Here is a 115,098-nt window from a genome sequence, read left to right as displayed (position 1 = left end):
ACCATCACTACATCATCACTACAGAATCACTACACCATCACTATATCATCACTACACCATCACTATATCATCACTACACCATCACTATATCATCACTACACCATCACTATATCATCACTACACCATCACTCTGTCATCACTATAACATCACTACAGCATCACTACACCATCACTATATCATCACTACACATCACTATATCATCACTATAACATCACTACACCATCACTATAACATCACTACATCATCACTACATCATCACTATATCATCACTACACCATCACTACACCATCACTGCATCATCACTACACCATCACTACATCATCACTATAGCATCACCACATTATCACTACACCATCACTACATCATCACTACAGCATCACTACACCATCCCTATATCATCACTACACCATCACTATATCATCGCTACACCATCACTATATCATCACTACATCATCACTATATCATCACTACACCATCACTACATCATCATTACACCATCACCACAGCATCACTACAGCATCACTACACCATCACTACATCATCACTACAGCATCACTACACCATCCCTATATCATCACTACACCATCACTATATCATCGCTACACCATCACTATATCATCACTACACCATCACTACATCATCACTATATCATCACTACACCATCACTACATCATCATTACACCATCACCACAGCATCACTACATCATCACTACACCATCACTACATCATCATTACACCATCACCACAGCATCACTACATCATCACTACACCATCACTACATCATCACTACACCATCACTACATCATCACTACAGCATCACTACACCATCACTACAGCATCACCACTGCATCACTACAGCATCACTATATCAACACTACAGCATCACCACACCATCACTACAGAATCACTACACCATCACTATATCATCACTACAGCATCACTATATCATCACTACACCATCACTACAGCATCACTACACCATCACTATATCATCACTACAGCATCACTATATCATCACTACAGCATCACTACATCATCACTACAGCATGACTATATCATCACTACACCATCACTATATCATCACTATATCATCACTATAACATCACTATATCATCACTACACCATCACTACAGCATGACTATCATCACTACACCATCACTATATCATCACTATAACATCACTATATCGTTGCTACACCATCACTACACCATCACTACAGCATCACTACATCATCACTACACCATCACTTTATTATCATTACACCATCACTATATCATTCTACAGCACCACTATATCATCACTACACCATCACTCTGTCATCACTATAACATCACTACAGCATCACTACACATCACTATATCATCACTATAACACCACTATAACATCACTACACCATCACTACACCATCACTGCATCATCACTACACCATCACTATATCATCGCTACACCATCACTATATCATCACTACACCATCACTACATTATCACTATATCATCACTACACCATCACTACATCATCATTACAGCATCACTATATCATCACTACAGCATCACCACAGCATCACTACATCATCACTATAGCATCACTACACCATCACTACAGCATCACCACATTATCACTACACCATCACTACATCATCACTACAGCATCACTACACCATCCCTATATCATCACTACACCATCACTATATCATCGCTACACCATCACTATATCATCACTACACCATCACTACATCATCACTATATCATCACTACACCATCACTACATCATCATTACACCATCACCACAGCATCACTATATCATCACTACAGCATCACCACAGCATCACTACACCATCACTATATCATCACCACATTATCACTACACCATCACTACATCATCTCTACACCATCCCCATATCATCACTACACCATCACTATATCATCGCTACACCATCACTATATCATCACTACACCATCACTACATCATCACTATATCATCACTACACCATCACTACATCATCATTACACCATCACCACAGCATCACTACATCATCACTACAGCATCACTACACCATCACTATATCATCACTACAGCATCACCACAGCATCACTACACCATCACTATATCATCACCACATCATCACTACACCATCACTACATCATCACTATAGCATCACTACACCATCACTACAGCATCACCACATTATCACTACACCATCACTACAGCATCCCCATATCATCACTACACCATCACTATATCATCACTACACCATCACTATATCATCACTACACCATCACTACACCATCACTATATCATCACTACACCATCACTATATCATTACTACATTACTTATTTGGCTTCATACTGTCCGCTGCAAACATTTTCAGACACAGCAGACACCGGTCTGTCCTCGTGTCCCACCGGAGTCACGGTGAAGCCAAGTGCTAAATACGCTTCATCAAACGTTCTCGTCTTATTTTTCCGGTGACTTTACCTCCGTCTATATCCGCCTTTCTTTTCATCCCTGTTAAAATGTTTTCCACAGTGTCTCTTTAGCAAAAGTGTTTCTTGTTCACTGCCCTGTGTCACGATCTGTTCGCTCTCTCCTGCTCTTTGCTGTGCGCCCGCTGCGTACGCGCTGCGTACAGTACTACAGTGTCATACGCGGAGTCATACAGCCCCACTATTTGAGAACCACTGCTCTAAAGGAGCACCCAGCCACCCTGCGGAGGAAACTCATTTCGGCATTTTTTATCCACAACCTTTCTTTCGGTCAACAAGACCCCAAGATATTTGAACTCCTCCACTTGAGGAGGCTCTCTCCACCCACATGCACAGAGCAAGCCATCTTTTTCCAGTCGAGAACCATGGCCTCAGGTTTGGAGGAGCTGATTCTCATCCCAGCTGCTTCACATTCGGCTGCAAACTGCCCCAGTGCCTGCTGCAGGTCCTGGCTCAATGAAGAGATGAGATCCTGTGGTTCCCGAACTGACCCACCTCCAGCCCCTAAACCAGAACCCCTCCAGCCCTTGGTTGCACCCAGAAATTCGGTGACAGAGGGCAGCCTTGGCGGAGTCCAACATGCACCGGGAACAGGTCTGACTTACTATTGACAATGCAAATACAGCTCCTGCTCTAGTCATACAGCCCTTAGCAAATGGCCCGGACCCAATTCTGCTGGAGCACTCCCCAAAGGACACGATGAAGGACACGGGTGAATGCCTTCTCCAGATCCACAAAGCACATGTGGACTGGTTGGGCAAACTCCCATGAACACTCAAGAAAGCGATGGAGAGTATAGAGCTGGTCCAGTGCTCTGTGACCAGGACAAAAACTGCACTGCTCCTCCTGGATCCGAGGTTCGGTCAGTCGGATTCTCCTCTCCAGTACTCTAGAATACACCTTATCGGGAAGGCAGAGGAGTGTGATTCCTCTGTAACACTTTCCAGTCCCCCTTCTCAAACATAGGGGCCACCACCCCAGTGTGCGATCCAGTGGTACTGTCCCTGACCGCCACACGATGTTGCAGAGACGTATCAGCCAAGAAAGCCCCACAACATCCAGAGACTTAAGGTAGCTGGGATAGATCTCGTCCACCCCGGGAGCTTTGCTAACAAGGAGCTTGCCAACCACCTCAGTGACTTCAGCCAGGGTGATGGACGAGTCCACCTCAGGGTCCCCAGTCTCTGCTTGACAGTGGGATTGAGGAGACCCTCAAATGTATTCCTTCCACCATCCAACAACATTCCTAGTTGAGGTCGGCAGCTCTCCGCCCACACTGTAAACAGTATTTGTGAAGCACTGCTTCCCCCTCGGTGTCGGACAGTTTGCCAGAACCTCTTTGAGGCCGTCCAATAGTCCTTCTCCATAGCCTCCCTGAACTCTTCCCAGCCCCGAGTTATTGCCTCTGCAACCACACAAGCTGCAGCACGCTTGGCCTTCCATTACTTGTCAGCTGTCTCAGGAGTCTCACAAGCCCACAAGACTCGACAGGACTCTTTCTTCAGCCTGACGGCATTACTTCTGGTGTTCAGAGTTATAGTCAAAATGTTTTGTTATTTTATGTTTTTCTTTTCTTTTTTCTTTCTTCTTCTCTTTCTGGGGTTCAGGGAATGATGGTAATACTGGTAAAGGCCAACATGTATCTACTGATTACAAGAATAATTTCTGTTCTTAAATGAATATAAACATATGGGTTTGATAGACATAAACTGTAGTAGAGAGTATGAAAAATTTGAACAGCACTGCTCTGGTACTTTAGGGAACATAAACTGTGAATATTATAACCCAGAAGATTTAATAAATGTTAAGAGTGACTTTACCTTCTCAGTGATGCATCTAAACATCAGAAGTATCAAAAAGCATCGCAACGACCTGGTCTCACTACTTGCCACTATAGGCCATGATTTTGACATAATAGGCTATAGTGATACTTGGATAAATGAACATACATATCTCAACTATTTTAATCTGGATGGATATTCATTATATTACAAAAATAGAATTGGTAAAATTGGAGGAGGGGTATGTCTTTATATAAGCTCACAATTTTCAGTAAAAGAACAAACAGATATTGAATTGATGACTGTTATTCTGATTCATTATTTGTAGAATTAAAAAACAAAAATGCAAAAACTATTATCATAGGTGTGATATATATCGGCCACCTGAGTCAGATTGCAGTACATTTAGAGACCAGTTTGAGAATGTTTTACTTCACATAAACCAAATTAATACAAACTGTCTTATCATGGGAAACTTTAACATGGACATATCTAAAGAAGATAATATTGGAACAGACTTTCTCAATACCCTTTTCGCCTCATCATTTTCTCCAACTATCAGTAAACATACTCAAGTTACAGAGAGAAGTAAGTCAACTTTGGACAACATAATAACTAAAATACAAGATAAGAAATGTAAATCAGGGGTTGTATACTTAGATATCACAGATTATTACGCCATTATAGGCAAGGCAAGTTTATTTGTATAGCACAATTCGTACACAAGGTAATTCAAAGTGCTTTACAGAATAAGAAAGACATTAAAATCACACAAATCAAAACATAAATAATCACAAATAATCATCATAAAATTAACATTAAAAGAGAATATATACAATTATACATTATATGAAATTGAATAACAAAATACCTGACCTATGCCCAAAGAGAAAAGTGAAGGTTTTAAACAACAAAATCCTTGCAAACCTGATTTTACATCTTTAAACTAAAAGGTGCGACTCAGTATTTAACACCTCAGACCCCAACTGTACATATAATTCATTAATTTCTGAAATAACAGATTCTATTGCTAAAACTATTCCTGAAAAGAAATTAAACAGCATGGTACACATGGATAACAAAAGGACTTCTATAGAGTCTATAAAAAAGAAAATGAAATTATATAAGCAGAAGCAGAAAAGCAGAAAAATCCTAACACCCGAAACAAATCATTATATACAAAATACAAAAATAAATTGACAAAAAAAAAAAAAAAATAAGAACAAGGAAACAAATGTATTATACTGTCAAATTGAATAATGCTCTTGGGGATCAAAAGAAATCATGGAAGGTGTGTCCCTGACACTGTGGTGCAGAATTAACTAAACGAAAATACTAACTTATCTAATGTCTTTAATAATTACGTTGCCTCTGTTGGTAAACAACTTTCTAAAAAAATATATGTCCACTAGGGGGTGCCAACTATAAGCACTAACTCCAGGACTACTATTCACCTCACTTTTTCTCAGTAGAGTGGACTAAAGTAGAAGTGATCAACATCATAGACAAGCTCAAATCTTCGGTGCTAATAACATCTGTAGCACAATCATCAAAGCCATAGTAAATTAAATTGCTTACACTATCAACCTCTCATTAGCACAAGGCATTGTGCCTAAATGAACCAAGATGGCAAAAATAATATCCATATACAAGTCTGGGAATAAAAATTGCACCCAAAATTACAGACCTATATTGATCCTGCCAACTCTCTCTAAAGTATTAGAATGAGTAGTATACACCAGTCTTGTAGAATATTTGGATAAGTATAACATATTAGTACTCTCAGAATATGACTCTAGGAAAAACAGCACCAAGTGTATGGCCATTTTAGATCTTGGCGAGAAAATTAACAATGCTTTTGAAAATGGAAAGTATGGTTTTGGGGTGTTTTAGATTTTTCAAAGGCATTTGATACAATGGATCAATTGAAAATCTATGTTTTGGAATGGCCATCACAAAGCCCTGATCTCAGGCCTATTGAAAATGTATGGGCAGACCTGAAATAGCGTGAGCGAGGTGGCCCACAAACTATTAAGTTTGTGGAAGAGCATCCAAAACATTTAACACAAGCCACACAGTCTAAAGGCAAGGGTACCAAATATTAATGAAATGTAAGTAAACTTCTGACTTTGAAGAAAGTTATGAAACATTGTCTAAAAAAAAAAAATCCTTCTCTCATTATTCTGGCATTTAGCATATCTGGCATTTTTGTTAACTCTAATTGACCTAAAACAGGAAAAGTTTTGTCTGATTTCATGTCAGACAGTGATGAAGAAAACACATTCTGGTTTCAACTGTCGATATATATATATATTTTTCTTCTTCATCACCACAAAGGGACTGCGGAGAAATATTAATGCTATTGTTGCATATAATTATAATAATAATAATATACTTATAGGCAAAGTGATATTCAAAAAATATCTCAACTCAAGAAAGACACCCCTGACACGTGTGACGGCTGCAGGTGAAGGACAAGACGTGTATATATTTTATTTATTTATTTATTATTTGTTTGTTTTTCATTAATGTTTTTATTCAATTTTTAGGAAACTCATCAACAAAGTTCTGGGGCATTATTCTCTGAACTGGAGCAAAAACGACACAAAACTCAGGTAACGTAGTTCCCAAATGAACCCAACATGTGCCCAAAAACCTCAAGATGTTGCTTACATGACCTCACTTTTTAAATGAATGTAGGGGTTTAGGTTGTGACCATTCAGATCAGAGCGAGGCATTTTAGGATTTCAGTATAGAACCTGGCAACCCAAATGAGACTCAGGTGAGGCTCATTCTGCTTTCTGACTGGATAAACATCTTCAGAACCAAAACATCAAAAATGTACTCTGATTTCATGTCAGACAGTGAGAAAAGCACATGTGTCTTTATATATATAGTATATCAACTCCATTTCACTTTCTGTGTAAAAACTGTGTCTCCTCTCTCTGTAACTGCTGCTGTCAGACTCGTCATTTTGGTCTTAAAATGTTTGTATTAACCCGCTCTACATGATCCTGGGGTTTTTATTTCACTATTGTATAAATGAAGATATGAACAAAACAGGCGCCTTCTTTCCCCGATGTTGCTCCGCTAACACTGGCAACAGGTTTTATTGACAGCGTTGCTAAGTGCCCGCTCCCTGCTAAATAAATTGGCAGCAGCGGGAAGAGGAGTTGCATTCAACAGCCTCGCTCTGGATTGGCTCTTTGGTTGCTATGATGCTCACTGTGGCATTTCTTGGCTCCAAATTGGCCGCTATAACTGCTGGCCTCGATGAGCTTCATTTGACGGGAGCTGAATACTGTGGGTGACGTCACACTCATTTCTTTATACAGTCTGAGGTGTGCATGTAACTGTAGTCAGTCAGGTGCAGATCTTAAGCAGAGAGACAAAGTGGTTTACAAGGGAAGTAAAAGAAGATAATTGTGTGAAGAAAGAGACTCCCTTTTGAACAGAAATAGACAGAGGTTTAATTTACAGCTGTTTACAGAAGCATTCTCAACCCCTGGAACAAAGATACAGTAAACCTATCAAATGCTAATCACTTAACTTTGCTGAAGGTGAGACATTAGAGGCATAATGACCCATAATGATGTTAATCTTAAACGAGGGCAGGACAGTTTCATTCTAAAACTCCCCCCTTGAGTGCAAAAACAGTTCAGATGTGTCCGGATGACCACAGCTGAAACCTTTTCTTCAGTGAATCATGCCTGGACGAATGCGGGATTACATTCTTAATAAAGGCGAGGCAAGGCAAGTTTATTTGTATATGACAATTCGTACACAAGGTAATTCAAAGTGCTTTAAAGAATAACGAAGACATGTGTTCATTATGAAATAAGTCTTTGTTCATCCTTTATTCAGGGTAATTAAGTTACATCAAAATTGTAACTTTAACTGTAATGATGATTTGTTTGTGTTTAGGTGTAATCTCCCTCTTCTGGACAAAGGCTTTTGGAAACATGTCGGCAGAAAGACCAACATCATGACCACAAACCCCAGCATTATTACTACAAAGTGAGTTTCAACCATAGAGTGTATATATACACTGCCTGGCCAAAAACAAAGTTGTCACCTGGATTTAACTGAGTAAATAGGTACGAGCCTCCTGCAGTTGGTCTAGGTTCAGCAACAGTCTGTGCTCAAAGAATGAGGTCAGCTGACACCTGAATATACTGAATGACCAGGTTATTCCATCAATGGATTTTTTCTTCCCTGATGGCACGGGCATGTTCCAAGATGACAATGCCAGAATTCATTGAGCTCAAATTGTGACAGAGTGGTTCAGGAGCATGTTACATCATTTTCACACATAGATTGTCCACCACAGAGTCCAGACCTTAACCCCATTGAGAATCTTTGGGATGTTCTGGAGAAGGCTTTGTGCAGCGTCAGACTCGGCCATCATCAATGCAACATCTGGGTGAAAAATTAATGCAACACTGGATGGGAATAAATTTTGTAACATTGCAGAAGCGAAATTGAAACAATGCCACAGCAAATGTGTGCTGTAATCAAGGCTAAAGGTGGTCCAACAAAATATTAGAGTGTGTGACCTGTTTTTTTTGATGGTGACTTTTTTTTGGCTAGGCAGTGTAAATGAACATAGCTAATCTGTTAGCAACGTTCCAAGCAGGAAGTGATCATTGGCGCACTTCCGGCTCGATCGACTCTGGCTCCAATTCACTTTCTGTGTAAAAAACTGTGTCCCCTCTCTCTGTAACTGCTGCTGTCAGACTCGTCATTTTGGTCTTAAATGTTCGTATTAACCCACTCTACATGATCCTGGGGTTTTTATTTCACTATTGCATACGTGATTCAAGATATGAACATTAATAAGAGACTAATCAGGTGCCTTCTTTCCCCGTGGTCGCTCCTGCTAGCATTAGCAACAGGTTTGATTGACAGTGTCAGGTAAGCAGAAGGGGTGTTACCTTCAACAGCCTCGCTCCGGACTGGCTCTTTGGTTGCTATGATACTTGCAGACAGAGTTCCAACCATGGAACTCTGCCTCAGATTTGCCCCTATAACTGCTAGTTTCGATGAGCTTCATTTGACTGGAGCCACACACCCTGAGGTCTAAACATGGTTGCCCATTGAAGTCAATGGGCCATGCTCCATGGTGCATGTCGTGTTTAGCGGCTTGGTACATCCAACCCTGCCCTGCCCATGCGCAGCTGAGCTACCCCCCGTGCGACTTGGAGCAACAAGAGCGATCGGACAGTTGTAGGAATACTTTGAGGATCTTTACTATTCCCTCTCCTTCGCGGAACGGCCACGAAGGAGACAAAAGAATAATAAAGAAATTACAAAATATAAATTACTGTATTTTCCGGACTATAAGTCACACTTTTTTCATAGATGGCTGGGGGTGCAACTTACACTCAGATGTGACTTATATGTGAAATGATTAAAATTTATAATTTCACATCTTCATTATTGTCACACTGACAACACAGGTCTGAGTTACTGCCAGCTATGTGAACACAGCTCCTGCTCTGGTCATACAGGCATTGGACAGCCCTTAGCAAAGGGCCCTGGACCCCATACTCCCGGAGCCCCCCCCAAAGGACACCACGAGGGACATGGCTGAAAGCCTTCTCCTGATCCAAAAAGCACATGTGGACTGACTAGGCAAACCTGGATGAAAACAGCACTGCTTTTCCTGGATCCGAGGTTTGACTATCGATAGGATTCTCCTCTCCAGAGAGACCTTAGAGACCTTACTGGGAAGGCTAAAGAGTGCGATTCTCCTGTAATTGGAACACACTCTCCAGTCCCCCTTCTTATACAGAGGGACCACCATCCCGGTCTGCCCGTCCTGAAGAACTGTCCCCGACCCCGGCGTAATGTTGCAGAGACGTATCAGCCAAGACAACCCCACAACATCCAGAGACTTAAGGTACTTGAGACGGATCTCATCCACCCCTGGAGCCTTGCCACCGAGGACCTTTCCAACCACCTCAGTGACTTCAGCCAGGGTGATGGACGAGTCCACCCATGGGTCCCCAGTCTCTGCTTCCCCATGACAGTGGAATTGAGGAGATCCTCAAAGTATTCCTACCACTGTCCGACAACATCCCCATTCGAGGTCAACGGCTCTCCGCCTGCACTATAAACAGTGTTGGAGGAGCACTGCTTCCCCCTTCTGAGGTGTCGGACTGTTTGCCAGAATCTCTTTGAGACCAACAGATAGTCCTCCTCCATGGCCTCTCCAAACTCCTCCCAACCCTGAGTTTTAGCCTCGGTGACCACGTGAGCCGAGGCACGGTTGACTCGACGGTACTCGTTAGCTGCCTCAGTAGTGCCACAACCCAACTAGGCTCGATAGAACTCATTCTTCAGCCTGACGGCATCCCTTACTTCCGGTGTCCACCACCAGGTTCGGGAGTTGCCGTTGCGACAAGCGCTGCAGACCTTACGGCCACAGCTACGAGCAGCCTATTCAGTATCCATGTCCATAGCCCCCCCCCCCCAGGATCTGGGAGAAGCTCTCTCAGAGGTATGAGTTGAAAACCCACCTGACACAGGGCTCTGCCAGATGTTCTCAACAGACCCTCACAGTACGCTTGGGCCTGCCAGGTCTGTCCAGCTTCATTCTCCACCAGCAGAGTTGAATCCGAGTCAGAGTCAATTGATAGCTCTGTCCCTTTCTTCACCCGAGTGTCTAAGACACGCGGTGGAGGTCAGATGACATGACAACAGTTGATCCTAGTGCCATGTGCACTGCTGGACACTCGTATGCTTGCATATGGTGTTCGTTGACTAGAAGTCCAACAACAGAACACCACTTGGGTTCAGATCAGGGAGGCCATTCTTCCCGATCACCCTCTCACTATCACTGTCATGGCCCACGTGGGCATTGAAGTCCCCCAGTAGAACAAAGGAGTCCCCAGTGGGTGCACTGTCTAGTACCCCTCCAATCGACTCCAAGAAGGCCGGGTAATCTGCATTCCATGTCCCCACAGCCAAGCTCCATGTCTGGAGATCCAGTCGTCAAGGCCCCTGCCTTTGACTGCCCCCAGATCTCTTCGCACCAGCCTCTCACAGATTCTTCCACAGGTGGTGGGTCCTCGAGAGGATGGCCCCACATCGCTACCAGGCGCTCGCTGTTGATCACCCACCCCTAGCCTGGCACCGTTCTGGTGTTAAACTCGTCATAAGGGGCTTCTGGACCGCTATTATTCTGACCCATCCCCCAGGACCTGTTTGCCATAGGTGACCCTACCAGGGGCATGAAGCCCCTGACAACATAGTTCCCAGCATCATTCGGGTGCTCAAACCCCACCATGTTAATGTGGTGATTCAAGGAGGGGTTTACCTTTTCTATCAAAACATATTTGCATATATGGGCAACATGTGAAGGGGGTGGGTATAAAATGTATGTATCTTGAATGGGCCAAACTGACTGAAATAATGGGGATTGTGCAATGAATGGAATGTGCAGTGAGTGGACTGTGCAATTAAGGGAACTGTCCAATGAGTGGAATGTACAGTTATGGGAAATGAGCAATGAGTGTCGTGTGCATTTTTTATTTTTGCCCTTTGGGACCCCAGCCCTTGGAACAATGGTTATAATCTGGTGTGTTTACGTTCATGTTGTATCATGTCTCTAACATGCATTGTCCCGATCAAATAAATAAATAAATTTAAAATTAATTATGTGGCATTAGCCAAATCCGATGGGATTAATCCAATTTCTTTGTTGTCGTAGTCCTACAGTTTACTCACATGACATTTTGCAGTTTGCTCATCATTTTGGATCTAGAAATCTCATCATAATCAGATTTTGCGCTCACACTTGTCCAATCCAACCGTGTCCAGCCCCTTATGCCCTAAAGCAAGTTACATTTGTCCATTGTGAGTGTCTGAGTTTAATTCTGCAGGTGTGTGTGTTCAGTTGTGCAGTTGTGAGTATTAGTCTTCGGTTGTGCAGGTGAATGTGTTTGGTTGTGCAGCTGTAAGTGTGTGTATTTAGTTGTGCAGGTATGAGTGTTTCGTTGTGCAGGTGTGTGTGGTTGGTTGTGCAGGTGTGAGTGTGTGTGTTCGGTTGTGTAGGTGTGAGTGTTTGGTTGTGCAATTGTGTGTGAGTGTTTGACAGTGCAGATGTGTGTCTTCGGTTGTGCAGGTGTGAGTGTTTGATCATGCAGGTGTGTGTTCAGTTGTGCAGGTGTGAGTGTTCGGTTGTGCAGGTACGTGTGTTCGTTTGTGCAGGTACGTGTGTTCGGTTGTGCAGGTGCGTGTGTTTGGTTGTCCATGTGTTTGTGTTCGGTTGTGCAGGTGTGAATGTGACTGCTCATTTGAGCAGGTGTGTGTGTCCGATTGTGCAGGTGCGTGTGTTCAGTTGTGCAGGTGTGAGTGTTTGATTGTGCTGGTGTGTGTGTTTGGTCGGTTGTGCAGATGTGTGAGTGTTGGGTTGTGCATGTGAGAGTGTTCGGTTGCGCAGGTTTGTGTGTTCAGTTCTGCAGGTTTGAGTGTTCGGTTGTGCAGGTGTGAATGTGACTGCTTGTTTGCGCAGGTGTGTGTGTTTGGTTGTGCAGGTGTTTTTGTGTTCGGTTGTGCAGTTGTGTCTGTGATGTTTGGTTATGCAGGTGTGTGTGTTCGGTTGTGCAGGTGTAAGTGTGTGTGTTTGGTTGTGCCGGTGTTTGTCTTCGGTTGTGCAGGTGTGAATGTGACTGCTCGTTTGAGCAGGTGTGTGTGTCCGATTGTGCAGGTGCGTGTGTTCAGTTGTGCAGGTGTGAGTGTTTGGTCGGTTGTGCAGATGAGTGTTCGGTTTTGCAGGTATGTGCATTCGGTTGTGCAGGTGTGTGTGTTTGGTTGAGAACTCTACAATATTCTCAGTTTTGCTGCTCTTACAATCACGAGATTGCCACCACAGTTGCCGTGGCAACAAACTTCAGGAAACCTCTAGTTTCCATTATACTTGATGGCGCAGGTCTTTGCTGTAGCTCTGACCTCCAACTGCACCAGCTGCTTGGTCTAAATGTCACAGTGAAAGAACAGACACATTTCATTTGAGAACATTTATTTACCCAGAGTCCATTTCTCTCCTGTTACATTCAGAGTGGGCGGAGCTAAGACATTAGAGGTATTTCACTTTTTCAAACTAAAATACACTGAAAGGAGGAGTGTATCACAACGTGAGCCGCTGCAAAGTCATTTTGAACGTTGTCCCACTAAATATTAACATTCATAATAATAAATATGATATAAACATTAAGAACTTTGAGTCTTGTACCAGACGGGGCCTTCATTTGTAGACTGGAGTTTGCATGTGTGGGCATGTCCACACCTGATCCGTTTTGGTCAGATTGCAGGTGGACACTGCCTTATACCTCTCTGACCAGGACTGGATGAACACACTCTAAAAGGTTTTGTCCAGATAATAGAATTTTCAACAACTGAGGTGTTACAGTCACTGCTAACGCTAGCTTAGCCTAAACGACTGCAATCCCTTTTTCAAAAGAGGAGATTTAAACAGGTCTATTGTTTTCAGTCAGCTGATGCACCTTGGACCCGGAAGTGACATCACACCTAACAGCCTTATAAGGGGGACAGGGTTGTCTTAGAGATGATCCAAACATTGAACAATAACAAGCATAATGGTTGCTATGTGGCATTTTATCACCCAAACAATAAAGCCAAAGAAGGCTGCAGGCCGGACAGAAGGAGCCATGGAGCCAGGAGACATGAGAAAGAACAGCTGAAGGCAAACAATGAAGAAAAGCAAACAAACACAAGTCACCATTGGCAACAGATGGGCACAATATTATAAACAGAGACTTTAACCTGTTTACGGCATATGCTTCAGCGGGATAAGCGACTATGTCAAAATGCTTTTCCTCTGGAGGGCAGGGGGCCCTCCCCCGTTAGAAAGAGGGATGAGCTCAGAGTACAGGGACTCAGCTGGCCTGGGAAGGTCTGAGACAGCCTAAGAGAGCCTGGGAAAGCCTGGGAAAGCCTGGGAAAGCCTGAGAGGGCCCAGGAGAGCCCGGGAGGGCCCGGAAGTGCCCAAGAGAGACTGGAAGGGCCCAGGAGAGCCTGGGAGAGGAAGTGTCGGCATCTGCTTGAACATTAACATAAGAACAGAGGCATGTTTCAGCTCTGAGCTAAAACCTAAAAGGACTGAGATGAGAGGGGTCAGAAAACCAGATCAGAGAGGTCAGAAAATGTTATCAGAGAGGTCAGAAAAACAGATCAGAGAGGTCAGAAAAACAGATCAAAGAGGTCGAAAAAGCAGATCAGTGAGGTCAAGAAAGCAGATCAGAGAGGTTAGAAAACCAGCTTTAATTAAGAGCTGCTCCCTCTCTTGCACCCTTTACAGTCTTTTAAATCTGCTCTTAAGACACATCTATTTGTTTTGGCTTTATTACACCTTTAGCTGTTCATTTGTAGTATTTTGTTATATGATTTTTATATATGTACTGAATGTTTTTTACCATGTGTGTTCTGCCTGTGTGTATGTATTTGAGCAGCTACTGTTCTGTAAATGTGCTGTAGACTCAGGACTATAGCCTCTATACGACCTGGTCAGTTCGGTTGTTGACCTTGTACATTGTTGGGATCCAGTTCAGACCAGTCCAGAGTATTTTCAAAATTATGGAAAACCTTCATTTTTCAAGACTGAAATCATAACTGAGGGGAGTGTGACCAGACCAGAGAGATATTCTGAACGTCATTGTGCATAAACAGTGATGGAAATAACAGAACACATATACTGAGAATACACATTCTGAATACTCATTTTGAATAACTATATTCATGTACAGTTACTCATATGGTAAAGTTGATTTAAAAGTTCTAAGTATTCAGAATACAGCAGTGGTGGAAGAAGTACCCAGTTTTGTTACTTAAGTAAAAGTACAGATACTGGAGCAAAAAATAAATACTCAAATAAAAATATCTACTTAAGTAAAAGTAAGTAAGTACCCATTTAAAATGTACTTAAAGAGTAAAAAGTAAAAGTATTTCTCACAGATTTTGAGTCTTATAAAGCTTCAAATGTGGTGATTTTGATAAAGCTTTGAACTGAATCAATAAGGTTTTTTTTCCTGTTTTTATTTGTATATTTTTGTTTGTTCAAATTTTGAACATGTTAAAATAAACCCTGAGCCTTTTCAGCAGGTCTCACACAATAATAAAAATACTTTTACTTTTCAGGTCAGTTCGAAAATGTAGTGGAGTAGAAAGTACAGATACTGCTCATAAATGTACACAGTGTAAAATGTACTTAAGTAAAGGACAGATACCTAAAACTTATGCTTAACTACAGTACTTTACTACTTTTACTTCGTTAAGTTCCACCACTGGAGTCTCTTCTCTGATTGGACCTGATTGGACCAGTCTTCAATCTCCATCACTGCACGTACAATGATCTCATCTGAGACGCTCTGGTCTTTACAGTTTATATTTAATCTGTAGGTGTTAAAGGGTTAATGGCATTAAAGGGTTTTAATGGTCGTTTTGGAGGCGGGCACTGGCCTAGGTGAAGATGGACCACTCCCTGATTGTGCAGCTTCAGCAGGAGCTCAAACTCGGCCGGCATGGCATGGAACTTCTTCTTCGTTTGTCTGTCGTCGTAGTAGTGATTCATGAGCGGAGCAAGCCCATACGGGTGATTACTAAAGGGCCAAAATCCAAACAGATGCACGTTGTTACAGACTTCCAGCGCTAAGCTAGCCATGATTAGCCCTGTGCTAAGGCGAACCGCTCGGAGGCCCTGCGACCGCCAGAACATCGCCAGTTTTTGGAGGTACTCGGGGTTGAAGAAAATGGGGCGGATGGGGCTCCTGAAATCCTCGATGGAGTAAAAGGCCCGCATAGACAAGGGCGTATTGTGGCCGTAGGAGAAGGCGGGAATCAGCAGCATGGAGTTTCCATAGACATTTAGACTCTCCACAAACGGGCGCCGGCGACCCATTAGTCCCCCATATCTGAAAACAATAACAAATGAGATAGCTTAGCCTCTATAATGAAAAAATAAATAAATTCTGTCACTGGACAACAGATTTAACAGATTTAACTACTACAGATTTAACAGATTTAACTTGAGCTTTTACTCTGGATCAGACCTGAGCGACAGAGGGATTACACAGATATCTAACTCAAAAATGGTTTCAGATGAAAATAAATAAATGCAACTAACAAGGCAACATGTGAAAACAACAAAGTTAATACTTCAGTGTTTACAAAAGGATGTGTTTGTGTCAATGCTAATGCTAATGCTAACTTCTATTACTATATATTTTATTTTTTTATGAATTAATTTAATATTATTTATTTATTATCATGAAAACGTTAAATGTAACACAAAAACAAAATTAATAATCCAAATATTTTTAATTTTTTTAATTTTAATTTTTAATTCATTACAGTCTGTGGCATTATTTAAATATTTATTAGGCTCCAAAATTAGCATTAGCATTAACCCCAACGCACAAAGACCTTTGTAATTTTCATGTTTCAGACACTCATTTGCCCTTTGTTTATTCTCAGAGTTCACACTTCAGTGTGATTGGTTAAATCCACCTGTCACTCAAAACATGATGGAGGCTGACCACAGGAGTGGCAGGCTCGCTTCCATCAGTCTGCCCCAGGGCAGCTGTGGCTCTAAGCAGCCAGCACTGAATGAATAATGCAGTGTAAAGATCAAACATGACATGTCTCACTTTTCCATAAAGATGCTGGGGTTTGCAGTCACGATGTCTGTTCTGTTCCCTACATGTTTCCTGTAGTCGTTTTCTAAAGGAGGGAGGTTACATCTGAAAAATAAAATCACATTTATTATACTTAAATCAGCCCTGTTGAGCGTGTGTCTCTATGGTTCTCATCTCTGACCCCTGTGGATCATTTTGTTATAATTTACATATTTTAAATCACAACATTCATCTACAACCACTTAATAAAAGAAACAAGTCCACTGACTTCTGCATTAGGAGCTGACGTCACCGTAAACATCATGACAACAAAGCGCCGCATGCTGTTTTTTTTTTTTTTTTTGTATTATATTTTTGGGGGTAGGTTGTTGTTTCAGTGGCATAATTTAGTTTCCATATTATTGTTTATATAATTCTGTTATGACACGTCTAAACACGTACGAATCACTCCAAATACAACTCCAGAGAGAGTAAATGGGATGAAAACAACTAGAACATGGGTAAAAGCTCTGAAGAGTCCAGTTTGCAGGACAGGTCTGATGTGTCTCACCTGATCACAAACTGGGCGGAGTCTATGGCCTCCCCACAGCTGCTATTGGCCAGAATCCCTCCATTCCCAACAACAGCACATGTGTCCAGACTTTTATTGGAAAAGGGGTTGCCCTGGAAAGAAGAACAACAAAAGAAGTATTTAAATATCCTGAAGTGTTCTGGAGTGAGGCTGCACGCCGCATAGACGCTACTGTCGCCCATAAGCACAAAAAACAGCCCAAAACCAGAGCAGATGAAGCCCAGCCAAGCCAGTCTCCAAACTGATCCATAACTCACTACTGACACTTTGCAGTAACATCACAGTGGGGGGGCAACCAAGTGTTTGTCTCCTCCAGGTCTTTTTAGTTAGTGGATCTGGGCATGTCCATACATGTTTTAACTGTTATTTGAATGTTTGGATTAGCTTAACCTCCCTGTGACCTCCTCTTTCCAGAGCCATTTTGAAATAATTTTTGCTTCTATAAATTCTTCATAAAGTTTAATTTCTTAAGAGTGATGCGTTGTTGTTTTTTGCAGATCAGAGCGTCTTTGGCTCCTGTCATGAGTCTGTGGTTAAAGTATAGCACGGATTACTTCTGCAAAATGTACAAACTGGAACGAGATGGCGCCGCAAGAGACACGAAACAGGAAGTCAGTGCCCTTTATGACGTTTTTGTTTCGCTGACGGCTCACTTTTAAAGCGCCCATATGACTCTATTCTCTGATCTGTTCTGATGTTGTTTCCTCATCACAAACAGAGCTGCAGTTGTGTTTTGTTTCATTCACACATTTAACCCACAAACCCTGCATATTTAGGCTGAGTTCTTCTTTGAATCTGAAAACACTCCTCCACCTTGTGGTAATACAGGAAGTGCTTCACTGTGTTTTTAAACTCCATACACCTTCACTAGAATCTTTTGGACCATTTCAGCCCTGGAATGGCTGAGCTCTACTGAACTAAAGGTAAAAGGAGCTGTTAACTTGAAAACTATCTATACTTAAACACGGCGCAGACTTGTGATGATGCTGTTTACCTTTTACAACTCATAATATGAGCTTCATCTGAAAAACTCTTTTGGTTTTGCCTCATTTGCCGTATCCTCTGGGAACACTCTCCTTTTCACGTGAACATTCACATACACATTCACATACACATTCACACACACACTGGGGCGAGGGGGGTTAAATGTCTTGCCCAAGGACATTTTATTTTCAAGCGCCTTTCAAAACTCCACAGACACTGAACAGAACAGAAGTTAAAACATATAAACTGGATGAGGTGTGATGGTCATGTGATGGTCAGTTTTAAAACTTCAAAGTGCTCAGGCAAACTTTTCGAGCATTTTATTCATAGAATTAAAGCAGTGCTTCACAATTATTTTCTGTTATACCCCTCCCCCATGAAGAAGAAAAACTTTCGTGCCTTAATTTATTTGGCTTTATGCTGTCCGCTGCCAACATTTTTAGACACAGCAGACACACTGGTCTTTCCTCGTCTCCCACCATAATCACGGTGAAGCCAAGAGCTACATATGCTTCGTCATACTTCCTCGTCTTAGCTTCCGGGTGACTTTTGTTTATCTCATTACCTTCATCTATCTCCACCTTTCTTTTCAGCCCTGTTAAATATTTTTACGTCGTGCCTCTTGAGGGGTTTGTTCACTGCTCTGTGTTCATGATCTGTTCACTATCTCCTGCACTTTACACCATAGAGCTAATACAACCTGCCCACACTCTGACAATGAGAGCGCAACTGCCACCTACTGTAGTGGATGTGCAATTACACTTATTCTAGTAAGGAAAAAGAAAAGCATGTTACCTGGGGTCATGAACCTTGTTAGCCTTGTTAGCTTGATTAGTCTTTTTAGTCTTGTTAGCCTTTTTTGTTTTTAAATGTAGCCTCTCTTTTTACCTGGTTTAACCCTGGATTTTCCTGGTAAATATTTTTCTTTGAAGATTAGTTCTAGACCTAGTTTAATATAGTTTTGCTATAATTTATAATTTCCTGTTCTAGTTTGGATGGGTCCTGAGTGAAGTCCAGTTCTTTACAGCTCTTGTATGACCCAAAACTGACTTTTGTAGCTTTCCATGTCATAATGCTGTCACCTCCTCCAAAACAGACCTGGAGTTATGTTTTGTTTCATTCACACATGTTTGAATAACACTTTATTATTAGTCTGTCTACATCTCCAAAGCTCAAAATGCTCTGTTCCAACTTGTGATGTCATAAAGTGGTAGTTTTCAAGTTAACAGCTCCTTTTACCTTTAGTTCAGTAGAAATGGGCAATTCCAGGACTAAAATGATCCAAATGATTTTATTGAAGGTGTATGGAATTTAAAACACAGTGGAGCACTTCCTGTATTACCACATGATGACATCATAAGGTGGAACAGAGTGTTTTCAGTTTGAAAGAAAAACTCAGCCTAAAATGCAGGGTTTGTGTGTTAAATATGTGTGAATGAAACAAACCACAACTCCAGGTCTGTTTGTGATGAGGAAACAACATTAGAACAGATCAGAGAATAGAGGAATATGGCCCTTTAAGGTAATGTGGGCCCTTTAAATATGATACTTTGAAAACATGTTTGGAACTCTCTGTGGGTGAAGTAGCGTCTGATTGGTCAGGGTGTTCTTGGGGGCTGTTGACGCAGTGTTTGTGATGTTACATATCTCTATCCAAACAAACCATCATGTTTTTGTGGGTCCAGTTCTGAGTAAAAGTGTGATCCTCTCACCGAAAATAAACTGCTTGTGGTTTTGTGTATCAGCCACAGGTGAAAAGAGCAAGAAGCAGCGAGCCTGAGTGTATTGCTGCAATACCAACTACTGCTACTATTACTATTACTACTACTACTACTATTACTACTGTCACTTCTAATACTCCTTTAAACCCCACTTCTACCACTACCACTGCTACTACTACTTCTACAACTACGACTACTACTACTACTGCTGCTACTACTATAGTAATGATAGTACTGAGGTACTAGTACACACCTTTAGGAACGTGTTGAAGAGGTCCTTGTTGATCTGAATACTTTTCTTCTTCTCTCCATCGTAGATAAGTCTGGTTCCCAGTGGAGTGTTGGTCTGTGAGATTATGGCCTTATGAAAACCATCACACCTGGAAGTCAGCTGGGACCTGCGGAACAGCAGCAAAACATCTACTCAAGTATCACTCACTTCAAAATAATATTACTTGAGTATAAGCACAAAGTCCAACAAATTACTGAAGTAAGAGTAAAAACGGATTTGTGAAAAGTACTACTCAAGTAACTTAAAGAGTAATACATACATATATATGTGTTTATACACACACACACCCACACCCCCCCCCACACACACACACACACACACACACACACACACACACATATATATATATATATATATATATATATATATATATATATATATATATATATATATATATATATATATATATATATATATATATATATACATACACACCCCCACACACCCCCACACACACACACATACACATTCATGCAGTTCTTTTAGTTTTGAAGAAGCTGAACTTTGTGCCAGTTTCTGTTTCCATGATGTTCACCATAGTTCACAATATCGAGTTTAAAAAGGTAAAAATATAGATCATGGATTGAAAATAGAGCTAGCCTAGAGTGGAAACCACAGACTGTGTAAAGACATGGACTAAGTGAGTGTGACGTCACCGACAGCGTTCAGCTCCAAATGAAGCTTATCGAGGCTGGAGCAGTTATAGGGGTGAGAGTATCATAGCAACCAAAGAGTCAATCAGGAACGAGGCTGTTGAAGGTAAAGCCCCTTCTCGCCCACACCGCTGGTTCAGCAGGAAGCCAGCGCTTAGCAACGCTGTCAATCAAACCTGTTGCTAACACTAGCAGGAGGGATGTCGAGGAAAGAAGGTGACTGATTTGTCTGTTATTAATGTTCATCTTGACTTACAGACACAATAGTGAAATAAAAACCCCAGGATCATATAGAGCGGGTTAATACGAACATTTAAGACCAAAATGACGAGTCTGACAGCAGCACTTACAGAGAGAGGGGACACAGTTTTTAGTGCGCCCATGATCACTTCCTGTTTGGAATGTGGTGGCTAGCAAGTTAGCTATGTGCATTTGTATAACCAGTTTATGTTGGTAACACAAATATTAAAATAGCAACAGGAACAATGACTGCACTGAGTAAGAGTCAAAAGTAAAAGGTGACAATAAATATTTGATTAGCTATTATTAGACTATAGCTTTCCTAATAAGACTTTTCTCAAATGAGGGCAGTGTTTTGCTCCCGATGAGTCACATAGAAATTCCTTTTGTGTTTTGTTCCTTGGCAAAAAGTCCCACGTTTCCACTTCTGCTTCTGTTCAAAAGAAATGCCTGTAAACAGCACAAGCAAATTTACCTGAATCTGTTGAAGTTGTCGTCTTGTTTTTTCCACGTGGGAGAATAATCTTTCACCACTTTGGCAATAATCTCACTGTGAAAGAAACAAGAATCAGATCAGAGCATTTCAAAATCGACTTAAAGATGGAAGGAACAGACAGAAGAGGAGAAACAGACAGCAGAAGTGGAACAGATGGAAGGAGGCACAGACAGAAGAAGTTCAAATAGATGGAAGAGGAGAAAAAGAAGGAAGAGGAAGAACAGACAGAAGGAGGAACAGACAGAAGGAGGAACAGAAGGAAGGAGGAACAGATGGAAGGTCAGAGAGGAATAACTTTGCAAACAACTGGAAATGAAGTTCAGTTTTGATATGTTGAAGTTTGTTTAAGGTCTCTGTTTGTGGTCAGTGTGAAGCTGAAGTCTGTTTATGATCAGTCTGAAGCCTAAGCCTCTGTTTATGATCTGTCTGAAGCCTAAGCCTCTGTTTATGATCAGTCTGAAGCCTAAGCCTCTGTTTATGATCTGTCTGAAGCCTAAGCCTCTGTTTATGATCAGTCTGAAGCCTAAGCCTCTGTTTATGATCTGTCTGAAGCCTAAGCCTCTGTTTATGATCAGTCTGAAGCCTAAGTCTCTGTTTATGATCAGTCTGAAGCCTAAGTCTCTGTTTATGATCAGTCTGAAGCTGAAGTCTGTTTATGATCAGTCTGAAGCCTAAGCCTCTGTTTATGATCAGTCTGAAGCCTAAGTCTCTGTTTATGATCAGTCTGAAGCCTAAGCCTCTGTTTATGATCAGTCTGAAGCCTAAGCCTCTGTTTATGATCTGTCTGAAGCCTAAGCCTCTGTTTATGATCAGTCTGAAGCCTAAGTCTCTGTTTATGATCAGTCTGAAGCCTAAGTCTCTGTTTATGATCAGTCTGAAGCCTAAGCCTCTGTTTATGATCAGTCTGAAGCCTAAGTCTCTGTTTATGATCAGTCTGAAGCCTAAGCCTCTGTTTATGATCAGTCTGAAGCTGAAGTCTCTGTTTATGATCAGTCTGAAGCTGAAGTCTGTTTATGATCAGTCTGAAGCCTAAGCCTCTGTTTATGATCAGTCTGAAGCCTAAGCCTCTGTTTATGATCAGTCTGAAGCCTAAGTCTCTGTTTATGATCAGTCTGAAGCCTAAGTCTCTGTTTATGATCAGTCTGAAGCTGAAGTCTGTTTATGATCAGTCTGAAGCCTAAGCCTCTGTTTATGATCAGTCTGAAGCCTAAGTCTCTGTTTATGATCAGTCTGAAGCCTAAGCCTCTGTTTATGATCAGTCTGAAGCTGAAGTCTCTGTTTATGATCAGTCTGAAGCTGAAGTCTGTTTATGATCAGTCTGAAGCCTAAGCCTCTGTTTATGATCAGTCTGAAGCCTAAGCCTCTGTTTATGATCAGTCTGAAGCCTAAGTCTCTGTTTATGATCAGTCTGAAGCTGAAGTCTCTGTTTATGATCAGTCTGAAGCTGAAGTCTGTTTATGATCAGTCTGAAGCCTAAGCCTCTGTTTATGATCAGTCTGAAGCCTAAGTCTCTGTTTATGATCAGTCTGAAGCCTAAGCCTCTGTTTATGATCAGTCTGAAGCTGAAGTCTGTTTATGATCAGTCTGAAGCCTAAGCCTCTGTTTATGATCAGTCTGAAGCTGAAGTCTCTGTTTATGCACAGTCTGAAGCTGAAGTACCTGCATCCACCACAGCCGTCAGAGTCCGACACGAGCTGCTTCTGTGAAGACTGGCTCCTCGGCTCAATTTTACTGCAGAGAAAGAAAGAGAAAGAGGAAGAGAAAAAGAGAGAGGGAGGGAGGAAGAAGAAAGAAGGAGAGAGAAAAGGACAGACAAAGAGAGAACGAGAAAGTGGGAGAAAGAGAAAGAGAGGAAGAGAAGGAGAGAAAGAAAGAGGGAGAGAGAGAAAGAAGAAGAGAGAAAAGGAGAGATGGAGAGAGGTCAGATAAAACCACAATGTTCTTACTCTCCCTGGTGCTGGTTCAGGACATGTTCATTGTTACATCTGAGCTGTCGGTAAATATTTTGTGACAGAGCCTCAGACTTGACCTCGGTGTTGATCCAACTACAGCCTCACACACAAACTACAGCCTCACACACAAACTACAGCCTCACACACAACTACAGCCTCACACACAAACTACAGCCTCACACAAACTACAGCCTCACACACAAACTACAGCGTCACACACAAACTACAGCCTCACACACAAACTACAGCCTCACACACAACTATACCCTCACACACAACTATACCCTCACACAAACTACAGCCTCACACACAAACTACAGCCTCACACACAAACTACAGCGTCACACACAAACTACAGCCTCACACACAAACTACAGCCTCACACACAACTACAGCCTCACACACAACTACAGCCTCACACACAAACTACAGCCTCACACACAACTATAGCCTCACACACAACTACAGCCTCACACACAAACTACAGCCTCACACACAACTATACCCTCACACAAACTACAGCCTCACACACAAACTACAGCATCACACACAAACTACAGCGTCACACACAAACTACATCCTCACACACAAACTACAGCCTCACACACAAACTACAGCCTCACACACAAACTACAGCCTCACACACAAACTACAGTGTCACACATAAACTACAGCGTCACACACAAACTACAGTGTCACACACAAACTACAGCCTCACACACAAACTACAGCCTCACACACAAACTACAGTGTCACACACAAACTACAGCCTCACACACAAACTACAGCCTCACACACAACTATAGCCTCACACAAACTACAGCCTCACACACAAACTACAGCGCCACACACAAACTACAGCCTCACACACAAACTATAGCCTCACACACAAACTACAGCGTCACACACAAACTACAGCATCACACACAACTGCAGCGCCACACACAAACTACAGCCTCACACACAAACTACAGCGTCACACACAAACTACAGCGTCACACACAAACTACAGCATCACACACAAACTATAGCCTCACACACAAACTACAGCGTCACACACAAACTACAGCATCACACACAACTGCAGCGCCACACACAAACTACAGCCTCACACACAAACTACAGCGTCACACACAAACTACAGCGTCACACACAAACTACAGCATCACACACAAACTATAGCCTCACACACAAACTACAGCCTCACACACAAACTACAGCGTCACACACAAACTACAGCATCACACACAAACTACAGCATCACACACAAACCACGTGTATAAATCCACATATCTGTAAATGTATAAATCCAGAGATTAGATTCACAGATGAGTAAAACAGTCTGTATTTACACATGTATAAATCCATAGTTGTGCACACTATGGGAAGGGGGGGGGGGGGGGGGTTCGCTCCCTCACAGCACATTTACTCTCAACTAAAATGTTAAAATGGCGACAGCAGAGTGTCCAGAATGAGACTATAATAAAAAATAATTCCATATTATGTTTGATAAATCACTACAGGGCAAAACTACATTTAAACTGGTTTAAAACAGCTACTCAAAAATGTCACCTTAGCTCCTCCCACCCACGCTGTCTGGCTTCGTCCCTGCTCTGAGTCGCCCTCTGCGGTGTACTACTCTCACATTCATTCACTCTGGAGTGTTCTAAAGTAATTTTGAACATTACAGTTTAACACAGAGGTTTGGACTTTGGAGGTGTGCATATGTAACTGACAACTGCTGGTCAGGTCCATGGAATGTTCCACACTAAGACATTAAAATCTCAATAAGAGTGCATCAAGTGTTTTTCCCCATTCACAACACATCAACGTCTCATTGTCTTTATGTCAGATGAAACTATATTTGGGGTCAAAATTTAACATGCTACTTTTTCTTTGCTCTACTGGGACATTTTTGGTAAATTTTTGTCTATATGATCAGATTTAAGCAGTAAAACTTTGAATGAATAACTTCTCAGACTCAAACTAACAGCTAAAGTGTTTCTTTCTGCTGTTTATTTATTGCAGCTCATGATTTGTTATAATATTCTAGGTTTAAAATAGTTTTTGTGGTTTACATCTGCTCTTGGCTTTTTGTATCTTTTCGATATTATCGTTTATCGTCTGTATTTACTTCAGCAAAATATCGAATTTCAGAATGTATTATGACCAGCCTGCTACAGAGGAACTAATGCACTAACATCTCGATGGAGACAAGCAGTTGTGTATGCTCTGCCTGAAAAGTTACACGGTGCAGCTTTAAACTGTTCCATGTGTTTTATTTACGTACATTTGAATCCGTTACCACACAGACACAATTATACTTCCAACAACTAAGCCCAACTACTATTACTACTATTTATGTTTATATAAAGTTGAAAATGACAGGCCTTTGAACGTCTGGAGATGAGATTTACAGACGTGACTTTTGCTCAGTGAACTGAACAACCGAAGACCCAAAGAGCCACGTCTAGACCTTTGCCTCTCACAGATCTGACTTGTAACTTTGTCATGGTGGCGTCACCTGCTTGTCTCCATGGAGACAGATAATTTAATGTCACACTGTGGGACATTCCAAGCTAAAGTGTGTGGGGCAGTTTATACCATTTAATACTATTACAAGACCAGAGCCTTTGTAGAGGTTTGCATTCTCGACAGAGACTGTAAATGTACATAGCTAACCTGCTAGCCATCGCACTCCAAACAGGAAGTGATCATGGGCGCACTTCCGTCTCCATCGACTCTGGCTCCAATTCCCTTTATATTGAAAAACTGTGTCCCCTCTCTCTGTACCTGCTGCTGTCATACTCGTCATTTTGGTTTTAAATGTTCCTATTAACCCGCTCTACATGATCCTGGGGTTTTATTTAGCTATTTTGTCCATGAATCAAGATATGAACATTAATAACAGACAAATCAGGCACCTTCTTTCCCCGAAGTCGCTCCTGCTAGCGTTAGCAACAGGTTTGACTGAGTGCGTTGCTAAGCACCCGCTCCCTGTTAAACCAGCGGTGTGAGTGGCAAGGGGCGTTACCTTCAACAGCCTTGCTTCGCTACTATTATTACTACTTTCAGTAGTAATAATAGTAGTAGTAGTGATATTATTAGAAGGGATACTATAGGTGAAGTTGTACCACAGTAGCAGTACTCATTTAGTAGTAGCTGTAGCTGGAACTATAGGGGGCGTAGTATAAGTATCATCCCTATTAAAAGTGTTGGTGTTGGTAAAACTCATGGGGAGTTATTGGTGGCAGATGTAATTGTAAAATCTGCATTAATAACTGAAGTAGGCGACAGTACTGCCATTAGTAGTAGCAGAAGTAGTATACTGTACAGGGAGTCGAATTAAGCCTCGTTATAGCAGTTGTGTCAGTAATGATACTTTTTTTTTTTTTTCCTTGCGCTCTGGGACAGTTATTCATTTGCTTGTTTTCTGTTGATTCATGTATTTGTTTGTTTCTGTTTCATTGTTGATTTTCTAACTTTCTGTTGGTTAAATCATTTCTCATGTTCAGCCCTAAGAGGCGACTCCTGTTGTGATTTTGGGCTTTACAAAAATGAATTGAACTGAATCAATTGAACTTTGCAGTGACATCACGCTGGGGGTGTACTGCATATACATCTATGGTGGCATGTTTTGCAGTTACCATGCACGATGCACACATTAGCAAACACTGCCAAAAAAGGTTTATTGTCTGAAAACTCAAGGAAAAATCTACACGTGATTTAAAGAGCACATGTTCAGGAGCCTGTGGTCAGTCTGAGCTCATGGTCCTGTTCAGGAGTTTGATTTTACACAAAAAGGTGAGAGTAACAAACTTCAAAAACTGTTGGCTTATACTAATGCAAATGCTAGCTAGCTTGTGACTGTAATGTTATCTGAAAGGGGCTGTACGGTGGATTAAAATGCCAAAATCACAGTTAAAATAAACATTAAAAACTTAAGAACATTTTCTTATTATTTCACCCCATAAAATAATCTAAAAAGACACTTTTATTCTAGTTCTAATCAGGCGACTGCATAACATGATATTTAAACGTGTAAACAGTGTGCCTTTATTTAAATTTCTAGGGTCAGGTCAAGTTGAAATAGAGATGAGTTGTGTGAGATTCAGATCATTGCAAAGGTTTTCTAAGTTTTCGGACTCTTTCTCCAGACAGTTCATATTTATAAGGCCCATTATTAGGACCTCGTAATGTTCCAGTTTTTAAAGCGTCAGATCCGTTAGAGCAGTGGTTCGGTTAGGGGAAGATAAACCCCACTAACAGCCCTTTTCTTATCACGATCATTTACATAACAGACAGAGGCAGATACTCAAAACACGGCTCACAGTCACTGCTCTACAAATGTACAGATAACATATTTATTTTCACCCAAAACACAAAACATCAGGGCCCACACACCTCTACTGCACCTTCAACAGCAGAACAGTGTTAGAAGGCTACAGGTTCTACCATAGCAGCAGTAGTTGTAGTAGTAGTTGTAGTCGTAGTAGTAGAACTTGTGGCTTGTAGTAGTAGATGTCGTATTTTATCAGTAGTTGTAGCTAAGTTGTTGTAGGAGACTAAGAAAAAGTATTGTTAGAAATATTTTGAATACATGTATATTTATTTGTACTGAGAGAGCCCAATGAGAGACCAGATTCTGGTTCATGAGCCCTGTTCAAATACAAAACACTACAAACAAAAACAAACACACCACATACCTGCATTTAAAACATTAAAAACAGGAGCATGTGTGATTATAAATGTTTATCACCAGTTTATTAAAGTCATTAAAATCTTGCTTTAAAAGTATCATCTGCATATAAATGTATGAGGCTTTCTACTAAATTGCAACCAATAGAATGAATAAATATAGTAAAAAGTAACGGGCCCAACATTGAGCCCTGGGGCACTCCTTTATTTAAAGGTCCTGTTGATCATCTTGGACCAATCACATGAAGCATTATCAAATCCAATCTGTTTCTAATGCTTCAAGATGAGTCCATGATCCACTGAAACAAAAGCTTCAGTTAAATCAATTAACAGAGATAAACAATCTAAACAATCATCAAGGGCTGTGAAAATGTCATTTAAACCTTTTGTGTTTGCAGTGACAGGACTCTGCTCTTTTATGAAACACGACTGATAAAATTTAAACTGAAGCACTTATGTAAGTAAACCGTAACTTTTATAAAACCTTTGCAGGACAAGGTCATTTCGATATTGGCTCAGCATTATTTACATTTGTAGCTGTCCTGTCTCTTTTTGAATTGAAAGTCTTGGAGAGGAAGTGACTGTTATCATTATCCAGATCAGAAGCACCATCATTATGATCCATATGCAGAGATAAAACCCCTGGTAAAGCATCACATACTTCCTATTTAGAATTTACAGCAGCTGATTGTATGAATACAAGGTTCATTCATTTGTTTTAACGCAGAATCTAAGCCGGTGGGCCGATGGGCCAGTCACATGCGACTGACCCACATTTATCCAACCGTAAGGAGTCATTCAGTATTAGGAACAGGTTCCAGTGTTAGTCTGATATTGTCACTCAACAGTTTGACGTCACCAACAGCGGCTCCAGTCAAATGAAGCTCATCGAGGCTAGAGCAGTTATAGGGACAATTTGGAGCAGAGTTCCATATTTGGAATTCCGACCACGAGTATCATAGCAACCAAAGAGCCAATCAGGAGCAAAGCTGTTAACGCCCCTTCCTGTCCACACAGACGGTTTAGCACAGAGTGGGCACTTTGCAACACTGTCAATCAAACCTGTTGCTAACGCTAGTAGGAGCGACCTCGGGGAAAGAAGGCGCCTGATTTGTCTGTTATTATTGTTCATATCTTAATTTACAGACACAATAGTGAAATAAAAACCCCAGGATCGATTCAATGATTAGTGATGGGACTTTCGGCTCTTTTATGGGATCCAAATCTTTTGGATGCGTTCATTTCAAAGAGCCATTCAAAAGACCGGCTCTTGCTGTTTATTTATGTGACAAAAGCCAAAGTGAGAACTCATTTTAACTACAAACTAATCCCAGAGCCATGACCGAGGCTCAGATGTGTTTGAAATGGTCCAAACTGAGAGTCAGTGATTTTACACTTTAAAATAATAAGATTCAGTTCTTTTAGATAAGGAAGTAATGGATACAATTAGTAGTAAAACCAACTGCTGTATTAAACACAGTAGTAGTAGTAGTAGTAGCAGTAATACAAGAATTAGTAGTTGAAGTAACAATGGCAGTACAGTGGTCCCTCGCTATAATGCGCTGTTTTGCTAATTTTGTTTTGCATATTTTGAGGAACGAGGATATAATGTATGAAGGTTTGAACTTTGAGAGTGTTTAAACAAGAGAGAAATGTGAGCAAATGTTAATGCCTGTGGGAGAAAAGTGTGTGGTGAGGGGTTTTACAGCTGCAAAACATATAGAATAATTGTAAAAAATAAAGCCAACTACTTCGCAGATTTCACCTATTGCGGGTTATTTTTATAATGTAACCCCTGCGATAAACCAGGGACCACTGTATACAGGAAGTTGAAGTAAGAGTAGTAACAATGGCAGTACTATCATAACACTGGTCAACACTAAATTTATTGTCTAAGGTTTTTTAGCTGATTTAGGATCATTCTGATGTGCTGAATCCAAAAATCACATTGGTTTTGCTCAATCAGGTCAACGTTCTGAACTAAGCTACATATTTGGTTTTGGATAATTTTGATGTATGAGTATTTTCACGTCATATGATGCAAAATTCTGTTATATTTCTCGCTATAAACAAATTCTGAAGATTTTGCATGTGCCAACTTATGACTAATTGTTTTTTTTATATTACAAGTGAATGAAATGGCTTCGACTAGAAGATCTTGCAAAAATAAGCCTGACATATTCTGCTACATCTGCAGTGAATACACCAATGTTCCTAACAGGAATCAAGTCACAAGTTTCATAAAGCGTGCTTACCATGCTTATTTTGGTATTAAACTTGGTGACCAAGATGAAGCTTGGGCACCACACATGGTATGCAAGTCATGCACCGAGTATCTGCGTCAGTGGACTAAAGGCAAGAAGAGTTGTCTGAAGTTTGGAATTCCCATGGTTTGGAGGGAGCCGACATCAATAGCTACTTCTGGGCTATTGATGTGACTGGGATCAACAGAAAGAACCGAAGCCTCAAGTATCCTGACCGTGAATCAGCACGTCGTCCTGTAGCTCACTGTGATGAAATTCCAGGACCTGTCTTTGTAGAAGTTCCTGACATCAGTGACAAAGATTCCTCCAGTGTGGTTTTAATGATGATGCTCCACATCCTTTTTCCCAAAAGGAGCTAAATGTTCAGGTTTCCTGAGAATCTGGGATCACTGAGTGATGAGCAGGTGGAGAGATTCCATCAGGACATAAAAGAGATGGAGACCAGGTATCAGGGACGCTGGGATGCAGTCATGATGGCTGATTACTGTTGGACTCTGAAGAGAGACATCCCTGCTGCTGAGCATTCAAGGGGTTCATAAAAACAGAAGTTCATGTCCTGAATTTTGCACAATGATAATGTAACGTTCCAATTTACATGTACTTACCTTTATCAATTAACATAACGTAACATTTCATTAATACTTTCTGTTAAAAAAATATTTTTTATCTCCTAAAACATTTTTGGATGAGAAATATTAAAGAAAATCAACTGATAATGTCACAAAATTGTAATCAATTTAGTCAGAAGATCGGATTTTTCAAAATCAAATTAGCATAAAAACCTGACCTGACTGAGAAAAAATGATATCATTTTTGGATTCAGCGGTGCTAAATGGTCCTAATTCAGTTGAAAAAACACAGACAACTTTCAAAAATGTTTTTTTTGTAACCCAGTGTAATGGTGGCCTAATAGTAGTAGTGATGGGAGGTATCTGAATACATGTAGGAAGAATGTGTGTTCTGAATACTAGTTTTAGTATTCTTTCATCACTGGTATTAGTAGTATGCAGTATTATTCTGACACAGATCGCAGTTGCAGTATGTAGCAATAGTTGCAGTAGTAGACGTAGTAGTGGTAGTAGTAAACGCAGTATTTACCTGTCGTTGTACGTGTACCAGATGAGCGTTGTGAGCAGGCTCAGGAGGAGGAAGAGCGTCAGTATCAACGAGAACATAGATCTGAGCTGTCCCACCATACCTCCCCTGTGTCCCCCTCCTCACCTCCTCCTCACCCGCTCCTCACCTCCTGTGTACCCCTCCCTCACCCCTCTTTCTCTCTCTCTCCCTCCCTCCCCCCCTCTACCCTGCTAAGCTACTGTCCCGTTAGCTACACCTCCTCTGTCCTCCTCCTCACCCCCTCTGTCCCCCTCCTCACACCTCTGTCCCCCTCCTCACCCCTCTCACTCTCTCTTTCTCCTCCAAGCTACTGCCCCGTTCGCTCCAACACCCCCCCGTTTATGGAAAGTGTTAAAACCCTTTCTCTCCTGCTCCCCCTCTCTCTCTCTTTCCTCTCTCACTTTCACACTCTTTTTCACTCCAGTTTGGGCATGCATACTCTGAGAACTGTCTCCTCGTCTCTACTTCCTGGTTTTTGTCCGAGTTTGAAATATTTTAGTCCAGATTTTGGTGCCAAGTTAAATCCAGAAAAAGTCCATCTTGAAAGCGGCCCGTCCTTGTTAGTTCTATGGGACAAACTGACCATTCGTGCCTCTAACTTGGGCTTATGTGAGACTCTCCACCCACAAAGTTTTTTTGTGAGCTGTGTGTTGACCCCTCCCACGTCACATCCTTCCCCCGCCCCCCCCATAGCCCACTCCTCCCCCTGAGCTCAAAGCAGCAGTAACACGAGCAGCCGGTCCTGAATTAGACTCACTACTGGCTTTGTGATGGGGAAGTGAAAACATGAAAACATAACGGGCTTTTAGTTAGAGTCGCAGTAGTAAAAAGCTAAAGTTACAGTAGCAGTAGTAATTGCAGTAGCGGGGGTAGTAGAAGCAGCAGTTGTAATAGTAATTGCAGTAGTTGTAGTAATTACAGTAGGCGGGGTAGTAGAAGCAGTAGCTGTAGTAATAATTGCAGTAGTTGCAGTAGTAATTGCAGTAGCGGGGGTAGGAGAAGCAGCACTTGTAGTAGTAATTGCAGTAGCGGGGAAAGAAGTAGTAGTTGTAGTAGTAACTGCAGTAGCGGGGATAGGAGAAGCAGCAGTTGTAGTAGTAATTGCAGTAGCGGGGGCAGTAGAAGCAGTAATTGTAGAATTGCAGTAGCTGTAGTAGTAATTGCAGTAGCGGGGACAGTCGATGCAGTAGCTGTAGTAGTAATTGCAGTAGCAGGGGTAGTAGATGCAGTAGTTGTAGTAGTAATTGCAGTAGTTGTATTAGTAAGTTACTCAGAGCTAGGGCATTGCTCTGTTTGTGACTGTGACGTCTCTGTTTAGTCTGAGAACCTCCTCAGTCAGGTGACCTTTAATTTCCCTTCAGACCGTGCCCTGGCTCATGCTGTATATACAGTGTACGGTTATATAAATATAATTTTTTCTTTTATAAAGAAGCATTTTATGGAGCTAAATTATTCCCTGATTGTGAGAAAGATGGATTGTTGTGGGTAGAGTTGTGTTTTAGTTTTTGCTTTTCCTCGAGTGATGCAGAAAAGAGGGAGTCACTGTCTGTGTGAATGGTCATATATGTTAGTGGAGGAAAAGGAGGAGACTGACAGTGGTCCCTGGTTTTATCGCGGGGGTTAGTAGTCACCTTTATTTTTTACAATTATTATATGTGTTTAAAGACTGTAAAACTCCTCACCACACACTTTAGGCAGCAGCTGACGTTCACAGAGCCAACATTACTTATGCTGCACACCTTCACTACTTCAGTAAAGTACTGTACTTAAGTATGAATTTTATGTATCTGTACTTTACTGAAGTGTGGATACAGTGTGTCTTTTTTACTTTTACTTCACTACATTTGAGAGCAGTATCTGTACTTTCTACTTCACATTTTGTAGTGGACTGAAAAGTAAAAGTAACATGCTAATAAAAACAAAAGATCGATTCAATTGTTTCTGTTGAACAAAATGATCAAAATCGCTGCATCTGACGCCTCTTAAAACTCTAAATCTGCACAAAATACTTTCACTCTTTAAGTACATTTTTATGCTTTTGAGTATTATTTATAGTATCTGTATTTTTTAAGTAACACATTTGAGTACTTAATTTAACATTTTCTGAAATGTTAATTAAGTAAGACTCCAACCGAATGCCCGTTTGAAAAATCAAGAGTTATATCCACATTTTGAGAGTAGACAGATAACTCTTTGTAGGGTTAAACTGATTGAGAAAAACAACACACAGGTGTTTTATTCTCACTTAATTTTAACATTTTGATGAGTAACTGCACACTGTAAAGTGTGTATTAATGAGGCACACTGGAAAAAAAATCACATGCAGGAGTTCAATCATGTGAGAGGCACGTTAACCAACTTCTTTATTGTAATGTGCGTTAGCATCTCTCCTTCTTGTAATCTGCGTTAGCGTTAGTGTTTCCACTGTTTGGTTTTCCTTAAGGACTTCACCACCAGATTCTTCTTTTAAAGCTGCTTCTATTAAGTGTTAAAAAGAGAAACATGTTATTTTATTATTCTGTTATTATTTATTATTCTATTCTAAAACAGAACAAAAAACAGAACAAATTAGACTAAATACCACAAATAATTTAACTTGTCTCAGAGGCTGCCTCTGCATCTGTAACATATATGTGTGTGTGTGTGTGTGTGTGTGAAGGGGGGGGGGGGGGGGGGGGGGGCGTGTGTGTGTGTCTGTATCAAACTGGTTCAAACTGGTCTGGTCTCACAGGAATTTGAAGTGACAGGTGCCAAATTAACATTAGGGGAAGTTGAATTACTTCAACTATCTCAATTCTGGCAAATAACCCAAACTCAGACCCCCCTTTAATTTTTAAATAGTTAAAATGACAATTTTTTTTGGTTAAAAAAACCCAACAACAACTCTGAAATATTTTACCTTGAAATTTTAACCCTACAGTTTTTTCATGACTTGCAGTTAGTTTTCCTGTATTTGCTTGAGTTTCTGAGACTGGACGAGGTTAAGAACAGGAAGTATTCTCCCAGTGGGGCTCAGAGCCTGCAGCGGCCCACGGACAGAAACACAAAGAAACCATAGATCAGAACACACTAAAGGTCTACATATGCGCATGGAGGCCCACATGGTGGGCCACACCTTGGGCCACACCTCGGGCCACACCTCGGGCCACACCTCGGCCCGCTGCAGGGTCACTCTGTAATTTGATTGCTCATTGTGGAGTGGCTCTAAACCAAGATAATGATGGCCCGAGTGAAAAGGAGCTGAGTAAGACAAACTGAGCCACATCGACCACAAACAAAAACACTAGAGCCGCCGCTGCAGTTTAAAGAAGAGAACAAAGTGAAAAACTCATTGTGAGATAAAACGAGGAAAACGTTTAAAAAGTAAAAGGACTTAGTATAATCAGCAGGTCCATGCAGCCAGGCCCCTCTGCTCTGTGAGCTGTTTAAAGTGTCGCCTGTGTAAAGCTCACTGTGTAACTTTAGCTTTCTATACTGTCCTTTAGTGCTTTGCCTAAAAATTCCACAGTATAGCATTAAACACATTCACATTTATCTAATTACAAGTGTATTTACTGTAAAACAGCAGTCTGTGTGAGCGGGATCGCCTCTCCACAGATCTGACCTGTAGCTTGGCTTTGTGCTTGTCTCCATTTAAATAGATGAATGTAATGCCATATGTGTGAACATTCTGTACATACAGCAGTATACAGAAAATCATGAAAAAAATCCTTCTCATTATTGTGACATTTAACAAATAGAAATAATTATGTCAATCCTAAACAGGAAAGGTTTAGTCTGATTTCATGTCGGACAGAGAGAAAAAAAAGTGTATGTGTCTTTTTATATCGTGGTTGTAAACTTCTGGTTCCGTACAAGCTGAGCGGAAACACATCCCCCATGAGCTTATACTGCTCCCCACAGACTGACGTGATGTAACACATCTGTAAAATGGCCGACACTTTTAAATGACTGTTCCCAGGAAAAAGAAGAGCCTCATCACAACAAGAAGTCAAATGTTTAACATCTGGAGTCTTATGAAACACTGTTCTGCTTTAGAAACCACACGACTCTGCGCTCGGCTGTGGCACACGTCAGGATTTCAAGATATTTACATTTAGAATCTACTATCAGTCAAATTTCACTAAATAATTCTCATCCTCACCTCCGTGGGGTGATCTCATCCTCTTTTCCACACTCGGGTCCTCTACCGGAGGCCCGGAGCTCAGGTCCTCTACCAGAGGTAGAGCGGCAAGAAGAAAGCCATTGTTGAAAACCATCCATAAGAAGTCTCATTTACACTTCACTAGAATTCATTTGGAGGACACAGCAAACATGTGGCAGAAGGTGCTCTGGTCTGATGAGACCAAAATCGAACTTTTTGGCCTAAAAGCAAAACACTACGTGTGGAGGAAAACTAACACTGCACATCACTCTGAACACACCATCTCTACAGTCAAACACGGTGGTGGCAGCATTATGCTGTGGGGGCCTTTTCTTCAGCTGGAACAGAGAAGCTGGTCAGAGTTGATGGGAAGATGGATGGAGCTAAATACAGGGCAATCTTGGAAGAAAACCTGTTGGAATCTGCAAAAGACTTGAGACTGGGGCAGAGGTTCACCTTCCAGCAGGACAACGATCCTAAACCAAAGCCAAAGCGACAATGGAATGATTTAAAGCAAAACATATTCATGTGTTAGAATGATCCAGTCAAAGTCCAGACCTAAATCCAACTGAGAATCTGTGGCAAGATCTGAAAACTGCAGTTCACAAACAGTCTCCATCAAATCTGACAGAGGTTGAACTGTTTTGCCAGGAAGAATGGGCAAAAATTTCAGTCTGTAGGTGTGCAAAGCTGGTGGAGACATACTCCAAAAGACTTGCAGCTGTAACTGCAGCAAAAGGCGAATCCACAAAGTATTGACTTAGGGGGGCTGAATACTTTTGCACGCTGCACTTTTATTATTATTATTATTATTATTATTATTATTATTATTATTATTATTATTATTATTATTATTATTTTGCTTCAGTCCTGTAGTATTTAAATGTCTCTGTGTGGTTAGTTCTGGTTCTGTTCTGTGGGCCTCAGCCAGGATCAGCTTTTTATTCATATTATTTGAATCATTTGAGCCTTTGTTAAAACCAACTTTGACCTTTGTCCTATCTGTTTGGTCCATTACAGCTTCATCTGACCTATGCCATCATCACAGGGTATAATACTCCCTACAATAGAACGCAGCCTGGTTCTGATATTAACATCTGCTCCCATTCACCAAAAGAACAACATGAATCTGGCCCACAAACATCCCACAGGCACACAGGCCCACAAATGTCCCACAACCCATAGGCCCACAACCCTCTTTTCTCTCTTAAGGCTCTCTCTCTACTCATTCTGGACTCCAGGGTGAATGCAGCTGTTCTTCTTCCTCCTCCTCCTCCTCCTCCTCCTCCTCCTCCCTTTTTCTCTCTTAAGGCTCTCTATCTTCTCGTTCCGGGTTCTAGGGTGAAGCAGCTCTGGAGCAGACACATATTTAATGTCTTCATTCTTGAAATATCCCGATGAAGAATCGCAGTGTCCAGCCTCTGGGCAGGACAAACGCACAAGGAGGACCTCCAATGCATCATGGGATACAGCCCAATGCATCATGGGATACAGCCCAATGCATAATGGGATAAGGCCCAATCATCATGGGATACAGGAATGTGCAGAGGAAATGACTGTGTACTGTACAATATAAATATTATCACGAAATACAAGGCCTCAGTGCAGTAATGCAGGACCTCACAGACCTCAGAGACCTCACAGACCTCGGGACCTCACAGACCTCAGGACCTCACAGACCTCAGGACCTCACAGACCTCACAGACCTCAGGACCTCACAGACCTCAGGACCTCACAGACCTCACAGACCTCAGGACCTCACAGACCTCAGAGACCTCAGGACCTCACAGACCTCAGGACCTCACAGACCTCAGGACCTCACAGACTTCAGGTCAAAGCAGCAGTGTGTTATTATTTACCTCACTACAAGTTCGTGCATGTTTTAGGTTAACTCGTCCACAATCCCGCAATTCCTTCTCCCCCTCCTTTCTCTCCTATGCTCCTCTCTCCTCCTCCTTCTCTCTTCTCCACTCCTCTTTCCCCCTTCTTTCTCTTCTCTGCTCCTCTTCTCTCTCCTCCTCTTCTCCACCCCTCCTCCCTCCTCCTTTCTCTCCTGCGCTCTTCCCTGTCCTCTCTATGTGGTGCTCCTCTCTCTCCTTCTCCTCGGTCTCTCCTCTCCTCCTCTCTCCAGCTCTCTGTGCTCCTCTTGAACACTTTCCCTCCTGACATCTGTAACACAGATTCACTCCCACACTGCAAATCTAAAAACACATCTGTTTAGACGTATTCACTCCATCACACCCCCAGAGCAGAGAGCACTGCCTCTTTAACTGCACTGCCCCTTTAACTGTATTCACTCCATCACATGTCATGTTTTTACTGTATATTTAACTTTGTGTGTGTAGAAAGGCACCTGATAAATAAAATGTTATAAATATAATAGTAATATTTTTTTCCAGACGCTCAAAGTTGCTTTATTTGGTGCGTTCCTCATTCACTCCACTCTGTGGTGGTGAGCTCCTAATGTGGCCATAGCTGCCCTGGGACAGACTGGCATCAATGAGGCAGCAGATCTGTGCCATCAACCCCTTCCACCACCAACACTCACACACACCAAACTCGGATGAGTCAGACTGTTTGGAGCGCTTCACCACAGGTCAGAGCAAGCGGTCACTTATGACCAGGACACTGTGGGAACAGACTAAGTTTAGAATCCTGTGAAACAACGAGAGAAATGCCACAAGTCGACCTCCAGAGACTTGGATGAAAAACAGATTTATGAACCGTTTAATAAACCAGAAAAAACTGATTTATAAACCAGAACAACAGTTTAATAAACCAGAAAAACAAATTTATGAACCAGAAAAACAGTTTAATAAACCAGAAAAACAAATTTATGAACCAGAAAAACAGTTTAATAAACCAGAAAAAACAGATTTATGAATCAGGAACAACAGTTTAATAAACCCCAAAAAAGTTTAATAAACCAGAAAAACAGATTTGAATATATCTGTTTGGAAATGTTACAAAAAAAAATGTATATATGCAAAATCACAGCAGTTGTGACACAGCACCTCGCAGTCATCCCTTTGTCACCTCACTGTCGATGTAACAATGTGTACATCACGCTGTTGTCGTCACGCCGTTGCCTTGCAGTCGCTATGCAGTTGCCAGGCAGTCGCCACAGTCTCACAGCCGTGTCGTGTTACATTTTGCAGCAGCAGTGGACATACAGTTTGGCAATGATCAAACATCTGAGTCACGACTAACTGACAAATTTCACACGTCAATGATTTGTTCATGATCCAAGTCTCAAACCAAACTGGACATGCTTCATGACCTTCTGACATTAGTGCTACTCCCACTGTGTCACCTCCACTTTAACCCCACTGTGTCACCTCCACTTTAACCCCACTGTGTCACCTCCACTTTAACCCCACTGTGTCACCTCCACTTTAACCCCACTGTGTCACCTCCACTTTAACCCCACTGTGTCACCTTCATTTAACCCCACTGTGTCACCTCCACTTTAACCCCACTGTGTCACCTCCACTTTAACCCCACTGTGTCGCCTCCACTTTAATGATTAAAGTGGAGATGACACAGTGGGGTTAAAGTGGAGGGATAAAAGTGGAGGTCACACAGTGGGATTAGAATTTAATCCTGCTGTTTCACCTCCACTTTAACCCCACTGTGAAACCTCCTCTTTAATCCCTCCACTTTAAGCCCACTGTGTCACTTCCACTTTAAACTACAGCTACAACAGCTCCATCTTAAAATCAACACATTTGTTCAAAGTAACGCTGTCAATCAAACTTGTTGCTAACACTTGTCTGTTGTATGTTCATATCTTGATTTACAGACGCAATAGTGAAATAAAAACCCCAGTATCATGTAGAGCGGGTTAATATGAACATTTAAGACCAAAATGACAAGTCTAACAGCAGCAGGATGTTTTTGTTTTTCACTTTTTACACGATGTGGCTTTAGAGGAAATCCTGCCTTTGTGTAAACACAATAAAGACCAGAGATGCAGAGTCTTAAACAAGCTCCATGGGCCGTCTTAATACCATGGGCCGCTTCAAAAATACCATGGGCTGGCTCAAAAATAGCATGGGCTGGCTCAAAAATACCATGTGCCAGCTCAAAAATAGCATGGGCCGGTTCAAAAATACAATCATTCAAAAATACTAGGACAGACATGCTTTGGTCTGTGTGAGTCTCATTTGTTTGTGAATTAAACCAGTTCAAACCTGAGCCCTTTCTACCTCGAGATTTTGAGCCTGATTTAAAGGTTTTAGAGACGCTCTAGCAGAAAAGGGGCTGGCAGGAGCTGACAGAGCCTAACAAGGGGTGACAGGGACTGACAGGGCATCTACATTTTACAAAACAGCTGACTTTTGTGACAATCTTTTGCAGATCATTCACTTTTCCAAACCGTCATCTGTTTAATTTTCAGCTGCAGCTCTGCTTTTCGAGTTTCTGGGAGTCTGTTTTAAGAGGGATATTTTTCGAGGAAAGCCAAACTGACTGACCTGGCTGATATTGAGGAGCAGGAGAATGTGCTTGCCCTCAGCTGCCTTCATCCCGGCCCCAGATTGGAGAAGGGCTGCCCTGGTTTTCTTCTCCAGGCAGCGTTGGAGGTGGTGTTGGACAGAGGGCATAGCCAGTCCTTCTCCTCAAATGAGAAGAGTGGAGGCTGGTAACCTACAGAGACTTGAAAAGGGGATAGGCCAGTAGCAGAACTTACAAAAGAGTTGTGGGAGTATTCAGGATCCACAGGAAGGTCCTCAAGGTAGAGGGATTGGAGGAAACAACACAGTGTAGAGCAGTCTCCAGGTCTTGGTTTGCCCGCTCGGTTTGTCCATTGGTCTGGGGTTAAAAAGGGCTTGGGTGCATCAGTGGGGTAAAAGCCAGAGGTAAGACTTACCTAATAATCACCTAGTAATCTGCCACGGACCTGGGACCTTGAAAGAGACCTAATAAACGAAGAGAGGCATCAGCTTGATAATGCGGGTGATCGAAGATGAGTTTAAACTCCCCAAACCCATCAAAAGTCGTTAGAGAGTTTAGCCTCAGCCCACTGGAGTGCTCTCCCACTCAATAATCCACACATGTACCATATCTTCGCAGCGTCTGATGATGAACAGGCTGAACGTTATTGAAACATAGAGGAACATTGAAAAACATAGCCACGGCAGAGGCTGGGCTGACCTGAGTATGGGTCCAGATCGGTGCCTCTCAATTCCAGAGTGTACGGCGCCGCAGTTGTCCCAGAGATGACGGCAGTGGGCGTGGGAACTGAAGGCAGAAGAGTGAGCAGAGTGGAAACCTGGTTGGAGAGCTGGGTGACTTGCTGCATCAGTGTGTGGTTGCATTTGAGTAGGGTCCAGATCGTCTGTTCGTGTTGCCCAATAATGATTTTATGATGCAAAAACACCCGGTGTAGTGTTTGATCTGGTCCCGAGTCTGATTGGTCTGTCGGCCAGATCGTTATGTCATAACAACTGACAAGGAGAACAAAGATTAAGACTCAGGTGATAATTTTAAACGAAGTTTATTTACAGACAAGGGAATGCAAATGTTAACGGAGCAGACAGCTGAGAGCAGTGTGGTATGCCGTAGTCTTCGAGCTGGTCATGGGTAGTGGGGTCAGGCTAGGAAGTCCATACCAGCTGAGGTGAACTGGATCTGAGGGTGAGATGTTCGTACCGGTCGCGGATGGCTGGGTCGGAGGCGGGGGCGCTGCGTAGTTTCAGAGAGCGGGATCTGAAGAGCAAAAGTAGCCAACTGAGCCAAGCAGAGCAGTACCACAGAGGATACACGGACGATCTGGCGCTGAGTGTCAGGTCCTCGGTCCCTTTGTCCTTCCCAGATGCAGCTTGATTGTGAATGGGTTGCAAGTGTCTATGGGAGGAGCCAGAATCTCCGCCCAGCTCCAGGCTCCAACACAGAAGTGAGGAGGAAAGACAAAACACAGGGCAGACTGGGATCTTGACAACGCCATTGACTTGAATAAGCAGCCGTGTTTAGGACCTGCGGCTCGCACATGTAGAGGTCATTCTACGACTGTTACCAGGCAACCATAATGTAAACAACAACAACCACAATGTAAACAACAACCATTATGTAAACAACAACCATAATGTAAACAACTATAACTATAATGTAAACAACAACAATAATGTAAACAACTGCAACCATAATGTTAACAATAAAAATAATGTAAACAGTAATAATGTAAACAACGGCAACCATAATGTAAACAACAATAATAATGTAAACAACAACCATAATGTAAACAACAACCATAATGTACACAACAACTATAGTGTAAAGAACAGCCATAAAGTAAACAACACCAACAACCATAATGTAAACAACAACCATAATATCAACAATGGCCAGAGATGGTTTAGTTTACATAAGATTCAAGATCAGACTCAGACAAATAAAAAAAATTATTTTCCTAATTTTCCTATTTTTTGAATGATTTTATTTTTAAACATGCCTCAAAGTCAGAGGCAAAATCACATCCTCTTTTTCACATCTTTTATTTGTTTATGAGATGAGTAAGAGACAGACACACCCAAGACTTGAAGACACAGGGGAGAGAGAGAGAGAGAGAGGGAAGAGAGAAAGAGAGAGAGGAAAGAGAGGAAGGGGGAGAGAGAGGGAAGAGAGGAGAGGGAGAGAGGGGGAAGAAAGGAGGTGGAAGAGAGAGATGGAGAAGTGGTGAGAAAGGAGACGAGGAAGGTTGAGATGAGAGAGAGTGTGTGAGAGAGAATCGAGGAGAAGAAAAGAATGGGGAGGGTGAGAGACGAAAGGAGAGAGAAAGAGATGAGAGAGGGTTGGGGAAGCAGAGGAGAGAAAAACAGAAACAAGAAGAGAAGGGGTGAGAGAAACAGAAAGAAAGATAGCATGACAGAAGAGGAAAGAGGTGTAGACGGGGCTGAGGTGTCACTGTACAGACAGACTTCCTCAAGTGACTCAACAAAAACAGGAAGTGCTTCTGCACTTCCCGTTAAAATAAGACAACTGAAGACACCCACATGTGATGACTGCTTCTGTGCTCTTGGACAAGACACTTCCCCCTCCTCTGGTTGAATGAAATTATGCTGCTGGTGGTTGATCAAGCCATAGTAGCAGATTGGCAGCCACACATCATCTGCCCTGGGGCAGATGTGGCTGAAATAAAGAACCAGAAGATGAACTGGATCCAGGAGCAGGAAGAGTCAAAGGAAAAACAGAGAAGTGATACGATTTAAAGTTCCTGTATCACACAAAATATAATCCATGTTCTAACACTCCTCAAAAACAGACCTGGAGTTGTGTTTTGTTTCATTCACACGTTTGAGTAACACTTTATTATTAGTCCGTCTATATTTCCAAAGCTCAAAATGTTCTGTTCCACCTTGTGATGTCATGAAGTGGTAGTTTCCAGGTTAACAGCTCCTTTTACCTTTAGTTCAGTAGAGATCGGCAATTCAAGGACTGAAATTATCCAAATTATTATAGTGAAGGTGTATGGAGTTTAAAAACACAGTGGAGCACTTCCTGTATTACCACATGATGACATCACAAAGTAGAACAGAGTGTTTTCAGTTTGAGAAAAGAACTCAGCCTAAATATGCAGGGTTTGTGTTTTAAATGAAACAAAACACAATTCCATGTCTGTTTGTGATGAGGAAACATTGGAACAGATCAGAGAGTAGAGGAATATGGGCCCTTTAAAGATAGGGGGGGGGGGGGGGGGTCATGTGATCCCTGCATTCCTCTGGTGCTTAGTGCTGGTGCACTGGTCTATTTCTGTCTGTTTTAAATGTTCCTTGCATGTAAAATATAAAATAAAATAAAGAAATACACACAAATCAGGCCATTCATTTTGCGTCAGAGAAACAACAAAGCCAGAGGAGACAAATTCTCACTACTATAAGTACTGTCAAAAGTACTGTGATAAGTACCTTAAAAAGTACATGTAAAAACTGGCCAATCTAGAACTGAAATGGGGGGTAAACATTCATACTTACCCCTGCTCCTGTTTTAATATTTAAATGGACCTGTGCAGGTGTTTTTGTTTGTGTGGTTCACATGTTCACACTCAGTCTGTGGATAGAACTCAGAGCTTGAATAAAAATCAAAGCTTGTACAAATAAAAGTGTGAGATGTGCTCATGTGAGGAATGGAGCCTGAGGCTGATCTTTAAGGCCCGAGTCATAGGTCTTTGTGTCCAAACTTTTATTTTATTTTCGTTCATTCATTTCCCCATGAGCAATCTGATAATTCGTTTTCAGATTGCAAAATGTGATGTCAAACTGTCACATGACCCAAGAGCTCATTGTGTTACAACAACACGCGTATATGCAAAACATCTCGTTTTTATTGTCTCATTAAAATGCACTTTACTGATTAAAGAAAGTTTGTACAAGTTGCAGTGCATTGTGGGCCAAGGATCACATGATCAGAAAACGAGACAAGAGAGCAGGAAAATCAAGAACGAAGCAAAAGAGGGTCTGGAGCAGACTGCGAGAAGGAGTCGGACTCAGGATGAACATGATGACAACAAACAGACAGACAAAGATAAACAGACACTTTCTGCTTTAGACTGAAACAAAAACACCACTACACATTTATATGTGTAAATCTTTTGTAAAGATTCACTTTAACTGCTCCAACTGTGGTTCACCTCTGGGTCAGCTGTGGGTCAAATGAAGCGGGTGAAACTTGGCACGTTCCACTTTGACCTGAGACGTGGACAGAACATAATCTCATCTTCACAATGAACTCAGGACTTCTGTCCTGTAGCGCCTCCTCCTGTCAGCTGTGTGCACTGCTGTTCACTGTATTGGAGCTCAAACGATGGATTCTGGGGGTTTTATGGTGGGGACTTTTTTGCAATGTGGAGAGATTTGTGTTTTAGTATCAGATCTAAGTCTTTTGGCTGTTTTTTGGTTCATTCTGTTTATGTGCTGCAGCTCAGGCCTCTAATGAAACTGTTTAAAAAGGCTTTAGGGGATTATCTTGCTTTATTTTAATCAGAGATAAAGCGGTTTCAATATTATCACAATATTCCTCTAGAACGTTAAATCTTTATTCAAAATGCGTTATTGTGGCAGAATTATGCACAATCACCTGTTAAACTCTTAAAACCATTTAGAAGAAAAAAAATTTAAATTTAGATTTAAATCATGAGAAGTGTTGCAGTCCCACAGCACTTCTAAAGACCAGTGAGGGCTGAAGTGTTGTGACAATTATCACCACTAGGGGTGATGTCTTGGGTTTAGTAAAGGTCCTGTGTCTTCTGTTCATAGTCTGTATAAATGACAGCTTATATGTAAACATTCTATCCAGGCTGTGCTTGTCGTTTATAAAGGTTTATTTAAGGTGTGTTCGATGAGTTTGTAGCAGTTCACATGTTTCATGTGAAAAACTTTCTGAATATTAGTATTGTTTTAGCACAATTTAATTAAGATGGTATTAAATCCATTTGCTTTTGGGGTATTTCTCCACAGAGTGAGGCAGATCAAAAGAAAAACTAAAGATTTCAGAAGTTTACCAGGAAATGAGCCTAAAGAGAAAAATGACAAGCACATGGTGTGTTCTATACACATTTATTGTGGGCAGAGTAATCAGATTACTTCTTAGGCTCCTCCTCCTTGGACAGAGTCTTGATGATCTCCTCCTTTTTGGCCTGCAGACGTTCCTCCCTGCGTTTACGAGCCTCCTTCGTCTTAGTACGGCGAGCTTCAGCCTGATCACTGCAACAAACATTTAAAAACATTATTTTTGGAAATGTGACAATTTGAAGTGCAGGAAAAATAAAGTAAAAACTAATATTAGACAAAGCGACAGTGGCTCAACAGCTCAGGCTGGTGGTTCAAATCAATAGCATGGCGGTTGAAGGTAACACCCCTTCCCGCCCACACCGCTGGTTTAACAGGGAGCGGGTGCTTAGCAACACTGTCAATCAAATCTGCTGCCAACGCTAGCAGGAACGACTTCGGGGAAAGAAGGCACTTGATTTGTTTGTTATTCATGTTCATATCTTGATTTACAGACACAATAGTGAAATAAAAACCCCACGATCATGTAGAGCGGGTTAATACGAACATTTAAGACCAAAATGACGAGTCTAACAGCAGAACGAGGCGGCTAGCAGGTTAGCAATGTCCATTTATATAAACAGTCTATGTGTAAAACTGGATATCCAAGAGTAGATCGTGTTGACCAGTGAGGTTCATCTTTTGATTATTTGAATATTGTTTTTCCAGACACAGGTTTAACTCATGTTTGGACTCATCACTGATCTTGACTCACTGAGGAAGAACTCAGTCCAAACAGTCAGTGTGAAAAACTAAAAACACTCAGTATCAAATATATTGTATTGAGGCAGAAAGTGAAATAAACTTACGCCAGGAGCTTCTTGCGAGCCTTGTCTGCCTTCAGTTTGTGGATGTGTTCCATCAGGATGCGTTTGTTCTTGAACACGTTACCTTTAGCCTTCAGATAGAGGCTGTGGTACCTGAAAAAAACGACACAAAGGGAAATGGGTAAATATCACATGAGCAGCAAAATAAAACGGGTGGATTTAAACCCATCACTGTCACTGGCCAACGGCATCAGAACAGAACAACACTGCATGAATGTGTTTGTTAAATGTGTTTATTAAATGCATTTATTAAATTTTATGGGACGACGTCGACGACAGACTGACACCTGTTTGTTCAACTTTTAATACAAGATCTCATGAATGTACAAGGAGAAACTGAATAGACAGGAGTGAAAGGAGAGAGGGAGGGAGTAGAAGCAAGGGAGTGAGCGGAGGAGAGAGTGGATGAGGAGTATTGGGAGGGGGGAAGCAGAGGAGAAGAACTTTTAATTCAAGATCTCGTCCTTTTTTCCCACCTAAAAACTGAAATGGGACAAAATCTTTTGGTTATTTTGCTTCTCAAAAATCCAATCCATTTGAAGGACATGAAACACTTCAGCCACTACAGAGCTTGTGGAGAAAAACATTTATAATCAACCTGCTCGTGATTTAATGTTTGAAATTGACCATATATGTATGTGTGTGTGTGTGTGTGTAAGATGCTGGCAGGGAACCCCAAGATCAAGGTGGAAAACACCTCCAAAGGTACTGGAGAATGATCGAGCCAAGATCCTGTGGGACTTCCAGATACAAACTGACAGAATGGTGATGGACCAACATGACATTGTGGTGGTGGATAAACAACAGAGCAAAGTCGTTGTGGTGGACATTGCAGTACCAAGTGATGGAAACATCAGGAAAAAGGAACATGCGAAACTAGAGAAATACCAGGGGCTCAAAGAAGAGCTGGAGAAGACCTGGAAGGTGAAGGCATCAGTGGTGCCCGTGGTCATCGGAACACTCGGGGAGTGGCCCCCAAACTGGGGGGAATGGCTACAGCAGATCCCAGGAAAAACATCAGACATCTCAGTCCAGAAAAGTGCAGTACTAGGAACAGCAAAGATACTTTGCAGAATCCTCAAACTCCCAGGCCTCTGGTAGAGGACTCGAGCACAGAAAAAAAAAGGGATAAGACCACCCGCGGAGGGTGAGGAGTAGATTTTATATAAATACATGCGCCTGTCGATCTTGTTGGACTTCCTGTGTGTATGTGTATATATATATATATATAAATAAATAAACGTACATGTGCCTGTCGATCTTCTTGGACTCCCTGTAGCGCCGCAGCAGACGCCGCAGGATCCTCATGCGTCGCATCCACGACAGTTTCTCGGGCATACGGGCGTTGGCTGTGCCCTTCCTCTTACCTGGGCACAGAACACGTGCATTACTTATACGTTGTATACTCTATATTGGACACAAGAAAGATTAGAAAGATTAATCAATACTTTGAGGTGATGATGAAGGTGCTCTAATGTGTTTCTATGGTGGAATGTTTAGCAGTTACCATGGATACACAATGCACACATGAGGAAACTGTCAAAAAACTCTTGGGAAAAAATGCAAAAGTGATTTAAAGAGCTCATGTTCAGGAGCCTCGTGGTCCTGTTTAGGAGTTTTACACAAAATGGTGAGTGACTCACTGGAAAACTCTTGGCTAATGCTAGCTAGCTTGTGGCTGTAAAGTTATTTGAGAGGGATTTGTTTAACAGCACAAATCACCTGTTGGAGTTCAGATAAATCAGCTCTTTATGGTCAGATTGTGTTAAAATAAAGCTCAGATTAAAGCATTACAAGCCTCAGACAGAAAAGAGCCTCCAGTTAGCATCATATCCCCAGGAATATATTGATGGCATCAGCTGCAAAGCATAAACACATGTTTGTACACATCCTCGAGGCTTTTACCATATCCGGTGTGGCGGCCTTTGCGTCGGGCGAGCGTGTTCTTGCGGCAGCGAGCTCTGGAGTGGACGGTGACGGGTTTACGGATGATCAGACCGTCCTTCACCAGTTTACGAATCTGCTGACCTGAAGAGGGGACACATGTGGAAGAGGTTTAACTAAGTAAAGGAGCACTACAGCACTTTTCTGGGGGAGGGTTTGCCACCCACTGGTCTCCATGGAGAATGTTACACAGTTTGGCATTAAACTGATACCCTAAGTCAGATCTGTAAACAGGCAACCCCGCTCACAGAAAGAATGAGTTTTTTTGACCTGAAACATTTAAGAAACAACATGTTCCATCATCAGCAGGAGTGAAACCACAGAGGTGACCTGTGTGTGGGTTTCAGCTCAGGACTGACACGATTCTGGATTAGTCAATATAATACAGGTCATAGTCAACCCCAAACGTCTCAGAATATTTGAACTTTTATTTACAAAAAGTTGTTGTCATCAATATTTCACAGATAATTACAGCTCCATGAACATCTGGATAGGTTTTGTCTCGTTTTACTTTAGTTTACAGTAAATTAACGCTCTTTTGAGTCTCTGCTCTGGTATCAGTTGATATTTAACCTCCTAGGACCCAAACTCTGGCATGGCATGCTTTATAGATTTCTCTTTGTTACTTGGGCTGATTGGGACCTGATGCGTGGAAAAACAAAACAGTTTTTTTATATTATGTAGTTTATGAGAAAAATTATGTCCACATATGAGGACATTCGTTGTATGTTTTAATAATTTTGATAGAACATTTGAATAATGATTTGCAAAACCTATTAAGTGCCTGGACAGAGCAACATTTGTGCTAAATGTAAAAACAAAATGAGAAACAACAACTGTGCCTCTTGGAACAATGTGGCTCATTTGAACTGCTGCTGACAGGTGCTGCAAGACATATGCCTTTACAAATATATATATATATACACACACTGAACATTCTAAAATAATCAAAATCGAACGTTTTTGCATTGTTGCTGTTCTTGTATGCTGCTCTTCTACAAATCTGCATTGTGGCCAAAACAACTTAAAATGTGTTGTCCACATATGTGGATACCAAGTCCTAAGAGGTTAAAGCCAATGTCTCAGTATCTGAACTGAAAAGGCTGGATTGGTGCATCCCTAGTTTCACCTTCCTGTTATATGTAACGTTTTGAGGAGATTTTCCACTGAAGAGATATAATTGTCCATGTTTTTATTCTGCTGTAACTGTCCTGGATGGTCGTCATTCTGAAACCTACAGATAAAGTGACAGTCTGTTCTGACGGTCATGTGGGGCTGTGACTGACCACGGAACTCTTACGTTTAATGTAGTGAGTTACTTTTCACACAAACATAGTTTAAAGTGTCACTCACGGGAGTTGGCGTTGGCAATCTCGTTGGTTTCATTTGGGTCCAACCAAACCTTCTTCTTGCCACAGCGCAAGACGCTGGAGGCCAGACGCTTCTGGAGCCGGAGCATGCTGCAAAACACCACATGTGTCAGGCTCCACACATGCTTCACACTCTTTGAAAATGTCTTTAGATACAGAATACTAAATATCTGCATTAACTGTTTTGTATAGTTACATGGCCTCATCACAGTAGTGTGTTCTAAATACTCTGAATACTTTTGCACTGAGTAACATTATATTATAGTGTAAAAACATAATGAAACAACTTTATTTTTATTGTTGTGTTTTAAGTTATGCCCAATAAGACACAATCACACGTGCACTGACTGTAAGAGCTGTTTTAGTCTCACACTGGAGTTAAAAGATAATATTCTTCTGTGCTTTTCTTTAATTGTACAAAAGTAACTAATTTGATACCACCTAAGAGAGTAATTGTACCAGGATACAATTACTCTAAATGAGTACTCTCTGTAAAGGCATTTAGTGCCATCTCTGCTCTCTCTCATCAGTCACGTCCGGGTCTTTGGTGAAGCTCGTTCACTTTTATTTGTAATAATCGGTTTAGACGCGAGTTAGCCGAGGAGCTAAAGCTATCCGGGAACAACATGGCGTCTCTCTAGCCACAACGTGCTGCTCATGGGCACAAAATAAAGGTTTGTTTCACTGTTTTGAGCCGTTTAAACTGTGTCCATGTGAACAGACGATGGTCTAACGTCCCCGACATGCGCCAGTCTATGATAGTTTCCGTGATTTCGTGTTAAATGTTAAGTTTTGCTGCGGAGTAAACGTGGATCTTACCTCATGGCTGCGGTTCACCGGGGAAAAGGAAGACTCCGCCTCCCGCGGGACGTACCACTGTGACGGAGAGACCACGTGACATAAACGCGCCAAAGTAAGTCTAACACGAGCGAACACGAGCTCATTTAAAAAAAAACGTGATTTAAAAATCTGCACGAGCGAGCTATGCGCATTATAAACGTCTACTTTACAATGAACAACTCCTGTAAAAGTTGTAATGTTTTTGAACTACCTACAAGCTGCGTTGGTACGATCCAAACTGTATGTAGTGCATTATGGGTAATAAACCAGATCGCTGCCTTCTCCAGAATGGCCACTTGAGGGCGACATATTTCTGCATTATTGATTTATGAATAACATTTTATATGATAATTAAATACAAAAATAACGTGTTAGTGTGTATTTACAGATGTATGGGGTTGAAAAAACTTTGACCCAACAACGTGAAACTACCAAAATAACTGCTATGGAAAGTCTTTATTTGTGGAAACAAAAAATGTCCCTGAGGTATAAACACTATGCACCGCTATTAATACATACTTTTATGTACGTGCCTTAATCAGAAGCACATCTGCCCCCTGCTGGACGCAGCCTCTTCACTGGTGAGTAAATCACTTTACTTTAAATGTTGTTGTTTTTGTTTTGTTTTTTGTTGTTTTTTGTTTTTTATAGGTTTTTTTTTAGTTTAAGTTGATAGTTGTCCAGTTGATAGATTTAAACTTCGTCTTTTGCTATTGTTTTTTTTTTTTTTTTTTTTTTGTTTGTTTTTTTAATTGAAATAAGCAGTGATGTAACATGAACATTGCACAAGGCTTAAGCTTTAACATTCACTTTCAGGGGCATTATGTATTAAACAAATGCATACAAAAAAATAAAATAAAATAAACAAATAATTACATTTTATATTATGAATTCTGCACACAGAGCTTTTGTTTTCAAGGCTTTTGGGTTTGTGTAATAGAATTTGTAAAGGAGGATAAAAGGGACTGAAATACAACAAGTTTGGATTTCTGGCTCGAAAATTCACAAGAATGGATATGATATTGGAATAGGTTTAAGACTCAAGACACTACAATATCTTTTTCGAAGACACTAAAAAGTATATGTTTTGCAAGTTGTAGGTTTGTATTAAGCTTTCCATTCATAAACAAAAGTATGTCCTTCCAAAAGATTTGAGTGTACAAGTAGTCCCAAAATACATGATTGACCGTTTCTTCAGTGCTATGACAGAATGAGCAAAGAGTTCCAGATAATGTTTGTAAATGCATTGTTCCAAACAAAAACAGAAGCTGGTAGCTTCCCTTATAATAAGTTCTCTTATACATTTGTTATTTGTTTTAAAGCTCAAAAATGGCTCAGAGTTACCAATAAACAGCTTCTCTTTCAAAGGAGTCATCACATTCTATGTCAATAATAATGAAACAGATGGAGCAGATAAAAGGAATACAGTTAAAATGCAGATTCTTTTTCTAACAGTGAGTTCTTGGGTCCAGATTCTGATAGAAATGACCAGGTTCAACATTCATGAATTTACCTTTTGGAGATTTCAACAAAAAATGCTGTTTAATCAACAAGGAAACTCCCAACTGGAACTTTTCAGACTCTAGAATGTGATGTCACACAGCAACAACAACAGCAAGAACAACAACACCACCAACAACAATAACAACAGCAGCAATAACAACAACAACAGCAACAACAACAACAACAGCAACAACAATAACAACACAAACAAAAACAGCAGCAACAACAGCAACGATGGCAACAGCAAAACAACAGCAATAACATTAACAACAACAGCAACAACAACAGCAACAATAACAACAGAAACAACAACGACAACAGCAGCAACAACAACAGCAGCAACAACAGCAACAATAACACACAGTTATTACATCTGAACTGTATTTATTTTATCTGTGTTAAATGTGATTGGCCTGTAGAATGTGGTGATGTCATCTGAAACATAATGATAACTAGATAATTATCTAAAGCAAAGGGTGAAATCAGGTCCAAAACATTGCCCACATTCACGTTTTAAATAACTGCTCTGGTTCAGTGAGTCAGTTTGGATTTACACTCGAGCTGCCTCCTGCGATCACAAACATCACAACATTCAGAGAGAAAGAGACGTGTGAGATTCATCAGCAAAACTCTGTGTCACAAATTTTATTACAGGAAATTAATGGCTTCTACTAAATATACTGTTTCAACTGATATGCTCTGTAGGTTCTGTAGGTGCTATAGGTTCTGCATGTTCGGTAGGTTCTGTTTGGTTCTATTTAAGACACTTTAAAGTCTCTGTTCAGTTTGATGTATGTTCATTCCTGATTACAGTCGTACTAACTAATAAAGGTAGTTGAAGTGTCTTGCCTAAGAACACACAGGCAGAATGCTCAGGTTATTAAAGACATGGTATTACCAACAGTAATGAGCTGTACAGAACCCCAGAGGACATAATGACATGATCTGGAGCCTAAACACCCACAGTTTGGATCAAAATGGCTGACTGATCCTGCAGGAGGTCTGGACACTTTCAAGACTCTCAGTTTGAACCAGTGATTTCTGGATTTATCACAGAAATTCGCCACTTACATTTATTAAAATCCTGAATCAAGATCTGGACAATATTACTGGATGTTGAATTGTTAGTAAAATTTCTCATGCAGGTAGAGGTCATATCTGCGGAGAGGCTGCCCTGCTCACAAGAAACTAATGGAGTGATTTTATTATTCTGGCTCTAGTGTTTTTTGACCCTGGTTCTAGTGTTTTTCGATTCTGGCTTTAATGTTTTTCGACTCTGGCTTTAGCGTTTTTTGACTCTGGCTCCAGTTTTTTTTTTTACTCAGGCTCCAGTGTTTTTTGACTCTGGCTTTAGTGTTTTTAGTGACAGATTTAAACCAACATGAATGAAACGGCTTTAACTCTTTGGATAATTTAAAAAAAAATCCCAAACCCTGAAAACAATCACAACTAAATCTCACCAATGTCAACACTGACTTTATAATGTGGGTCTATGTGAACCGTTACCCAGCCAACGCGTTACCCAACTGAGGCTTTACCCAGCTAATATTTTGTAACATTTTGTAACATCTTTGAGTGTTCACACAGAGCTCAGAGTTTCATCTTAAACTATTGTTAAGCTCCTGAAGCTCATTCTTGGAGCAAACCTCAAATATAATGTCATTCTACATAAACATCTGCGTTATCCAGCCCATGTCTGAATGTTCTGAAGGTGGTGACGCAGTAACACGGAGTGATTCTTTCAAAGAGCCAGTTCAACCTGATATGGCTCTTTTCAGATCTGGCTCCAGAGGCTGAGGCTTCACTGTGGCTTTGTGTTTGTGACTTTAGAGTGAACCAATGCAGTTTCATGAGGGATTATCCAACGCAAACACAATAAAAGTATTTAATATTCAGATGTTCTGTTGTTGTGTGTCCTGTGCTCTGCCTTTGACCTGCCTATGGGGCGATGGATAAAACTGATCTAGACTCACTCACATTTACATTTGCACTAACACATGTGAAGAAGAATGAATACAATATAATTTCAATGCCATACTGCGGAACATTAGGCTGTTTAAAGGTCCTGTATCCCACTAAACTGCCTGTTGTAGCTTTAATCCATGTTCTAATGATGTTCCCTCTTCAAAAACAGACCTGGAGTTGTGTTTTGTTTCATTCACACATGTTTGAGTTACACTTTATTATTAGTCTGTTTACATCTCCCAAGCTCAAAATGCTCTGTTCCACATTGTGATGTCATGAAGTGGTAGTTTCCAAGTTAACAGCTCATTTTACCTTTAGTTCAGTAGAGATGGACAATTCCAGGGTTGAAATAATCCAAATGATTCTAGTGAAGGTGTGTGGAGTTTAGAAACACAGTGGAGCACTTCCTGTATTACCACATGATGACATCACAAGGTGGAACATAGTGTTTTCAGTTTGAGAGAAGAACTCAGCCTAAATATGCAGAGTTTGTGTGTTAAACATGTGTGAATGAAACAAAACACAACTCCAGGTCTGTTTGTGATGAAGAAACAACATTAGAACAGATGAGAGGATAGAGTCATATGTGCCCTTTAAGGTAAAATGGGCCCTTTAACCAAATGTTTGAAATAAAGCTTTGAACCTGTTGCTGTATTTATATATTTTGTATTATTCTGCTCACTGACATCACCACGGCAACAGCTTTATGTCTTGAGTGAAGTCCAGTCCCTTGACACCGGTAAATACTTTGGCCCACACTGTAAATAGTCTTCAGCCTAATTGCAGTCACCTCCCAACCCCCTTTTTACAGACTCACTCCCCCAGACTCACCCCCTCCCGCCCTTCCCCCCACCTGTTGTCAGTGCGCGAGTGGAGGAGGAGATGGAGGAGGAGATGGAGATGGAGGAGGAGATGGAGGAGGTGGATGAGGTTGAGGACGAGGTGGAGGAGGAGGTGGAGGAGGTGGAGGTGGAAGAGGTGGGCTGTGCACGCGCGGGGCGTGGGCTCCAGCTGGAGTCTGCGGAGCGTGAAGGAAACTGGGCAAGTTACAAAAAAGAGATAAAGAAAGACCGGAACAGAGGAGAATCTGCATTTCAAAATAAAAGTCAGAAAAAGAAAGTAGAAATCATCCTGTTTTTCCATAAATTACACCCAAGACAAACTAATCCCCAGTGTTGGGAAGTAAGTGAACACATATACTGAAAATACACAATCTGAATACTCACGTAGATTAACTCTAATCTGGTACACTTACTCTTTCATTTGGTGCTATTCAGAATTGAGTTTAAAAAAAAAAAAGAAAAAAAAAAAGCGAAATGCTTTGTTATTATATGTCATGTTTTTGCAGTATAATATAATGCAACTGTGTGAAAAAATGTTCAAAGTATTCAGACCAGCGTACTCTGAAAGTATTACATTTTACATTTTAATTTGGGTATTCAGTATTCTGTAAATAAATACAATTATTCTTCCATCACTGTAGTTTACACTTTAATATAATGAAGAGCAAAGATAAATGGTAATATATTTCAAAATTAGGGTTAGGCTCCAGATGAGATGTTTAATAACAGTAAAACAGAGACATAAGCATCAATTTAGATTATTTTATTATTTATAAATTAATTTGTTAATAAATGAAAATAATACAGTTTAAACCTGCAAGTTTCAATTTACATCCAGGATTTTTACGTCCACAAACCAAGTTATAATTTTTATTTGGGTTTATTTAATTAAATGGACATAAACCTGTTTATGCGACCTTTACTTATCTTGTATTGACTCGAAATACAATACATATCTGTCTGCATTTAAAGTTTAAACCAAAGGAACACTACGACACAAGTTAGCACCTTTATTTTGAAAAGCTACACCGGAATCGCTGCAGTGTCACATGACGCATTGACAGCTGTGCGCTCGTGCGCCTCTGTGTGTTCAGTGTTCTCTCCATCAGCGGCTCAGACACAGCTCCACCGGAGAAAAACAACAAAAACGAACATGACAACGAGAAAAACGAACATGACCCGCCTGGAGGAAGATTAAAAAAACACATTTACAATCCGGAAACAGCGGAGAATCTGTGAAAAGTTTAATCAATGGTACAAAAAAGTAGTATGTCACGGACGCCTTCCACTTCAACCCAGGAGATTCAGATGGACATGTTTGAGCAGCATCCGCACGCGCAGGTAAGATGAACGAGAACGCACCAAAACACTCGCTTTTTTCACAGAAACCTTTTTATATTTGTACGTAAACGACGCTTTCTCAGACCAGAGGGTTAAGTCCAGAGGGTTCAGTCCAGAGGGTTCAGTCTAGAGGGTTCAGTCCAGAGGGTTCAGGAGGGTTTAGTCTGGAGGGTTCAGACCAGAGGGTTCAGTCCAGAGGGTTCAGGAGGGTTTAGTCTGGAGGGTTCAGACCAGAGGGTTCAGTCCAGCGGGTTTATTCCAGAGGGTTCATTCCAGAGGGTTCAGTTCCAAGGATTCAGTTCAGAGGTTTCAGTCCAGAGGATTCAGGAGGGTTCAGTCCGGAGGGTTCAGTCAGGAGGGTTTAGTCCGGAGAGTTTATTCCGGGGGGTTTAGTCCGGAGGGTTTAGTCTGGAGGGTTCAGACCAGAGCGTTCAGTACAGCGGGTTTATTCCAGAGGGTTCAGTCCAAAGGGTTCAGGAGGGTTTAGTCCGGAGGGTTCAGACCGGAGAGTTTAGTCCAGGGGGTTTAGTCCGGAGGGTTTAGGAGGGTTCAGTCCGGAGGGTTCAGTCCGGAGGGTTCAGTCCGGAGGGTTCAGTCCGGAGGGTTTAGGAGGGTTTAGTTCGGAGGGTTTAGTCCGGAGGGTTCAGACCAGAGGGTTAAGTCCAGTGGGTTTATTCCAGAGGGTTCAGTCCAGAGGGTTCAGTTCCAAGGATTCAGTTCAGAGGCTTCAGTCCAGAGGATTCAGGAGGGTTCAGTCCGGAGGGTTCAGGAGGGTTTAGTCTGGAGGGTTCAGACCAGAGGGTTCAGACCAGAGGGTTCAGACCAGAGGGTTCAGTCCAGCGGGTTTATTCCAGAGGATTCATTCCAGAGGGTTCAGTTCCAAGGATTCAGTTCAGAGGTTTCAGTCCAGAGGATTCAGGAGGGTTCAGTCCGGAGCGTTCAGTGTGGAGGGTTCATACCAGAGGGTTCAGTCCAGACGGTTCAGTCCAGAGGGTTCAGGAGGGTTTAGTCCGGAGGGTTCAGTCCACAGGGTTCAGTCCAGTGGGTTTATTCCAAAGGGTTCATTCCAGAGGGTTCAGTTCCAAGGATTCAGTCCAGAGGATTCAGGAGCGTTCAGTCCGGAGCGTTCAGTGTGGAGGGTTCATACCAGAGGGTTCAGTCCAGATGGTTCAGTCAATTCAATTCATTTAATTCAATTCATTTATTTTTGTAATGCCCAAAATCACAACAACAGTTGTCTCGAAGGGCGTTCATGTTTTGGTTGATGGGGGAAACCGGAGTACCTGGAGGAAACCCATACAGACACGGGGAGAAACATGAAAAACTCCACAAAGAAAGGCCTGGCGAGGCCAGACAGTCCAGAGGGTTCAGGAGGGTTTAGTCCGGAGGGTTCAGTCCACAGGGTTCAGTCCAGCGGGTTTATTCCAGAGGGTTCATTCCAGAGGGTTCAGTTCCAAGGATTCAGTTCAGAGGCTTCAGTCCAGAGGATTCAGGAGGGTTCAGTCCGGAGGGTTCAGGAGGGTTTAGTCTGGAGGGTTCAGACCAGAGGGTTCAGTCCAGTGGGTTTATTCCAGAGGGTTCATTCCAGAGGGTTCAGTTCCAAGGATTCAGTTCAGAGGTTTCAGTTCAGAGGATTCAGGAGGGTTCAATCTGGAGGGTTCAGGAGGGTTCAGGAGGGTTCAGTCCGGAGCGTTCAGTGTGGAGGGTTCATACCAGAGGGTTCAGTCCAGACGGTTCAGTCCAGAGTGTTCAGGAGAGTTTAGTCCGGAGGGTTCAGTCCACAGGGTTCAGTCCAGTCTGGGCTTTGTTTAAAATCCCCAGAAAATCACATTATCACATGTTCTTGTTTAGTTAACAGATTATAATTGTATAATAAACATCTTAATTGAAACGTGCAGGTTTATTATCAAGTCCAAATGCTGATTACAGTAACTACACGCTATAAAGTGATGTAAGAGTCTGTTTTACAGCTGGGACAGACAGTTACAAGATGGAAGATGCCACCAACTGTTATATTTAGCACATTTAGCAGTTAAAATGGGGAGATTTGAGACTAAATGTCTTCCCTTATATTAATTTTATTATGTGTTGTATTTATAGACGGTAATAAGACTGAGCACAGGATCAGTAAAGTGCTGCTTTTAGGTAAATGGTTTAATCACGAATGTGTTGGTTTTTTGTTTTTTTTTACCAAACCAAATCTAATACTAGAAAAATGACCTGAAGCTTTTAGTGAACTCTGAGCCAGACTGAAAGAAGAGGCTTTTTTTGTTTTTTGTTTTTGAGCTTTGAAATGGAACCGTATGCTATTTATTTATATATTTATTTTAGTTTAACTTTATATTTACATAAGGTGCTAATTTTTAGGAAGGCACAGTTACAGCTTTTTCAGCATCAATACCAATTCTGATACTACAGCCTTAAGCATCTGCCAATACTCGATATCAACCAATACCAGAGACAGAAAAGAAGAAAAAAGAAAAAAGTGTATTTACTTAAAAATAATCTAAAATAAAACTAAACTGATGTGTGATGGAGCTGTTACTTATATGTGAGGCAGTGCCAGAACAACATTGTATAAATAAAAGTTCAAACATTTTGAGACTTTCTGGACCAATATAAACCGATATCGATATAAGCCGATGGCCAATAAGGATATTGGATCCGAACATCCTGTTCTTTTTGTTTGTATTTGAAAAATAAAATAAAAAAGCTAAATAAAAGCAAAAGTGTTTAGAATAGTGTCAAAAACAGGTTGTTAACATGACAGATTACAGTGTGATTAGCCGTGGAGCTCTGGTCAGGAGCTAGTAGTCATTTTAGGATTAACTGCAGCCCTCCCATGGTGTTTTTTATATTTGGTGTTTTCACTTCTGCAGAGGAAAATTTGAGCGTTTTCTGAATCTGTAGGACGTGTGGTCATAGCTGTGATTATATCGGGTCAGAACACACCTACGCCGGAGCTGCAGCCGCCTTTGTCTCTATAGAGACTGGAAATAGACTCATGAGCCTGTGATTCACAAACACAAGCCTCTGTGTGGGACTTAGTGTTTAAGCACAAGAGGTCAGCGCGAGGCAGGATACACTCGTTTGGACCAGGCTCAAACCTGGATAAATACTGATGATACTGATGGTTTAGTCCTGGTTTAGTCCTGGTTTAGTCCTGGTTTAGTCCTGGTTAAGTCCTGGTTTAGTCCTGGTTTAGTTGTGGTGTGTGGAGGTGTAATCTTGGGATTAAATGCAGATGTTTTATTTCTGTCTTTATAAATGCACTTTTCTCATTTTAACATAAACATTGTTTATGTTTATGTTTATGTTTATTTATTAAATATGGGACAGTGCACATCTATCAACATGTGTTAGTACAGCATGTAAAAGTGCCAGAGTTAGCCATGCAGGATAATTTTCATCCGTAGTCCCATTGGCAGGTTGATGGCAAGACAAAAAAAGGACATAGGCACAGAAAACATTCAGTCCATCACACATGACAAAGCACATTAAAGATCAGTGAATAATGCTGTAGACATATTAGTAAAATTAAAACATGCTAAAAGCACAGCACATACATGAACAACAATAAACATAATTCACAGTCACTCAACAAGACAGAGACACTTGCTGTGATGCAAAAACACATACAGATTAGTTATGTTCACATGTCTGATTGTCCAGAAGCCACCGCTTCACAGATCTACTAAAACTATGGATAGAATTCATATTCCTTATTTCTGTGGGGACCAGATTCCAGGAATGAGTGGTGCAAACTGAAAAGGCCGACTGTCCAAATGAAGTTTTTCTAAATGGAATTTTACAGTCTCCTCTGCTTGATGCTCGAGTGTTTGTGTTTAAATTCAACTGTGTGAACTCTTTTAATGGGGGTGGAGCAAGACCATGAAGGGTTTTATAGACCAGAACAATGTCTGAATAAATAATTACATTTTCCCAATTTAAAAAGTTATATTTCCCCAATATTTTACAGTGATGATAGGAGTTTGATTTTTGATCTAGTGTTTTCAGACTCTGCTTGTAGAGCCTTTCTATAGGCAGCAGTGTGCTCTTGTTTGCCTGGCTCCAGCTCGTCAACATTACTCAAAATTAGCACAACACCAGCCTCGACTTGTCACGATCTCACATTCTGAAGCCTGATCTATCACTACAGACAATGTTTCATGCCGCAGACACAAAGCAGAACAATCCAAGTAAACCAATTTAAAACACTGAAACATATGAACAGCAGAGTGAACTAATCGTTAGACAGAAGTGATGTGTCCTCTGCAGCTCACAGCTTATTGTATTAAATAAAAATGGCAAAAATGTCCTCACTGTTGTAAAGAAAAAGTCCACACGTTTAACACTGAGCCCCAAATATACTGTTCCAGTTTATACACTGAACAATGAGTGGATGTAGTGATTATAGTGACAGGCTCAGAACAGCCTTTAACGCAGTGATGGAAGTAACTAAACATATTCTGAGTACTCATTTAGAGTAACTGTAATCTGGTACAGTTACTCTTTCATTTGGAGGTATTCAGATTACAGTTACTTTTCTAAAATCAAGCAAATACATGACAGTACTTGATCACACCGTAGACTGTATATATAAATAGACATAGCTAACCTGCTAGCTGCTGTGTTCTGAACAGGAAGTGATCATGGACTGCTGTCAGACTCGTCATTTTAGTCTTAAATGCTTGTATTAACCCGCTCTACATGAAAAAATCAATCAATCTGTAAATCAAGATACGAACATTAATAACACACAAATCAGGCGCCTTCTTTCCCCGAGGTCGCTCCGGCTAGCGTTAGCAAAAGGTTTTATTGACGACCTGTTGCAAACGCTACAAACCTACTGTCATAACTTCTAGCCTCGATGACCTTCATTTGGAGCTGAAGCTGTGGTGACGTCACACTCACTCAGTTGCTCCTTCGGTCTGTGGTCTGTATATGTCATGTTGGAGGCTGACGTGGTTCACTCTGGTGTCTCTCACACGTCGGCTCCATCACCTCTTCTGTTTTTAGCAGTGAACAGATGGACCTCCGAGAAAGGCTGCAGACCTCAAAGGAAAAACACCGTTTCATTTACACTTAGTTGTCCTTAGTTCTCTGTTACAAGTTCTTAAAGGAGACAAAGCTCATTTAAATAGTTTGGACTTAAATTAGCACTTTAAATATTCAGCTCATATTAAACTATTCTTGTTTCTTCATCACAGACACACCTGAAGTTGTGTTTTGTTTCATTCACACATGTTTAACACACAAACTCTGCATATTTAGGCTGAGTTCTTCTCTCAAACTGCAAACTCTCTGTTCCACCTTGTGATGTCATCATGTGGTAATACAGGAAGTGCTCCAGTGTGTTTGTAAACTCCATACACTTAACAAGAATGATTTGGATCATTTCAGTCCTAAAATTGCCCATTTCTACTGAACTAAAGGTAAAAGCAGCTGTTACCACTTCATGACATCATCAGGTGGAACAGAGTATTCTGAGCTTTGGAGATGTAGACAGACTAAAAAATAAAGTGTTACTCAAACATGTGTGAATGAAACAAAACACAACTCCAGGTCTGTTTTTGAGGAGGAAACAGCATTAGAACATGGATTAAAGCTACAACAGTCAGTTTTGTGTGATACAGGAGCTTTAAAGTGAAAGTCTCTTAGTTTTGTCTCCTCTCACAGTTTAAATATAAAAATACTTATTGTGAACCTGTGGCAGACACTGTTGTAAATGCACATAACATTGGCGAATTAAGTAGTTTGTGTGTTGTCATAGTCCCTGCGTCTGGTGACGATTAGGCTCCTGTCTGTAATGCCTCAGGGTTTGGTCTTTAGAGTAAAACTGTGACACTGAAACAGACCAGGAGACGTGGAGTTTGGCTCTCATACGACGGGGCCGCTGTGTGTGTTTAGAGCCGCTGTGTGTGTTTAGAGCTGCTGTGTGTGTTTAGAGCCACGTTTGTCCTGCTTTTAAACCATTCGGTGTCATGACAGTGTGAGGGGCTGGTCATTTTAATCTGGAGGTTTTGTGAGAATAAAAAGAACTGATGTAGCAAAGTGAAATATAGATTATCTAAATGTGCCTTTATTTCGATAGGGCAGTCTATTTTCTTCTTATTAGTAATAAACAAGGCTATACATTTTAATATTTTTAACAAGATAAACATTTGAACCAAGCAACTTAAATCCGCCCTGTTCAAACTGTACAGATGTTCAACCCCTTAACATTCTGGGCCATTTTGGTGAAATTGCCTTTGTTCTGACCTCTCCAAATTAAAATGATAACCATTATTGAACCCTCAGTAGTAAATACACAAATTCAGGGTCTTTGTAAAGGTAACACCCTATAGTTTTACCCACAGGTGTCAGAATTACTGTAAGTTTGTCTTACTTACAGACAAACTTACATGTATAAAGTGCATTTATACACTTTGGAACTCACATAAAAAAATTTCTCTCATCATCGCCTACATTTTTTTGTTAGGATTAAGGTGTAGAAAGCAGCAGTAGGTAGCTGGGAACAAAAGTACACTATCTCAACTGAAAAAATATTGTTGACCGCTCACACTTCAAATTTGAGGACAATATCTGTAAAAATGAGATTTTTACACTCATTTTGTCATTAATAAATCCAGGCGTTTTATGGAGGGACTTTTGATGTATCCAAATGTAAAACCTCTCCCAACCTATCCAAATGAAGACATGTGGAGAACGTTTGGCTCTACTGAAAGTTTACACTTAGGGGAATCTTAATCTTAATCGGTGATACTCGTAGGATTCAGCAGCGTCCCATAGTTATTTTGGTACAAATGAAAAAAAAAGTACAGCTATCCATAGGGGGCGCCAACAGCACATGGCGCTTTGTTGTGATGACGTTTACGGCGACGTCAGCTCCCACTGAGTGTATGTCACAGTGGGCATGTACGTCACAGTGGGCATGCACCGGTGGAGGTTAAACAGGGGTAGATCGACAAAATGGCGTCTTGAAAATAGTCAATTAAAGATCACTCAAACATGAATCACTCCAAATAAAACTTCAGAGGCTCAATGAGAAGAAACGACTAGAACATGGATAAAAATCTGAACAGTTTGAACAGGGCAGATTTAAAAATACTGCAGCACTTTTCAGAAACATTGCAATTAAAAAAATTTTTTTGATGATTTTAATACCCGCTGTTTTACACATGACATCACGCGCCTGATCTGAGCGGATGTTTACCAGCAGGAAGTCGCCCATCTTCACTTCCTGTGGTATTTCTGCACTTTGCGCCGTCCCTGACAGGGACAGGGGCAGGCTCCAGGCTAGCAACAACACAGTTTAAAATGCATTCACTCACTGTCTGCTCTTATACTGTGAGCTGAAAGTCAGAGGTCACACACAAAGACAGGTCAAAGGTCACACAGATAGAAGAGATTCCTCATTTATAGAAATGCAAATCTTAAATCAGCCCTGTTGAGCTTGTGTCTCTATAATTCTCATATCTGACCCCTGTAGATCATTATGTTATAATTTACACAGTTTAAAACAGAACTCACACATAACACACATAACACAGAACACACACAGAACACACGTAACACACAGAATGCACAGAACACACACTTGAGTCTCAAAATGTTATTTATTCTTTTAGATGAGACCTTTAGTACAGTTGTTTTTTTCTTTTGTGCTATAATAAAATGCAGTTTCTTTAGTCTGCTTCTACACACTATGTAGAATCAGACTGGTATAGGTATCGGCAAGTACACTTATATCAAGTATCGGTATCGGAAAACTGTATCTAGGCCTGTCATGATCATCACTATATCGACACTATATCGACTTTGTTCATTATATAAAAGCTGGAGCTATATATGTTTGCTATATATGTATCGTGTTAGTTTTTCAGTTAGTTTCAGTCTAAATGTATTTGTCACTTCCAATGAACAAGCAGAGAATCACCAGCTCCACTTAGCAACGTTAGCCACGTTAGCATGCTACTACTGTTAACATTGCACTGCGCTGATATCTGCTGTGAACTATAAAAACGTGTAGAGTCGAAGTGTTTCATTCAGTTTATTTCTTGCAGCTCATGATTTTTATAATATTGTTAATTATTATATTTATATTATATATTTATATTAAATTAATAGTTTTTGTGTTTAAATCTGCTTTTGGGTTTTTCTGCCAGTGGCATAAATGAGTTTCAGTATTATCAGCTGTTGAGTAAACTACAAACACCACTACCATCTATCCAGCCATTTTCTTCCGCTTATCCGGGGCCGGGTCGTGAGGGCAGCAGTCTGAGCAGGGACTCCCAGACTCCCCTCACCCCCAGACACCTCCTCCAGTTCCTACGGTGGGACCCAGGCATCCAGTGTCCAGGAGGCATCCTGAACAGATGTCCACGCCACCTCAGCTGACGTGGAGGAGCAGCGGCTCTACTCTGAGCTCCTCTCGTGTGACCGAGCTCCTCACCCTATCTCTAACGGAGCGCCCAGCCACCCTGCAAAGGAAACCCCTTTCCGGCCGCTTTTATCCACGGTCTTGTCCTTTTGGTTATTACCCAAAGCTCATGACCATAGGTGAGGGTAGGAACATAGATTGACCAGTAAATCGGCTCAGCTCTTTCTCTACCAACGGACCAATACAGCACCTGCATCACTGCAGATGCTGCACCGATCCACCTGTCAATCTTGCGCTCCATCCTTCCCTCACTTGTGAACAAGACCCCGAGATACTTTGAACTCCTTCACTTCAGGCAGAGACTCCGCACCCACCCAAAGAGGGAAAGCCACCTTTTTCCAGTTGAGAATCATGGCCTTGGATTTGGAGGAGCTGATACTCATTCCAGCCACTTCACACTTGCTGCAAACTTCCCCAGCTCCTGCTGCAGGTCCTGGCTCAATGAAGTCACCAAGACAACATCATCTGCAAACAGCGATGACATTTTGTGGTTCCCAAACTGGACCCCCTCTGGCTCCTGACTGCACCTAGAAATTTTGTCCATAAATATGCCCCTCAAAGTGTCACTGTCATTGCCCACATGGGCATTGTAGTCCCACATGGAGTCTCCGGTTGGTGCACTGTCTGATACCCCTCCCAGGGACTCCAAGAAGGCCAGGTACTCTGGACTGCCGTTTACCCAAGCCGTGCGTGAAGGTGAGGCCAACTATATCTAGCCGGTAACACAAGCTCAGGCTCCTTCTCCCCCAGCGAAGTGACATTCCATGTCCCCAGAGCCAGTCTCCACGTCCAGAGATCTGGTCATCAAGGCATCTGCTTGTACGTTCAGACAACAAGTCAGTGGTTTACTATATAAATCACATGGGAGGGACCAGATCGGTGAATCTCACACAGAGAACACGGCAGGTTCTCATGTGGGCGTCCGTCCATTTTGCCAGCCTGAGGGCAGCCTATCTTCCAGGGACGCAGAATCAGGTGGCAGATTTCCTCTCTCTCCAGACTCTCTTGCTGGGGGAATGGAAGCTTCACCCGGAGGTGGTCTGCACCATCTGGAGGGTCTTCAGCAGGGCTGAAGTGGATCTATTCGCTTCGCGGGAAGCGACCCATTGCCCTCTCTGGTTCTCTCTGGGAGACAACACCAGCCCGTTGGGTCACGATGCACTGGCTCACAACTGGCCTCATGTTCTCCTCTACACCTTTCCTCCTTTCCCCCTGATTTATCAAACATTCCTGAGAGTTCTGCAGGAGGGACACAAGATACTGCTGGTGGCTCCATTCTGGCCAGCGAGGATATGGTTCCCGCTTCTGCACAGACTCTGATGCAGCTCTCCAATGCGCCTTCCTGCCAGGACGGACCTCTTGTCCCAGCTGGGGGGACGGATACGGATACTGCATCCCCACCCCGATCGCCTCCAGGTCTGGGTGAGGCCTCTGCAGGGCTCGGTGTCGCATTCTCAGAGTATGCTGGGAGAATGGGACATACGATCTGTAATGCCTGGGCACCGTCGACGCGGCAGCTGTACGCAAATAGGTGGAAGCTAGATGCGGCGCGCTGTTCAGTCTCTGCTATCTTGGAGTTTTTACAAGAACTTTTGGATCGTGGTCTGTCGCCTTCGACATTAAAGGTATATGTGGCTGCATTATCTTGCTGGCACAGTGGCGTGAACGGTGGCACTATGGGCAGTGATAAGAATGTTTCCCGTTTCTTGAAAGGTGCCAGAGGGCTTCACCCACCTACACGGGCAGTGGCTCCGTCATGGGACCTTTCGTTGGTCCTGGAGATTCTGCGGGCTCATCCATTTGAGCCTATTGCCCAAGCAGACATTAAGTCATTTAAGACTGCATTTTTTCTTGCCATGGCTTCGGGTAAGCGTGTGGGTGAACTGCAGGCTCTGTCTGTCAATGAGTCCTGCTGTAGGTGGCATGCTGATGGCTCAGGTTTAACTCTCTGGCCTAATGTCTTTTTCCTCCCTAAGGTGTTATCTTCTACAGGTAATGCCCAACCGCTCCAGTTGGCAAGGTTTGGCACGGAATCTATCACAGAACCTTTATGCCTTGTTCGCTCATTGGAGGATTACATACAGGTTACAGCATTTATGCGACGGTCGGAAAATCTGTTTGTGTTATACCGGTCCACGTAAGGGTCGGGCTCTTTCTACACAGCGCCTGTCTCGGTGGGTTGTAGAGACCATTAAACATGCTTATGCCTTACAGCAGTGGCTGATGCCCGAAGGTGTGAGATGCCATTCCACCAGAGGCCTTTCTACCTCCTGGGCTGCTATGCATGGAGTTCCCCTGAATGTGATCTGTGCTGCAGCCTCTTGGACCTCACCCTCCACATTTGCCAGATTTTACTGGGTGAATGTAGCGGTCCCCCATCCTCTGGATGGAGTGCTATGCGAGCATCATGCTTTGCTATGAGGTAGGTTTTGCTTGACGTGGTTTGTGGATTCCTCGTGACCATGTTGTTACAAGTCATCCAGTGCTTGAAGCACCGCCTCTGGCGGTCAGAAGGGACGAAATAGAACAAAAGTGTAAGTAACTACAGTTCTATGAATGCCGGATGACCGCAAGAGGTCTCTGTCCCTCGGAATCCTCTTGCCCTCGCAAGAATGTTAAGGGACTGTGCTTCCGGAGTCACGTGACTATATAGCCTCACGTGGGTCACCGGAAGGTCATAGGTGAATTTGTTGTTATTAAATCTTGAACTGCGCATGTGCAAGAGTGATCATTCAGTGCTTGATGCACCGCCTCTGACTTAAAACATATATAATAATTTTAGAAAATAAAGCTGACTACTTCGCAGATTTTACTTATTGCAGGAACATAACTGCCATGATAAACAAGGGACCACTGTACTAATATTACTATGAAATATTGGCAAAAGTCATAGTATTGATATCGGTATCTGAGCTGAAAGTGCTGGATCGGTGCTTCAGTGTCATTTATTATTTAAACTGCTTTGAGTCTGTTTTAAATGTACTGTAAAAGAGCAGAGAAGTGACTTTCAGTTTCATGTTGGTGATGAGTCTCACAGGACCTGTGTGCTTGTGTGTGTGATCTGTGTTTGTGTTTGGACAGTGTTTATCCAGAGGCAGGTGCGGTTCATTGGGTTGTGTTTGTTTAAAGCTCCTCCTGACTCTGGCTCCGGTGTGTGTGACACACAAACACTCACACACACACACTGTAAGAGCTGTGTTTTATATTTTTTGTTCACTGATTCTGTGCAGTTCAAAGCCACTACTACAGATCAAGTACCTCCATATGTTCACTTTCATTTAGAAAAGCAACTGTACTCTGCAGTCAAACGCTCTACAGCTGACTTCAGTGTCACTGCGTTTACACAGTTACTGTCCCACAAACAGCTGATATAACACAGCCTCAGATAAACGTTTGCTTAAAAACAGGGGGCATCCGGATTTGAACCGGAGACCTCTTGATCTGCAGTCAAATGCTCTACCACTGAGCTATACCCCCAGACTACCAACAGCAGCGTTAGCTTAGGTCAGGTCTTGCCAGGGTCACATAGAGCTGTTTAATGTGAGTTTCAAAGTAATTGCAAATAACTGTACTCTGTACTGTATTTTATATTGGAAAAATAATCAAAATTTTACCCACATTTTGCCCCAAAAACATTGCCAGAGCTCATTGTCCCTTGGTTCCTCTGGAGTCTACACAGTATACAGTATACCATATAGATGGATGGACTCATCTATATGGTATATAGACTCGCCTTTGTAAATGACTTGAATATTTGAAATATGACATGTTTTTATCTTATATTGCTTCACAAATGTTAATCCTGATCGTTTCACACACATCTGTGTTTGAGCTGTTTCCGTTTGACCAGCCCCTGGTCTGGCGGTGTGCGTGCAGCGTGTGGGTCAGCTCTGACTGCAGGACAAGTGTTCAGTTTAAACATACAGTGGGGATTTAGTCAGCCACCAATTGTGTACGTTCTCTCACTTAAAACATATGAGAGACACCTGTAATTTTCATCATAGGTACACTTCAACTAAGAGATTAAAATGATGAGAAAAAAACCCTGAAATCACATAGTCTGATTTTTAAATAATTTACTTGCAAATTATGGTGGAAAATAAGTAGTTGGTCAGTAAAATAAGTTCATCTCACTACTTTGTTATATACCCTTTGTTGGCAATGACAGAGGTCAAATGTTTTCTGTAAGTCTCTACGAGGTTTTCACACACTGTTGCTGGTAGTTTGGCCCATTCCTCCATGCAGATCTTCTCTAGAGCAGTGATGTTTTGGGGCTATCGCTGGGCAACACGGACTTTCAACTCCCTCCAAAGAGTTTCTATGGGGTTGAGATCTGGAGACTGACTAGACCATTCCAGGACCTTGAAATGCTTCTTTACGATGCCACTCCTTCATTGCCCAGGCGGTGTGTTCGGGATCATTGTCATGCTGAAAGACCCAGCTATGTTTCATCTTCAATGCCCTTGCTTGCATGGCCCCATTCATTCTTTCCTTTACACGGATCAATCGTCCTGGTCCCTTTGCAGCAAAACAGCCCCAAAGCATGATGTTTCCACCCCCATGCTTCACAGTAGATATGGTGTTCTTTAGATGCAACTCAGCATTCTTTCTCCTCCAAACACAACAAGTTGAGTTTTTTACCAAAAAGTTCCATTTTGGTTTCATCTGACCATATGACACTTCTGGATCTTCCAGATGCTCTCTAGAAAACTTCAGACGGGCCTGGACGTGTACTCACTTAAGCAGGGGGACACGTCTGGCACAGCAGGATTTGAGTCCCTGGTGGTGTAGTGTGTTACTGATGGTAGCCTTTGTTACTTTGGTCCCAGCTCTCTGCAGATCAGTCACTAGCTCCCCTCATGTGGTTCTGGGATTTTTGCTCACCGTTCTTGTGATCATTTTGACACCACGGGGTGAGATCTTGCTTGGAGCCCCAGATCAAGGGAGATTGTCAGTGGTCTTGTATGTCTTCCATTTTCTAATAATTGCTCCCGCAGTTTATTTCTTCACACCAAGCTGTTTACCTATTGCAGATTCAGTCTTCCCAGGCTGGTGCCTCTTAAAGAAGAAGTGACGGGTCTGTGAGAGCCAAAAATCTTGCTAGTTTGTAGGTGACCAAATACTTATTTTACAGAGGAATTTACCAATGAATTCATTAAAAATTTTACAGTGTGATCTCCTGAGTTATTTCACCCCATTCTGTCTCTCATAGTTATCTTATATCTTTATAAAGTGGGAGAACTTGCAGAATTGGTTGTTGAATAAATACTTTTTTGCCCCACTGTATTTAATGCTCTTATCAAACAGCTGACTACAGAATCTCTGCGTTTACAAACGGCTGATGCAACACAGGCTTAAAAACACTGGCAGGGGGCATCCGGATTTGAACCGGAGACCTCTTGATCTGCAGTCAAATGCTCTACCACTGAGCTATACCCCCAGGTTATTGACAGTGTACTTAGATTAGCTCCAGTGTTGTCAGGGTGACATAGCGGTATTTAACATGAGTTTAAAACAACCCGTCTTATTCTGACTCATGTTTAATGTTTGAGTTTGTGTTGTGTTTCTCGGCTCTGGGTTCTATTAAGTCTTTGTTTGAATTTGACAGTTTTTAAAAGTGTGCTGAGTTCTGATTGACAGGAGAGACGTAATAATGTGTAGTTTGAGATTTTCTGTTTTGATACGATATTAAAGATGCACTTTGTAAATTTTGTGGTGAAGGATAACAGTGTGATGTCATGATTTACAACCAGGAAGTCCAATTTTAAAGATATAATAATAATTTTTTAAATTATATATATATATATATACATATTTATTTTTTTATTTTTTTATTTTTTTTTAGCAAAATCTTAAATAAAATGAAAAAAATGTGCTGAGTGTGATGTGCAGCTATCCACATGGCGACGTCAGCTCCCATTGGACACTGCAGTTTTCTAACGAGGAAGTCAGTGGAGTTCTTTTAGATGAATATCATGATTAAAATGTGTAAATTATAACAAAATCATCCGCAGGGGTCACAGATGAGAACCATAGAGGCACATGGACTATTTGAGCCACTTCCCTCTGGCAGGAGGCTACGGTCCATTAGGACCAGAACCTCTCATCATAAGAACAGTTTCTTCCCCTCTGCTGTTTGTCTCATGAACACTTTATAATATTTGCACAAAATTGGACACTTTATAACACCGGTCATTTTAATAAGTCATGTTTGCACTGTTGTTCTGATGCTGCTGTTGTATATATTTTCTACCTTTTAAGTATTTTATTAGATTTTTTAAACATATCTTTTAACTTCGTGCATGCCCTTATTTGTATTTGTATTTAGTTGCTTTATGTTTCACTTTATCACCGAAGTAAGTTCCTAGTTTGTGAACTGTGTTCACAAACGATGGCAATAAATGGATTCTGATTCTGATTCTGACATGTTTAAAGTGTCTGTCACCTTTACCCATGATCCTCTTCTGCCTCCATCAAAAGCAGAACCTGTTTTTTCCCACCAAGCATAAACACAGCAGAGTCTTTCCTGATTGCAAGCTAATGTGATTAGGCGGCATTGCGTAACCATAGCGACGCGGGCGGTGGGCTGATGGGTAATTTGATGTGTGCCCAGGTCTCGGCCCGGATATACCAGTCACCAGGGCTCGGCCAATCAGATTACAGAGCCTCAGTTTGCATCAAAACATGAGAAATGACCAGGAACAAACGTGATTATAGTCAGTGGGCCATAGACAGGAAGTGCGGCCGGGGGGACTTCCTGTCGTACGATTATCTGGATCTGATCAGAGATGGACTAATGTCTCAGGAGGACACAGTGTTTCTGCTAGCTGTCATAAATAGCAATAGCAATTAGCAAAAGAGACTCTCTGAGTAACTTATATCTGGAAACTTGTGAAATCTGAATGGACTCAGATGTATAACTTTGTTTGTTTGTCGTCAGGGTAAATACGCCAAGAGGAAGAGCCGATTCAAGCGCTCGGACGGAAGCACGTCGTCCGACACCACGTCCAACAGCTTTGTCCGACAGGTAAGAGACATTTTCTCACACTTCCTCAAAACACAGTGATAAAACAAGGCATGTACTGATACAATACTAGTATCGATATCAGTGTCGATATGGAACATTTTGATGGATGTGTCTCTTAAATCTGCCCTCTCCAAACTGACGTACACGCCCACTGTGAAGTACGCACTTCCTTCTCTAGTTTTATTTTCTTAGTCGATGATGCTTGTAGGTTTCGGCAGCGTCGTGTCGTCAATTTGGTACGGTAACAGTTTGAGGTTTTTAAAAACTTAGGGGGCATCCGGATTTGAACCGGAGACCTCTTGATCTGCAGTCAAATGCTCTACCACTGAGCTATACCCCCAGACTATTGGCTGTAGTGTTAGCTTAGCTCAGCTCCTGTCAGGGCCACATAGAGGTGTTTAACATGAGTTTTATAATAAACCCGTTTTTTTTCTCATGTTGAATGTTTGAGTTTGCGTCGTGTCTCTTGGTTCTGTTTAGTCTTTGTTTGAATTTGACAGTTTTAAGAGTGTGCTCAGCTTTGATTGACAGGAGAGAATGTGTAGTTTGCTGAAAATGATTAAAAAGACCTCCCTTTATGTTTTGATACCATATTAAAGATGCACTGTGTAATTTTTGTGGTGAAGGGTTACAGTAACAGTGTGATGTCATCATTTACAACCAGGAAGTATAATTTTAAACAAAAAAAAAATGGCTAAACTGGAGGAAAAATGTATTTTTTTTAGCAAAATCTTAAATATAATGAAAAAAATGTGCTGCTTTAGTGTGATCCGCAGCTATCCATAGGGGCGCCGACAGCAAGCGGTGCTTTGCTGTGATGATGTTTAAGGTGACGTCAGCTCCCATTGAGTGTAAATAAGAGTAAATAAGAAAACAGTCAATTAAAGATTACTCAGACATGAATCACTCCAAATGCAACTTCAAGGGCTTAATGGGAAGAAACGACTAAAACATGGTTAAAGGCTAACGCTAGCATCTTTACACCATAACGCTTTATGATCGCTCTATTTGCAGCTTGAGCTAAAGCGGCTTGCGTTAGCACCCTTACACCATAATGCTTTATTCAGCTCAAGCTAAAGCGGCTAACGCTAACACCTTTACACTGTAACGCTTTATGATCACTCTGTTAGCAGCTCTTTACTCTGTTTATTTCAGTGTTTTCTTCATAATAAGAATGTGTGTGAAACCAGAGCTTCTATCTGCTTCATTCAGTCGTGTTGTGTCCAGTTAAAGACCTGTCTCTGTCCACTACTGTTTTTATGACTCACCAAGTGCATTGTGGTTTATATTGACTGCTCTAATGACCAGCGCTGGACACTACTTTTCAAGGTGCATTGTGGGGCATTTTGAGTGCACTGCTTTTCCACCAACTGGACATTTGGACAGCACTATAAATATGTGAACCTAAATAGTGCCCCCTGTAGGAAGAGTGTGGACAATTGGTTTGTTCAGTTCTGGTGAGATAACTGGTGGATTAGATATAAGGCAGTGTCTAGTAGTAATCTGAGGATGAGCTGCCAAATGTCTTCACTCTAATACTTTTGTCCAGTTACAGAATATAATTTTCTTTTACTGTGTTTTCTGGACATGTTTTCCCCATGTTTTTCTTGTATTTGCCTCATACGTGCCTCGTGTTTTTCTTGTGCTTTCCTCGCATTTGTCTTCTGTTTGTCTCCTGTTTTCCTCATTTTTCTTGTGTTTTCCTCGTATTTGCCTTGTGGTTTTCTTGTGTTTTCCTCATGTGTTCCTCATGTTTTCCTCATTTTTTTCTCGCGTTTGCCTTGTCTTTTCCTCATGTTTGGTCTGTACCTGCTCCACAGTCGTATCACACTCTGCTCTGCGTTCCTACTCTGACATTTCCAAAGCCAAACGGTGTCACGTTCAAATGTGTCCCCCCCTTTTCCCATCTGACCTCTTCATTTATGAGAGGAAATGATTTGCCCTTTGTCTGTATGGAGTAGAACAGTGGAACATACTGGTTGTTGCTCCACAAGGGGCGCCATCGTCTCCTGGGGTTTGCAAAGGTCAGATCACCGTCTGCGTTGGCCGTGGCTTTAGGTTGGGTCAGCTCATATAGACGTCGATACGAGGACTTTTAATCCAGGATCTCATGATTGTCTCTGTCTGAAAACTGGCCGCACTAGAACTGAAAGCACCATACACACAAAAACGCGCACACACACACGTTCTGTTTAGGGCAAAGTAAAACTATGGAAAGGTCCTGATAAAAGGACAGGTGTGGAGCCTGTGATTTGACCCGAGCCTCAGCAGTGAGAGGAGGAGAGGGGCGGAGTCAGGTGTGGAGTCAGGGGCTGTGGGGGCACTAACATTTAGACAAGTTAAAGATGTAACATATCATGGCTCTAAAGTTGATCAGAATACAAGGAAAAACTTATGATTTATTAAACTTCCCCTGAGCCTCCTGACCAACCCTGACCTCCCTGACCCTCCTGACCAATACTGACCTTCCTGACCAACCTTGATCCTCCCTGACCCCCCGACCTTCTGACCAACACTGACCCCACTGACCCCCCCGACATTCTGACCAACACTGGCCCCCCGACCTCCTGACCCCCCCGACCCTCCTTAACCAGCCCTGATCCCCCTGATTCTCCTGACCCTTCCTGACTCCTCATTTTTGCATGTTTACAATGTAGCTTGACTTAGTAACAGGCTCTGGTAACAACACAAGACCAGACTCCATTACGAGTCAGGCCTGTGAACCGGCTACAGGTGTGTCTCAGATGAATCACCTGATCAGTCCAAATGTCTTTTATATCATTGTCCTTATGTTCAGACTGAGTTCAGTCAGGAACAGTGTTAGTAAAACTAAAAACTGTATTTCGATGCTAAGGAACAGACTCGATACTCGATACCACAGCGATAATAAAAAAAACACTCTTCCTTTACAATATACTGTGATTTTTCAACATTAAATGGTAGAACTTCCTTTTATATTCCCTTGTGGTCTAAACTCGGACTAAACCAGAGCCAATGTAATCTGTTTAATCCCTCAGTGTCCAGTACGTTCCATAGTGGTCGATGGTCCTGTTTAGTCCTGGTTTAGTCCTGGTTTAATCCTGGTTTAATCCTGCTTTAGTCCTGGTTTAGTGTCCATTCAGTGGTTTAGTCCTGGTTTAGTCCCCGTTCAGTCCTGGTTTAGTCTTGGTTTAGTCCAGTAGGTTCATAGTGGTCCATGGGTCTGTACTAGTCTCTGTGTCTTACATTTGTTCAGATTCAGCTCAACATCATTATAAACAGATTCAGGAAAGGTTCATTTCTGTCAGTGGGATTTTTTTAGTATATCGATACCTGTGAAAAATAATTATCTAGTCTTGATACTAGCTTTAGTATTGATGAGTCTCTGGTTTTCGATATCTGCCCCGGTGACAGTCTCTGGTTTTCGATATCTGCCCCGGTGACAGTCTCTGGTTTTCGATATCTGCCCCGGTGACAGTGCCTCCTGCTGTCTCTCACAGATATATAAAGCCTGTTGTGTTATCGGCTGCGTCTCACACACCCACACACCAAACCGAGCCAACACCGGAGCTCTGCTGGGTACACCACACATTCGCTCGCCCCGGTTTCCAAGGCAACGCGGGTGCACACACAGGAGCAAGCCAGAGCAACGTGGGAAGGAGCAAAAGAGCGAGAGAGAAGAGGCCCCTCCGGTTGGAACATGCGGCGGTGGCGAGTGCGTGCGGCCTACGCGTTTCAGAGATGTGGGTTTTGAGTTCAACAGAAAAACTCTTTCACCAGGTCTATCACTCCATCTTTGCCTTTCACTCTCAGGCGTTTTCTATCTCTCTCTCACTTCCCCTTCTCTCTTTCTCTCTGTTTTCCCCCCTCTCTCCACTTTGATTTTCCTCTCTCCCTCTATACATATTCACATGTATATGTGTACACACATATACACTCACCTAAAGGATTATTAGGAACACCATACTAATATGGTGTTTGACCCCCTTTCGCCTTCAGAACTGCCTTAATTCTACGTGGCATTGATTCAACAAGGTGCTGATTCATTCTTTAGAAATGTTGGCCCATATTGATAGGAGCATCTCGCAGTTGATGGAGATTTGTGGGATGCACATCCAGGGCACGAAGCTCCCGTTCCACCACATCCCAAAGATGCTCTATCGGGTTGAGATCTGGTGACTGTGGGGGCCATTGTAGTACAGTCAACTCATTGTCATGTTCAAGAAACCAATTTGAAATGTTTCGAGCTTTATGACATGGTGCATTATCCTGCTGGAAGTAGCCATCAGAGGATGGGTACATGGTGGTCATGAAGGGATGGACATGGTCAGAAACAATGTTCAGGTAGCCCGTGGCATTTAAACGATGCCCAATTGGCACTAAGGGACCTAAAGTGTGCCAAGAAAACACCCCAGACACCATTACACCACCACCACCAGCCTGCACAGTGGTAACAAGACATGATGGATCTATGTTCTCATTCTGTTTACGCCAAATTCTGACTCTACCATTTGAATGTCTCAACAGAAATCGAGACTCATCTGACCAGGCAACATTTTCCAGGCTTCAACTGTCCAATTTTTGTGAGCTTGTGCAAATTGTAGCCTCTTTTTCCTATTTGTAGTGGAGATGAGTGGTACCCGTTGGGGTCTTCTGCTGTTGTAGCCCATCCACCTCAAGGTTGTGCGTGTTGTGGCTTCACAAATGCTTTGCTGCATTCCTCGGTTGTAACGAGTGGTTATTTCAGTCAACGTTGCTCTTCTATCAGCTTGAATCACTCGACCCATTCTCCCCTGACCTCTGGATGTTTTTCCCTTTTCACACCATTCTTTGTAAACCCTAGAAATGGTTGTGCGTGAAAATCCCAGTAACTGAGAAGATTGTGAAATACTCAGACTGGCCCATCTGGGACCAACAACCATGCCAAGCTCAAAATTGCTTAAATCACCTTTCTTTCCAATTCTGACATTCAGTTTGGAGTTCAGGAGATTGTCTTGACCAGGACCACACCCCTAAATGCATTGAAGCAACTGCCATGTGATTGGTTGATTAGATAATTGCATTAAGGAGAAATTGAACAGGTGTTCCTAATAATCCTTTGAGTGTAGATGTATATGTATTTTTTACATACATATATACAGTGGGGCAAAAAAGTATTTAGTCTCCCACTTAAAAAGATGAGAAAGGCCTGTAATTTTCATCATAGGTACACTTCAACTATGAGAGACAAAATGAGGAAAAAAAAATCACACTGTCTTATTTTTAAAGAATTTATTTGTAAATTATGGTGGTACCAGAAACTTCTATTTTGGTTTCATCTAACAATATGACATTCTCTGGCAAACTTCAGACGAGCCTGGACATGTTTTGGCACAGCAGGAGTCCCTGGTGGTGTAGTGTGTTACTGATGGGAGCCTTTGTTACTTTGGTCCCAGCTCTCTGCAGGTCAGTCACTAGCTCCCCTCATGTGGTTCTGGGATTTTTGCTCACCGTTCTTGTGATCATTTTGACACCACGGGGTGAGATCTTGCTTGGAGCCCCAGATCGAGGGAGATTATCAGTGGTCTTCCATTTTCTAATAATTGCTCCCACAGTGGATTTCTTCACACCAAGCTGTTTACCTATTGCAGATTCAGTCTTCCCTGGTGCAGGTCTACAATTTTGTTTGTGGTGTCGTTAGACAGCTCTTTGGTCTTGGCCATAGTGGAGGTTGGAGTCTGACTGTTTGAGGTTGTGGACAGGTGTCTTTTATACTGATAACGAGTTCAAACAGGTGTCATTAATACAGGTAACGAGTGGAGGACAGAGGAGCCTCTTAAAGAAGAAGTGACAGGTCTGTGAGAGCCAGAAATCTTGCTTGTTTGTAGGTGACCAAATACTTATTTTACCAAAGAATTTACCAATTAATTCATTAAAAATCCTACAGTGTGATTTCCTGGATTTTTTCCCTCCATTCTGTCTCTCATAGTTGAAGTGAACGTATGATGAAAATGACAGGCCTCTCATCTTTTAAGTGGAAGAACTTGCACAATTGGTGGTTGACTAAATACTTTTTTGCCCCACTGTATATTATATGTATATGTATCTGTACCTACCTCTTTCCTTCCCTCCACTCTTTCTCTCCCCATAATCCCTCTCTCCTTTTCTTTCTCCCCCCTTCTCTACATCCCTCTCTCTCCATCCCTCTCCGTCCTCTCTTTCCTTTCTCCATCCCTCTCTTCTGTCCCGCTCTGCATCATTCTCTCCATCCAACCCCCGCTCTCCATCCCTCTCCTCTCTCCTCTCCCTCTCCCCTGCTCTCTCTCCAGCCCTTTCCTCTCTCTTCTCCCTCTCTACCCTCTCTACTCTCTCTCCATCCCTCTCTCCTCTCCTTTTTCTGTGGAGGTGTGATAAGAGATGGAGGTTGTGTTCTGTGGAACATGTGTCTCTTGTGTGTCACATGTTGAAGCTGCAGCTGCAGCAGCAAAACAGCAACAAAGAGTCATGTGAGCGGCGCCGAGGTCATGTGAGCGACGCCAAAACAGCAACAAAGAGTCATGTGAGCGGCGCCGAGGTCACGTGAGCGGCGCCAAAACAGCAACAAAGAGTTATGTGAGCGGCGCCGAGGTCACGTGAGCGACGCCAAAACAGCAACAAAGAGTCATGTGAGCGGCGCCGAGGTCACGTGAGCGACGCCAAAACAGCAACAAAGAGTCATGTGAGCAACGCCGACATCACGTAATTCACGCAATTTGAGGACTTCAGGGATCGGCCTCCTGCTGGTGCCCAGAGTCAGGACTAAACATGGGGAATCGGCGTTTAAGTTTTATGCAGCTAAAACTTGGAACAGTCTTCCTGAAGATGTGAGACAGGCCTCGACTTTGACAATGTTTAAATCCAGGCTCAAAACGGTTCTGTTTAGCTGTGCATATGACTGAAAGGTTTTTATTCTGCAGTCTTCTCTTTTAATGTTAATTTTATGATGATTATTTGTGATTATTTATGTTTTGATTTGTGTGATTTTAATGTCTTTCTTATTCTGTAAAGCACTTTGAATTACCTTGTGTACGAATTGTGCTATACAAATAAACTTGCCTTGCCTTGCCTTGCCACGTGAGCGACGCCAAAACAGCAACAAAGAGTCATGTGAGCGACACCAAGGTCACGTGAGCGACGCCAAAACAGTAACAGAGTCATGTGAGCGACGCCGAGGTCACCTGAGCGACGCCAAAACAGCAACAAAGAATCATGTGAGCGACACAGAGGTCGCGTGAGCAACACCAAAACAGCAACAGAGACATGTGAGCGACATCGAGGTCACGTGAGCGACATCGAGGTCACATGAGCAACGCCAAAACAGCAACAAAGAGTCATGTGAGTGACGCCGAGGTCACCTGAGCAACGCCAAAACAGCAACAAAGAGTCATGTGAATGACACCAAGGTCATGTTATTAAACCAGCCCTGTTGATTGTCTATGGTTCTCATCTCTGACCCTGTGGATCATTATGTTATAATTTACACATTTTAAATCACAATATTCATTTAAAACCACTTAATAAAAGAAACAAGTCCACTGACTTCCACGTTAAAAAACTGCGTTGCCCACTGGGAGCTGACGTCGCTGTAAACATTTTCACAAAGTGCCGCATGCTGTCAGCGTCCTGTATGGATAGCTGCACATCACACTAGAGCAGCACTTTTTTTTTCATTTGTACCAAAATGACGACGCGATGCTGCCGAATCCTACGAGTATCATCAATTAAGAAAATAAAACTGAAGAAGGAAGTGCGTACGTCACAGTGGGCGTGTATATTGCAGTGGGTGTGTCACAGTGGGCATGTACATCACAGTGGCCGTGTCGAACCCGGATATCGACTGAACCGATATTTGGAAGCTCATACAAGGATCGGTTCATCTCTCTTTGTGACAGTGACGATGCCTTGAATCCTGAGTCATGTCATGGTCAGTCTTGTTTTTTGTTTTGTTTTTTTTTGTCTTGTCACATTCCGTTTTTATCAAATAGTATGCATATCAAGTTTAAAATTTTCATGGCCCGTCACATTCAGACTGGCTCAGACATTGACTCATTGGAAAAGAAGGAGCTCATTAGTCACCTGTGGTTTACAAATAAAATCACATTTCTCTTAGATTAACAGAGTTTAGGCTTTGCTCAGTGATTCTGCAGAAACCTGTGATAATTGCTTTGATTATTTTTACTGACAGGACAGACCATGCCTGTCCCTGATTGGCTAATCCACAACAGTCCACAATCAAAAACAGCAAGATTCATCGGTGACCAGACTTGGTGACCCATCTTCATAAAGTACTGGAGAAGTGAATGTTGTGGATCCCAGGTGATGACCACACGGTTAGAGGGTCTGCCATTGTGTAATAGCTTTGCTTGGAAAGTTTCACAGTGTGGCATCAAACATCTGCTGTGTTTTAATGATAATGCATTCCATTTATGGACTCCACTCCATAGTCGCTACCACCATGAAAGCTGTCTGCAGCCGTCTGCAGCTGTCTGCCAGTCTGGAGGTGTCTGCCAGTCTGGAGGTGTCTGCCAGTCTGCAGGCATCTGCTGCCTAGGGATGAGACAATATTAAAATTTAGACTCACGATTATTGTGACCACAATAATGGTGAATAACGATATTGTCACAATAATTATTAAACCAAGAAAGTATAATTTCCTCATACGTGGACACCAGGACCTTGTAGAGAAAAAAATTGTATTCTGTCCTTGACTTCTTAAAATGGATGCCAGGTCTTAGGAGGTTATAGGTATTCAGATTACTTAATGGTTGTTAGCTAGCAAGCTGTGCAGTCAGCTGTGCAAAATGCTGTTCAGCTAAACCTAAAGTAGCAATAGCAAAGTCGACACAAACACAGATTCATACAAATACAAACTACATTCAATAGTTTATTTCACATGGTATGTTACTTACGATGGATATTTTCAGCTCAAGTTTGTCAAGTGATGCAGGATGGTTCTCTCGTAAATGTGCATGTAAGTTCCTCGTGTTTGTCCTCGGAGCCGTATCTTTTTTTTCGCAGGCTCTGCAGATTGGTGGCTCATCTTGTTGGTCTTGTTTTTCAAATCCATAATAATTCCACACATCAAACTTCACCTTCTTGAGTGGAGGATATAAATGTGTGCGGTCACTGGGATCCAGATCCACTGCCCACTAGTCATGATGAGGACTGAGGTGAACCATTCCGAATTCAGAATAGGCACAGAAGCTAACAAGTTTCATTGCTATGATAGAAGGCCCCCTTGTGGACAAACACCAGAACTAACATCTAAACATTGTATTGAAACCGGAAATATGAGGCAGTCTGGTGATGTAAAGACGATTATAATTGTGTGCAATGATCACGATTATTAATAAATGCAACAAATGACTAATTGAGGACCTTTTTTTTATTGTGATTAACAATATTATCATATATCATCCCATCCCTACTGCTGCCATTGTGCAGGCGTCCGCCAGTCTGCAAGTGTCTGCCAGTCAGCAGGAGATGTGGAGCCAAGAGGAGGCCTTAGAAAAAGCTACAAGTCTGGCTCTGAAGAGGTTGAAGGACCAAATGGGAACCACCAGACCCCTGGAGCAAACAGCAGAGACAAAAAGCCAAGAACACCTTATGTTTGGTGGTCCAGTGCTACTTCTCTGCTCTGCTGTGAGCCAGCTGACCCCTCTCATATACCCCCACCACTCTGTGACAAGGCGCCCCCTAGTGGACTTTCCTCTAACATGGCAGAGCACAAACCCCCTCACCGTACTTTGACAGGGTGCCCCCTAGTGGACTGACCCCTCTCACATACCCCCCACCACTCTGTGAAAAGGCGCCCCCTAGTGGACTAATCCCTCCCACATACCTCCCCCCGCCCCTCTGTGACAGGGCGCCCTCTGGTGGACGTGACACCAGCTCTTCCGTCTAACTCACTACACATATCTCTGCACCAATCCAGCTTTTTCAGTTCCAATTCTGACTCAGCTACAGCTATGGGCATCTATAAATACAAATAAATGACACATGATTCATTCTAAAACTCTATTTTATGTATAGAACACATTTTTGTGCTCTGTTCAGTTGAATTTCGGAGGATGAATTATTTAGAAAGTCATTTATGATGCTGCTGAAAATGTGTCAGGTCAAATGCCAACGTCTGATTCACAAATCAAACACAGTCTAAGGACTGTTCCATATGTGTAAGGCCCGTCCCTTATGTGTGTGTCTGTATGTGTCAGAACGATCGGCACAGATGCATCACACAGTTATCGTGATCATAACAGTAGATGGGTGGGTCTTGTCTGGCCTCGTTCACGTCACTCTTTGGGCCTTTGAATATCTGACAGATACCAAACATCCTACTTGTCCCTCTCTCTCTACACCCGCCAAGGCTAAATATATTTACCCAGTTTGCAAATGTAGCACAAGTCTTGCAACCCGACCCCCTCTCCCCTGTCCCTCTCGTTCTACCTCCCTCCTCACTGGGTTCACGTTCCCCCCCGTCCCTCGAGTGTGTATGGGGTGGGGGGGTGGGAGGTTACAGCCGCTTCTGTTCTCTCACTTGTGTTGCCAGGCTTCCTACATAGACACAAATGCTATTGGGACTACTACACAACACAACGACTGCCCCACAGTGTGGTTAAGTGTAAGTTGTCCGTTTGGTTTGTGGTGGATTGTGAGTGAGGGGCAAACTGACCATGGAGCGGAATGACAGGACTCACCGGCCCATTGTGGTGAGAAAACTTTAAATACTTTTATCCAAACTTATGCCATTGTTTTGGAGATTTTGCTTGAGTTTCGAGACGTATACAGGGATTTTAAGTTGTTGCTGATAGCTAAAGTGCGCATAGCTAGCGGCCCCTCTCCTTCCCCCCATTCTTGTAAAGTGGATTTGAAACTGCCAGTCCATTTTGGGCCGGGCCACAGCTGCGAGGGAAATGTGCTGTGTTTTAATTAGACCAGCAGCTCCACTCCTGGCTGCTATGGGCCTGGCCCAGGATAGGAGCTCTATGTGGTGGTTTTGGTCCTGCATGCTCCCCTAGGTCAGGCCTTGGGTCTATGATAGAACACGTATTTTTAAAAAATAGAAATAAAAAAAATTATATGTCAAGGTTTTTTTTAAGTTAAATCAGACCTATTCTGTGGACTTTTCAGAGCCGTTTGATGTAGTTCCCTTCACCAGTTACGTACCTGAAGTTGTATTTGGAATGATTTCTATCTTTATTAAGTTGTTTTAAAGTTAAAATTGTGATTTAAAATGTGTAAATCCTAGATCCTAATGTAGACTCGGTTCCGTCCTAGTTTAGTTCTGGTTCAGTCCTGGTTCAGCCCTGGTTCAGTCCTGGTTTAGACCTGGTTTACTCCTGGTTTAGACCTGGTTTAATCCTGGTTTAATCCTGGTTTAGACCTGGTTTAATCCTGGTTTAGTTGTGGTTTATTCCTGGTTTGGTCCTGGTTTTGTTCCAGATTTAGTCCACGTTTAGAACCCGTTTGGGTGTGGTGATTTGCTCGTGTGAATACAGACGTACATATCCAAGGCTTTAAAATAAATACATTTTCACAGATTAATTTCAAGTGGATTCAGTTTCTTTTTAAAGAGAAGGTATATCCCATGTTCTAATGCTGTTCCTCATCAAAAAACATGAAGAGCTGTTAGATGTCATCCATACATGTTTGAGTAACCTAGTGATCTCTCCCGGGTCCTATTCAAACCATCCTTACAGTTAGCAGTACGAGCCTGTACGAAGCTCCGCCGACAAGTGTACATTACCCATACTCCACACGACAATTCTCCATAAATCAAAATATTAGCTATAAACATGATACAAAACTGTACACAGCAACTTAACAAACCTGATGTGATGTGAAGTAGTTTCATTAGTGGGATGCAGCTGATTGTGCTGTGATAGTGCTCTGAAGGGGGAGCACAGAGAGCAAAGGGAGGAGAGACTCAGAGCATCAAAAACTAAAGTTAAACTTATAAAACATGTTAATACGTTTTCTGTGTAATCCCTTAGTCGTCCACTGTCTGATCTATAGTAAAAGCAAAAGTAAAATCTGTAACTGGACAAATCGTTGTAGGAATGAAGACGTTTTGCTGCTTATTCAAGCCTCTTCTTTGGTTCTGGTCAGATTAGTGCTGGGCACTGTCCTCCTAAGGGAGAGCTAACTACACTGTTGTTTACAGTTTCAGCCTTAATGGCCTACATTCAGCCGTTAATGGCCCTAATTACAACGCCATCCTCAGACCCAAAGCAAACAAAGGAAACAAAGAGAACAATAGTGCTAGCCAGTAGGGCCATTGTTTTGGGTGAATATAGCATTTTTAAAAGAATAAAAGGAAACGTGGTGATCTAAATAGATTGTGTGTTACAGTTAAATTACACAGTTACACTTTAAATGCAAAGTCTTTATCTGGTTGTGAACCGAATAAGACTTAACCATGTGACTCTTGCACAACATTTTAAGATCAAATGTCCATAAGCCCCTGTTTGATTGTGTTTCTTTGTTTTTGTTTGTTTGTTTGTTTGTCTGTCTGTTTGTTTTTGTTTGCTTGTGTGTCTGTTTTTGTTCGTGTCTGTCTGTCTGTCTGTATGTTTGTCTGTTTATTTATTTTTGTTTGTCTGTTTGTTTTTGTTTGTGTCTGTCTGTTTGTTTGTGCCTGTATGTGTCTGTGTTTGTTTGTTTTTGTTTGCTTGTGTGTCTGTTTGTTTACTTGTTTACTTCACCTCATTCGTCTCTGTCCTGCCGTCTGTGTAAAAGCGCAGCGTCTCCATAAAGTGCGTCTTGTCTGTCTGTCTGTTTGTTTTTGTTTGTCTCTTTGTTTGTTTGTGTTTGTTTACTTGTTTACTTTGCCACATTCGTCTCTGTCCCATCGTCTTTGTAAAAACACTGTGTCTTCTTAAAGTGCATCTTTCAGACCAGGTCAGTCTAATCAACTCCATTTTGAATTATTGATCAGTTCCTTTTGTGAAATGATCAGAGGTGGAAGCTGTGACTCCACCTCTTTTCCTCTGGCCCCGTCTGTCGCATCATTGTGAAACAGAGGCTTTTAGATTTATTTTCTGACCAGTCTCCAAAGCAAAAGGACAAAGCCTCTCGTTAAACACACTTAAAGCAGAACTGTGGTACTTTCCTGGTGGAGACTCCAGTCCCAGTGTGTTGTTTTTAGACTGGTCTGAACCTCATGTGACCTCAGGAGATAACGGTTTTGTCTTGGTTAATGTTGTTGTTCACAGCTCCTGTACAAATAAAACTATACCACACCATACCATACATTTAATGCCATACTGTGGAACATTTCAAACTTAAACATCTCCATGGAGACAAGGCACTTATGCTGCGTTCCAGTTGTCGTCAGAAGTCGGATTTCTGACTTGTCCATGATGACTGGAACCCGCCCGCCTACTCGGAAACTCTGAGAATATTTCAGAGTCCAAGTTCAAATCCAAATTCGACATGGCGGCGCCCTACGTTTGGATAAACTTCAGTGTCCTGCTCTTCAAATACTTATGGTACTTTTGGTATTTTAGCTTCAGCTGCTTTCTGTCCCCCTTGCTCCTGTGACCTGTTTCTCCACTGAGCCTCTGCAGCTGTAAATGGGCTCTTATGCTAATGTTATGCAAATGTTATGCTAACGTTGCTAGCGCGTACACGTCTCGGCCTGTCACAATAATCACCATCAATTCATCGTTCAGTAAATAAGGATGGAACTATGTATTTCTCATGTTACATTTTCTTTGTGGAGAGATTTTGGTTGTTTTTGTTGTGATTTGATCAAATTTGAGCTGAGGGGGGATAAGTGTCTTAAGTGACATCAGACTTGGAGATTATGTCGTTCCAAGTCCGAGGGTGACTGGACAAACCTTTTATTATTTTCATAGTAATGATTTGATTGTTTTATATCTGCATATTCACACTATTATTAAGTATCTAAGGTCGGAGTGGCTCACCCGGTAGATCATTTGCCCGCTTACCGGAAGCTTCACAGTTCAATCCCCGCTCTGCTCTCATCATTATTGTTGTTGTGTCCTTGAGCAACACTCACTTAGTCCACTCATACAGTCTGTGGTTGCTATTAAGCCGACTTGGGTTGATCCTGTTCTAGTCCTGGTTCAGTCCTGGTTTAGCCCTTGTTTACCCTTGATTTAGACCTGGTTTAGACCCGGGTTTAGACCTGGTTTAAGTCCTGGTTTAGGCCTGGTTCAGTTCTGGTTTAGACCTCATATAATAGAAAGTAGTACCACTTAATGGTGAAATCACATTCTATTGTCTAAAGAAAGAAAGTTTTTTTATTATCATCGTGGTATCGGGATCAGTATCTAGTATCGAGTCTTTTCCTTAGTTTCGAAATCCAGTTTGAAATTTTAGTTTCTCGTAGGTGTCTGCACTCCTCCTTCTGTCCTCAGGTCTCAGCTCGGTGTTTCTCGTCTTGTGTTTCTATGGGAGTTCTGTTCTGTTAGTTTCTGTTCTGCGTTCCTCTTGTCGTTTGTTTCTGAGTTCTGGTACTTGGTTCTGCAGTCGTCTTGTTGTGTTTCTGTGGTTCTGGTTCTGCTTTTGGAGTTCTGTTTTGGTCCTGACTGGTTCTTGGTTCTGCTTGGCTCTTGTTGTTTTTATTGGAGTTCTGGTTCTTGGTTCTTCGTTCCTCTTGTTTCTGTTGGAGTTCTGGTTCTTGGTTCTGTGTTCCTCTTGTTGTTTGTATCTGATTTCTGGTTCTTGGTTCTGCGTTCCTCTTGTTGTTTCTGTTGCATTTCTGGTTCTTGATTTTGCATTCCTCTTGATGTTACTGTTGGAGTTATGGTTCTTGGTTCTGCGTTCCTCTTGTTGTTTGTATCTGAGTTCTGGTTCTTGGTTCTGCAGTTGTCTTGTTGTGTTTCTGTGGTTCTGCTTTTGGAGTTCCTTTTTGGTCCTGACTTGTTCTTGGTTCTGCGTTCCTCTAGTTGTTTCTGTTGGAGTTCTGGTTCTTGGTTCTGCGGTCCTGTTGTTGTTTGTATCTGAGTTCTGGTTCTTGGTTCCGCATTCCTCTAGTTTTTTCTGTTGGAGTTCTGGTTCTTAGCTCTTCATTCCTCGTGTTGTGTTCCTACGGGAGTTCTGGTTCTGGATTTGGAGTTCTGTTTTGGTCCTGTCTAGGTCTTGGTCAGCTGTGGTCATTTTGTCAGTGACTCATCATCCCCTGGTGCCCGTTGCCATGGCGCTGACTCTGACATGACATAAAGGAGACTCTGGATTCACTGTGATGACCGTGTTTTGTTCTGGAGACGTTTAGACTTGTTTCCCTCTGTTCTCTGCAGGTGGACGTCAGATTAGTCCTGATGTTTGATGCTAGTGTAAGAAGTCCTGTGGGTGTGGTCAGATCAGTGTGTTTAAAGAGTCAGGTTCTGTTTGGAGAGTCCAGATAAAGAAACAGCTAAAGATGAAACATGAACTGATCAACTCAAGAATCCCACGTGTTTCAGATCAGGTCTGTGGAGTCTGAGCTACAGAGACAAGATTTTTCTACAAAAAAATTGATATTTTGTTGTAGACGACAGTATATAATTGATCTACTGTATTTGCTTTATGCCGGATGCCCTACCCAGATTACTGTAGCTGGATTGAACGATATATTCTTGCATGTGAATCGAACAAACAACTTTTTCTGCAACTTACTCTAGAAAACTAAAATATATAAAATATATTATATATATATATATATATATATATATATATATATATATATATATATATATATATATATATATATATATATACTTTTCCATTATAACCTCCTCTGCCTCGCTCTCTTGTAATAATCTTATAATATATATATAATATTAAAATATTTAAATCTTCAAAAACCTGATATAAGCCCTTTAATAAATGCTTTGTAATTTTTAAATGTTTGTTCTTTTTCATGTGTTGTGTTTCTTTGTTAACTCCATCCTGAGTATTTCATGTTGTTCTTTGCTAACTCCACCCTGAGTATTTCATGTTGTGCTTTGCTAACTCCACCCTGAGTATTTCATGTATTTCTTTGCTAACTCCACCCTGAGTATTTCATGTTGTTCTTTGTTAACTCCACCCTGAGTATTTCATGTTGTTCTTTGCTAACTCCACCCTGAGTATTTCATGTTGTTCTTTGTTAACTCCACCCTGATTATTTCATGTTGTTCTTTGCTAACTCCACCCTGTGTATTTCATGTTATTCTTTGCTAACTCCACCCTGAGTATTTCATGTTGTTCTTTGTTAACTCCACCCTGAGTATTTCATGTTGTTCTTTGCTAACTCCACCCTGAGTATTTCATGTTGTTCTTTGTTAACTCCACCCTGATTATTTCATGTTGTTCTTTGCTAACTCCACCCTGTGTATTTCATGTTATTCTTTGCTAACTCCACCCTGAGTATTCATGTTGTTCTTTGCTAACTCCATCCTGAGTATTTCATATGTTTCTTTCCTAACTCCACCCTGAGTATTTCATGTTATTCTTTGCTAACTCCACCCTGAGTATTACATGTATTTCTTTGCTAACTCCACCCTGAGTATTTCATGTTGTTCTTTGTTAATTCCCACCCTGAGTATTTCATGTTTCTTTGCTAACTCCACCCTGAGTATTTCATGTTTCTTTGCTAACTCCACCCTGAGTATGCCATGTGTTTCTTTGCTAACTCCACCCTGAGTATTTCATGTTGTTCTTTGCTAACCCCACCCTGAGTATTTTATGTTGTTCTTTGTTAATTCCCACCCTGAGTATGCCATGTGTTTCTTTGCTAACTCCACCCTGACTATTTCATGTGTTTCTTTGCTAACTCCACCCAGAGTATTTCATGTTGTTCTTTGCTAACTCCACCCTGAGTATTTCACATTGTGCTTTGCTAACTCCACCCTGAGTATTTCATGTTGTTCTTTGCTAACTCCACCCTGAGTATTTTATGCATTTCTTTGCAAACTCCACCCTGAGTATTTCATGTATTTCTTTGCTAACTCCACCCTGAGTATTTTATGTTGTGCTTTGCTAACTCCACCCTGAATATTTCATGTGTTTATTTGCTAACTCCACCCTCAGTATTTCATGTCTTTCTTTCCTAACTCCACCCTGAGTATTTCATGTATCTCCTGCTCCATCCACCTCCATATTGTCTCGTTATAGCCTCGTCTTCCTCGCTCTCTTGTAATAATCTGGCAGAGATGGTTACTATGACACTGGCGGGGGACTTTGCCTCGCCAGCCAATCAGATTACAGCTTCAACGTCATGTGACCCATAGCTATTTTGAACAGTATGTGAAGTGAAGCAAGCAACCAAATTAGAGACACCGGCATCGGCTTCAGAGGAGGAGAGCGCCACCTGTGGTTTGTGATAGAAACAGGTTCAGGGTTTTGATCCTGCGCTTTGGACAGAGATGGAAAAATAGTGACAGAATATTGAATACTGCAGCAAAATGTATTTGTAAATTATTTCAGTACATGGTCCAGTCAGAGTACTGCATTCTGAACACTCTGAATACTTTAAACTTATAACTGTGCTAGAATACAGGTACTCAAAGTAGTATTTAGAACATGTATTGTCAGGACCTGTGCAGTTCCTTCTGTGGACCATTTGGGGCAGTAGAGTTTCTTGGTTTGTGAGTGATTCATCAGGAGTGACTCACAGACACAAGGACGGCTCCTTTCACTGAGATTTGTCTCATTGTTTTTATATCTTTGGCCATTTCAGGCTTTGTTCAAATCTGGAAGTGGATGAAGAGTGGGGGAGACATCAGACAACGTCTCAGAACATAAAACAAAAACTTTACAAATACAGAAAGAGAAGGCACATTGTTCTGAATGTGTGTCATACTGATCCCAATCCACATCCTGGGATTATACCAACGAGATAATCCCAAAAATCTGGCGATATAATTTTTGTCAATTGAGTTAAAAGAGTCTTCAGCAGTACTTAAAAGAATAATAACCCCAACCTCCTCCACCAGGTTTAGGAAATTTAAACCTCACCTTTAAAACTCTCCTTTAAACCTCACCTTTAAACCTCACCTTTAAACCTCACCTTTAAACTTCACCTTTAAACCTCGCTTTTAAACCTTGCCTTTAAAGCTCTCCTTTAAACCTCGCCTTTAAACATCATGTTTAAACCTCTCCTTTAAACCTCATCTTAAAAACCTTGACTAATGGCCAAAGCCAACCACCAAACTATAAAAACCAACCACAAACGACCTGATCTGAAATACATTTGGATTTCACATATTTCTTAGACACCCTCCTCAGGGGCGCAAGATACTGGTATCGATATCAGCATCGATACTGAACATTTTGATGGGTCTGATATCGGTTCAGTTGATATCACATTTTGAATTATAGCCTGGTAATAAGATGTACACAGGCCAGTGTGGGCTGAAACATCTCATAATATTAAAGTTGTATTTTTACAGAGCTGTTTTGTAGATACTTGAAATCATAAATAACAGATTTGAAACATACTTGGATCATTTTGACTTGACTCTGTTTTTGTTTAATGGACATACATGATTTTTTCAGCCGCTGGTATTGGTCGATATAGGGGATCAATACTTAAAGCCAGAGTATCGGTTTCAGAACAGGAAACACGTCTGTACTCTGAACATAAGAAACAGTAAAATGCTTTTGACACAGTTTGACTGGATTTAAAATAAAACCTTCAAATGTTTGGCTCTTTAAACGAGGCCGGTCTCTGTAATGAGTCATGTTTACTATTCTGGAGAGCCGTTTGCACGACTCAGACTCTCGTGGGAGGACCATGGTAATGTTAATGTTCTCATCAGAAAACATAGCACTTTAATGAAGTGAACACAAATGTTTATCCCACACACACTTTGAACAGCATCAGCCACATGAACGATACTGATAGCGATACTGATGCTTTAGAATCCAAAGCAGCCAATAAGCTCTGCAGATATTTTGGGGCTGATTTGTAGGAACTATTTTGGTAATTTTACCCAAAAATATGTGATTTGAAATTAATACTGACATAAATATTGTCCTGGCTTTTAACCTGAAAACTACCACTTCATGACATCGCAAGGTGGAACAGAGCATTTTGAGCTTTGGAGATGCAGACAGACTAATAATAAAGTGTAACTCAAACATGTGTGAATGAAACAAAACACAACTCCAGGCCTGTTTTTGAGGAGGAAACAGCATTATGACATGGATTAAAGCTAAAGAGTCAGTTTGTGTGATATATGAGCTTTAAACTGAGTGAGCTGTTGTTTTGGTCCCAGTTGCTGTATCTATCATACAAATGGTGGTGTTAGGAGCATATGGGGCTACTTAAACAGGAAGTAGATGAAACTGTTGCCGTGACAACAGGGAGGGGCTTCATGTTGTGGTGCGACAGGTGGCTGAGCTAGAGTCAACAATGGTCTGGTGTTTGTGAGAATGATACAGAGTAAGGGCAGCAGATATTCAGCTACAGCCACGGAAACAAGACTCTAAAGCCAGCCCTCTTCAAACTGTTCAGAGCTTTAACCATGTTCCACTTTAAACCAGCCTTGTTCAAACTGTGCCGATGTTTATCCATGTTCTAGTCGTTTCTTCACGTTGACCCTCTGAAGTTGTATTTGGAGTGATTCATGTTTGAGTAATTTTTAATCTCTTATTTTCAAGACGGCATTTTGTCGATCTACCCCCGTTTAACCTCCACCGGTACACGCCCACTGTGACGTACACGCCCACTGTGACACGCCCACTGTGATGTACTCACTTCCTTCTCCAGTTTTATTTTCTTAATCGTGATACTCATAGGATTTGGCAGCGTCGCATTGTCATTTTGGTACAAATTTAAAAAAAAGTGATGTGTAGTGTGATGTGCAGCTATCTATAGGGGGCACCAACAGCATGTGATGACTTTTACTGTGACGTCAGCTCCCATTGGACACCACAGTTTTCTAATGTAGAAGTCAGCGGACTTGTTTCTTTTATTAAGCTGTTTTAGATGAATATTGTGATTTAAAATGTGTAAATTATAACATAATGATCCACAGGGTCACAGATGAGAGCACAATATATGTTGTTGTATAGTTCTTCACTTGGCTCACACACACATACACGCACTCACACACTCAGGCTCTTGTTTGCAGTGGACTTGTTATGTTTCCAGCGTGGCTCATGTTTCTGGAGGGTCTCCTTACACTACAGACCTGGGCCCATTCTGCCAGATATGAACCAATGAGCTCCCAGAGTTCACTGTATGGACCAATGAGCTCCCAGAATCAATGGGTCATAGCATCACATATTTGATTTAAACAGTGAAATAATGAGTGCTCACTGTTAAACTGTAGAGTCTGTTGTTAGAATAACAGTAACAGTCAAGTGGAGGCTCGTGAACAGCACTAGTGTTAATAATAATAATCATGAACTGGATTTAACTCTATATAACAGTTTTAAAGACAGTTTTCATTTTCTTCACACTCGGTGGTGTTAATCTGCTACTATAGCCACAGCTGCCCTGGGACAGACTGATGGGCCGAGGCTGCCAATCTGTGCCATCAGCACCTACCACCACGAACTCTCACACACCACATTCATACTTGGCAATGTGTCTTGCCTAAGGACACAACAACAGTTTGCATTAGAGCCACTGCTGCCCTCCTGTGGCACCTGGTATTCCCATGGATCTATAAAAAGAACTGGATAAGACATGCCCCATCTGTCCTGGAGCGAGGTCAACTAGTGATCGCTCCAGGTACTGCAGCCCCAGGAGCTTGGCCCCAGAAACAATCCTCTCATAGAACACAATGCATTTATTTTAGAATGTTTAAACCCTAAAAGTGCCTAAGTGTTAGCTTTGTAAGCTTTAACCTAGTCTTGCTCTGAGCCCGCGCTAGTTCCGCTCTAGCAACTGTTGCTCTAACTTGTCAGAACTGGTCACGTGGTCCATGTTTCTGACATCACACGAATGGGAGGACCTAGCCCATAGTGAGGAAATAAGTTCGGAAAACAACACAACGCCACGGATTATGTTGTTTTATTATACGTCCATGGTTATTCCCAGTGGTCCCCATCCAAGTATCCGAGTACTAACCATCCAAGTATCCAAGTACTAAACAACCAAGTACTGAGCAGGCTCTCTGGCCTTGAATCATTGCCAAAATCAAACATGATCTTGTATTTTCAAGGGTTTTTTCTACTGTACTGTTGAGAACAATGGATAAAAGCTGTGATGTTTCAGACAGGGTGATGATGTGCCTTTAATGGGCCGTTTTGGTTCACTCACACACGTTCATATTTCTAATAGATGCTGTGATGTTTCAAACAGGGTCATGACATGTCTTTTGGGCCGTCTTGGTTCACTCACATGTTCATTTTTCTGATGCTTTGATGTTGTTGTAACTGTTATGAGGATAATCCCAGAACACTGACATGTTTATTTATCCTATAATCCTGCTGTAGCCGTTAGCTAACCCTGACCCATGGAGAGCTGAGTCTATGGTCTCTTACACACTGTTCTCCTGTGGTTTCAGGGCTCTGCAGACTCGTACACCAGCCGCCCCTCGGACTCAGACGTGTCCCTGGACGAAGACCCTGAGGCACTGAGGAAAGAGGCCGATCGACAGGCGCTTGCCACGCTTGAGAAGGCAAAGGTCAGGGGTCAATGGTTTATTCTCAGGAACAAGGAACAAAGAGATAACATTCAAAGCGTTCGACAGTAGAGCGGCTGTAGCATAAGACAGTTTCAGTGAGATTTATGAAGTACAGGTACTCAGAGTGTAACATGCTCACGGTATAGGACTTAGAGGAAGAAGTATTCTATTGTTACTAAAGTAAAAGTATAGATACTGGAGCAAAACATACTCAAGTAAAAGTATCACATGAAAAAATCTACTTAAGTAAAAGTATTAAAGTGCCTTAAGAGTAAGCAGGAGCTGGTCAGCTGACCTCAGGGTTCTGGGTGGAGGATAGGACTGCAGTAACTCCCTCAGATAAAGAGGACCCACAGAGTGCAGACTGACCCATCGAGTGCAGACTGGACCTAGAGAGTGCAGACTGACCCATAGAGCACAGACTGGACCCACAGAGCGCAGACAGGACCTAGAGAGCGCAGACTGACCCACAGAGCGCAGACTGGATCCACAGAGTGCAGACTGACCCACAGAGTGCAGACTGGACCTAGAGAGCGCAGACTGACCCATAGAGCGCAGACTGGATCCACAGAGTGCAGACTGACCCGTAGAGTGCAGACTGACCCGTAGAGTGCAGACTGGATCCACAGAGTGCAGACTGACCCGTAGAGTGCAGACTGACCCGTAGAGTGCAGACTGGACCCATAGAGTGCAGACTGGATCCACAGAGTGCAGACTGACCCGTAGAATCACAATCACAAGCATCAGTCACGCTATAAATTATTTCACTTTTTTTCTTTACTACATAATTTCATATATCTTGCTCTTATATTTGATGTCCTCTGTATGTATCTAAAATGTATAAAGTAGCAAAAATAAAACATTGAATGAGAGGGCGTGTGTGATTGTGTTCTTCCGTCAGACCAAACCTGTGGCCTTCGCCGTTCGGACTAATGTCGGCTATAACCCCGGCCCCAGCGATGATGTCCCGGTGCAGGGCATGGCTATCTCCTTTGAAGCCAAAGACTTCCTCCACATCAAAGAGGTTTGGATACATGTTAAAGCTGCACTGTGGACTTTTTCTGGTGTTGGTCTCCATGGAGATGTAATTGCTTTGCCTAGAATAATCCACAGTATGGCATTAAACTCATCCAACATACATTTACGCAATCACTGGTGTTTTATTGCTCAGAACCACAGACTGTGTAAAAAAAATGATTGAGAAAGTGTGATGCCACCACAGAGTTCAGCTTCAAGTGAAGCTTATTGAGGCTAGCAGTTATAGCGACTAATTTGGAGCAGAGTTCCATATGTGGAATTTCGATCATGAGTATAATAGCAACCAAAGAGCCAATCTGGAGCGAGGCTGTTGAAGGTAACACCCCTCCTGCCCGCACCACTGCAACAGCAATGCTGTCAATCAAACCTGTTGCATACCTTGGGAGTGGGAGTGACCTATGGGAAAGACACCTGATTTGTCTGTTATTAATGTTCATATCTTGATTTACAGACAGAATAGTGAAATAAAAACCACAAGATCATGCAGAGTGGGTTAATACGAACATTTAAGACCAAAATGACGAATCTGACAGCAGCAGTTACAGAGAGAGGACACAGTTTTTACACAGAAAGTGAATTGGAGCCAGAGTCGATGGAGCCGGAAGTGCGCCCATGATCACTTCCTGGCTAGCAGGTTAGCCATGTCCATTTATATAAACAGTCTATGCTCAGAACCCATTGAAAAACACACATTCTTACTGTGTGGGGGGCAGCCTCTCCTCTCCTCTGACTTGTCTTCATGGAAACATATGTTTAATGCCATAAATTCCCAAGCAATAACGTCACGCAGACAAGCAGGTGGTGTACGCTCTTACAGAAAGGTTTCACAGTGGGTACATGATGCAGAGTCTCATTGTTGTTTTGCGTCAACAGAAGTACAACAACGACTGGTGGATCGGGCGTCTGGTGAAGGAGGGCTGTGAGGTCGGCTTCATCCCCAGCCCCGTCAAACTGGAGAACACCCGACTCCTGCAGGAACAACGCATGAGACAGAACCGACTCAGCTCCAGGTAAACCAACAAACAACATGTAAACAAACATACAACAAGTATATATATATATATATATATATATATATATATATATATATATATATATATATATATATATATATATATATATATATATATTCATATTTATTTATATGTATTTCCTTTGACAGTAAATCTGGAGGAAGTTCGAGTCTGGACGTTGCCACAGGAACACGCCGACCTACTCCACCCGGTACAGGTAAGGGGTCAAGGGTCATCCAGGGGTCGTCCAGGGGTCGTCCAGGGGTTGTTATGAATGGTGTAACTTCAGGTTAAACCTAGAGATCCCTGTATTAAACATGTGACACACATGTTTTATAATGTTTTTTATAATAATTTAGATGTATTGCTTTTGTCATTATTGTCACACCACAAAAGGTTTTCCTTTTAAGTTTCCCAGGTCCAGGTTGAGGTGTTCATCATGTTGTTCATTCTAAATTCACATCAGCCATGATCTGGTCTTATGACTTAGAACACATAATTTAAATATTTAGTGGCGGCGTCTGCAGCTTTCCTCTCCTGATCCTCTCCTGATCCTCTTCTGATCCTCTCCTGATCCTCTCCTGATCCTCTTTTGATCCTCTCCTGATCCTCTCCTGATCCTCTTCTGATCCTCTCCTGATCCTCTTCTGATCCTCTCCTGATCCTCTCCTGATCCTCACCTGATCCCCTCCTGATTCTCTCCTGATTCTTTCCTGATCCTCACCTGATACTCTCCTGATCCTCTCCTGATTCTCTCTTGATCCTCACTTGATCCTCTCCTGATTCTCACCTGATCCTTTCCTGATTCTCACCTGATCCTCTCTTGATCCTCTCCTAATCCTCTTCTGATCCTCTTCTGATCCTCTCCTGATCCTCTTCTGATCCTCTCCTGATCCTCTTCTGATCCTCTCCTGATCCTCTCCTGATCCTCACCTGATCCCCTCCTGATTCTCTCCTGATTCTTTCCTGATCCTCACCTGATCCTCTCCTGATCCTCTCCTGATTCTCTCTTGATCCTCACTTGATCCTCTCCTGATTCTCACCTGATCCTTTCCTGATTCTCACCTGATCCTCTCTTGATCCTCTCCTAATCCTCTTCTGATCCTCTTCTGATCCTCTTCTGATCCTCTCCTAATCCTCTCCTGATCCTCACCTGATCTTCACCTCCTGCAGCCTCCTGTTCTGTCATCTGGGCTGTTCCTCTTTTCAGATCATTTCAGTTATGTTTTGCTACTTTTGTGTCACACTTTGTGTCACATTGCTGTTCTGGAAGTTCATTTGACATTTAATTCTCGCAAAGACCTTTTGAAAAATCTGTGCTTAAAATTGCATAAATAATAACTAAAAACATAAAACTTATAATTTGTCTTAAAAGAGTGGTTTGAAATTTGATTTGATAAAAAAAATCCTTATATTTCCAATTTCAAGTTCCTTAGTTACTTCATATTAGGTTAGACTGTTATGTTATGTTTCTAAACTCACAATTGATACTTCGCAAAGACATCACTTGGGGGGTGTTCTGCATGTATGTGTATGGCAAAATGCTCAGCAGTTACTATGGTGACACACGTTGTACACATTTTAGCAAACACTGCCAAATACATTTTAAGATCATCAGAAAACCCAAGAAAAAATCCCAAAGTGATTTAAAGAGCACAAGTTCAGGACCTTGTGGTCAGTCTGAGCGTTCATGCTCCTGTTTAGGAGTTTGATTTTACACAAAAAGGTGAGAGTGACTCACTGAAAAACTGTTGGGTAATGCTAATGCTAATGCTGGCTGACTTGCAACTGTAATGTTATTTGAGAGGGACTTGTTTAACAGCACAAATCAGCTCACCTGTTGGAGTTCAGATAAGTCAGTTCTTTCTGGTCACATTGTGTTAAAACAAAGCTCAGATTAAAATCTAACTTAAGTAACAGAGATTCAGACAGTGCCTCCAGTTAGCATCACAACTCCAGAGAATGTAGACAACATCAGCTCTAAAGTAACAATATACAGATTTTTCAAAAAGTACATGAGAAAATGAAACTTCCTTGGGGGGTCACTGCAGAGCTTTATGTCGATTTCCAGCTGCATCTGTTGAGGTGGGCAATGCTGATCAAATAGATGTATTATTTATTTGTTTGTTTATTTGTTTACAATGGTCTGGAAATAAAAGTAGCCTAATATAAGTAGGTATATTTTCATTCAGTCACAACAGTATTGATCATTTGATCCGTTGCCCACCTCTACATCTCATCCTCCATTTTGTGTTCCTTATTTGCTGTTTGTGTTCTCTTTTGCCTTTCCGTCTCATCTCTCCTTCATTACGACCGCACACGCTCAGTCCATCCTGATGCCAGTTTTGAAATAGACTCTGTGGACTTGGAAGCAGAGGAGTCAATGGATTTAACGGGGGAGCCGCGCACTCCCAAAAGTCTGTCAGGGAGCGTGACCTCGCCCCATCAGGCCATCCCCCGCCTCCCCTTTTTTAAGAAGGTAACACAGGGACCAGGGCCATGCTCCTTAACACTGCATCATAATGTAACCATAGAAACTAGGGTTGTTCCGGTATTGCACGCTTTTTCAGCTACCGGTATCGGCGAGTACTCAGACCAAATCACAGATCTGATACCACTCTGTATTTCCAGAATGAAGATGCAGCACTGCCGATGTTGACCTCTGTGGCTAATGCTAACGCTAACACCCCAGGGCAGGTTAAATGCAGACTGTGGAGGCTCTGCAGACACTTAAAACACACTAATAATGACAGAAAACATGTGTGTTTGCTCTTTGATACATTCATTTAGCCTTTGCGCTAACACCACAACAGTGCTGACACCACAACAGCGCTAACACGGCAAAACACAGACTTTTACTACAGTTATTTTTGCTCTTGTGCTGTAAAAGAGTGGTGTAGTCTTAATGTAGCCTTGGTGTACTCTTGGTGTAGTCTTGGTGTAGTCTTGGCGTGGTTTTGGTGTATTCTTAGTGTAGTCTTAGTCTGCTCCTTCACACTCTGTGGTATCGGACTCGTATTAGTATTGGTGAGTACACTAACGCCAAGTATCGGTATCGTATCAAATCCCAAAAAAATGGTATCAGAACAACACTAGTGGAACTGTCTAACCAGAAACAAATACCAGGTCTGTTGAACTCATGTTTAATACCCCATAGAGGTAAATACCCCCTCTTTAATACGACATGGAGGCAAATACCTTCTCTTTAATACCCCACAGATATAAATACCTCCTCTTTAATACTCCATAGATATAAATACTCCCTCTTTAATACCCTGTAGATGTAAATACCCCCTCTTTAATACCCCATAGATGTGAATACCCCCTCTTTAATACCCCATAGAGGTAAATGCCCACTCTTTAATACCCCATAGAGGTAAATACCTCCTCTTTAATACCTCATAGAGGGAAATACCCCCTCTTCACCTCCTCTTTAAAGGCCTCTGAAGATGAGTTCAATATGGCTGGTCTGTTTAACCTCTTCTTATCTATTTTCATGTCATTTTTGCAGTGGAGGTGTTGAACTAACTAAAATTGCTGCTGCTGCCTGTCTCTGTGTCTCTGACCTCTCTCTGTCTGTCTCTGTGTCTCTGGCGGTATCTCTCTGTGTCTCTCTGTGTCTATGACCTCTGTCTCTCTCTCTGTGTCTATGACCTCTGTCTCTCTCTCTGTGTCTGTCTCTGTGTCTCTGACCTCTGTCTCTGTGTGTCTGTCTCTGTGTCTCTGACCTCTCTCTCTGTCTCTGTGTCTCTGACCTCTCTTTCTGTCTCTGTGAGTGCTGGTGACTGCTCCTTTGAATCGATATAAACCGTTCTTCTCCCAACCCTTTGTCTTCGTCACTAACGCTGTGCTGTCTATCTCTCTCTGTGTCTCTCTCTCTCTGTGTCTGTCTCTCTCTCTGTCTCTGTGAAACTGTCACTAACGCCGTGCTGTCTCTCTCTCTTGTTTTGTGCCTCTGTGTTGCTCTGTGCTGTAGGAGGCCCAGCTAAACAGAAACAGAAATCGGTGAGTGTCTAATCTTTACTAACAACTAACATTTGATTAACTCTGTATGCTCTGCCTCTGCTTGTCCAGAAACATTACTGTAGTAGTAGTACTAGTTGCAGTTGTAGTAGTAGTAGTAGTAGCTGTACTGGTAGTAGTGATAGTAGTAGTAGCCTGGCTAAGAGTTCAATTCAATTCAAGTTTATTTCTATATCACATTTAAAACAGCTTCAGTTGAACAAAGAGCTTCAGATAAAAGTAAAAAAAACAAAAACAAAGATACATACAGATAACACAATACACAGGAAAAGAACAAACACAACACCTGTATGTCCTGTGTACTGTTAAATACCTGGGAGATTTGGTGTTCTGGACATTCAGTGTTTCAATAATCCAGACGCCATGTTATAAATGTGCGGAATCCTTTTTCAAAATGTAGACTGGGTGTTGTTATAGTAACAGCAGTAGTACTCTTAAATGTAGAAGTAGTAGTTTAGGTAATTGTTGTAGTAAAAGTATTTGTACTGCAGTCGTGGTGTATGAGCTCACTTAGGTTCATTATAACAGGACGTCTCTTAGAGCCTTTAGACTTGAACAAAACTCACACAGTCTCACAGTCACAGTGAACATCGCTTTGTAATTATTCATGTGAAAATAAAATACCTATTTTAGAAGCAAAATGATGAAATAGTTTTCCTAAATATAAAGTAGTGTTTGTGTCATGTTTGGTGATCTCACTCTTCATAATAATTACACCTGATCATGACGTCTCCACCCACACGTTTGTGCTGTGCCACATGACTTCAGCTGCAGCAGGTGCAGGTGTAGATGCTGACAGCCCGGGTTAGTCAGATCGCTGTGGTGACAGTTCGGGTTAGTCAGATTGCCATGGTAACGCGTCCCAACGGTGTTTCATTTGCACCGGAGACGAAAGCTTTGATTTGTTGCACAGTTCACAGATCACGTCAGCCTCATTTGAAATACCCACCAAACACTTCAGTGCAACGACCTCTGAGAAAACACATAACACACACCTGGAATTACCAACCTCTACTGAACTATAGGTAAAAGGGGCTGTTGACCTGAAAAATACCACTTCATGATATCATATGGTGGAACAGAGTATTTTGAGCTTTGGAGATGCAGACAAACTAATAATAAGTTACTCAAACTCAAACACTTCAGATGATGCTCTATCTCTGCTCTGCTCATAACAGCATTGTTTGTTTAATTCCAGTTTAGACCTGATACATCTCAATTTAGGTTTAAATGTTCTGGCAAATACTGGGATTTCTTACGTTGGAATACTTGGAAGACTTGCACATTTTAAATCACAATATTCATCTAAAACCACTTAATAATATAGATTACTCAAACATGAATCACTCCAAATACAACTTCAGAGGCTCAATGAGAAGAAACGACTAGAACATGGTCAAAGATGTGCACAGTTTGAACAGGTCTGAGTTTCACGTTTGAACGGGTCTGATTTCACGTTGACTTCTTTGGACTCGAGTTTTGGCCTGAATGAAATGAATACAAATGAGATGTGCTCTTTATATGATGTAACAGTGCAGTAGCTCTCCAGCGCCCCCCTCAGGTAAAACTCCATTGCATGAAAAAACAAAATGTCTCTTGTTTCTAAACAGTTTAGAATCTCCTGTTGACAAGTTTCAAGGTGTTTTATACTGATTTTTTAAATTAGCATTTTGAAGATGCACTGTGTAACCTTTTTAGTAGTGTCTGCTGTCTCCATGGAAATGCTGTTGCTTTGCCTGAAATGTTCCACTTGCTTTAAGCTTATATCAATCCTGTTTATTCAGGTAAATGAAATGCCTTAGAAAACATGCCTTCTTTCTGTAAGCAGGGCTGCCGCTCCACAGACCTGAGCTGTAAATTGGCTTTGTGGTGTCACCTAGTTGTCTCCATGGAGCTAGATGAGTTTAATACAATACAGTGGAATATCTGTCATGAGACAAGCTGAGCCGATGACAGAAAAGTGATTTACAGAGGATGTGTTGTTCTAACTCTGTTCCCTCAAAAACATGAAGAGGTTTCACATGTCAGTCATGTTTGAGAAATCTAGTGATCTCTCCTGGGCCCTGTTCAAACCCTCCTTAAAATTAGCAGTACGAGTCTGCATGAGGCTCCGCCCACAAGCCTACATCATCTCTTTAATACCCCATAGAGGTAAATACCCCCTCTTCTCCAGTGCAGCAGCTAAAGACTGTAAAGACTCTAACATTAGTTCCTCTTGTGTCTCTGTTTCTCAGTCAGTTTTAAAGGTGACACATGCAGATATATTATGTATTCTGTATTCACGATTCAAAACGGATGCGTTGGTCGTGCTCGCTCCAGAGCGGAGCGCTCTCGCTCCACGCTCAGCCTGTGTGGGTTTGGATTTACATTTAAAAAGCCTGAGGGAAATACTTCACTATGACATTATATAAACGATTGTAGACCAGAGCACATGAACCACATTCATATTGAGACATAAATCATGATGTCACAGTGTGAACAATATAAAGTGAAAGTGAAACTGCACAGACCAGGGCAGTTATATCTGTGAATATCTGACTCAAGGGTTTGGACTAGTTCAGGGGTAAATTCTCTCTGTAATACCCCAAAAATGGAGCAGAGGCAGAGCTCGAGGTGTAATCAGTGTCTGAAGTGAGCGAAGTTTAAGAGAAAGTATTCTTAAAACTCCTGTATTACACAGACTGACTTGAGCTTTAATCCATGTTCTAATGCTGTTACTCCTCAAAAACAGACCTGGAGTTGTGTTTAGTTTCATTCACACATGTTTGAGTAACACTTTATTATTAGTCTGTCTCAGTGGCAGGCCCTCGGGCCTTCACTGATGTCCCACTTACACAATACAACATCACCTCAATACAGGCTAGTCAAGCAACATTTAATTTCAGGAGCATTTAAAACCAATAAGCAGCATTGCATTCACAATAAGAGTAGGAAACTAAGTTCACAGATACTGTGACACCAGACACCAACTAGACAATAACAAAACAAAGTAAAGTAAATAGATCATTTGCATTTTTTGACAATAGTCTATACGACAGCAAATGATTGAAAATGTGGCGCAGCTGAGATTTAACAAACTTTAGTGTTGTTTTAACTGAGGCAACTTCAATGCGCCACGTTATTATTAACATTATAAACTCACTTTTTCATTGTGGCGCTCCGTCTCCCTGTGTGCCTGTGCGCTGAGCTGCAGGTCCACTCGAGTGTCTCCAAACGTTTTTAAAAGCATTGTAGCTTGTAAGTGCCCAGCCGTCCAAACACAGCAGCATTTCTCAGAGGCTGTGATCCATGGGTACTGTTCATAGTTGCTCGTCTGGAAATGACAGACAAACCCTTTTCCTTGCTGGGACAGGTTAGCTAGCGCAGGGGTTGACCGACCTCTTCTCATAATATCCAGCTTTTCATGAAATGCCTTTCTTGCCCTGAAAAGTATATCTGCAACCAGATCAATCTCTTCTCCTCCTTCGGTCATTATGAGTTAAAAATATAGCAATAGGTTTTGGATTTCCAGGTTTAGTTCGACATTCTGCAAACTGCCGCCTTTCAGGCTGTATCTAATGCATATGCGTATCCAATCACAGGACACGTACATGTCCAGTTTGGGCTACCTTCTAGGTAGCCCAAAAATGCAGAATAGAGATCTGATTGGCGATTGAAACTCACTGTGTCTGTGTCTACTTACAGTGAAATTTGCCTGAAAAGACAAGTAGCTAAAATAGAATTGGATAAAAACTCTACCACAATAAACAACATTGGAAGCCACTCAACGAAGTGGATATAATATGGTATGAACAGAACAGAGAATAGACAATATTTTTATTTACAAAGTTTGAAAATAAAATAAAATAAATTCACATTTCTGAGCATGTTTAGGCCAGCAGAAAAGGCCTTGCCGGCCCTGACGTGCCCAACACTGGTCTGTCTACATCTCCAAAGCTCAAAACACTCTGTTCCACCTTGTGATGTCATGAATTGGTAGTTTTCAAGTTAACAGCTCCTTTTACCTTTAGTTCAGTAGAGATTGGCAATTCCAGCTCTGAAATGATCCAAATGATGCAAGTGAAGGTGTATGGAGTTCAAAAACACAGTAGAGCACTTCCTGTATTACCACATGATGACATCACAAGGTGGAACAGAGTGTTTTCACATACCTAAATACACAGGGTTTGTGTGTTAAACATGTGTGAATGAAAGAAAACACAACTCCAGGTCTGTTTGTGATGGGGAAACAACATTAGAACAGAGGTGAGGTCTTTGCCCTTTTGCAATTCACAATTTTGAACAAAATGTCCCATCCCAAACGTAGGTCAAAAGTCCTGCAAATGGCGCAGTGAATATGAAAAAACACATTACACAGATGCAGCAGCAGCTCTGGTTTAAGAACACACTCAGGCGCTAATGAGACTTTTAAGTAGCTCTGTTTTAATTAGACTCAAAAAAAAGAAAGAGGAGAGAGAGACTGAGAGAGAGAAAGAAAGAAAAGAGAGGAGAGAGGGGGAAAGAAAGAAAAGAAAGGAGAGAGGGAAAGAAAGAAAGAAAAGAGAGGAGAGAGAGAAAGGGGAGAGAGAGTGAAGAGAGAGAGGAGAGAGAGAAAGGGGAGAGAGAGCGAAGAGAGAGAGGAGAGAGAGAAAGAAAAAAAAGACAGGAGAGAGGGGAGAGAGGGAAAGATCCTGGCTGCTGTACGTTCTTAAGCCGTGAATAAAACAAATTGACTTCACTGCTCTGTCTGAAAGACCCACATCTATCAATCTGCTCTAGAGAGAAAGGAACGAGAGAGGGGAGAGTGGGGAGAAACGGGAGAGGAAGAGAGGGGAGAGTGGGGAGAAACGGGAGAGGAAGAGAGGGGAGAGTGGGGAGAAACGGGAGAGGAAGAGAGGGGAGAGAGAGAGAGAGAGGAGAAAGAGGGTAGAGGGAGGGGAGAGACTGAGGAGGGAGACAGGGCGTTTGAGTTAGATTTACGTTCAGGCTAAAACCATCTGTATGTAAGGTCCATATTGATATACTTTTATATACTGTAATTTTATACAGTGTTTAATGGACCTACAGCCAGAACTGCACTTACACTTATTATTTAGACGTATTTAAAGAGTCTGACAGCAGCTCATCACCCTCTCAAGTTTATTATTAAATATAAATGATAGTTTTATACAAATCAAGAATCACACTGATGTCTTCACACTGATGACGTCACACTGATGACATAACACTGACATCCCATGGTGACGTCACACTGACACACACTTCGCAATGATGACATCACATTAATGACGTCACTCTGATGATGCACACTGGTGATGTCACACTGATGACATCACATTGATGACTTCACATGGATGACACCACACTGGGAAAATTCTGTCCAAAAGTCTGTTACAATTTTTACACAATAAACACATTTTTCTGATACTTTAAACATGATTCCACAAAATAAATATGATTTGTATAATACATTTTATTTGTCACATATGAATCTCTGTGACATCAGAGTGTGATGTCAGTTTTCTAAAATGGAAGTCAGTGGACATGTTTTTTTTATTAAGTTGTTTTAGATGAATATTGTGATTTAAAATGTGTAAATTATAACATAATGATACACAGGTGTCACAGATGAGAACTATAGAGACACAAGCTCAATATGAGTGAGAGATCTGTTACACTGGCAGATATTTTACTCAGATCAGAGTGAAAACTGAGAGGACATTTCTGTGTGATTTATGTTCAGGCTAAAACTGAAATCTGAACTGGCTATAGTTTATACAGTCAAACAGCAGAGCCAAATGTGTTCCACATTAAAGATTATATATATACACAGATACACACATATATACATATATATATTTGCTTTACACAGTTTAAAGCAGCAGGGCCGTGATCATGTGTATGTCTCAGATGAACTGAATATGTGTGTGTCTTAGATGGAGCATGTGCCGCCATACGACGTGGTGCCGTCGATGAGACCCATCATCTTAGTGGGACCGTCGCTCAAAGGCTACGAAGTAAGAATGACTCCAGTGGAGTTATTTCATATGAAAATGATGGTATTCACTTAAAACTGTCGTAACGGCTAGTACGGGTGCGGACCAAGGAGTGCAGACTCAGTGTTTATTTACAAAATGGTGAAATTCAGTGTTTAATAGTTAATTTAACACACACGGGGAGCAGGGAGCGGGAGGCAGACCAGACGGGAGGAGTGCAGAGCAGGGACGGGAAAACCAGGACCGGAACGAGGACAGGATCAGGACGAGACCAGGGCACGCCAAGCAGGGATGTCCAGAGCAGGCACGGAGACAGCCAGGGCCGGAGCACAACGGGACCAGGGACAGGGCCAGAGAAGACCCAGCAGGAGTAATCCAGAGAGCGGGAGACAGGGCAGGAGATGGGACGCAAGCTGGAGACCAAGACGGGACAGGAGGCAAGGCAGAGGGGTGGACTGTACCGGAGCTGGTGCGCAGAGGCAGGAGCAGGAACGAGCGAGAGCAGGAATGTTGACACGCAGACGGTCTGGCCCGAGTGTCTGGTCCGAGACGGTCCTGGAAACAGGGTGAAGACGAGCAGGAATACGCGGACGGTCTGGCCCCAAGTGTCTTCTGCCGAGCCCTCAAATACTCGGCAGCAGGTGGAGGTAATCGCACAGATGCGCTCCAGGTGCGCGCTGGAGGAGTCCGGAACTCCTCCCAGCTCCAAGCAGACAGGTAGGGGAGGGGGGGGGGAGCACACAGGGAGACAGATACTACAGGCATCATGACAAAAACAGAGATATTACCATCAATCAATATGTTTTTATAGAGCATGTTAAAAACAAAACAGAACAAACTGAACAAGTCTGTTCAACAACAAGCAGCATTTACACACGAATCAAACATACTACTGAGTACTGGAGTATTAAGGTCCTGTACAATTGAGGGAAAACCACAGACTGTGTAAAGAAGTGACTGAGGGAGTGTGTCATCCACAGCATCATCGAGGCAGTTATAGGGACCAATTTGGAGCAGAGTTTCATATTTAGAATTCTAACCATGAGTATCATAGCAACCAAAGAGCCAATCTGAAGCGAGACTGTTGAAGGTAACGCCCCTTCTCGCCTGCACAGCTGGTTTAGCAGGGAACAGGCGCTTAGCAACGCTGTCAATCAAACCTGTTGCTAACGCTAGCGTGAGTGACCTCATGGAAAGAAGGCGCCTGATTTGTCTGTTATTAATGTTCATATCTTGATTTACAGACACAATAGTAAAATAAAAGCCCCAGGATCATGTAGAGCGGGTTAATACAAACATTTAAGACCAAAATGACAGCAGCAGTTACAGAGAGAGGGGACACAGTTTTTACACAGAAAGTGAATTGGAGCCAAAGTCAGTGCAAGTGTGTCCATGATCACTTTCTGTTTTGAGCGTGGTGTCTAGCAGGTTGGCTATGTCCATTTATTTGTACTGTCAATGGTGCAAAGAGTGCTGTGCTGTAGTCCTATAGTATCTGAGGTTAATTGTCTGTGTATAAGACCAGGTTACATCATAGTCATAACATTTATTCTTTATCTGTTTAGAGACTGATTCCTGTGTTTTGTGTCTGTTTTCTCTGTTTTGTCTTTGTAGGTGACGGACATGATGCAAAAGGCCCTGTTCGACTTCCTGAAACACAAGTTTGAGGGCAGGTAAGATGGCGCACCTGTGCTCTCCATGTTCTGATGCATTTACTCAAATATCTCACAATGTGTCAGTTCAAAAGTGTCTCGCTGGTGCTGGCTGATCCATTTGGTGTCACCTCTGATTCTGCCACTCTGAGAAAGTAGCATCAATAAACAGAGATTAAAGATCAAACTGTGTTGACTTCCGCCAAGGCACTGATCAAACTTTGGAATGAAATGAATAATCTGTATTTTTGATATACAGACAGGATATTATGCAAAATAGATTATTTTTAGCTTTTTTACATGTTCCTTAATCAAAAACCTGTCTGAAGAGGTCTCAGATGTTGCCCTGCATGTTTGAGTAATCTAGCGATCTCTCTGTTCAAACCCTTCTTATGGTTAACACTACTTTTTAAAATGGGGTTCAAAGTTTTTCAGAAATAACATCTTAATATTTCTGCAATATTTCCTTGACTCTCTTTGTTCAGGATATCCATCACACGAGTCACCGCCGACATCTCACTGGCCAAACGCTCCGTCCTCAACAACCCGAGTAAACACACCATCATCGAACGCTCCAGTACACGCTCCAGCCTGGGTGAGACACAGACACACAGACACATATATAAACACACACACATACAACTGTACAACTGGCTACAAACATAAACTGTATATATAGCTGTACATATAAATAGATGTCACTTCTTTTATACAATCTATGGCACAATCACACAAAGTACACCCTCACATACTGTAGTGTAGTACACAAGCCCACCACAGCGCCCCCTTGTGAGTTCCCAGGCTCATCTGTTTCATCATGTTCTCAAACAATGATATCTCTGACTAACTCTATTTTGATACTGTTTGTTTCAGAATATAGATTGCAGAATTCTGACCCCAGTTTTAAATAGTTTTAAGGTTCAGTCGTGTTACTTTTGACTGTTATGGGCACCATCGTTAGGACTTTTGACCATCCAAAGGGTGTTATTATTACACATGGTTCTGATCTGCTTCTCTTCTATTGTTGTGGTTCAACTATACTTAAAAAATCTTTACAAATTTGAGTCTTTTATTTTCTGATCTGGCCTTTCTTTTTCATCCTGTCTTTTTCCCACCTCCTCCACCTCCTCTCCCTCCATCTTCCTCTCTTGATCCAGATGTCTTGGGTATGTATCCTCCTCTCCAGCACAAAATGGCTGTCTTTCTCTGTCTTTTGCTCCTCGAACTTTGGATTTGATTTTACTCACGATGTTCATAATGTGCATCTGTCTGCTGTCTGCCATTAACTCACTGTGACCTCCAACAAACAAAGAGCCTGGGAAAGTAAAAGGAAGGAATAAGGTAATAGTGCAGGGAGGGCATCTGGAGCTTGTATCTTGATCCCATTTAAGCATTTAAGATGTTTAAACCTGTTACATGTGTTTTACATCATGTTATTTTAAATGTGGCCTTAAATGCAGCATTTACCCCATAACTACAAGCTTCATACTGCTGGTGTAATGCAAGCCTGAGCCAGTGCCTCGGCAGAGGTCCACACCCATCCCCCAAGTGCTTTTAAAAACACTTTCTCTTCCGCAAAGATCTGAAATCTGTTTTTCAAACTGTTCTGTTCAGATCTTTAATCATGTTCCACAGAGGTTTAAATCTGCTTTGTTCAAACTGTTCAGATGTTTAACCATGTTCTAGTCATTTCTTCTCTTGAGCCTCTGAAATCTGAGTAATCTTTAACACAGACATACAGTAGATGTAAGACTTTCATATTTTGAAATGGCTTTGCACCTTGAACACAGGATACGTGTGCTAAAAAATGTAACAATCTATAGAACTGTACAGCACATTTTAAACAAAGTAAAAAAAAATATATATATATATATATACGGAAACACGACATAGGAACAGAACAATACAACACCTTTATGTGTGCGCAGTGTTAAATACCAGGGAGAAGAGGCGGGTCTAGTGTTAAATACCAGGTGAAGAGATGGGTCTAGTGTTAAATGCCAGGGAAAAGAGGTGGGTTTTCAGTCTAGTCTTAAACTGTGTTAAAGAAGGAGAGGATCTGACAGGCAGAGGGCGCTGTTCCATAGGGTAGAGTGTAGGGCTGCAATAACTCCGTCAAATAAAAAGGACTTATATAGTGCATGAAACTTAAACACAGTGACATTTTGAATTGTTGTGATCTGAAACAAGGATGTTCTTTGTTGAGGTCTTAACAAAGACTAACATGTCCTGACACATCCACAAACAGCTCTGTCAGTATCACACTGTAAACTAAACCTCTGCTGTTAGCGCTAACCAAAGCTAACGCCACGCTCCATTTGTTTGAGTAACTGGTCTGCCATCTTGTTTTGTTTACGTACTGGGGATCGTGCTCTTGTTAATAGTAATTCCAAGTGCCAAATGCATCTCATTTAGAAGTGCCTCCCTCCTCTTAACATAAAAACACATGACATGAGGCCGGTGGTGGCGGCACCTGGAATGAGCACGATGTGAAGGGCTCGGTGTGTGGAGCCTAACAGTCTCTGATCACTGACAGACTCTGATCACACAGACTCTGATCACTGACAGACTCTGATCACACAGACTCTGATCACACACAGTCTGATCACACAGACTCTGATCACACAGACTGATCACACAGACTCTGATCACACACACTCTGATCACACAGACTCTGATCACACAGACTCTGATCACACAGACTCTGATCACACAGACTCTGATCACACAGACTCTGATCACACACAGTCTGATCACACAGACTCTGATCACACAGACTGATCACACAGACTCTGATCACACAGACTCTGATCACACAGACTCTGATCACACAGAGTCTGATCTCACAGACTCTGATCACACAGACTCTGATCACACACAGTCTGATCACACAGACTCTGATCACACAGACTGATCACACAGACTCTGATCACACAGACTCTGATCACACAGACTCTGATCACACAGACTCTGATCACACGGAGTCTGATCACACAGACTCTGATCACACAGACTCTGATCATACGGAGTCTGATCACACAGACTCTGATCACACAGTCTGATCACACAGACTCTGATCACACAGACTCTGATCACACAGACTCTGATCACACAGACTCTGATCACTGACAGACTCTTTGGGTCAAATGGAAAGAAAAACACAAGCAGTTTCCTGCAAATTCCATAAAAAATAAAAATCATGGCTGAATTTAAAGTGTGCACTGTGTAACTTTTCTAACAGCGGATCTGCCACCTGCTCGTCTACATGGAGGGCTTATTGCTTTGCCAAGAATGTTCCGCAGTATGACATTAAAGTCACATATTTCCATGGAGATAATCTAGTAGTGCCTTTAGAATGCTGGTTTTCCGTGGAATTTTCTAGATGAATAAATAAATTCAACTAAACATCGATATGTGTAAATAATGTCAAATTGCAGAACACCCAGAGTAAAGCAGTAATAATCTCCATAGAGAGGAGCAGATGGTAGAGTCCAGAAAAGTTGTATTGTGGACCTTTAAGTTTGACAGCAGCTCTTCTACCTGACCTCGGCATGTTTGGTGTCAGAAAATGTTTGACAGTTGTAGGTGGTGTTTGAGAGCTGCTGTTGCCATGACGACAGTTTGAAGCGGTCACTTGCCTTACATCCGTGGGATCTCACGTACATCAGAGTGGGATCGGCAGATGACTGTGTCCTGTGTGTTTTTCATTTCCTTTTGCACATGGCTCCGCCTTTTTTGAAAGTGTTTGGTCGTATGGATCACATGGTTTTAGGACACGCCCCCATTCAGTGTTTTTTTATCTTTATCTTTTTTTTTACTATCATCTACATTTTATATGCACACAGAAGACGTCAGATATATGAAGTAATAAATATGGAAATGTGCATGTCTGTATGAACAGTGGCTCAGTCAGTAGAGTGTTGGTCCTCTGACCTGAAGGTTGGTGGTTTGAATCCTGCTTGACATAAACACCATTGTTTGAGCAGTCAGATACTTCATATATCTGATGTCTTCTGTGTGTTTATAATATGTATGAAGTTGTAAAAATAAAGACAAAAGCACTGAGTGAGCCGTTGTGTCCAGAAATCTGACTGCTGTATTCCCTGTGTCCTGTGTCTGTAGCGGAGGTGCAGAGTGAGATCGAGCGTATTTTCGAGTTGGCTCGGACTCTTCAGCTGGTCGCCCTGGACGCAGACACCATAAATCACCCGTCGCAGCTCGCCAAGACCTCGCTCGCCCCTATCATCGTCTACATCAAGATCGCCTCACCCAAGGTAGGGTAGGGTTATTTGAGTGGGCTGAACTGGGCTGAACTGGGCTGAACTGGGCTTAACTGTGACCAAATAAAACTCAAAGAACAAAAAAACAACTCTAAACCTGGTCAGTGTGGGCTGAACCAGGACAGAAACCAGAACAATCTAGAATGAAAAATCAAAACAAACCTCTCCAAAAGACTCAAGAACCAGGCCAGGACTAAACTAGAACCAGACCAGGACTAAACTAGAACCAGACCAGGACTAAACCAGAACCAGGCAGGGACTAAACCAGAACCAGACCAGAACTAAACCAGGTCCCACCTCTGCGCTCTTTTTAACCTGTTTTCTTTCAGGTCCTCCAAAGGCTCATCAAGTCCAGAGGAAAGTCTCAGGCCAAACACTTAAACGTCCAGATGGTGGCAGCAGATAAACTGGCTCAGTGTCCTCCGGTAAGTTTCTCTCATTACACTAATCGATACTAAAACTAGTAGTAGAAGTCATTGTCTTTGGCCCACGGAAATATGGAGAAAGTGTCAGCAGTCACCTCCAGTCTCTCTCTAAAACCTTCAAATCAGGCTAGAAATCTAGGAGTAATAATGGACTCAGACTTGAACTTTAACAGCCACATCAAATCAATAACATCTGCAGCTTTTTACCACCTAAAAAACATTGCAAAAATCAAAGGTATACTTAGACTTAGAGAGATTTATCCATGCATTTGTCTCCAGTAGGTTAGACTACTGTAACGGCCTCCTCACTGGCCTCTCCAAACGAGCCTTAAGACAGCTGCAGTACATCCAGAACACTGCTGCTCGGTTGGTTGTCTCCTAAATGTGCGTGTAAGTTGCTTGTGTTTGTCCTCGGAGCCGTATCTTTTTTTCGCAGGCTCTGCAGATTGGTGGCTCATCTTGTTGGTCTTGTTTTTCAAATCCATAATAATTCCACACATCAGACTTCACCTTCTTGAGTGGAGGATATAAATGTGCTCCGTCACTAGCCATGAGGGTGACTGAGGTGAAGAACCATCACCAATTCAGAATAGGCAGAGAAGCTAACAAGTTTCATTACTATGATGTCCCCTTATGGACAAACATCAGAACTAACATCTAAACATTGTATTTAAACTGCAAACATGAGGCAGTCGGATGCCGTAAAGGCCATTATAATTGTGTGTGATGATTATTAAAAAATTCCACAAATGATTAATTAATTATCTTTTTTATTGCAATTAACGGTATTATTGTATATCGCCCCATCTCTATTACACAGACATAAGACACAAGGGAATAGAACACAAAGTACAACATTTAATGTGGAACATCACAGTATACAGTCTAAAGAAAGAGTGTTTTTATTATTATCATCATCATGGTATCGGTATCGAGTATCGAGTCTGTTTCTTAGTATAGCTGAGTTTTAGATGTAACACTTCAGTCTGATTCACACTGACATTCATTCATTAAACACGGCTGAGTTCACAGAGTTCACAGCCGCAGAAATAACACGCTCACACGTGTGTGGTTTTTTAATTTTTTTATTTTAGGAGCTGTTTGACATAATCCTGGATGAGAACCAGCTCGAGGATGCGTGTGAGCACCTGGCCGATTACCTGGAGGCGTACTGGAAGGCCACCCACCCCCCCAGCTCCAACCCCCCTAACCCCCTCCTCAACCGCACCATGGCCACCGCCGCCCTGGCAGCCTCCCCTGAGCCTGTCTCCAACCTCCAGGTACAAGTGCTGACCTCCCTGCGCCGGAACATCGATCTGTGGCCTGAACTGGAGGGGCATGACCGCAAAGAGGAGGAGCACGCCCTCTAGAGGTCAAACAGAGCCACAGCAACAACAAACAGAACGAGAGAACTTTACCTACAACTTGATTATTACTAAACCAATGTTTTACCATGAGGAAGAGTGCAATAAAAACCTTGTGCCTTGTTACGTTTACTTTGCGACAGGTTTTTCAAAATAAAACCCCTGATATTTTGGATATTTTTATAAACGTATTTATTGCGTTTATAACATTCAGATGCAGTGAAGCTAAATATGCTGTCACTGTTTATAAATAATTATTTTCCGAAAACACAAAACGGTATAAATATTATCTAAACCTAAATATGTAACACTTTACTAACTACTTCCTCTGTAGTTTTAAATCCGCCCCGTTCAAACTGTTCAGATCTTTATTCATGTTCTAGTCGTTTCTTCTCATTGACCCTCTGAAGTTGTATTTGGAGTGATTCATGTTTGAGTAATCTTTAATCTTGCCATTTTCAAGATGCCATTTTGCCGATCTACCCCCGTTTAACCTCCACCAGTACACGCCCACTGTGACACGCCCACTGTGACACGCCCACTGTGACGTACACGCCCACTGTGACGTACACGCCCACTGTGACGTATGCTCTTCCTTCTCCAGTTTTTTTTTTAAAATCGGTGATACTCGTAGGATTCAGCAGCGTCGCGTCGTCATTTTGGTACAAATGATAAAAAAATGTGCTGCTCTAGTGTGATGTGCAGCTGTCCATAGGGGGCGCCGCAGTTTTCTAATGCGGAAGTCAGCGGCCTCGTTTCTTTTATTAAATGGTTTTAGATTATTTAAAATGTGTAAATTATAACAAAATGATCCACAGGGGTCACAGATGAGAACCATAGAGACACACAGCATAATAGAGCTAATTTTAAATGAACTTGAACAAAAGCTTTATTCTTAATGAAAGAATAATTTAATAAGAATGATCCAAGCTAATTTAATGTGAATGATCCAGGCTCAGTAATGGCAAAATCAACATATTTACTTCAGCTGTAAAATGTACCCATTGGTACACAGAAAAAGTGAAACATCCATTCTACATTCTGATTAGACTCAGATCACAAAATGGCGGTGTTTCAGATCATAAAATTGCTGTAAATATGGCGCTGACCTGAACACATCTGGGACAATGGGATCCTTACAGAAACTAAATGTTTATAAAAATATCCAAATCTTCACTTGAGGCTTTAATGCCACTATGTCTGTCCTGGAATCACACAGAATGAATTACCCAGAAGCCCCCTCTGTCCCAGCTCTGTAATGTTCATTTGGAGGTCGTTAAGTGTCCCACCCCCCTGCTCTCCTCTGCAACCTCATTGGTTAATTCAGTTCACAAATTTCCTCTTTTGTGTTGCCGTGGTAATGCACCAAAAATGAACAAGTCACGTTTGTCTGTAACAAAAAGCTGCCACTTACCTAAGAAATACAGTAGTATAAAAAGTACACACAGATACACACAGTACACACAGATACACACAGTACACACAGTACATAGTACATATAGTACCCACAGATACACACAGTACACAGATACACATATTACACACAGTACACACAGATATGGGCTTTATTATGCTCTGAGACACATGAAAAGAGCATTTGACAGATTCAGGTGTGTTTCTAATTCTGATTTGGTGGATAGTAGTAGTAGTACTTGATAGTACTTGTGCTAAATATTCATCAGCATTTTACATTAGTTTTGTTTGTTTTGTTTACACATCTCTATCACATCTGCTGCTTGTGTCCAAACAGGAAGTAAAATTATAACTTTAACCAAAATTATGAAACTAGAAAAGACGAGGCAAAATGTTATTTCAAATCTAAAGATGCTCTCAGTTTTAGAGAAAGTTCTGAGCTGTCTGTGAACTTTACATGAGATTCAGATGTGTTTTATATTTGTGCATGTGCCAGTTTGACCCAGATCACAGCTTCATCGAGGCTAGAGCAGTTAAAGGGACGATTTGGAGCATAGTTACATATTTGGGATTCTGGCCGCGAGTATCATAGCAACCAAAGAGCCAATCAGGAGCGAGGCTGTTGAAGGTAACGCCCCTTCCGCCTGCACTC

The 115,098-nt window shown here is 41.8% G+C and overlaps 3 protein-coding genes and 3 non-coding genes across 7 annotated transcripts; 1 reads left to right on the top strand and 5 right to left on the bottom strand.

Annotated features, from left to right (window-relative positions):
- Window positions 1-13,282: 13,282 nt before the first annotated feature.
- Window positions 13,283-32,041, bottom strand: st8sia6 (ST8 alpha-N-acetyl-neuraminide alpha-2,8-sialyltransferase 6). The gene is made up of 8 exons (XM_055223640.1): window positions 32,026-32,041; window positions 31,892-31,991; window positions 23,539-23,610; window positions 21,859-21,933; window positions 20,452-20,596; window positions 17,473-17,585; window positions 16,935-17,027; window positions 13,283-16,199 (listed from the first exon to the last, which is right to left on the bottom strand). Exons 2-8 carry the CDS (start codon window positions 31,987-31,989, stop codon window positions 15,677-15,679), a joined length of 1,119 nt encoding a protein of 372 aa, XP_055079615.1. The 5' UTR covers window positions 31,990-31,991; window positions 32,026-32,041; the 3' UTR covers window positions 13,283-15,676.
- Window positions 32,042-45,592: 13,551 nt separating this feature from the next.
- On the bottom strand, window positions 45,593-50,613 carry rpl19 (ribosomal protein L19). The gene is made up of 6 exons (XM_033971459.2): window positions 50,556-50,613; window positions 49,720-49,826; window positions 48,328-48,450; window positions 47,669-47,789; window positions 46,405-46,515; window positions 45,593-45,751 (listed from the first exon to the last, which is right to left on the bottom strand). Exons 1-6 carry the CDS (start codon window positions 50,558-50,560, stop codon window positions 45,628-45,630), a joined length of 591 nt encoding a protein of 196 aa, XP_033827350.1. The 5' UTR covers window positions 50,561-50,613; the 3' UTR covers window positions 45,593-45,627.
- Window positions 50,614-56,030: 5,417 nt separating this feature from the next.
- On the top strand, window positions 56,031-113,096 carry cacnb1 (calcium channel, voltage-dependent, beta 1 subunit). 2 transcript variants are annotated; one of them, XM_033971463.2, is made up of 13 exons: window positions 56,031-56,227; window positions 71,611-71,697; window positions 93,144-93,263; window positions 94,165-94,287; window positions 95,175-95,311; window positions 95,464-95,531; window positions 97,642-97,793; window positions 105,253-105,333; window positions 106,927-106,985; window positions 107,450-107,559; window positions 111,087-111,238; window positions 111,574-111,669; window positions 112,764-113,096. In XM_033971463.2, the coding sequence occupies exons 1-13, from the start codon at window positions 56,138-56,140 to the stop codon at window positions 113,037-113,039; spliced, it is 1,551 nt and encodes a 516-aa protein (XP_033827354.1). In that variant the 5' UTR covers window positions 56,031-56,137; the 3' UTR covers window positions 113,040-113,096. The 2 variants fall into 2 exon arrangements, with proteins under 2 accessions (XP_033827354.1, XP_055079608.1); XM_055223633.1 differs by lacking the exons at window positions 56,031-56,227; window positions 71,611-71,697 and adding an exon at window positions 82,336-82,403 and having other exon boundaries at window positions 112,764-113,094.
- On the bottom strand, window positions 68,076-68,147 carry trnac-gca (transfer RNA cysteine (anticodon GCA)). Its single transcript has one exon. It is a non-coding gene; the product is annotated as a tRNA-Cys (tRNA).
- trnac-gca (transfer RNA cysteine (anticodon GCA)) lies at window positions 70,039-70,110 on the bottom strand. The gene has a single exon. It is a non-coding gene; the product is annotated as a tRNA-Cys (tRNA).
- Window positions 71,966-72,037, bottom strand: trnac-gca (transfer RNA cysteine (anticodon GCA)). The gene has a single exon. It is a non-coding gene; the product is annotated as a tRNA-Cys (tRNA).
- Window positions 113,097-115,098: the final 2,002 nt, after the last annotated feature.

Source organism: Periophthalmus magnuspinnatus, chromosome 8 (assembly GCF_009829125.3).
Source record: "Periophthalmus magnuspinnatus isolate fPerMag1 chromosome 8, fPerMag1.2.pri, whole genome shotgun sequence".
Taxonomy (NCBI): Eukaryota; Metazoa; Chordata; class Actinopteri; order Gobiiformes; family Gobiidae; genus Periophthalmus; species Periophthalmus magnuspinnatus.
The sequence above is the reverse complement of the archived record's forward strand: the minus strand, read 5'-3'. Positions and strand labels throughout refer to the sequence as shown.

What these genes read in the sequence shown, in the direction of transcription:
- st8sia6 (XM_055223640.1), bottom strand. Translation starts at nt 31,989, where the DNA reads ATGGTGGGACAGCTCAGATCTATGTTCTCGTTGATACTGACGCTCTTC. An exon ending in TCTTCAACACGTTCCTAAAG is followed by an intron (nt 17,586 to 20,451) that starts GTGTGTACTAGT and finishes TCTTCTTTCCAG; the next exon opens with GGCAACCCCTTTTCCAATAA. An exon ending in TCCGCCCAGTTTGTGATCAG is followed by an intron (nt 17,028 to 17,472) that starts GTGAGACACATC and finishes TTTATTTTTCAG; the next exon opens with ATGTAACCTCCCTCCTTTAG.
- rpl19 (XM_033971459.2), bottom strand. An exon ending in GATTGCCAACGCCAACTCCC is followed by an intron (nt 48,451 to 49,719) that starts GTGAGTGACACT and finishes TCCCCTCTTCAG; the next exon opens with GTCAGCAGATTCGTAAACTG. An exon ending in AGGCCGCCACACCGGATATG is followed by an intron (nt 47,790 to 48,327) that starts GTAAAAGCCTCG and finishes TTCTGTGCCCAG; the next exon opens with GTAAGAGGAAGGGCACAGCC.
- cacnb1 (XM_033971463.2), top strand. Translation starts at nt 56,138, where the DNA reads ATGGTACAAAAAAGTAGTATGTCACGGACGCCTTCCACTTCAACCCAG. An exon ending in ACTTCCTCCACATCAAAGAG is followed by an intron (nt 94,288 to 95,174) that starts GTTTGGATACAT and finishes TTGCGTCAACAG; the next exon opens with AAGTACAACAACGACTGGTG. An exon ending in TCAAGATCGCCTCACCCAAG is followed by an intron (nt 111,239 to 111,573) that starts GTAGGGTAGGGT and finishes GTTTTCTTTCAG; the next exon opens with GTCCTCCAAAGGCTCATCAA.